This window comes from Nelumbo lutea, chromosome 7 (genome assembly GCF_056320005.1).
Source record: "Nelumbo lutea isolate HS-2025 chromosome 7, American lotus-T2T, whole genome shotgun sequence".
In the NCBI taxonomy this organism is placed as follows: domain Eukaryota; kingdom Viridiplantae; phylum Streptophyta; class Magnoliopsida; order Proteales; family Nelumbonaceae; genus Nelumbo; species Nelumbo lutea.
In genome coordinates, this window is record NC_142690.1 from 8,815,049 (window position 1) to 8,956,043 (window position 140,995).

At 38.7% G+C, this 140,995-nt stretch overlaps 6 protein-coding genes and 3 pseudogenes across 16 annotated transcripts; 3 read left to right on the forward strand and 6 right to left on the reverse strand.

Annotated features, from left to right (window-relative positions):
- The first annotated feature begins 6,322 nt into the window (after positions 1-6,322).
- LOC148844955 (zeatin O-glucosyltransferase pseudogene) lies at positions 6,323-7,759 on the forward strand (annotated as a pseudogene).
- A 21,527-nt stretch (positions 7,760-29,286) lies between these two features.
- On the reverse strand, positions 29,287-30,431 carry LOC148844956 (glutathione S-transferase U8-like). The gene is made up of 2 exons (XM_088954453.1): positions 30,007-30,431; positions 29,287-29,860 (listed from the first exon to the last, which is right to left on the reverse strand). Exons 1-2 carry the CDS (start codon positions 30,316-30,318, stop codon positions 29,489-29,491), a joined length of 684 nt encoding a protein of 227 aa, XP_088810579.1. The 5' UTR covers positions 30,319-30,431; the 3' UTR covers positions 29,287-29,488.
- A 2,788-nt stretch (positions 30,432-33,219) lies between these two features.
- Positions 33,220-34,294, reverse strand: LOC148844957 (putative glutathione S-transferase). Its single transcript, XM_088954452.1, has 2 exons — positions 33,851-34,294; positions 33,220-33,782 (listed from the first exon to the last, which is right to left on the reverse strand). Exons 1-2 carry the CDS (start codon positions 34,160-34,162, stop codon positions 33,411-33,413), a joined length of 684 nt encoding a protein of 227 aa, XP_088810578.1. The 5' UTR covers positions 34,163-34,294; the 3' UTR covers positions 33,220-33,410.
- Positions 34,295-42,353: 8,059 nt separating this feature from the next.
- Positions 42,354-43,442, reverse strand: LOC148844958 (putative glutathione S-transferase; annotated as a pseudogene). Its single transcript, XR_016102167.1, has 2 exons — positions 43,004-43,442; positions 42,354-42,871 (listed from the first exon to the last, which is right to left on the reverse strand). The product of XR_016102167.1 is annotated as a putative glutathione S-transferase (transcript).
- Positions 43,443-45,134: 1,692 nt separating this feature from the next.
- Positions 45,135-66,103, reverse strand: LOC148844959 (tRNA-splicing endonuclease subunit). The gene is made up of 7 exons (XM_088954454.1): positions 65,964-66,103; positions 65,104-65,138; positions 64,932-64,972; positions 54,127-54,272; positions 53,899-54,030; positions 47,113-47,508; positions 45,135-46,450 (listed from the first exon to the last, which is right to left on the reverse strand). Exons 3-7 carry the CDS (start codon positions 64,932-64,934, stop codon positions 46,312-46,314), a joined length of 816 nt encoding a protein of 271 aa, XP_088810580.1. The 5' UTR covers positions 64,935-64,972; positions 65,104-65,138; positions 65,964-66,103; the 3' UTR covers positions 45,135-46,311.
- Positions 65,612-75,732, forward strand: LOC148844960 (basic leucine zipper 23 pseudogene; annotated as a pseudogene). 2 transcript variants are annotated; one of them, XR_016102166.1, is made up of 4 exons: positions 65,612-65,700; positions 65,779-65,833; positions 66,353-68,343; positions 75,167-75,732. The product of XR_016102166.1 is annotated as a basic leucine zipper 23 pseudogene, transcript variant X2 (transcript). The 2 variants fall into 2 exon arrangements; XR_016102165.1 differs by lacking the exon at positions 75,167-75,732 and having other exon boundaries at positions 66,353-68,679.
- A 3,839-nt stretch (positions 75,733-79,571) lies between these two features.
- On the reverse strand, positions 79,572-103,665 carry LOC148844961 (nuclear pore complex protein NUP93A-like). 2 transcript variants are annotated; one of them, XM_088954040.1, is made up of 15 exons: positions 103,469-103,665; positions 103,282-103,373; positions 103,042-103,108; positions 100,729-100,788; positions 92,157-92,246; positions 90,086-90,334; positions 89,727-89,822; positions 89,444-89,578; positions 89,094-89,147; positions 88,896-88,979; positions 87,845-87,931; positions 86,863-87,768; positions 85,089-85,270; positions 80,040-80,331; positions 79,572-79,917 (listed from the first exon to the last, which is right to left on the reverse strand). In XM_088954040.1, the coding sequence occupies exons 1-15, from the start codon at positions 103,568-103,570 to the stop codon at positions 79,840-79,842; spliced, it is 2,574 nt and encodes an 857-aa protein (XP_088810166.1). In that variant the 5' UTR covers positions 103,571-103,665; the 3' UTR covers positions 79,572-79,839. The 2 variants fall into 2 exon arrangements, 1 of the variants encoding a protein (XP_088810166.1); XR_016102097.1 differs by lacking the exon at positions 85,089-85,270 and having other exon boundaries at positions 103,469-103,651.
- Positions 103,666-112,326: 8,661 nt separating this feature from the next.
- On the forward strand, positions 112,327-124,257 carry LOC148844962 (P-loop NTPase domain-containing protein LPA1 homolog). 7 transcript variants are annotated; one of them, XM_088956280.1, is made up of 11 exons: positions 112,496-112,634; positions 112,712-113,042; positions 113,344-113,524; positions 113,641-113,833; positions 115,011-115,075; positions 115,771-116,105; positions 117,733-117,814; positions 118,065-118,556; positions 118,849-119,586; positions 123,245-123,361; positions 123,694-124,257. In XM_088956280.1, the coding sequence occupies exons 4-11, from the start codon at positions 113,809-113,811 to the stop codon at positions 123,988-123,990; spliced, it is 2,151 nt and encodes a 716-aa protein (XP_088812406.1). In that variant the 5' UTR covers positions 112,496-112,634; positions 112,712-113,042; positions 113,344-113,524; positions 113,641-113,808; the 3' UTR covers positions 123,991-124,257. The 7 variants fall into 7 exon arrangements, with proteins under 7 accessions (XP_088812403.1, XP_088812406.1, XP_088812404.1 ...); XM_088956283.1 differs by lacking the exon at positions 112,496-112,634 and adding an exon at positions 114,730-114,851 and having other exon boundaries at positions 112,901-113,042; XM_088956284.1 differs by lacking the exons at positions 112,496-112,634; positions 112,712-113,042 and adding exons at positions 113,098-113,200; positions 114,730-114,851.
- Positions 124,258-129,497: 5,240 nt separating this feature from the next.
- LOC148844963 (UDP-glucose 4-epimerase GEPI48-like) lies at positions 129,498-137,932 on the reverse strand. The gene is made up of 9 exons (XM_088954395.1): positions 136,966-137,932; positions 135,624-135,673; positions 134,301-134,436; positions 133,870-133,971; positions 132,800-133,027; positions 132,148-132,226; positions 130,650-130,732; positions 130,429-130,520; positions 129,498-129,806 (listed from the first exon to the last, which is right to left on the reverse strand). The coding sequence occupies exons 1-9, from the start codon at positions 137,146-137,148 to the stop codon at positions 129,713-129,715; spliced, it is 1,047 nt and encodes a 348-aa protein (XP_088810521.1). The 5' UTR covers positions 137,149-137,932; the 3' UTR covers positions 129,498-129,712.
- Between the last annotated feature and the right edge of the window lie 3,063 nt (positions 137,933-140,995).

Here is a 140,995-nt window from a genome sequence, read left to right on the forward strand (position 1 = left end):
GCTTCTTCAGTAGCACGAGTGGAAGCCTCAGCAGCTCGCGCCTGTCGTGAGCTCCTCTCTACTTGGGCCGCTAAGGCATGAATTGAAGAATTCACCTACCAAAAGAAACAAGTGGGCAATAATAGCAAAAACGACAGAAAATGAAAAAGGCAGACGAAATCTAACTTACCACCATAGCATGTGTTACGGCGCAGCAGGCGACCAGATTCAAAAGAAGATCGGTCCACGCCGTGATCTCCTCAGGGAAAGTAGCCTCCATACTCTTCTGAAGAGCGTAGTTCAGCGTCAACGCGCTCCTGAACTCCCCTTGAGCTCCCGAACCCGAGGGCCCAGCCCGCGTATGAGCGGACCCAGAGTGAGCAGGAGCACTTGAGTATGCAGGAGCGCCTGTATGAGTGGTCTCAGCGTAAGGTGCCTTGGCAGTTTCATTCATCGGTGGAGTCACTTCGGGCTCCCTGGGCAGATCCTCCAGTGTGTGGTCTGGAACTTGGGGCTCCTCATCCAAGGGCAGCTCGGTACGAGTTCGCTTGGCGACCTGCTTCCTCTTCATACCTTGGAACAGACGCTCCCCACGAGTTCTCTCCACGTCCATCACACCTGTAGAAACGAGTTCGACATCAGAAAAAATGAAAGAACAAAGCAAGCAAGAAACCGCATAGCTAGAAACCTACCCGAACTCAGGCCGGCCGCAATAAGCTTGGCCTCCGTTAAGTAGTGATGGCACTTTAAACCTTGCTGTGCCCATTGCCGGAGGCCCTGCACCGTCTCTTTATCGAGAGTAACACCTGAATAAGGAGCGGCCTCACCCCACCCGGTCTGAAAGGGCCATCCTTGTGCACTTCGCACACCGAAGTAGTCTCGCTTCCACGCCGGGACCTTATTAGGAAGATCGTGTAGAAGCTTAAAACCCTGGCGAGGAGAAAGGTAATACGCCCGTTTTTCCCTAGGAAGAGAACCGGCCTGTCTCTTGAGCATCAAGATGGAGGAGAATATCTCTAAGTCCAAGGGGAAATTCTGCTCGCAAAAAAGGGAAACTGTCCCCACTAGGTTGCGAATAGAGTTCGGATGAAGTTGGCCAATGGTGACACCGAAGTGGTTTATGACTTCGACGAGAAGGGGTGGAAAGGAAGTCGCAACCCCGCAACGAGCTGCTCTCGAAAAATCACGATCTCATCAGGACCGTGTTCCCAAGGAAAACTACCCAAAGGAATAAAATATGTATACCCCCCAGGAAGGTTGTAAGACATAAGTATAGATTGAAGCCCCTCAGGTGTCATGGTCGAGGGACCAAACCTGTCTAGCATCCGACCTCGGCGAGAGGTAGACGCCAAACTGCCCGAAGCGGCTCGACCGACTAGTTCATAGTCCTCGAGTTCCACCTCAGGATCACTGAGGCAGTCGGGGGACATGGCTCGGTTGGTAGAACCTACGTCGGCCCTACTTGAAGAGTCGTCTGAGCTATCAAAGCTAGACATTGAGGAAAAGGTGGACTCAGGAAGGTACTCACCGGAAGAAAGTTTTGAAGGCTCCGGAGATGGGAACAAGCCAAAGAACCTTGAAGGCTATGTAACCAGCCTTGACGTGAGCTGGAAAAAACTTGGATGCGAGCTGAAAAGTTGGACACGAGCTCAGTAGACAAACCGCATAAGTGACAAATCGACTGGGGTCCCCCACTATTTATAGCTATAGTAACCAAGAATCGACCGTGCAGATCAAAGACGATCCGACGGCCCACGTTTTCGCTGATCGCACGTCCCATAAGGTCGAGACGTGATTGGCGCACATCTTTCTGAAAAGAGTGAAACGTCAGCGCACGCCTTCTTGAAACCGACATCGCGCCGACACGCGTCTTTCCGAAACTGACTGCATCGCACATCTCCCTGATAGCCGCCCGCGCACGTACAGCAGTGGCACGCCTTTTTGAATGACCCGCTGTCACGTCCCAGCGACGCGAATTTTTGAAATTTAAAACGCGCGCTGTCACAACCATCAGCATTTATGAGTAGGCACGTTTCCAGCCTTCTCGTAAACTGAAGAACCCTGGCAAAAGCAACTTGCGTAGTCAAGATTCGAAGGACGGGACAAATCCACCTACTACCTCGCGAAACTCCCCGCACCAGGGCAAGACCCTTGGCGCGAGGAGTGGGGGGCAATTGATGAAGAAAGATTTGGCCCGACCTCATAGTTATGCGACACGTGGCAGAAACAACAGCTCGGCAAAAGGGCCAAGCCTAAGGCGTGAACAAGGGGACACCAGCGGACTGAACTCCCTACGGGGGGCCTGAACTCACCCTTGGCCCAAAACCAGAGTAATCCGAACTGGCCAACCTTGTAACAGCTCGGGATATACCTCGCCGAACTGGCCAACCTTGTAACAGCTCGGGGTATACCTCGCCAAACTGGCCTGCCTTGTAACAGTTCGGGATACACCTCGCCGAACGGACCTGCCCTATAGATACCTCCGAACTCAAGACTTCGCCTCGCTCACCATTCCGCATCACCTTCTGGGCACCAAAACCAAACAAGTCGTACCATGCCTGACACTGAGGAAGTCCGTGCCCGAAGGCGCCGCACCTGACTGACTTGGGATCTAACGCTTGGCGGCCGCACTCTAAACGGCCACCTGCCACTACCATCTCCAGTTAGAGAGACGGTTAGGCAGTGACGGTTCTGTCCAGCAGAAAGGACGACAACCGAATTACAATCGCAAGGGTAATCATACCCGACCTGACACGGGCCTCGGAGCGAGTGCGTGAAGTGATTATAAGAGCCCCCTGCCCCCAACAAACAAAGTATGCAAACTTTGCGCTATCTGATTTTATCTTGCTTTTGAAGGATTTTAACTTAAGCTTCGGAGCCGTTACACCGAGTTCCCCCTGGAACTTCCTCATCTCCTCCGTTTCAGGTTCCCTGCTATTCAGTTCAGGAGCAAGGTCGTGGACAGCTAAGACCGGCCGGATCACGCTTCATCAGTTCCCAAAGAAAGATGGTGTGTTAGATCTAAAGAATCCAAGACGTTAGGTTATTAGATTCACCAACGCTTCTGCACAAACCCACAAGCACCTTCTAGGCTTCTACCACACCTCCTACTCCATTGACCCTACACCACCTCCTACGTTCTGTGGGAGGCCATGTTGTTTTTGACTGTCTGAGATGGAAATATGGAATGGAGAGCACTAATGAGAATGAAATCGAAGTGCCTTCTGCACTTATGGTAGCCCTATTATGAAGTTTGTGGGCTGCGCAAAATAGCTAGAGTTTAGACTTTAGAGCTTGAAATCGAAGCTTCTACTGAGAATGCTTGACATTTATGAGGGGGAGGGAGAATACAACTAGACAACACAGCGACGTCGAAAAACATGAAATGCTGGCGACTTGGAGTTGGCCATTGCCAAATATTCTCAGCCTCTCACAATCACAGCGCTGACCGCTGAGTGCCAATCTTGGGTCTTGTTGATAAATGGCTCAGGCGTGCCCGCGGACTGGTATCTCTTTTATTTCTTTTCATCTTTTTTCTGTTAAGTCACCCAGATATTTATAAAAGGAATTATAATGAAAACAGTTCTTGTAACAAAAGAAAAAAGAAACAAAAGCAATTCATCCTGCCATGGGATGATTGGAGTTGCAAAGCATACAAAATAAGAGAAAACCAGCATTCAAGCACTTGGCTTTGCGTTGAATTGAAGGCCAAGAGCAGAGCTCAATTTGATTTTACAGGTTTGTTTCAGTCATGGTGGTAGGCTATTGAATGGAACTTATCCTTGTCCGTCTGCGTCAGTGGAAAAAAAAGGTCAAATCTGTATTTGAAAATTTTGGTGCATCAACTAAAGGGAGGTTCTTCAGGGAAGATATTTCTTAAATGAAACTATAGGGGAGGTTTTTATGATTGTCATAAATTTCATGGGAGGTTTTTTATCCTATTCTAGATTATTACCTTAGACTTTGGGTCTAGTGTCACTTTGGTCCCAAACTTTAAAATGTGTCAATCCAGTGCTTGAACTTTCGTTAATGAATCATCAGTTACATGTACCATGTGATGACATTATAAATTAAATATTTTAAAAATATCAAAATTACCCTTTGAAACATTGTTCATCATCTTATTCCAAAGAAATAAGACACTATCTATGTGTGTCATCTACTTCCGTAGCACCTATTTCCATTTAAGTAGACATTATCAAAGGCATCTCTTTCAGTTTCTCCTATCTCTCGTAGCAGGTTTCCATTAGGCTCATCTCAGTGAAGACTAGTTAGTATCAGAGGGAGCTCTGGTATCCCTATTGCCTATACTCTATCTCTATTGAGAAATTTCTAGTGGGTTGAACTTGAAGTTGTTTCTGAATTTCTTTTTCATTTCTAACTTCTCTAGAGGCATTACTGCAGGTTGTTAACTTCAAATTCTAAATTACTTTCTCAAAAGAGAGTTAGGTTCACACAGCTCTAATTCGGTCAAACCTAGTTGCCTTTGAAATACTACAAAAATGTGTTGGATTTAAGGAATGGTTTCTAGGTTTTAACCAGGTTTAGACATGGTAAGGGTAAAGCAGATTGTGAGGCGAAGCCATGATGGGAAGTTGTTGCACTTCTCTCAATCTTGTGCCCTCTTCTACCAAGCGTCAATATCACCGTCACCCCCATGACCAGATCAATACCAGCAAGAATCTTCACTGAAGTGCTTCATGTATCTAGCCCTAAGTAAGACCCGCCGGCATCGAACATACCACCCAAGCTCCCATTGCAATTGCTCATCTTCATCACCGAGCATACCATCAAAACGTGAGACACCCATCAGCCCATTGATGTAGAATATTCTGTTAACAAGACCGTGGTTTTGAGCGGGGATTTGTCCATTGTTGGGAAAACGTTAGGTGATGGAAAAACGATAGGTGTGTTTCTTGAGCGTGTGGGGACGGTGAATATGATTGATGGAGTTAGATTTATTAGTAGTTGTTGGAGTGGTAGGAGAAATAAGGAAAACTAGTTCTAATGTTTGATAAAGAAAATTAGATGACACTCCAAGGATATTTTTATTCCTTTATATGCTACTTAATAGCGGTTTTATACTAAATTTACAACATTTTAAAAATTCAAATACTAGATTGACATGTTACACTTGCCATGTTTCTCTTTTCTATTTTTGTGGTCATTATTTATTTCAAACTTAAAACCTCAAACAAAATAACTACTTTATTGGTTACTCTCGTCACGTATTTGTTTTCTCCACGAAGCCCTTTACTTCCTTCCTATGGGATTAACCTCTTATCCGTTTGTCGATGCAACTCCATACTGTTCATCTATAATTCAAGACTGACAGGACAACTGGACGATCAACATGGTTAGTGGGGCTGCAGAAGGTTCTTGCTTGGTTCGACCAGGCTGACCAAATAAACTATTAAACTCTATCCCTTCGCCATCATAAACATAAGGCTCCGTTTTTTAGGTAAATTGCTTATTCAATTAAATGTATTTATCTGGGTAAATCTTTTTCATAAAAATTTATTATTAAAAGAGATATTTTTATCTTATTCAAATGTTAGTAATGAAAACGTTAGAACATAGGTTTTTTATCAACGGAAATCAAAATTCTATTGATAAACCTTTCCCTCTCTCAAAATCCAAAAAAACAGAATGCCCCCTAAAAAAAGATAAAACTACAATGCCCTCTTGGTTCATCAGTTTAAGCAACTGTTGAAGCTTATCCAATTTTTGACTTTTGGAGCTATCCTGCCTGGGATATTCAGACCGACCCATTGTGGGCTTAACCTGAAAAAAAAAAAAAAAGCAAATGCTCGCTTCAACACATTATTCAGCACTAGTATTGAGGCCAGTCACTGAGTTTATTCGGATCTCAGGAATGGATGATTTTCCAATCTTCCAGGATGATTTCCAAGTATGATCCAGTATGAACAAAAATTAATTTGTTGGTCATTCGTGCTAGTAAAATAAAAATTATATTAAAAGAAAGAAAGGAATGGTAGAAAAGTAGGGGAGGCGACGACCAAACAAAATTAAAAAAGGCCAAAGCATCCTCAGCCATTAGAAGACTTATACAAAATAGAGATGAAGCGACCCCCATAACAAACAATACAAGACAGCTGAACCTCTCTATTTGAGTGCTCTATCTCCAACTTTGCCATCCCCATTTGCTGAATACAAAATAATGAAGGAATCTGATACGTGAAAGGAAGAAAGATTAAGTCAAGGACATGCGGAATATATATATATATATATAGATAGATAGATAGGCATAGAACTATAAGTTCTTGCAGATCGAGTTGCAGAAAAAACAAGCTAGGAAATTTCATCAACAACCTTGAATCGAATGGATCATCTTCATCATCGCTTTGGTGATCAAGATGGCCCTAAAAAGCCGAAAGTCACGATGGTGATAGTGCCCTTTCCGGCACAAGGTCACCTTAATCAGCTCTTACACTTCTCCCGGCTAATAACAGGCTACGGGATTCCGGTACACTACGCTGGCTCAGCAACCCACAACCGCCACGCAAGGCAGCGTGTTCATGGCTGGGACCCTCTCACAATCTCCAACCTCCACTTCCATGACTTCCCCATGCCACCATTCCCCACACCTCCGCCCAATCCACATGCCCCCATCAAGTTCCCCAGCCACCTCCAGCCGTCGTTCAGCGCCTCCTTGCACCTCCGTGAGCCCGTCGCCGCACTCCTTCGTTCGCTTTCACGTACCACACACAGACTCGTTGTTGTTCATGATACACTCACAGCATTTGTTGTGCAAGATGTGGCTACCCTCCCTAATGGTGAGGCCTATGCCTTCCACAGCGCATCGGCCTTTGCTCTCGTCTACTACTTATGGGAGTCTCGTGGACGACCTTCGAATGGAGGGATTGTTCTTCCAAATGAGCTACCCTACATCTCACTGGAAGGCTGCTTCACCACCGAGTTCGCGAATTTTATCACTCGTCAATATGATATAATGAATTTCGACGCTGGTGATATCTACAACACATGCCGGACAGTCGAAGGTAGGTTCTTGGATCTACTGATTAAAGAGCAGCTAAATCGAGAAAAGAGACTATGGGCAGTCGGGCCCCTGAATCCAATGCCGCTCCGTTTGACTAGAGAATCGCCTCATCGCCAACACAAGTGTTTGCAGTGGCTAGACAAGCAACCATTGCAATCAGTACTGTATGTTTCATTTGGAACCATGACATCATTACTGGACGATCAGATACTCAAGCTTGCAGTTGGGCTAGAACGTAGCAAGCAACGTTTTGTTTGGGTCTTGAGAGAAGCTGACATAGGAGATATTTACGCAGGGGAGGACGGTAGGAAGATACAACTTCCGAAGGGCTACGAGGAGAGGATAGAAGGGGTGGGAGTGGGATTAATTGTAAGGGACTGGGCTCCACAGCTGGAGATACTAGCCCACCCGTCGACAGCCGGATTCTTGAGTCACTGTGGCTGGAATTCATGCATGGAAAGCATCAGCTTGGGCGTGCCGGTTGCAGCCTGGCCGATGCACTCCGACCAGCCAAGGAACACCATGCTCGTAACCCAAGTGCTGAAGGTGGGTCTCGTGGTCCAAGAATGGGATCGCCGGCAGGAATTGGTTTCGTCTGTCACTGTCGAGAATGCAGTCAAAAGACTGATGGCATCAGAGGAAGGGAATAACATGAGAAAGCGAGCTAAGGAATTGAGTGGCTCCATCCGTCAGTCGGTGGCTCAAGGTGGAATTTCCTGTACCGAACTAGACTCCTTTGTTGCTCATATCTCTAGATAGGTAACCTGTACCAGCAAAGTTTCATTGTCTCAGGTCTGAGAGGATGGGAAATGGAGGCGTTAAGGTCTTGTTTTATTTGCAATTCTTCCTTAAATATAGCAAAGATAAATTCTTGGAAATGGGTAACCTGTACTGTACTAGGAATCTCTCTCTCTCCCCTTTCGTCTAGCCAATAAATTAATTAATCTCCAAAGAAAAACTCTCCCGGACGGAACGCTACTGTAGCCATGTTAATCTTGTCGAGAGGAAGAGGAGGGATGATTTGTTGTCGTACCATTTGAATCTCATCATCTCATCATCTCATCATATAAAGAGATGGAACGGTAACTTTCTTCGTCTTTTGGACGGGAGAGAAATTTAGCTGTCCACGTTTGGCAGCCTACGCCGTCCACAGGCCAGACTGTCGAAGGTGGTGATGCTTTCCACGGTAGAGAATTAAAGATCTCATCATCTCATCATATACTAGGGTTTCTCATTCACAAACATCCAACATCAACCGTACCATCTCTTTATAACTGGAGAGATTATATATTTATGATCGGTTAATGTGAAATGCAGTAATAACCAAGTGGTTCCAGAATCCAGAGTATAGAAATATTATTAGCAAAAAGCTAGATAAGCAAAATATAACAAAACAGGATTAGGGTATAGAGATGGTGATAATGTTGCAGAGGTGGTTGCAGTGCAATTTTATTTTCATTAGTACGAAAACATTGGAATGCAAATAAATGCAAATTCTGATTTTATTTTGTTTTAGGTTTTATTTTATTATGTTTCAAGTGTTGTTTTAATTTTATTTGTACTATAATCAAACAAAATAAGGTAAAATTTGAAAGAAAAATAAATCATAATTTTGCATCAGTGCAATTAGATTTGTTCTACAATCGAACACATACAGAAGTTCAAAACTAAAAGACTATACATTTTAACTCGGTCTCGTAAACACATTAAAGTGGTCAAGTGAACCCCAAAACCCCCAAATAAACCTCTTAAGCCTAGGAAATGACAGGAAGGCCATTTTAAATTTATGTTTTTATCATTGAGAGACTAAATTCAAACATGCCAAAGGCATATTAGAACAAACCCCTAATAGGCATAAGAAAGCATTGAAAATTTGATGATAATCTTGGATTGATTGATTAAAACCCTCTAAAAAGCTTACTTGATCTATTTTCTTGAGATATTTTTTGCATGTAAATGCTTTCCTGAAACCTCAAACATGCGGATTGGGTTAATTTTGTATTATTTGCTGCTATTATTCTTCATATTTCTTGATAATTTGAGCTTGGGTTGATTGTGATTCCAAATCTTGGGAAGTTTCTTTTCAAGCTTCTCATAATTTTAGGATTAGAGTGAGAGAGGCAAGGGGTTTTAGAAAATTAGTACTTAAGTCTCAATAGCTGCCACTCAAAAACTAAAAATAATAGATGCTAGAGGGATTATTGAGAAGATTTTGAAATGTCATTAATTTTTCTATACTCTTAACCTTAGACTGGCTTAAGATTGGGCTTCCACTAATTTATAACTTAGAAAGAGTGATGCTTAACACCTTTCCTCTCCCAATCCATTTGGATTCATGAATTCTTTGTATAGTACCATATGAGTGGAACAACGAAGTCACTAAGGCTGCATTTGTTTGTAATACAAACGCAAAACTGATGCATTTATGTACTCCGGTTCAGGTTAATTTGTAGGCATTTGTTTGCAATACATTTCTGCATCGTAAAATGGAAGGAAATTGTATTTTCTAACAGCTTCGTTTCAAGAAATTGAGACATTTCTCTATTGATTTTTTGGATACAAATATTTGCTTTCTTCAAAGAAAGAGTAAATAAACTTCATGGATGCATTGATCGTCCATGGGAGGTGGTTGTCGTCACTGCTAAACCCTACTACAATGGTAAGTTATCATCATCTATTTTCAGCCATGGCGACAATCGATCTCACTAAAAATCTATCGAATATGACCAGGTAAACACGATTTTCCATTTTTTTGTACTGACCACTGCCTTATTTTTGTAGGTTTGCACTTACTATTTTCTAGTCTTCTTCGTTCTACCCATCACATACCAGTGTTCTCCACTCTGAACCACTGCCCATTGAAGATAATGACCTTCCTCTCAAACATAATCGGTAACAGATCTATCATCGTTTTGGCAAATCTGAGTTATGTATCAATGGTACATAACAGATCTAACTTCAGTTTTTATTTTTTGCACCCATGTAAACTTTAAATCTTACATTATCTTCTACTTTCAACGTTTAAAGTAAACCCCATTTGCATATCCACTATTTTCCCTCTAGTTTTTTTGAACTAAATGCACATGATCATCTAAAAATTGTTACGAAGAAGAGGGTCGAACTATCCTCTGTTTTTATTTTATTTTGGGATGCATACAAACTGGCCATCACACTAAATCTGGTTTTTTTAGCTAATGAAACTCTGATTTGAATGGCCCCTTCATGAATCATACCCATACGATAGTCATCGATTTGGGGTGCAACAGTATATAATGACCATAACATGTATCCGATAACTATGATCAATGAATGAAACTCTGTTTAGTGTATAAAAATATGGTCAGTTATCTTTTTTTGTAGTATGTAACTCCCTCATTTCGCATGCTTCAGACATGTATTCCATCCTCTTTGTTTTCTCTTTTTTCTTTTTCTGTTTCTTTTTTTTTTTTTTTGGATAGGGGGATGTAATGGCTGGTGTGAATGGGTTTTCATAGATAGTCAGGCCTGGAATTATTTTGAATTTTTTATGGGTCATGACCTGGAACAAGCATAGCATAAAGGGAAAGTAGATTAAATTTTTTATGGGTCATTAATCATGATATGGTTTAGTTGGGCCACTGACTAGGGTAGGAATGGTCTCTCTCCCCTATATATAACGATTTGTATATCTTGATAAACCTGATTTGGGAAAGCAGATTAAATTTTATTTCTTCCAAATTTTTGGTTTAGGAGTTGATAGTCCAGTAATAATGTAATATGACCTTGCTTATTTACCACCTTGGTCTGTCAAACATTTTGCTTTGTTTAAATCAATAATCATATGAAAGATGGTCGAGGGTTCATAGTCAAAGAGTGAGGATGGGGGAATAACGATTTAATCTTGGGTAGAGCATTTAATCAAAAGAGATGGAAATTAACAAAGTGAGGCAGAACGGATCATTTTGTCGGGTAGATAGAACATTTAATGTTTTATCTGATGCTTTCTTCCAAATGTTAGCAAAATTGTACAGGTGTTTGCTTTGATTGGAGACACACAACAATAGCACAAAATGGGCTCAGAAATGTTAACCCACTTTTCATTAATGAATCGATTTAGGGCCTCTTTGTACTGTTCCAAAGTGCATGGAGGACCCATTTCCTCTTGAATTAAATGGATGGTGATTTCTTATTTTGGCAAACCATTGGCTTCCTAGAGATCATATTCACCTATCATATAAGATTCTGAATGCACCCATCCATTGCCCATCCTACTATAATTCTATGAGTGGCATCTTTATTAGCATCTCCCTTATTATGAATTATTAAACGAAAAGCCATCTTTTGGTCTCCAATCTTAGAGATTACATCTGTGCCTCACAATGTCCCATAGTACATCCCCGCCGTGCATTGGAAACATCTCCTGGTGATAGTATCAATTCTGATGATATATCATTATCGGGAGGTATTCTCAATACAAGGCAGAAATGTGCTGTGGGACACTGTGGGGCACAGATCTGAACTCCCAATCTTAAGTGTACATTGATTTGTGTGCTCCTACTATATATGTACATTGCATATATTCCATTATACTCTTGATTTTAACACCTCTTGTTTCTAAGGCATTTGCCCATAAACATAATTTAGAATTTAATCATTCAGTAGTATCATCAATTAAAACACCTAAACATGTTTAGTAAATTTAGTTATGATTTGAGCAAATAAATAATGGCTAATTTTGAACCTTGGTGAAGACTTATTGTAACAATAAAATCTAATGTTTCTCCGAGGCCCATCATATTTTCTTCCTAAGGACTTTATCATATGCTTTCATTAGATCAATGAACACCATGTGAATCTTTCATCTTCTCTCTAAACTTTTTTTTTATCAATAATCACAAAGAAGGATATCTTCTATGATTTATCTCCCTAACAAAAATTCAATTTGGTTCTCTGATATACTTTTTCATGTTGTAACCTTTACTCAATTATTCTATCCCAAAGTTTCATAATACAAATTATAAATTTAATTTCCCAATAATTATTACAACTTTATATATCACCTTTGTTCTTATTACATATGTTTTTTCCTTCATTATCAAATTAAATTATTTAATCATCCATAATAAGCCTACCTCTGACATACCTTTCCATGCTTTTAATGGAATCTCTTCAGGTCCTAACACCTTTTACTTCCTCATCTTATCTAGCATTTCCTACACTTTAGTAATTTAAATTTTGTAAAGACAAATATGTTATGTGCCTTAGGAGAACTCACCCCTAAAAGCTAGCTGTTAAAGGGAGGGAACCCAAGCACATATATACCCCAAAACAGCATCCTATTCTACCGATGTGGGATACCTCACATTAGCATCCCATACTACTAACATGGGACAAATGGATCGTAACAAAATGCTATATATTTTGAACTCCAATAAAATTATTAATCTATCCCTCATTGGCACCATTTATATGTTATTCATTTAATAACTTTTCAAATTAAATATAGTTTTTCATCTTTTCTTGATGTATTCATCTTTCGTCCGGATTCTTTTCTCTTCTTCTTTAATGCACTAGAATGGATTAAATCTATGTTTTTCCTTTCTCACGTTTATATGCCAGTTTATAGGTTCCATTTAATAAGCTTGTTTGGGTAGGATAAATACAAGAGATGTTTTACAAAAAAAAAAGAAAAGGAGTGGGTGGTTTTCCTTTCCCCTTCACATCTGCGTATATACTATGGCAGCAAGTCGGAGAGATTAGCAAAATATTTGTTGTTGTATTACAGGCCCTGTTTTTTTTTTCAGTAAGTTATTTACCCCGATAAATGCAGTTATTTGGGTAAGTTTTTCTTGGAAAACACTTACCCAGGTAAGTACATTTTATCCATGTTCTTTTCTTTCTCATATTGGCAACTTTCCCCTACGTGGTAAAGTTATTTATCCACTTAGGAGATGGGTAAACTTTCCATTGTCTCTATGTAAATCTGAAAAAATAACATGGGATTCTTAGTCAATGGAAACCAAAATCCCATTGACCAACTTTTACCCTCTCAAAATTCGAAAAAAGAAAACCCCCATAATGTCAGCAAATTTCTTTGGCAACACTTCCACTCCCTCAGTAGCCTTGTGTAAGTCAACCCTGAATGCATTGACAACTTCCTGTAGCTTTAGGCTTTTGATCAAGGTTTTTAAAATCGAACCAAAAAGCAAACCGGTCAGGGGTCTGGTTCCCGAGTTGAATGATCCGACTGTTCAAATCATACCGATGGCCCGTTCTAATAAAAAAATAAAAATTAAAAAAAAACAACCAAACCGTTGATGGTTCAACCACCCGGGTCAGCAGTTTTTTTGCAAAATTATGATTGTAGGGTAATACAGAACCGGTCACCTGACTGGTTCCCAGTTTTTCCGGTCCAGTCCGGTTTTAAAAAGCATGCTTCTAATGGCTTGGGTATAAACAAGGTAAATCCCCTATTGGCCTGCCGATGGATGATTTAAGCATAAACTCTAGTCAGTTGCTACTATCATCTCCGACCTTTCAAATTTATCCCAAGTTTCAAAATTTTTTGCTCTAGCAACAAAGAACCGCCTTTTTTAATAGAAGCTCCTTCAACAACCCTGAACCTATTGGCATTTGTGGAGTGCTAAAGTCAAGCAGCAGTTGTAAGATTTTATGGGTCTTTAGTGGAACCCATCAGTGAAGTAATTAAATTCAACGAAAGAAGAGGGCCTTGCTGCTCTCACTAGACTGCACATAGCAAAGAATCTTGGCCTCTCTTCCCCATCAGCCCCTAGGTGATTTTAATTTCTATTACCATTGGTTGGATTCGATATACCGAAGGTGGTCTCCTTGGATTTTGGACGACCATGGACCTCTTCCGCTTGGATCGATCCTAGGAAACCCAATACTCTTGCAGATATAGCAGTAACATTGTGCATTCCTTTTTTGATTAATATATAACTCCTTATTGTCTTCTTTAAAAAAAAATCGATTTCAATTATGTTAGTAATTTTTCCACTAAAAATAAGTTTAATTAAAATTATTTTATTTCTAATTCTTTTAATAAAATTTTATTTTTAGATTCTTACTCCCGTTATTGCAACGTAACTCTATATCTATTATTTACTACCCCTTCTATAACATAATTTGCAACCATCAATCTTCTCTAGCCAGTTGTTTTTCCTTGTATATATTTAGTTTCTTGTAAGCATGCAATATAAATCATCCTCTTTTTCATTATGTCTACTAATTCCAAAGTCTTTTCTAATAATATATTACACGAGCATTACACATTTTCCACCACAAGGAGATGTTATTAATTGTGGTGGTTCACTTCTACAAAACACCTTAAATTAAAATACCTTTATCCATTTGACACCACTCACTCTCAGGTTAAGTTAATAGCACATTACTTCTAGTGGATGCTTTGACAAACAAAAATGAAATACCATTTAAGATGGATCGATCCATGACGTATTATTGGAGTTGAAATCAACCCGCGCCCCACAGCAAATCCTCGCTGTGTATTAGGGAAATGATGAAACATCATCGAGAGAGATGTTCTCAATACACAGTGGGAATGTGTTGTGGGACGTTGTGGGGTGCCCCCTACTATTGTAGTTTGGCAAAGGCTTTAATGCCAGGTTGCAAATTTGATGCAACCCTCCTTTAAACACTAGTAGATCAAGTTTCGTAGGAATATCCTCATTCTTTTTTCCTTAACCCAATATATCCCCACTTTTAGCGTCTACTTCAAACTCGGTAGGCTTTTATGGTTGGAACTTAGACCATCTCTCTCTCTCTCTATATATATATATAATAAGCTTTTACAATATTGCTTCCCATCCTTGGTGCCTGTCAATCTTCCCTAGTAAGGTAAATTCGTTAATTAGTAACTTTTGCATATAGGGCCCTATTTTGTATCTTTCACAAAAGAATCGAGGAGTTGTTGATCATAGGAAAAGTTGATTCATCATTATCGTCACCTATCACTTTGGTTTTCTAGCTAGCCACCGGTTCGACCATCATCATCAGCGAACCAACATTTCTCCATCACGTACTGCCCATGGCTTATCACTTTCATTTTCCCATATATGCCTTTTCCTTGTCTGTTTTCTCAAGTTGAAAGCTCACATTCTTGACCATATGATTCTCTATCACTAACTTATGCATCTCCCACAGTGCAAGGGGGTGTAAACAGTCATGGTCCCCTCAGAAGTCAGAAAGCAATCTTAGCCAAATAGCTAGGCATTGCAGAAGGACCAAAGAAAATATAAAAGACTTAAACCTCCCCTGACATTTTTCACAAATACTAAACCCCCCCCCCTTTCGATTTGTAATAGGACTTAAACCCCCCTTATAATAGTAAGAAGCTGTTAGATTTGATAGAACTAATAAAAAGACTTTTTTAATCCTTATTGTTCTTCAAATTTTCAAATAAAAACCAGAAACTGCACCCTTTCAAATGGCCCCAACATGCATTGCTTGCAAATTAACGAAAACCCGGCCCACTGTGCAAATAGATAGTGATTTACATGATTAATTTTTTATTAATATTTAGATATGTTTTTATTATTATTTCAAGATTAAGGAAGAAGATCGTTTGGATAACTCCACAGAAATTCATAGTTCCACCATTAAATGGTTTGGCTTGGCACAAGTAGCAGGGGACAATAGGCCTATTGCTCTCTTTGCTAGGCAACGAAGTTGGCTACACTGTGATTGATCAGATATAGTCATTAGAGATTCCGAATGGACGAGGAGAAGGGTGTTACGGCTTTATAAAAGTAAAGCTAAATGAGAGATGGAGAGTTCCTATTACTTCAAATGGTCACGACGTCTACTTGGATATTCCTATGTGGTGGCAACCGATTTGCTATTGTGTTCTAGCATTGATGACTAGGGGAAAAACTTTGACTGTCTGTAATCAACAGCCTACGTTGTCAATAGACTTTCTCTACACCAAGGAATGGTTTTATAGAAGATTATTATGTTGTCTAATTCGATCTAGGTGTTTTGAACAGAGGACACAATCAAATAGTTCTGTCAAATAGATGAGATCTAGGTGGAACACTGAAGTTGTGCACCGAAATCTGCAACTAGGAGAAATGTCAAAGGCCCAAGGAATTGTTCTCCGTGTAGGTACTCCGACGCTCATGTTAATAGGATCGAGAAGAATATGGCCGGGCCAAGCAAGTTGAAATAGCACTGATCCGGGCCAAAGAGATAGTGCAAAGAGGTATTCAAAGTGTATGGTTCCAAAAGGTCCCTTATCTCAAGGGAATACTATTTATAGTTGAGCGTTCATGTCCTACATTGATAGGGCTTCCGGGGTTGTCGAGATGAGGACATCCGCCAAGGTCTTAAGGAGGTTTCATTTTTCTCAGCGGAGTTTGCTTTCTTGTCCGTGCGGAACACTCCTTCATAGTCGTGCTCTTCCATTATACGTGGCGTCGACATGGTCTGAGAAGGGAGCAGGCGTGGAGATAACCACATGGCATCCTTGTCCATCTCAACCATCACCCAAACACCACTCCCCCAATTCCAAAGTCAAGAAATGTAGTGCTACGCCGCAGTTGGGTGTGGAAGAGTTATACAATCCTTAATTGACGAACTCCAGTTTCTTCTAATTGATTGGCTCAAGGTAAGACTGGTTTGCTATGCAGACCGGCTGGTTCAATGCTCGTGGTGTTTTCAATATAGGTCAGTAGACACATCGTAACGCCTTCCCGAGGTCACACGCGTGCTATGTGCAGCATCGAATCGATACCGTTGATTTGGGCTGATTTGGACCGTTGGTCCCCCCCTATAAAGGGGAGGTGGCAAGATATTTTACTTTGTCATTTTGAGTGAGCGATCATAGGAGCATGGCGAGAGTTAGTCCTCGGTTGGTACTTCAGGTGTCCTACAGTGTAACTCTTCAGTAAGATGTCTTCATCTTCCTTCTCATCTTCTTGTTCTTCCTCCTTGTCTAGCTCTTGCATGTCGAATAGTGAGTCCAAGCCAAGGTCTCACCCCAACGCCATCGCAATCGTGGCCCATGAGACCGACATCCGCGAGGCCAAGGTCAATGGGCCTGAGGGTAAGGGTGTCATGGTGGAGGAGGCCAAGGCCGAAGTGGGAATTGTGTCAAAAGAGGGGCTCGGTGCCCTTGCAAGGTTCGGTAGCCACTTCATGTCTTCACCTTGTAGGTTGACACCCGAACACTTGGACCAAATTAGGGCCCTTTACTGCATTCCCGAGAAGTATGAGCTAAGGTGCCCCGGTATCAGTGAGAGGGCTACCTCGGCTCGACAGGGAGAGCTTTGCATCTATGAGCACTAGTCGGGCTGAGGTTTCCTTAGAGTGAGAGTATCGCAATGGTGTTGAAATGGTATCGTGTCCAACCGGTCTGATTGATGCCCAATTCCTTTAGATACTTGTTTAGCATCCTTTGTTACTGCTTGGTTCACCATGTGGAGCCCCCTCCTTAGTGAAACACTAGAAGGAGGGGTTCTTCTTCGTACACCACCCGGGGAGCTAATCGTTCCCCACCGATCTATCAATCTCGAGGACCAAGGTGAAGGCACCAATTGAGGCCGAGTTATCTAGGGAAGAGTTAGCGGCCATTAGGCAAATAGAGATGGTAGATGTATTGATCTGTGTCGGGCTAATGTAGCCCCTGACTGGTCTGTCCTTGCTTTGGTAATTGTCTTTCTTCTTGTTTCATTTTTTTGGCTTTGACTGACTCATTCTCTCTAACAGATATGGCAGTCATTGAAAAGGAGGGGAGAATGAGATGCTTGTAGATTGTCGCGCAAAGGAGGGTGGCGACCCAGGCTAGGGTGGCTCAGCAATAGTGCCGCTCCAATGTCGTGACTCTTCGATAGCATAAGAGGTTGATTCCTATTAAGGGAGACGTGGTGGATGTCGGCTCTAATGAGTCTCCACCGCATGTTGGGCTGCAGTCCACGCCATGGGGAAGTCTTGAGGTCCCATCAAGTCTAGCGAAGCTGGCGGCCAAGGTGTATAGGCCGAGCTAGAGTGTCCGGCCCGAGGACACTTTGGAAACTGAGGTTGTAACCAAGCAGCTAGCTAGGGGCATTTTGCTACTCGAAATCCGTAGGGAGACCAGCGATTGCACGAGTGGGGTGCTAGAGATTGCAACCACCAGGGAGTCTGTCACGATAAGACTAGTAGTCCCCCTTGTCTATGCAATGATAACATTGGTTGACTGGATGCGTGCCCTCCATCAGATGGTCGATGCTCAGGAGGATGAGTTCTCCCGTCTGTAGGCAAAGATGGCTGAGTTAAGACAAGTGGCGGTGGCCAAGGACGAAGGGTTGTGGTGTCGAAAGAGTTGTGCTTGTGAGCTCAAGGGGGACTACGATATGGAATAGTAGGTGGCTAAGGAGGCAGAGGCAAACCTGCTCTGTGGTGAGGAAGAAGCAGTGGCAAGGTAGAAGGAGTCAGAGGAGTGCCAAGTCACCCTCGATGACTTTGCCATGGATTCCTGGTAGACTGGTTTTTTTCGCTACTAGAGGATAGTGATGCACGAGCACCTTGCAATCGCCACATCAGTGGGGTAGTATGGTCCTTTCGATGTTAAGGAGTCGTCGACTGAGCAGCTTACCTTGAACAAAACGTGACAACTCCATAGGAGGTGGTCCCCGTGGATAGCATAGCTAGCATGGATTGATGTTCTCTCTTTTTTATCTTGTTGTACACAGCTTGGTATGTCAAGCTTATAACCATTGTATCAAACTTTTAATTAATGAAAGTTTGGCCTTTTGTTGAGCACGTTATGTGCTATTTTCCCTTCTTTTTCCAAGTCATTCCGCTTCAAAATTAGATTGGTCAGTAGGGACCATAGGCTATGCTTCTATATTTGCTCTTAGGCTAGTCGGGGTTTTGGACTTGACGCTATGGTTGTGGTCTTCAGCTCTATGGCCTTGGTTCATGTTGGTCGAGGTCTTGGGCTTGACGTTGGATGGTTGGGGTCTTCAACTTCATGCCCTCGGTCTCATATTGGTCGATACCTTGGGCTTGACGCTAAGTGGCCGGAGTCTTCAACTTCGTGGCCTCGGTCTTACACTGGTTGAGGTCTTTGGCTTTGATTCTCACTGGCAGAGGTCTTTGGCTTAATGGCCTCAGTCTTATGCTGGCCGAGGTGATTCCAAGCTCTCAACGTTGTTGGGGAGATCAGTGGCACCTAATCTTGGAGAGCTCCATGCTCTTTGACTGGGCTGGTCGTCGTCCACGGTTTAGCTCCGCTCTGATTATGAGTCAAGAGAGTGCACGAAATTCGATGGTTGTCCTCTTGCCATTATGTGGCAGGGACGTCATTCCCGCGGTGTCTATCAATTGCTTGTTTTGGCCTCAACCATCTGTGGTCAGTCAAGTCTTTTGTGTGATGGTTATTAGGCCTTGGTCGTTATGGTCGGCCGGGTCTTTCATGAGGTTGTCATCATGTTGCAACTATTGGTCAGCGCGGAGTTTGGTTGGGTTGTGTGTAGGCATTTGGTCGTTTGTGCTTGAAGAAAATTCTTTATTTATTGAGTTTGTATAGCTTGACCGTCGTTAGTGATCGGTGTCAGTACATCTTAGTCATGGCACTTTAGTGATGACACCAACCGGGGGAGCTCAGGCTAGGAGCTCATTGGTTTGGTGTAGCTCTTCTTTGGGTTTATGTTCTTTGATATCAATGAACCCACGGAACTATCTGCGTCGAACAAGGTCTTCCAGGTGGTGGCGAAGGTCATGGAAACTTTTGGTGTCGTGGTTGTGGTGTCGGTGGAAATTGCAATACCTGTTCCAATTCCTCTTGCTGCCATGGGTTTCATCTTTCTAGGCCACTTAATGAAACTACAGTCATGGATAGACCTGTTCATGGGCCAAGTAGTCCGAAGGACCGGCCAAACCCGGCCCATTATTTTTTAGGCTTGGACAAAACTCCATGCCAGTGGGCTTGGGCTCAAGCTTTAAATACCAAGCTCGGTCATTTTTTAAGTCGAGCTCAGGCTTTCTCAAATAAGCCAGGTCCGATACTATTATATATAATAAAAAACATTTATGTTATACATACATTATTAATAAATATTAGCTTACTATTAGGAAATACAAATTAGTTTATTAATTTATTAAATTATTAATAAATTAATATAATATTAGTTTATAAAAGTACACTGAAAATAAGACATTTTGTGCATAGGTTGGGCTTTGGGCATTATATAAGGGTCAGGCTCGGGCTCAAGATCTAGAACCAATTGTCAGGCTAGGCTTAGGCTCGGGCCTACACATTTTCTATTGATAAAGAGGAAAAGCCCGGTCGAGCCCATGAATAGGGATCTACATCAATATTTTGGCCTACAACACGTTTAGGGGAGCAAAGTTCCTATACATTGGTAGCGAGGTCCTCAATCTGCGGTCAGGTCAGTCGTCCTGTTTCTTGTCGTCTCTGTCCGATCTGTGCTCATCATGGTCTTCCCGCTTCCAATCATGCGGGTTCTCTTCACTCCTTCATAGTGCCTGGACTTCCTCATCATTCATGTACTTCTACGCATGCTTCATGAGCGTGGTCAAGTTAGGCAAAGGGCTCTTTTGCAGCGAGAAGCTAAACATTGAGTGCAACCCGCTCATAATGGTTGTCACAGCTACTGGTTGGTCTAGAGCTTGAACTTGAAGGGCCTCAGAGTTGAACCTCGCCAAGTATTCCCTCAAGGTTTCTCCTTTCCTTTGTTGTACTTGCAAAAGGCTAACTGACATCTTCCAATGCCTTTGGCTGGTGGTGAACTATTCCAAGAACTGTGTCTCCAACTATTCCTAAGAGGTTATGGACCGCGGCGGAAGGGAGGTGTACCAGGTTCTGGTGACTCCGTGGAGGGTGGCGACAAAGGCCTTGCACATGAGACCCTTGGAGGAGCTATACAACATCATTATTGCCTTGAACCCTTCAATATGGTCATTTAGGTCCGAGGCCCCATCGTACTTCTCAAATTGAGGAGGTCATCATCTAGCTAGGGGAAGCTCATTGACGATCTCTTGGACGAAGATGGGCTCTTTTGTGGGTTGTTGACCATGACGTTACACTATTGGTCAGGCCACTGGAGGGAATGTGTTGCAATCCTCTTGGCTGTATTCTTGCTTAGACAATCATTGTCATAGGTCCCTGATTTCGGCATCTCTTTTTGTCGGTGCCACATTGATAGACTTCTCTACTTTCGGAGATGCTTGCCGATCTCAAACTGAGCTGGATTCGACTATCGAGATTGGGGGCTATTGTACGCGTTGGTCAAGTCATTCTCGCACCAAAACCCTTGTACCAAAGCGATGTGATTTATTGTTGGCATTGTGTGCATGAGGCTGCGCTGGGGGGTCAAACCTCCAAGATGGATGTGGACACTCGCGGTCGGACTAGGCCCTGTGTCAACCCGTATGGCACCTTTTGGAGTCCTCGGTGCAAGGGTTGGTCATGACAGGCCCATACGTAGTAGGGCAAGTGGCTTGGGGGTGTGTGCGGGTTGTCCCAGCGTCTCCATCATGGTGAGGATGCGGTCAACTTTCTACTGCATGGTGAGGAAATGTATAGGGTCAACTATTGCCTGATGTTGGGTCTCCCAAGGCAAGGAGCTGCGAAGTGAGTGGGATCCCTAAGATGGGGAACTTGCTCTGAAGTGGTTGGATGTGTTCTTAGGTATGGTTGCTTTTAGTGCACGGAAAGAGTTTGGGAAATGACTTTTTGTACGTTTCCCACAAATGGCACCAATCTAATTTTGTATGATCAAAGGTGTTTTGAACCAAGGACACAATCAAATAGTCCTGCCAACTAGACGAGAAGGTGGAAAGACAAAGCTATGCACCGAGATCTGCAACCAAGAGAAATGTCAGAGGCCCAAGGGGTTGTTCCTTGGGTAGGTACTCCAATGCTCAAGTCAGTAGGATCGAGAAGGATATGGTCGAGCCGAGCATATTGAAATAGCACTGGTCCGAGCCAAAGAGATAGTGCAAAAAAGTATTCAAAGAGTGTAGTTCCAAAAGGTCCCTTACCTCGAGAGAGGAATACCTATTTATAGTTGAGCATCTGTGTCTTAGATGGATAGGGCTTCTAGGGTTGTCGAGATGAAGGCGTTTATTAAAGTCTTTGGGAGGTTTCCTTTTCCCCGATGGAATTCGCTTTCTTATCTGCATGAGACACTTCTTCTTAGTTGTGCTCTTCCGTTATATATGACGTCAACGTGGCCTGAGAGACGAGGGGCCGCGGAAATAGCCACGTGACATCCTTGGCCAATTCAACTATCACCTGAACAGATTGCATCTTAGTGTCGGTTTTATTTAGAATTCTACCATTAAGGATGCCAAGTGATAATAGGCTCGATTTCCTTGGAAACGCAGTTTGGATTTGGATGTTGAGTTGAACAAAAGGTACTTATCAACCAAAATACATGTTAATTATGTACTCGATTTAACATCACATCCGCTTACCACTTGATGCTTTTTCTACTAAACGGTAAATCTTTATGAGAAGGTCTTCGTCCAAAATTCATAAAGGTACAATGGATAACGTTGGATTTTTTAAAATATTTAACTTCACCCAAGGTCACAAATTTTTAACGGAATCCTAACGGATGGGAAGTCTTTGTCCAATAACATCTCTCAACAGAGGTATTAATCCATTTTGAAAAGATAGGGGAAAATTTAGTTTGGCAAGTCTTTTTGAGAAGATTTTCTTGTAGCTCTGACAGTCAAAAGACACACTGAGCTTTTGATATAAGATCTGGGCAGCTCGAAGACCATTTGGCAGATGCGCATCTTTCCATGCATCATTTCGGGTCTTTTCACGCAAGATTAAAATGTGAAAGGCGCGGGAAGCTTTCATTTGGACTTCTTGAAATCAGCCCAAAATAAGCTTCACGCGTCTTTTCGGCATCTCGTCTTTTGGCGACTAGATCTTCCACGTGTCAAATGGAAATGGACCAATTTTCAGTCTTTCCAACTTGTAAAAAGCTGAAAGACCACATGGAAAGATACGCCAAATGGACCCTTAATATTTGATACAAAAATTAGGGAAGGTTTAAGTCTTTTACCCTAAGGCTGTGTCTGTTTTGAAGGAATAAGCAAGGAAAAATAGAAAAACCGTTGGCTACTTTTCCGTCAAATCAAACATAGCCTAAAGAAAAAGATGAAGTTGTAGTGAACTTCACCCACTTGTGAACTAAATGATTCGATTGTTGTAGGGTGAGGTACAAAGAAACAAAATTGTTGTCATTTTCAATACAAACAATATATTCTTATCAAATTCCTGTAAAACCGAACCAGAGTAGAAATCCCCTTCAATTCAGTGTTTGAACTCTTGCAAAATGCAGCCTAAGAGCAAATAGTACATCCAACACAATCATGTTTATTTAATTTCAATGACAACTGATCCTCATAAATCTGATTGTGATTTTGCCCTTCAAGTAGATAACATATTAAATGGCTAACTGCAAGTAGCCAACTAAATACTATATTTTCTATTTATTCATCTCTACAAATTTTGGAACTCTGCCATTTTAATTTCCCTTGCGTAATGGACAACTATGGTTTAGTGTATAAATCTTCAAATTGTTAAAAAGATTGGCCCTCTAGGTGAAACTTTAGATACATGTACACATTGCATAAGGAAGCCTAACTAGCTACTATGGTAAAACATGAATATAGTTATAGTTGGGGCATATTCAACCAAAAAAAATGAAGACTAGTAGACACTTAATTTACATACAACAGGTCTAGCTTATATCCAGAAAATTCCTCCAAGCAAATCATATATAGTAGACACTTCTATATTGTTTCTTGTGGATAAAACCATCCATAGGTATGTATGAAAAGAAAAGCATATTCACCAACAAATAATTGGAAGACAAAGCATAGAATATTATGACAAAGACCAAAAATGAAACTATTTTCGTGTAGATCACATGTTTCTGGTCCCCTAGGAATTAGCTTTTGTTGTATGTGCTTTCTCACAATATTATTTCACAAAAAAAATAACATAAATAAAAGCAGAATATACATTGTGCAAATAATGCACAAAAAGAATCTGATGAATGGATTTTTAGGGACAAAGATAACAAAAAGTTTTATCTGAAACTCCGGTCCCTTCACTTATCTAAGATTCTTTGAAACAATAGATGCCTTAGAATTCGGTAAAGTAACTCGAGTTTCTTTGCCATTAGTTGCTACATAATCAAAAAGGTGAAAAGGTTGTTTCCTTTCCAAAAATATTAAAATGGCATTTTTTGTAAGGGGGTGTTCTTTTCTTGAATTTTGAGAGAGGGGAAGTTGGTCAATGTGATTTTGATTCCCGTGACTAAGAAGTTCATGTCCATTTTTCAGATTTATGTAGGGATTAGTGAAAGTTTATTTTCCTGGGTTCCTAGGTGGGTAAATTAACTTTCCCATCTAGGGGAAAATTGCCAATACTTGGATGGGATAAAAATGTCCCTTGTAATAATGGAATTTATATGACTAAAATGGTCATTACCTTATTTACATGGGAAATAAAAGAACATGGGTAAATGCACTTACCCGGATAAGTCTTTCCTGGGAAACACTTGCCCAGATAAGTACATTTACTTGGATAAGTGACTTACCAAAAAGCGAACGAGACATAAAAGTTATGTTCATAGAATCCAAGGTGTTGAGTCTTGTTTGAAATGGCATAAAAACATTCATCCAAAGGAATTAAGGGGGGAGAGAGAGAGAGAGAGAGAGTAAAATGCCTATGACGCTAACATGATAGAATGCTTTGGAGAATCAGCGATGGTACCAAACACCACCAATAAAACTGATTGATTGGGCAGGGTTAATTTTGTCATTAAATAAATGTTGATGGTGAATTAAACCACTTCTGTCACAGTCACGAAGGTGGAAGGTAAGTATTTACCAAGGTTTTTAAAATTGAACTGGACAACAAACCAGTCAGGGGTCTAGTTCACGGGTTGAACAGTCTAACCGTTCGAACCAAATAGATGGCTCGTTCTGACAAAAAAAATAAAAAAATGGCCAAAACCATTGGACAGTTCGAATAGTTTGAACGGTTCGACCACCCAGGTCAGTGGTTTACTGACCAAATCAACGATTTTTTGGAAAAATAACGGTTTTGGAGTAAAACAAAACCAATCACCTGACTTGATCGGTTCCCAATTTTTCTGGTCCGACCGTCTGGTCTGGTCCAGTTTTGAAAACCATGGTATTTACAACTAAAGGTGCTTGAGGGGGTGGTCCTTTGAGGTAAAAAAATTAGAGTAATATCAAGAGATTCCTAAATTATATAGTGAGAATTTCAAATTTTCAATAAAAACCCTAAAACGGATCAATCATCCAAGAAACTATAAGAAGGGAACGCATGGAAGAAACTATGCTGACTATGCTGCCAAAGCATGTTTCTAATAATGTTAGATAGATAGATAGATATAAAACTTTTGTCCAAATGCTTCTTGTTAAAAATTAGGGTTTCCTAAGGAAAAGGAAAAGGAAGAAAGCATGTAAGGTTACAACTTTGGCGGGTTAGAGTTGGAATTTTAATCAAATTTGAATGTGTTGGCCCAAATACTTGGATCCTATGTAGTGGGTGTTTGGCATCGATGCTGTTTCTGAAAAAACGGCGCTACATTAGAGAAAGTAGTGCTCCAAACAGACTTCTTGATTGGTACTATTTTTCCAGAAAAAAAAAAAAACGGTGCTCTAGACCATGTCTTAGAAATCGGGAAAGTGCGGTCTGGAGCAATAACAAGTTCAATGTTTTCTGAGAAAACGTTGCATTGCTGCCGGCGATGCAATGATGTGGCATCAACATTGCATCATCTTGGATGTTGGAAGATATAGATCAATGTTGAAAACGTTGCTGTCAACATTGGTACCAAGCAAAACTATGGTTGTTTTCTCAAATAATGCCTATATGGCAACACTAGTAAGAAAACGGTGCTTACAACTCTACATGCCTAGAACCATGGTTGTTTTCTCAAAAAATGGTGCAATATTCCCAGCACTAATGCCAAACACCTAAACAAATTATTCAAATCAGATACCCCAGTTGCACCCTAAAAGCATGGAATACAAACATGTCATCCAATGGCATCATCAAAAACAAGCTATGCTGCCAAAGAATCCAATGACATGATCAGAGTGTGTGTAGAGTTTTTGCTTCCAAAGGTCCTATTGTTGCCAAGCTCAGGCCTTATTTAACAAAAGAAACAAACAATATTTGTTCAAATCCAAAACAAGTAGTAGTAGTAGTAATAGTTCTAAGAAAAAGGATTTGGGAATTGGGATGGGATGCCTTCTAAGTCTTCTTAGTCAAGCCAATCACCAAAAAAATTAGAAAGATAATTCATTTTCCTATTGAATATCACTTTTCAAAGAAATCATATCATTGGTTTCCCTTCATCTTACATGCAATCACAAAGGAAAAGCAAGAGCAAACAAATAAAAACTAGTAATGAGAAAATGTCAAGGAACTATTACTTGTATAAAGGATTAATTCTATCTACATTACTAAAGCAAACGCGGATTAATTCTATCTGCATTACTAAAGCAAACGTGTTTTCCACTGTTGCGATCATCACCCCCCCCCCCCAAAAAAAAAAAAAAAAAAAGAAATTGCATGAACCCAAGAACAACCTTTCTAGGTCATTAACCAAGCAATATCTTAGCTCATCCAAGTAATCGAAAAACTATTATTTTCCACTTTTTTACATAATAAATAAAAGCATAGGTTAGAGTCTCCCCGCTGACTGAAAAACTAATATAAAGATCACATTAAAGTATAGAATAATTAAAGCTAACCTCCATGGTTCCATCATTCACATAAATCTTCCCAACCATAATTTCTATCCTTAACCCTGTTTGTTGCAATCAAAAAGAAAAGTAGATAGGACTATTAAGTTATGGAGAAGCATCATCATAAGGTTTCCCTTTTGTTTCCAAAAATGTGAGTTTTGGGAATTTAAGAACAGAGGAGGTTAGGCTTCCGGAGCCACCTAAGGTTCTGCCGATTGGCTGGGCCAGGGCAAATGAGCTGAAAACAGGTTAAAAGTGCCAGCATCTGGGCCTTCTATTATAGCCCATTATTCCTAGTCCAAAATCCTCTATGGCAAGGCCCACAGGATAACCATTAAAGTAGCCATCGAAGAAAATTAGTCACCTTTGATGTAGACATAAACTCACTTGATGAATAAGCCCTATCAGAAATAGAAGGCCCATAGGAGAATTATAGCCCATTATTCCTAGTCCAAAATTAGTCACCTTTGATGTAGACATAAACTCACTTGACCACCCCCCAACCCTAACTACATGTTTAGAAACACATGTTTTGGATAATTTTTGGTCCAATTAATCTTCAACTATTGACCCATCACCAAAAATTATCATGATCAGTCTGAGGATCCAATACCAAAATAAAAAGACCAATTAATTAGAGCTGGCATTCATTCTCAAGTTCAGCATCAATGAACACTAAAGAATAAAAGAAATCTCCCTGAGTGGCTTGAAATTATAACAACTGTCCCACAAGGATTCAAAGAGACTATGAGAGAGAGAGAGAGCATAACAATACCAGTTCCTTTAATTTGTAGAGTTAACCTGCCACATCTCAAGCTTTGGGCTCTTCAGCCCAACAACTGCCCTTAAAGGACTAATACATCCTTTAGCCCAAACCATGAGCCCAAGGGCTTAATCTGGATTCTGGAGAGTTCAAATCAGCCCCTCACCAGATTGCACCCCACAACGTTCCATAGCACATTCCTGTCGTGTATGGTGAACATCTTCCGATGATGACATCATCATTTCTGGTATTATCAGAAGGAAATGTTCACAATACTTGGCGGGGATGTGCTGTGGGACGTTGTGGGGGCGATCTTGCAGGGGGCTAATTTGCTCTCAACTCTGGAAGCCACTCACCATCCAAAAAACATGTATCAAGTGCGTATTCGAATCTGCCACTCACAAGAACTGCGCCTCACAATGTTCCACAGCACATCCCCACTATGTATTGGGAACATCTCCCAATGATAGTATCAGAAATGATGATGTCATAATCGGAAGATGTTCCTAATACACGGCAAGGATGTGCTGTGGGACATTGTGGGGCGAAGTCTTGTGGGGGCTGATTTGATCTCATCAAGTGCTCGAACAGAGTACTCTGCTCTTAAGTGGTTATTTCCGAGCAGAATAAACCACTCTGCCCCATCTTAAATCCACATCTATAGGCCCACATGCATCAAATCAAGGTTCAAATTTTCAGTACTATCAGGCATATCGTATCATAACTTTTGGTGACCCATAGATACATCTTTTTTGAGGTATTTTGAAGGAAAAAACTAAAAAAAAAAATGTAAAGCATGAGGGTCAAAATGTTAATACACCCCTTTGACGCATCAGAGTGTATTGATATTTTGAACCTTGCATCATACATGATTACTGAAAACTAACCGAAGCCCATTCAGGGGACATTCTACAACATGAACGCCTTTGTTGTCATTTATTTTTGAAATCGCCACATTAGCAAAAAAACAAAAATATGTTCTTAAACTCTGTTCTTGTTTTCAAAGGGAAAAACTAGTTATGTTTCAAAAAACAATACAGGTTTTTGTAACCAACAAAATATTAGTTTTTAAAATAAAAATAATAATAATTTTATTAGTATAAAAATTATATGATTTATGGAACATGATGTTGAATAATCAGATTAAAACACGTTTTTGATACCAGATTCAAGAACATGTTTTTGGTTTTAGTTTTAAAAAAAAAAAAACACAACCAATAACATGTTTCTCGTGTATTTGTTTTCAAACAATATGGTTTTGATTTATTTTTCAAACTGGCAACAGGAAAAACAATTCACAATGTAGAAAACCCCCATCATAGATGTATCACTTCCTGCATTTCCTTTACTACTTTTATTTATTTATATTATTTTTTATAGGTAATTGCGTTAAGATGGGTCTTATATTGATCCTTGCAAGTTGAAGATGGCTAAAAAGGCTAGAATTAAACCAAAAAGGACATGAGTTGAAGTGGTAAGAGATTTTATAAACACTATAGAAGTATGGATATGGCATTAAGCAGAACAGAATAGCCAAACGGGATTCGTGTAACTGGCCTTATATAGTTTGGATGAGGCATAGGTGATGGTGATGATTATGATCGTTCATAGTTCTTGCTTCTTGGCTTCATCAATCCAAATATAAAACTAAACATATATAAATCCAAATACAAAGCTGAATACAAAATGGATTCCTGTAAATATAGAGCCCATGTCGCCAGAATTTGGGGAAAGAAGATAGCTACAACTGTTATGTGTATACCAAACTGAAATTTCTGGTTTGTGTAAAACAGATGATCAGAACAATAGGCAAGCGCCCAGTACAGCTAAAGCTTTCGGAAAAAAACAAGATAACACAGCACAACACACCGCAATACAAATATGAGAAGAAGTTCTGAAACAAGATTGAGCTTGTATCAGTAACTATATTGTTCCCAACATACAACTTCAACTCATCTATAAACCATGGATTTGGATGCAGCTATGGATTCCTTGCGAGCTTGGAAAAAAGCGAATACCTTTTCTCTGGGAGGAAGAGCTTCCTTTACAACATCACAATTGATAAACTCCTCAGTCCATTTGTGTAAAACAGGAAATTTTTCACCATCCATCAAGCTGATTCCCAATACTTCTTGAACGACTCCAAGCCAAAAAGCAATGAAGTTAGCAGCAATATCTACAAATCCTATGTTATCTCCCCCAAAGAACTTCTTCCCCTTCTTGAGCTCATTTTCTAGTATTTTCAGATTCTCCCTTGCCTCTTCAATGGCCTTCTCTTGCTCACTTTCTTCACTCCAACAAGCCTTCCATAGTGTTGCATTACACTGCACAGATCAAAGGGTCCAAATTAATCCAATAGTGGGCCATATGTACAACATAGAACTATAGATGACAATCTTGGGTGTTAGTTACATACATAGATTTACAAAAACAAAAAACAGAAATTCAATTAAGAAAAGGAAACAATTACCTTCTCATCTATGAATTTGACCCAGAAACGGGTCATGGCTCTCTCATAAGGATCTTCAGGCAACAAATGATAGCCTTTCCACGTCTCGTCGATGTATTCGAGTATAACTGCCGATTCAGCAATCGGCTTTCCATTGTGCAACAGCACAGGGACCTTCTTATGAATAGGGTTGTATTTCAGAAGCAGAGGACTCTTGTTAGAGAGATCTTCATCTATGTATTCATATTGCACCCCCTTCAGTTTCAGAGCAAGCTCTACTCTGCGACTAAAAGGGCTTCCCCATGCGCCAATCAACTTCACTTCTTCAGCCATTAGCTCTTTCACTTAAAATATGAAATGCAGTGCAGTTTCAACTTCTGTATTTCATCTTCTCTACTGTCATCCTTATATAGACATCTCTACACAGAGCATCCTTGACGATTAAGTTTCTACCTCTGTTATAATTCTGTAGTTGGTATATGAGGTCAAGATATTGGAGAGACCCTGGAACTTGAATGTGTCAGACTACAGACACATGGCAAACTCATATTTGGTGGAATTTCAAGGCTTACATTGTTGACCTCATGTGTGATGTCAGGCGTCTGAATCAAAACAATTTTTCAGAGTGAATAATTAATTAGAGATGCCGACCAAATCCAGATTTTCTATACAAGATTTCCAAGGCACATTTGCTTACTTTTATGCTCCATATATTGTAATTTACTTGGCTAAAGCGCTACTTTAGTTTCCATGTTGACTAATTCCTAACCAAATCCAATCTTTATTTCCATTGCTACCATCATAATATATCCCTATTTGTTCAATGGAAAATTTTGGATCCATTAGTCCTGATATCTATCTCCAATCTCTATATGTTCTTGTTATTTGGGAGTTGGGAACAGCCTAGATGATACCTTAAAAGTGAACCTACTTGTGTCCTTTGGCATGAAATTCAAAAAGAATAATAGACTGTCTAAAACCAGAATCAATTAGCAAGAAGTGAAGAACTTAAAGATTTTGATGGACCTCTGGTTTGGATTTGTTAGTCATGGCTTTTAAATAAATATGATCTGAAGGACCCAGAAATCTTCCAATTCAGGGATCCCTCTATCCTATTGGATTGCTCAATTGGAAAATGGCAACACTATCTCCTTGGATATCATGAGCATATCCATGATCTTGCTTCTGACGAGACCGTCTGAATGATTTCAAGTTTTCAACTATGGCAAGGTGATTGCAGCTGTTTCTATAGTTAAAAGATGGATAGATAAGCTTTTCCTCATTATGAATTTAAGAAACCGGAAAGGTCTTAATGAATTTAAGATGGAGAGACAGTCATTAATTAATTAACATATATTGCTAACTTAGTCATTAATGAACTTAAGATGGAGAGATAGTCCAAAAGCCTAGAAATAGCTGTTTCTCTAACTCTAGTAGCCCCCAGAGTCCAAGGTCGTGCTTAGATTAAGTTCTGTATCCACATCCAGCCCCTTCCACAACCTTCAGATTTACCAGAACTAGCAAAGCAAAATTGTAATAAATATTATTGGTAGAACAAGACATAATCTTAGAAGCCCATCAGTTTGTCTCAGGGATGCCATATGATATCTAATTGACTGTAGCTATATTGAGATAAAGCTCTGGAAATTATGCCATAGGGCCTGTTCATTTTTCGGATTTTGAGAGGGGAAAAGTCAATCAATAGGATTTTGTTTCCCATTATAGAAAATTCACAATGAGTTCCGCATGGGTTTGCCTCAACCTAAATCCAGCTTGCAGCAATCTCAACCCAAACCCATCCCAACCCGACTGAATGGATAGGGGATACAAAACCCATCCCACCTCGCCCCATATTTAGTACACCTATACTCAATTGACATCATATAAACTATTATTTCACAGTTGCAAATGTCAATGGGTCGGGTTTTCATCCTGACCCAAAACCAGATTAAGACTGACCCAACCCTAACCCAATAGACATGGGTCAGCGCTAGAACTGGCAATTGGGTTGGGTGGGTTGGGTCGGGTTGGTTCAAGATACTTTGGGTTGATTTTAGGTCGGGTTGTCAAATGTTAGACCCTACTCCTAGATGTTCGTGTTAGGGTTGACCCATGGGTCAATTCGTGTCAGCACAAAAACAACAGAAATTTAAAAAACATAAAGAAAAAATACATGAAAAATGCCAAAATTAAATCAATTAATCTTAAAATTCGAAACATAAAATAAAAAAACTTGAACATTTAACAATTCAAAGAATAAACAATAAAGACTAAAGACTAAATAGAAAAAAAATTAAAGAGTGGAAACTTCTAACAATGCATAAATAATCCCAATTAAACCTAACAATTGGGTCAGCGGGTTGACCCATGACCCAACCCAACCCAGTTTTTTCGGGTTGGGTCGGATCGGGTTATTCTCTCATTCACGTAGCTAATTATGAGACCCTAACCCTGTTTTTTCAGGTTGGGTTGGGTTAGGTTTGCCCGTTGGGTCAACTTTTTGCCAGGTCTAGTCAGGGCAGATTTACCACCTAACCTGACCCATTGACAACCCTACCCTGCACCAACCCATTCCATCTACATCCAGGGACAAAGCCCAAGTAATCCCCAGTTGTGATGCCATACTTGTACAGAGTATAGTCAAGTTTTAATTTCAATTCTAAACCTCTCTTATCATTTCACGCTTGTAACTTCTAAAGCTATAGAGCCATATGTACCACTACCAGGTCGATTACATGAACAAATACAAGAACAGACTTTAATAAAAAGAGAAACAAAACGTAAACATATATGAGTTAACCTGCTACATCCCAAGCTTTGGGCTCTTCAGCCCAACAACTGCCACAAGGAATAACACATCCCTTGGCCCAAACCATGAACCCAGGTTTAGTCTGGAGTCCACTGGCCACCCACCCTCCAAATAACATGCATCAAGTATTCAAACATTATTATTGAAAACATACTGAGGGCTGAGGCCAATTAAGCAAGCCCTACCCAATACCCTTGGATAGGTATATTATTTCTTGCATTTCTTCTTCTATTTTTATTTACTTATAGTACTTTTGATAGGTAATTGTGTTAAGATAGGCCTTGCTTCTTGGCTTCATCAATCCAAATATGAAACTGAACACATAATGGACTCCTGTAAATGTTGAACCCATGCCACCAGAACTTGAGAAAAGAAGAAATAACGTGAACAAGAACTACTACAATCTACGGGTATCACTATTGATGTGAACTCCAAACTGAATTTTTCAATTTTGCAACAATGGAAAACAGATGTTCACAACAGTAGACAAGCTCCCAATACAGCTAAAGTTTTCAGAAAAGACAACACGCTACAGAACAACACAGTACAATACACAGACATAAGAAGCAATTGTTAAACAAGATTGAGCTTGTGTTAGAAAACATGGAACTTCAACTCATTTATAAAACTTGGACGCGATTGCATATATGGTTTCCTTATGACCTTGGTAGTAAGCAAACAATTTATCCCTGGGAGGAAGATTTTCCTTGACAACATCGCAATTGATGAACTCCTCAATCCATTTGTGTAAGACAGGAAATTTCTCCTCATCCATCAAGCTTATTCCCACTACTTCTTGAAGGACTCCAACCCAGAAAGCTATAAAGATAGCAGCAATGTCTACAAATCCTATGTTTTCTCCCGCAAAGAACTTCCTCCCCTTCTTGAGCTCATTTTCTAGTATTTTCAGAGTCTCCTTTGCCTCTTCAATAGCCTTCTCTTGCTTCCTTTCTTCAATCCAACAAGCCTTCCATACTGCTTCAATACACTGCACGGATCAAAGGGTCAAGACTAATCCAATAACAGAAAATCCAATTAAGAAAAGGAAACAATTGCCTTCTCATCTATGAATTTGACCCAGAAACGGGTCATGGCTCTCTCATAAGGATCTTCAGGCAACAAATGATAGCCTTTCCACGTCTCATCGATGTATTCAAGTATAACTGTCGATTCAGCAATTGGCTTTCCATTGTGTAACAGCACAGGGACCTTCTTATGAATAGGGTTGTATTTCAGAAGCAAAGGACTCTTGTTAGAGAGATCTTCATCTATGTATTCATATTGCACCCCCTTCAGTTTCAGAGCAAGCTCTACTCTGAGACTAAAAGGGCTTATCCATGCGCCAATCAACTTCACTTCTTCGGCCATTAGCTCTTCCACTTAAAAATATTAAAATCAGTGCAGTTTCTACTTACTGTATTTCATTTGCTCTACTGCGATCCTTTTATAGACATCTCTACACAGAGCTTAAGTCTCTGCGTTTGTTAGAATTCTGTGGTTAAAAAGATATTTTTTGAGTTGGTATTTGAGTCAAGATTGGAGAGCGCATAAAGTGGTGGAACCCATGTTAGGACTTGTATACGTCAGAATGCAAATACATGGAAATTTCATATTTGATGGCAACGTTTTAAAAAACGACCCAGAAAAGAAACCGTTCTGACTACCGGTTTCTGGGTCGACGGTCTGACCGTTTGATTCAAAAGGACGGCCCGTTCCTCCCAACCATAATTTCTGTTGCAAACAAAAAGACAAGAAGATAGGACTATTAAGTTATGGAGAAGCATCATCATAAGGTTTCCCTTTTGTTTCCAAAAATGCGAATTTTGGGAATTTGCTAACAGACGAGGGCAGGCTTCCAGAGCCACCTAAGATTCTGCCAATTGGCTGGGCCAGAGCAAGTGAGCTGAAAGCAGGTCAAAAGTGCCAGCATCTGGGCCTTCTATCATAGCTCATTATTCCTAGTCCAAAATCCTCTATGGCAAGGCCCATAGGAAAACCATTGAAGTAGCCATCGAAGAAAATTAGTCTCCTTTGATGTGGACATAAACTTACTAGATGAATAACCCCTTAAGTCACCATGTGGCAGACAGTCAGAAGATCAGGACCTAACGTTAGATGAATCCCCCACCTAAGCAAGGACCTTCACCACTAATAAGCCCTATCAGAAGTGCCATCATCTGATCCATACGCATCATTTCGTAAGAGTTTTAACTTATATAAAACTCTTAACCACCCCCAAACCCTAACTACTTGTTTAGAAACACATGTTTTGGATAATTTTCGGTCCAATTAATGTTCAACTATTGACCCATCACCAAAAATTATCATGACCAATTTGAGGATCCAATACCAAGAAAAAAAAAACCTACAGCCACTACCACGCACTGAATGTCGGGTTATCCTTGAAGCTTTGTACTAAGAAACTATAACAAGGCTTGAAACAATTTATATTTATGCATGAAGATGGAAGAATCAATATGTAAATGAGAGGACTTTAATTTGCGTATACTCATCATGGGAAACCAGAAAGGAAACCACTAATTAGAGCTGGCAATCATTCTCAAGTTCAGCATTAATGAACACTTAAGAATAAAGGAAATCCTTCTGAGTGGCTTGAAATTGTAACAGCTGACCCACAAGGATTCCAACACGCAGTAAGGAATAGAAGAGAATGAGTATGAGACTATGAGAGAGAGAGAATAAAAATACCAGTTGCTTTAAATTGTAGAGTTAAGCTGCCACATCTCAAGCTTTGGGCTCTTCAGCACAACAACTGCCCCCAAAGTAATAATACATCCTTTGCCCCAAACCATGAGCTCAAGGGCTTAGCCTGGACTCTGAAAGCCACCACCGTCCAAATAACGTGTATTAAGTACTCCAACAGAGTACTCTGCTCTTAAGTGGTTTTTTCCGAGCAGAATAAACCACTCTGCCCCATCTTAAATCCACATCTATAGGCCCACATGCATCAAATCAAGGTTCAAATATTCCATACATCTTTTTGGAGGAATTTTGAAGGAAAAAAACTAAAAAAAAATGTAAAGCATGAGGGTCAAAGTGTTAATACACCCCTTCAGTGTATTGGAGTGTATTGATATTTTGAACCTTGCATCGTACATGATTATCCCAAGCCCATTCAGGGGGCATTCTACAACATGAATGTTTTTGTTTTCATTTATTGTTGAGTCGCCATATCAGCAAAGAAAACAAAAATATGTTCTTGAACTTTATTTTTGTTTTCAAAGGAAAAAACAAGTTAGTTATGTTTCAAAAAACAATACATGTTTTTTGTAACCAACAAAATATTGGTTTTTAAAACAAAAAAATAATAATAATAATAATTTTTCTAATATAAAAATTATATGATTTATGGAACATGATATTGAATAATCAGATGAAAACACGTTTATGAAACCAGATTAAGAACATGCTTTTAGTTTTAGTTTTGAAAACAAAAAACACATACACAACCAAGAACATGTTGCTTGTGTTTTTGTTTTCAAACAAGATGATTTTGATTTGTTTTTGAAACTGGCAACAGGAAAAACAACTCACATTGTATAAAACCCCCATCATAGATGTATCACTTCTTGCATTTCTTTTACTACTTTTATTTGTTTAAATTATTTTTTCTTATATTGATCTGTTGCAAGTTGAAGAGGGCTATAAAGACTAGAATTAAACAAAAAAGGACATGGGGATTGAAGTAATAACAGAATAGTCAAACGGGATTCATGTAACTGGCCTTATATATAGTTTGGATAAAGCATAGGTGATGGTGATGATTATGATCGTTCATAGTTCTTGCCTCTTGGCTTCATCAATCCAAATATAAAACTAAACATATATAAATCCAAATACAAGCTGAATACAAAATGGATTCCTGTAAATATAGAGCCCATGTCGCCAGAATTTGGGGAAAGAAAATAGCTATAACTGTTACGTGAATACCAAACTGAAATTTCTGGTTAGTGTAAAATAGATGATCAGAACAATAGGCAAGCGCCCAGTACAGCTAAATGATGCAGCGTGGAAGCAATGAGAATCGGAGCTGGCTATGCAAGCACCGGGCGTTCACTAGCACCTAGCGAATAACACGATTTCTCTAGGAGAGAGAAAAGGTGACGAAAATAGGAAGAATGTAACTTGAAGAGATTCTGAAATCTGAAGTATGAAATTGATTAATAATTCTGGGAAATAGTAGTATTTATAATACGTTGAGAAATTATAAAAGAACTAGGAAAAGAAATTAGATTTGATCTAAACATCTCAAACTTGTAGATAGGATCGAACTCTTCTTGACTTGATCTCCCCCGTCCGATCTCCCTTGATCTTATCCATGCATGAATCTTGGATTATCTAGAATTCTTGAATTCTTGATGAGTCTTGGATTCTTTGAATTCTTGAATTCTTGATGAGTCTTGAATTCTTGAATTTTGATCATTCTTGAATTCTTGAATTATCTTGGACTCTTGGCCTTATCCTAGGAGTTGCCGCCCCTAGGAGTGAGATGGGCCTTGGGATGGGCCTCCATCATTCTCCCCCACTTGGAGAGAACTTGACCCCGAGTCGTGACGAGGAAAGGCAAGTGTTATCTCTGGCAGGTACCAGTGAAGGTCAGCAACGTTAAAGGTCTTGGATGTACCCATATGATCTGGTAGGTCCACTATATAGGCATTATCATTAATCTTCTTTACGATCTTGTATGGACCATACTTCCGAGACTTCAACTTGTTGTAGGTACCTACGGGAATTCTTTCCTTCCTTAAGAAGACCATAACCTCATCACCTACATCAAACACTTGAGGTCGGCGGTGTTTGTCTGCGGCCATCTTGTACTTGGCGTTGGATTGCTCTAGCTTCTGCTTCACGGCGTCTTGGACGGACCAGATTTGTTCTGCCATCTGTTCTGCTGAGATACTGGCGATGGGTACCTTGGGTAGTTTCACTAAATCCAGTGCATGGTTAGGGACCTTCATGTACACGATGGAGAATGGGGATCTGCTTGTAGAACTATGCACTGCATTGTTATAGGCGAACTCGGCCTGGGCTATGGCGAAATCCCACTGTTTCGGCCGTTCCCGACATATGCTGCTAATTAAATTCCCTAAGGTTCGATTTACCACTTCTGTTTGTCCATCTGTCTGCGGATGGGCTGTACTGCTGAAATTAAGTGATGAATCAAACAACCTCCACAGGGTCATCCAAAAGTGACTAAGGAACCGTGTGTCACGATCTGAAGTGATGGTCTTGGGTACCCCATGTAAGCGAACAATCTCCTTGAAAAATAATTTGGCTGTTGCGGATGCATCTGCAGTTTTCTTGCATGGGAGGAAATGAGCCATTTTTGAGAACCTATCAACCACCACGAAGACGGAGTCCATGTTCCTCTGGGTCTTTGGCAAGCCGAGAACAAAATCCATGGACAAGTCTTCCCATATAGCAGTAGGAACAGGTAGGGGCATGTAGAGACCTGTGTTCTGGGTTTGTCCTTTAGCTGTCTGACAAACATAGCACCTGCTTACAATGGTAGAGACGTCCCTTCTCAATTTCGGCCAGTAATATCGCCCCTTAACAGCTTCTATTGTTTTGTCCCTTCCCAAGTGTCCTGCTAGTCCACCCCCATGCAAATCCCTGATGATCTTTTCACGGAGGGAGGTGCAAGGGATACACAATTGTTTCCCTTTCATAAGGAACCCGTCGTAAATAAAGAAGTCTTCTGCTGACTGCTTATTCACACATTTCTCCCATACCTGTTGGAAGTCTTCATCTTGGGCATATAAGTCTCTTAGGCACTCAAAACCCACAATCTCAACGCTGAGGGTCTTGATGAGGGCTACACACCTACTAAGTGCATCAGCCACTTTATTTTGCTGTCCTGTCTTATACACAATTTTATATGGGAACTTGTCTATGAAAGCAGACCATCTGGCATGTAAATCACTCCTTAATTGCTTTTGCCCACTAAGATATTTTAGGGCCTGGTGGTCAGTATAGAGAACAAATTCTTTTGCAATTAAATAGTGTTCCCATGTTTTCAAGGCTCTTATCACAGCATAAAATTCCTTGTCATAGGGAGACCACTTTCTCCTAGCTTCACATAATTTTTCATTAAAGAAAGCAATGGGCCTTTTCTCTTGGGACAATACAGCCCCTATGCCAATTCCACTGGCGTCACATTCAACTTCAAATAATTTATTGAAGTCTGGTAAGGCAAGAACAGGAGCAGTACATAACCTTTCTTTTATGAGAGCAAAACTTTGCTCTTGTTCTTCCCCCCATTGAAATTTCCCATTTTTCAAGCATTCAGTAATGGGAGCCATGATACTACTAAAATTCTTAATAAAATGCCTATAGAAGGTTGCCAACCCATGAAATCGCCTGACATCTGTGACAGTGGATGAGGTCGGCCACTCCCTAATGGTTTTCACCTTTTCCTCATCTACTTTCACACCATCCTTGCTTATAATAAATCCCAGGAATAATAAATTATCATTCATAAAGATGCATTTCTTCAAATTAGCATATAATTTATTTTCCCTCAATGTTTTCAAGACCTCCCTAATATGTCCCACATGCTCGGTGATAGATTTGTTGTATATCAAAATATCATAAAAATAGACTATCACAAATTTACCAATGAAGGGGCGCAATACCTGGTTCATCAGCCTCATGGAAGTGTTGGGTGCGTTGGTTAGTCCAAAGGGCATGACCAACCACTCGAACAAGCCATCTCTAGTCTTGAAGGTTGTCTTCCATTCATCTCCGGGACGGATCCTGATTTGATGATATCCACTCCTGAGATCTATTTTTGAGAAAACTACAGCTCCGCTTAGTTGATCCAGCATGTCGTCCAGCCGAGGAATGGGAAATTTGTACCCAATGGTGATCTTGTTAATGGCCCTGCTGTCGACACACATTCTCCAACTGCCATCCTTCTTAGGTGTTAATAAGGCAAGTACTGCACAAGGACTCATGCTGATTTGAATGTGTCCCTTTTTCAATAATTCTTCTACCTTTTCACGTGAAATTTCATTCTCCTTGGGACTCATCTTGTAATGTGAGAGGTTAGGTAGACTAGCACCTGGAACAAAATCAATATGGTGTTGTATATCTCTCATGGGAGGGAGTTCATTTGGTAACTCCTCTGGAACTACATCATTAAATTCATCTAGTAGTCCCTGTATTTCAGCTGGAATTGTATTTTCATCATTAACATCTTCTCCTTTTACTACTAACAAATGTATCTCATGAGTATCCTTACATTCTTTAACAAATTCAGCATGATGATGGGTGATGGTAAGGAAATTTTTCTAATGTGCCTTTGGAGTATTTGTAACATTTTTTTCTGCAATGGGTAACAAAGTATAGCGTGTACCTTCTTTTTCAAGTTGGTAGGTATTCTTCCTACCCATGTGCCTTGCGTCTGTATCAAATTGCCAAGGCCTCCATAACAAAATGTGGCAAGCATCCATATCTACAATATCACAATATGCTTCATCATGGTACTTACCAATTGAAAAAGGTACCTTGCAGCATTCTTCCACTCGTACGCCGCCTCCTTCCTTGATCCACCCAATTGTGTATGGGTTGGGATGTTTTTCAGGAACCAGCTGTAATTGTTGGATGACATCCCTGCAAATAATATTTTCTTGACTACCATTGTCAATAATTAAATTAAATAATTTTCCCTTGATAGTACATCTGGTACGAAATAATCTGTGCCGTTGAGAAGTATCCTTATTTTTCTGGGACAACATTAATTTTCTTACCACACAAGTATACTCCTCATGTTCATGTGGACCCTCTTCATCCTCCCCATCAGGTCCACAATATACCTCTTCCTCAATATCTTCTTCCTCTTCCCTTTCTACCATATTAACTGCCTTCCTCTTGGGACAGTTACTGGATCTATGTCCAACCTCATTACATTTAAAACATTTAATAGGAGCAGGCCTTGCATAAGGGTTGCTGGGTTTAGGAGGGTTGGAAGGATTACCTCGAGTATGTCCTCCTGTAGTAGCCTTACCGGCGTTACTGGTACTTGCCGGGTGAGAAGGTTGTGCTGCCGAAACTGACTTGTTCCTGTCGACAGTTGCCGGTCTGTTGTCGCTCCCGTTGTACCGGCGATAATTATCACTGCGTGCCTTATCCTGGAACATTAATTCTGCTTTCAAGGATAGGTTCCTTGCTTCCTGCACACTAAGAACCATCTGTACCCCAATTTTATCTCTGATAGACGGTCTTAAACCGCTTAGATAATGGGCTGCCTGCTGGTTATCACTTTCAGATATATGATTTCTTTCAGCTAATCTCAAAAATTCAGATGTATATTCATTAACACTACGGGAACCCTGCGCACACCTCTGATAAGATTCAAACATATATTGTTCATAGTCAGGAGGTAAAAATCTACCTCTGATTAATTGTTTCATGCGCCTCCAGGTTCGAACAGGACCCCTTCCTTCTCTCATCCGGGTCTCTCTCATCCGTTCCCACCAAACAGATGCGCCTCCCTTTAATCGGAAAGCTACTAATTTTACCCTTCGTTCCTCTGGTATTTCCATGTAATCAAAGAACCTATCGACTTTTGTGATCCAATCCAAAAGTCCCTCTATACCAAGATCTCCACTAAAAGTAGGAATATCTACCTTGAGTTTAAATTCATCATTATTCCTACGGGGGTTGAAATTACCTTGATTGTGCCAATTTCTACCGTTTCTGTCGTTGCCAGGAAGAATTGGAGCACCACCAAATTCGAAATCGTCATCACTGTCGTCGTCAAGAACTGGGCGTGGGACGCAGTAGCGACGGGTGGTCTGTCGTGGTCGTCTCCTGCGATCTACGGTGGATTTTCCCGGATTCGTGGAACAACCTCCCGTAACAAGGTTTGCAGTTGTTCAGTCACCTCTGCCAACTGTCGTTCGATGTTACTGTGGTTGTACGCTGCTCTTCGATTGCTCTCCAAACAGCTGGGATCCCCTGATCTCCGTCACGGGGTGGGTTGCGACTGTTACCGTCTGGGTTGGACATGACTAGGCGAATTCCCTGCTCTGATACCACCTGACGCAGCGTGGAAGCAAGGAGAACCGGAGCTGGCTATGCAAGCACCTGGCGTTCGCTAGCACCTAGCGAATAACACGATTTCTCTAGGAGAGAGGAAAGGTGACGAAAATAGGAAGAAGAGAACTTGAAGAGATTATGAAATCTAAAGTATGAAATTGATTAATAATTCTGGGAAATAGTAGTATTTATAATACATTGAGAAATTATAAAAGAACTAGGAAAAGAAATTAGATTTGATCTAAACATCTCAAACTTGTAGATAGGATCAAACTCTTCTTGACTTGATCTCCCCCGTCCAATCTCCCTTGATCTTATCCATACATGAATCTTGGATTATCTAGAATTCTTGAATTCTTGATGAGTCTTGGATTCTTTGAATTCTTGAATTCTTTATGAGTCTTGAATTCTTGAATTTTGATAATTCTTGAATTCTTGAATTATCTTGGACTCTTGGCCTTATCCTAGGAGCTGCCGCCCCTAGGAGTGAGATGGGCCTTGGGATGGGCCTCCATCACTAAAGCTTTCGGAAAAAAACAAGATGACAGGGCACAACACACCGCAATACAAATATGAGAAGAAGTTCTGCAACAAGATTGAGCTTGTATCAGTAACTATATTGTTCCCAACTTACAACTTCAACTCATTTATAAACCATGGATTTGGATGCAGCCATGATTCCTTACGACCTTGGTAGTAAGCAAACAATTTATCCCTGGGAGGAAGATTTTCCTTGACAACATCGCAATTAATGAACTCCTCGATCCATTTGTGTAAGACAGGAAATTTCTCCTCGTCCATCAAGCTTATTCCCACTACTTCTTGAAGGACTCCAACCCAGAATGCTATATAAATAGCAGCAATGTCTACAGATCCTATGTTATCTCCCCCAAAGAACTTCTTCCCCTTCTTGAGCTCATTTTCTAGTATTTTCAGATTCTCTCTTGCCTCTTCAATGGCCTTCTCTTGCTCACTTGCTTCACTCCAACAAGCCTTCCAAAGTGTTGCATTACACTGCACAGATCAAAGGGTCCAAATTAATCCAATAGTGGGCCATGTGTACAACATAGAACTATGACAATCTTGGGTGTTAGTTACATACATAGATTTACAAAAACAAAAAACAGAAATTCAATAAACAAATACCTTCTCATCTATGAATTTGACCCAGAAACGGGTCACGGCTCTTTCATAAGGATCTTCAGGCAACAAATGATAGCCTTTCCACGTCTCGTCGATGTATTCGAGTATAACTGCCGATTCAGCAATCGGCTTTCCATTGTGCAACAGCACAGGGACCTTCTTATGAATAGGGTTGTATTTCAGAAGCAGAGGACTCTTGTTAGAGAGATCTTCATCTATGTATTCATATTTCACCCCCCTTCAGTTTCAGAGCAAGCTCTACTCTGAGACTAACAGGGCTTACCCATGCGCCAATCAACTTCACTTCTTCAGTCATTAGCTCTTGCACTTAAAAAATATCAAATTCAGTCTTTCAGTGCAGTTTCTACTTACTGTATTTCGTTTTCTCTACTGTGATCCTTTTGTAGACATTCTCTACACAGAGCTCTAGTCTCTGCGTTTGTTAGAATTCTGTGGTTAAAAAGATATTTTTTTAGTTGGTATACGAGTCAAGATTGGAGAGCGCATTCAGTGGACCCTTCACCCTCGGTCCACCACATGTTAGGAATTGTATATGTCAGAATGCAAATACATGGGAATCTCATATTTGGCCGAATTCTAAGATGTCTTCCCTAATGACCTCATTTTTTTGTCTCATTATTGACTTCATGTGTTAACTCATCAGGTGTCTGAACCAAAACAATTTCTAACAAGAGTTTGGATCTCCTGCCCACAACACACTATCCGCCGTGAATTGGGAGCATCTCCCTGCATAATGCTGTGCAGAGGATGAGTCATGTGTGGCTGCAATAAACGTGGGCAAGAGACCCGAAGACTGGAAAATTGATTAGGGATACTTATCAAATCCAAATTTTCTACGCAAGATATACAATGCATATTTGTTTAATTCTGTGTTCCATTTATAGTAATTTATTTGTCATAAGCATTACTTTAGTTCCCATGTTGACTAACTCAACCAAATCCAAATTTTATTTCTATTGCTACCATCATAATTGATGAGGCCCTTGGCCAATAATATATCCCTGTTTGTTCAATCGTAATTTTTGGATCCAACAATCCTGATATCTCCAATCCCTATATGTTCTTATGTTCTTGTTATTTTGGAATTGAGAGCAGCTTAGATGATACCTGAAAAAATGAACGTACTCGTGCCTTCTGACCTTTAATTCAAAGAACAATAGCCTGTCTGAAACCAGAATCAAGCAAAAAGTCCACAACATTTTAAAGATTGTGACGGACCTCTGGTTTGGATTTGTTAGGCGTGTCATCTAAATAAACATAATTTAAAATGAACCAGAAACCAACCAATTCAGGGAGCCTTACATTTTATCGGATTGCCCAATTAGCAAATGGCAACACCATCTCATTGGGTATCAGTATATCACGAGTATAAACCAACCAATTCAGGGAGCCTTACATTTTATCGGATTGCCCAATTAGCAAATGGCAACACCATCTCATTGCCCAGGTAGCTTAAAAACCATTGTTCACACGATCACTTGCCCAGATACCGCATGAGGCGGGAGTGGGATAACGTTTTCATTGGGTGATCCATCCTCTAGGACAATACCAATTATCCATCCAAAAAACAATCATTTTTCATGCTCCAACACAAGAAAGTTCATCAATTACCCGATTTGAGATATAGGGGGCCTAACTTCTTCTATATCCGTTTCCAGACCTTTCCACATAATCCCAAAAAATCCGCTCCAGTAAGTTAACCCAAATTTGTTAGGTGCCCACTTGTTAGAAATTTCCCCTTTAATTAGTGAATTAAGGATAATTTTTATACTTGTATTATTTTTTATTCATTTTGATAAAACACTATAAACTTTATCCACAATAAATTCTTCCAAATTGGCATATTTCATTTCTGATATCATATCCAAAATCGAAAATTTTCCCTTCTTTAACAAAATTTAAATTATATTTTCTTGCTTCCAAAGTCCCTTTCAAGTTTCACTGTCCAAAACTAGTGAGGCTTTCAGCAAACTGGCAGCCAGAAGGCCTCAGTCTGGAATGAGAAGTGATTGCCCTGATCGTCACTAAATACGCCTCTATTTTTAATTTTATAATTCCTTATCAGAAGTTTCTATCACCTATGTGCAGGTACAACCTTGGGGATATTAGTCTATTGATTGCAATCCATGTCTAAATTATTGGTAGAACAAGACAATCTTGGAGACCCATCGGTTTATCTCAGGAACGCCATATCTAACTGACTGTATTTATATCGACTCAAAGCTTACCATACAAATTTAGTGTAGTTGTTGCACTTGCCACTCAATGAGAAATTTTAGGTCCAAATGGCAATTATGTTCCTTCTGATCATACTGCTAGAGGTCCATACCTTTTTCCTCTTTGCAATCATGTCAGAAAACTGCAGCACATAGTAATTTCTCTTTTATCAGAATCACCTGAATTTTGATTCTTCTTCCTGCAATGTGCAATCATTATATTAAAAAGGCTGCTGTATCATAAATTGTAAACCAAAGAAAATTACCTTACCACAAAGGCTGCAGATATCATAAATTGTAAACCAAAGAAAATTACCTTTCCACAAAGGCTGCAGATATCCTGAAAGCCCTTCATAGAAAATACTCGGCTCAAAACGGTATGAGATCTGCTCAATATTTGGCATTTGATACTCCAGAATAATTTACCACAGCCTACAGGTTAATCTATTCAAATTTGTAACAAGGGATAAGATCATACAGACTTTTCTGCACAATCAGTGAAAATGCTAGTGCCATTTTCCTAATTACAATATACCTTTACTATCTAACTTTTTATCTTTCAATAATAAAGAAAGTTTTATTAAAAGAAAATAAAATTACAATGACAGGTGATAAGAAACCACCAAGGAGAAAAAAATAAAGATTAAAGCCCCTCCTACATATAACAATAGCACTCCCAATAAACTCCTTAATAATCCAAAAATCAAAACACCTACAACTATCCCTGTCTAACCTGAAGTTGCATAATATATATAACTATTTGACATCAAAATGTCAGTTTCATAAATCTCACAAGTCCAAAACAATTTAGATCAAGAAACCACCTCACTTCTTCTTGACTTAGCTTTTGACTTTTTTAAAGCAACAGAAATTTTTTCATTGACTAAGAAGATCACCAAACCGCTCAAAACAAAAGCAGCTGACCTGTAAGTCTAACTACAACGGCTTCCTTCACTGAAGCCCACAAGAAAATAAAAAACAGAAAGCTTTTATAAAGAACAGCCAGACATGGGCATCCCCAATCCAAACAAACTCTCCCTACCTATTTCTTGCCAACTCACCTACTTGTACGTGTCAGGGTAGGACTGGAAGCTCCACTCTGTTGATGGAAAAGAAACTGACTCGCCCATGGTCTACATGAGAGAATTTTAAGGGAATGCCGTTGCACTTCCTCTCTAGTTCTTCGATCTCATTTCTTGATGGTGGATGAGCCCTGTATGATAAACTATGTTACCAATGGATCTAAGAGAAAATGCATATTATTGCTTAAAAGGAATATCAAGAAACAATTCATAGGACATATGCTCCATCTGAGACCTAGTCAGGAGGTCCCTATTGCAGCACTGTCTGACATGATAACATCAATCAGGCAATACTGCAGGGTGAACAAAAGTTCCATCAGCAGATTACCCCACCCCATATGAAGTCAAAAATATATTCAGTTTGATATGTACGCGTGATCTGTCATAAAGTTGAGAGATGTCAAAATAAAAATTAATAAATAAATGAAAAAGGAAGACAAGAATAAAATTTTTTAAATGACTTTTAGGTACTTTTTGCTGGAGAAAAGATGTCTATGGTTTCTATGTTACAATAACTATCGCTTCTCTTTTCCAACTTGGGGAAAATGAAGAAAATAAAAAAGTTCAAGTGTTCTAAACAACCAGCAGTCAAAAATATAATCCATTTTTCCCATATTTTCAAGACATTGGAGAATATATGATTCATTATCCATTTTATTAGAAAGCCAAGTTTTTATAGTTATCACATTTGCTGTGATTTGAAAACTAGGCTTATCAATACTTTCCAACTTGCTAAAAGGTAGGTAGAAAGAATGCATTATAATCAATAGCATTCAACATTGTGCTTAATTACCTAGTTACATAGAGCATAAAACTTGGATCACCAGGAGATGATTTTCTGAACTTGTTGTTAGGAAGGTAAACTTCAAAATCCGGTCTCAAATCACTAATCTGCAAATTTTTAAGTTGGTTGATGAAGGAAAACCTGTTCACCAATTCACTGTCTGAAACTGTACTGGTTTCTGCTGTTCCTTGAAGAGTAGAGTTACAGCCATTATCACCCTTCATGGTCCAAGGGACACCATACCGACCAACAATGTACCCAAGGGACTTTAGGTGTCTGTAAACCTCAAAAGTCTCCCAACAGCACCCACTCCTTCCTTCTGCAACCTTCTCATATAAATCCTTCAGGAAAAGTGTTGTATCATCAACATCCAACAGATGCAGTGCCCCTATTTCAGCCAAAAACCTACATGCATATTTTTTTATCAGAAACGATAACTTTCATTAGACATAAACTAACCTGAAATACAGAATTCAACCTTTATCAGAAAAGGTTGATCCAATAAACATCAAACATTACAGCACTGCCCAAAAACCTACATGCATTATGACAAGCATCATAAGATCAACATAAAAATCTGCTAAGAAGGAAAAGATTCATATTTCCATCAAAATGTCAGATAAAAATAGGCCATCAACAAGAAATCAACTTAAAAAAAGGGACTACAATCAACTATTGATTTCATTGCTCACAAGATCATTTAAATTTATAAAACGAATAGAATTGACATACTGATAAATTAATCATTTAACTCTTAGAACTTATCAATCTTATCAAAAACTATTGACGGATAACCACAATGTTAAAGAAAATCCTTTTTTTACCTTTTTGATAATTAGGTAGGTAAATTTTGGGTGGAAGTGATAAGAAATTATTTAAGCGCCCATAATTTGACAATGGATATGGCACTGAACAGAACAGAATAGAGAAACAGGATTCATGTTGCCAACACCAATGGTTGGGACAAGGCTTAGATAAGGATGATGACTTTCTTTCAAAATGGAAGAGGATGGATTCCTGATTTTTAACTGAAAGACATGAATTGTTTCAATGACTCCAAGGATATTTTAACACTCAACCAGAATTCTAATGGTAATTCTGACTTATGAGGGGTGAAAGGTGTGAATGAGTAATCTTATGTACAAGCTATGGATTTTTTTATACATATTGTACAAGGAGTCCTTTCAGGCTCTATCATCCCTGTATACCTTTTCTTCAATATACAACTTGAGGCCTATTACTTTTTACAATAGGATTGCATCTTTTATTTTTCTTTTCCTTTTTTGACAAGGTAACTGAAATTTGTACTTTAAGTACAAAAAGGAGGCCATATTATCCAAGGGTTTACACTAAAAAGTAATAACAAATTAACTCCAAGCCCTAAGAATGGATAATGATGAGAGCAACAGAAGCAAGTAATAAAGCTAAAGCTTCCATAAGAGCCATTATAGATCCTATCTAATAAATGGCCATCAATTAATTTAATCCATCTAGGGAACAATGATACATCTCATTTATACATCCAAAGAATATAAGATATATATGATGCAACTAGAGTAATGAGTTCTATGGCCCTCTTCCAATCTCTTGCTTCATATGATAACATTGACCATAGTTGTCAAGGTGACCCCTAGGCGACAAGGCGCCCTTGGAGGCTTGCCTCACCCAGTCTCCAAGCAGTTTTGCATAATGTGTAATAAAATGCTTTTATATCGTTTTTTTCTTTTTTGAGATTAAAATTATAAAATAGACATTATTAAAGAAAAATGTTCATTTTTTGTCTTTATAAACTAATTTATTTTTATTATTTTCTTATTTGTTAGGGTTTAATCAACACAAACATTGCTAACTGATGTATTGAACCCTCCATGACTTCAAAATCTGAACCAATAAGGGAAGAACTTAAAATGATGTCTAATCAACACATTTCTTCTTCCACATTTTCTTTTTCTTCTTATAACAAAAATAGGGGCTCAGCCCCTATATTTTTCGAATTTTCTTTCCTTTCTTCTTTTTCTTCTTATAAATATGTTGATTTTCTAGACTTAAACATGAAATTTATAATTTTCTTATGAAAATTATGGATAGTGTTAGGAACCTGCCTAACTCAGGGCTCTTCGAGAGGCCAATCTCCTGAATTCCTGGAGATAGAGAGAGAGAGAGAGAGAGAGAGTTTAATGCTGAAAGAGTCCTCCTCTATTCCTTTTCTGCTCTACTACTTATAGTGCTACAATCTTGACTGTTACAGCTGTTACAAGTGGAGGGCAGTTGTTACAAGTGGCTGGTTAGTTGAGCTGATGTGGCCTCCTCTTGTAAAACTGACCAACTGCCTTCTGTTGGTCTGTTCCAACAGTCTTGACAATCCCCCTTCCTTTAGAGCGACCTTGCCCTCAAGGTCTAATGTAGGAAATTTGATTGCAGATCTAAGTAGGAAAATTTGAGTCCATGTGCATGAATATGGGCTGATCTGGGTCTCCTCTTTGCATTGTCAGTGTTGCAAGACTGATGGGCCTTGAGCCCTTGCATGTCTGCCCTTGTAGATGGACTGTAGAGTTTCCTGATGTGAAGTCCATGGTGAGACGGGCCCAGTCACAGACCACGGGTCCTAGCTGCCTTAACCATTGAATGCCTAGCACCACGTCTGCTCCACTGAGATGGAGAGGATATAGGTCCACCGCAAACTGATGACCCTGAATGTTTAGTAGTAGGCCCATGCAAATGCTATTGCAAGAAAGGCTGTTACCGTTGGCCACATGAACCATAAAGGTCGTTGTTGGTTGCACCGAAGTCCCATTTTATCCACCAAGACTTGAGTTATGAAGTTAAGGGAGCAGCCATTGTCTATGAGAATTGACACTTGGCGTCCTAGAATCAGCCCTGCAACTCTCATTGTTTAAGGGGACGCAAGTCCCGTAAGGGCTTGTAAGGATATTTCAGGCATGCCATTGGATTGTATTTCCCACCCTGGGTTAGATTCTCCGCACCGGGGATGTCATCTTCCTCTTCTGCATCTGTTTGGAGGAGAAACGCTTGTTGTTTCTTGCAGTGATGACCCGGCCCAAATTTCTCTTCGCAGTTGTAACAGAGACCTTTGTCTCTGCAGACTTGCATCTCTGCCCAAGTCGGCCATTTGAAAGGAACCAGTCGCTGCACCTTTCTTGCTTGACTGAACGTGTCCTCATACAATCTTGCTAGTGCTACCGCATTGATGACGGAAGTGGGTTGCATCGCCTTCACTTCTAGTCGCAATTCTTCCTTTAGGCCGCCGATGAAGCTTCCCACCAACGCCTTCTTAGTCCATCCTTGGACTCTCACGGCCAGCCTTTCAAACTCCATCTGGTATTCTTTTACCGATCCCACTTGCCGCAATTTTTCCAAGTTTTCATCGACAGTGATGGCGTCTGTGAAGTCTGCCTAGGTTTGACGGGGGTGCCTCCTTCAGTACCATTGAAACCAGAGGCACCTTCAGTACCATTGAAACCAGAGGCACCTTCAGTACCATTGAAACCAGAGGATAGCTTCCCCTTCAAGATGTGCAGAAGCCAAAGCTACCCTATCCTGTCCTGGTGTTTCATGGTAACCGAAATACCTTTCGGCTCTGAGAACCCAGGGGGTTGGGTCGCCGCCTGAGAATATGGAAAAGTCGATTTTGGCTATTCGTGTTGTCGCCCCTGTCCTGCGACTGTTTTCATTGTTGTGCTCTTCGGGGCTTCCTCTGTCAATGCTTGTTGCCCCCTGCTCCAGTCGATGGAGGAGAGCAATGAAGCTTTCCTTCATTTCTTTGAGATCTGAAGACATTCGATGGATCTCGACCTCCATTTGATCCACTCGGGTGTCTACTGATGTGTTTCTTATGTTGGTCATGCTAGCTCTGATACCAAATTGTTAGGAACCTACCTAACTTAGGGCTCTTCGAGGGGCCAACCTCCTGAATTCTTGGAAGGAGAGAGAGAGAGAGAGAGAGAGAGAGAGAGTTTAATGCTGAAAGAGTCCTCTATTCCTTTTCTGCTCTACTACTTATAGTGCTACAATCTTGACGGTTACAATTGTTACAAGTGGATGGCAGTTGTTACAAGTGACTGGTTAGTTGGGCTGATGTGGCCTCCTCTTGTAAAACTGACTAACTGCCTTCTGTTGGTCTGTTCCAACAGTCTTGACAATCCAATTGGATGGCAGTTGTTACAAGTGGATGGCAATTGTGGCTAGTTAATTGAGTTGATGTGGCCTCCTCTTGTAAAACTGACTAACTGCCTTCTGTTGGTCTGTTCCAACAGTCTTGACAGATAGTATGGAACCTAGGGAACTACCCTAGGATATGTGATTTTTACTTAAAAAAAAATCCATCGCCTAGGCGACTATGCGACAAGGCGCCCCCCTATCGCCTAGGCTCACCTTGGCGCCTTGAAAGCTGTGGCATTGGCCAAGTCTTCTTCAACTACCAGAGAGAGGATTCACAGCCTCTTAGCAATTCTAGAGCAAGGGGTGGACATGAATCGAGCTTTTCACAAGCTATTCAAGCCCGACTTGTGATAAGCTTGATTCGGCTTGGCCTAAACTGAGCTTTAAGCCAAGATCAAGCTCAAAATATAAGCGAGCTCAACTCATGTAAAGCTCGATTCGGCTCAGTCTAAATTGAGCTTCGTTTTATAAATTCTAATTGAGCTTATATTATATATAAAATTTTTTGTTTTTTAATGTATATGATAAATAGTTTTTATATGGATAGTTTTATTTTTATATGAAGCTTGGCTCATTGTTGATTGAGCCTAGACGAGCATAAAAATATGAGCTTTTGAGTTGAGCCAAATTTGATCTCAGGTCTCTAACTTGAATCGAGATTGAACTCGAGCCTCATGTTTTTACTGCTAAGACGAGCTCGAATAGCCAAATATTTGGCTCAAGTCTTCTCAAATTCACCCCTACCTAGAGCCAGTAAGAAGCACAACAACCTCCCCTTTTAGTGGGTTCCACATCATAATAGGATCAGTAGGACCCCAAAGGTTGTTGCATCTAAGTTGTGAAAACCCCTCCAATTCTAGCTGGCCCATATATCAATATTCTTCTCTGGACCTTTTCCTATTTGACATTAGCTGTTGAATACCTAAGTTTGGGCATGTGGGTAAACTTGCACATGAATAAAGTATGGAGTTGGGAGCACATGGAGCCTTTTTGGCAGCCAACTTTGACGCCACATGTAATACTCATAGATATCTAGTTCTTTTCCACAATTTTTTTATCAACAACCTCTTCTATAAAACACTCAACTAGCAAACTTTGCTATGTACATATATATATATATATAGTATGCTTCCTGATAACTAATAAAAGTAGCAGGGCACTCCTGGAATAAGAATCCTTTGCTAAAGTTCTTATTCTCATTGCAAATTGTCATGAAAGTAGGGAATACCTTTTGCAATCAAGAACCCTTCAATATATTCAATAAACTTTTAACTTGAAATTTCAATTCAAATATGGATTTGGACTTCTCAATTAGCAAACATGATAAAATGAGCAGTAAAGCGTGGCATGAGAAAACTAGACAATGGATATATGAGCAAGCAAACAAATTACATACATAGAGGAGAACTACTAACTGACAATTATGAAAGCTTCCAAAACATAGAATTGATCATTCAGCATGCATCCATGAGAACTATAGAACTCTAGATTCACCTACCAGAGACTGAGAAATGAACAATTGAACATTAGCAGCACAATAAAGAACATTAAACGTCTAAGATAGGAAAGAAACAAACTGGTATATTAACATCCATTATGTCATTCGAAAACAGCATCTCATCTAAAATGCACCTTCTGTAATTGTTCCATCATTAGATTAGAGATGTTTTGAAGCTCCTGGAAAGGTAAAGAGACGGGGAGTCCATCATAGTCCACATGCCGACTGATTCTGAAGGAAGTCTACAAAATCAGAAGGCAGCCCTAATAGGGGAAACCAAGGAGAATTCTGAAGAGTCTTCTAGTGGTGGTGACATCCACTCAGCAAGGATGCAGCATTTGAACAGTGATGCACCCTCCAAGAGATAGAGGAAGAGGGCAGGGTAGTTGAGTGTGATTTGACTGTATCCCCAACTGTTGACCTAGCTGTAGAGGAGCATCTACGTTTCGGGAAGATTTTAGAGGTGACCTTCCCAGACAGTGAAGACAGGTTAGAGAATGGTTAAAAGAAAGAGCATTGGAGGAGAAAACCAGCTGTGAAAGGTCCAAGATTAAGAGAACATTCCAGGACATAGACTTGGAATCTTTGAGCTAAGCTGAATCAGATTGGCTGTTCGATAGCTTTGACTCCCTCCTGGAGTGTAAAAGGAGAGAGCCAAAAATACAAAAGGGGCAGGAAGGGGTGGAAGAGGAACAAAATCTGCAGTCTAAGTCGTTAGTTTTGGGCCGGGGTCAGGCCGGAATATTGGCCCACCCCAGCCTAACTTCTCCTTTTCTTTGTTTTCTTTGCTTCAAACTTGTGTGTTTACATTACAAGGCTTTTGTCTTGGGGCCATGGGCTGGTGTTGGTTTTGTGGTGTTTCTGATTTGAGTTGGTGCAGGGTGTCTCCTTGGCCTGGTTGGGGGCTCTCCGCTTGAGAGTTGGCCCTTTGTATCCTTTTTTTTTATTTTTTGAAGATAAATAAAAAATAAAGAAAGAAAGATAAAAAAATTCCATACTTTACCTCTTTCAAAAAAAAATGCACCTTCTGTAATAACCAAAGATCAAAAGCCTGAATAGTTTTCAGGTGTTTTTCCACGAGAGAAAAAAGTCAAAAACAAAGTTGCCATGTTACATACAAGATTTCCTCAATTGTGCAGTAGAGCTTTCCTCTTCGAACTATTCCTGTTGTTATCCACATTTTGCCTTTCTTTTCAATAACCTCAGCCATTCCCATCTCTGCATTCCAACGAGCCTTAGATGTATCTTTCCTGCAGATAAGTGTATAAAATGATTTCAGAACAACACTCCAAAAGTAGGATTTAAGTGTTCCCTCTTTTACCCTTTCCTTAATTCCAAAGCTTTACCTGAATTGCAATTTGGGGATAGAACCAGATGTATATTGAAGTTCTTCATCATTCAACTCTTCTGATGGAACTTCTAGATCAGACATTCCATCAGATGAACTTGCTAGATCTTCAATCTCCATTATGCCAGTTATTGGTCGTATTTGCTATTAAGAGCATGTTCAAAGCAGTAGTTTATTATCTTTGTAGAACCCCATAAGTCATTCAAATAAAGAAACTGAAAATGACATTAAACTACCACCAACTTCAAAAGGCTCACTAAGATCATTCTTGTAGTACAACAAACAATTATTTTTTGAGTATATACGAATTTTTACATAAACATCTATTGATCTACTACCAAAATACAAATTTATATTGATCACAGATTAACAGTTAACCAAATTAATTGAGGTGAGATTGTAAAAGATGAAATAACCCCTAAATTAAATTGTTTACATGGCTGAATACCCAAATCAAACTTGGCCTGTTGGAAAGACCTATACAAAATCAGACTGTCTAATAAGTTATGCTTCATTCAGGTATTCTGCCAAACGGTTCATATGTTTGGTACGCATTACACCAATATATCAGAAAGAGATGAAACCAAAGTAAAAAGCATCAAATTTTAAGCACTTATTAAATGTTATACCTACAAAGAGTAATGCCCAACAGCAGTGTAAACTGTAAAAGAGACCAGTTTGAAATAGGGATTTTTTATTATTAAAACCACAACAGAAAATTTTATTTGTCAGCACCATGTACTTTTAAATTAGTTTAACTTCCTTACCCCTCTCAAAATGTTTTTGCAGAGATCCCCACCCAGTCAGCACTATTGATGTTTTTTAGGTTCAATCTGCCAACATGACATCTCCTTGAAATATTTTTGGATGGAAATGCCCCTTCTTTCATTTTTCCCTCTCCCCCCTCCTTCCTCTTCTTTTTCTCCCTTATTCTTCACGATCTTGTGCTCTCTCCCCTCCCCTCAAACTCCAACCGAGCATATTGCCGGAAGTTAAATTTTTGTTTTCACCCATTTGTTTTTCTTAGATTTTATCTCCCCTTCCTCTCTCACACCTTGTTGTCTGCTTGACAAGAAACTTGGTTTTCTCTCCTCATGGCAAGAAGGTTTTCTGTTCTGACTGCAAGACTAGCGTAAGTGTGATTACAGGTTCATTTTCTTTTTTCTTAATTCAAACTCTGCTATAGTTGTAATTTCTACAATAAAACGTAATATTCAAACATGTTAGAATGCTCGAGTTATGGGTATTTTGGTCATTCTGGATTATCTTTCTTGAGAGTGAAAGGTCTATTGTATCTGTGTTTAAGTTATGTGTCTCATCTTCTATGAGGGACAAAATGGTCTTTCCTGTAACTCTATGTTTTTGAATAAATACAAGTGGGTCAGCTAGGGAAAGGTGATTTTGACTCTCTTCTAGTCTGGCCGAACCTTTCTTTCTTCTTCTTCCTCTTTCTCTTTTCTTTCTTCTTCTCTACTTCAACCCTAGAATCTACTAGGGTTTACTAACATGGTATCAGAGCCGTAAGGTCGTATCCTCATTTCTTTCTTGCTGCTGTTCTCTTTCTGGGTTCGCCGCCAACTTTCACAGTCATCTTCTTCCTTTTCGACTGATCTGAGTAGAGGTTCGATAAGGGGCTGAAAAGGAGCTGTCGTTTTGTGGGCCTGGAGGTGAGGATGCCTCTGGTCGTTGCTGTGGTGGTCGTTGGAGTGGTATACTAAACCCTCTATTCAGTATCGAAGAGGGCTGAATGTGTACAGGTATGAACACTACTGTTGTTTGTCCAAGTAAGGAACTACGAATGCTTCCTTTTGTTTCAAAAGTTGGTTGTGGTGGTGCTCAGTGTGACTGATATGGATCTCAGTCGTGTTCCTCTGCATTTCTCTTCGTATGTATGTTGAAAGAAGAGTTGTCGACTGCTGAAGTTCACAACAGCAGTAGATTGGTGGTGGTTGTGTCGTGGTGATTGATGCGAGGGTTTAGTATACCACTGATATGGATCTCAGTGTATCTATGTTTCAAAATATTTAAAGGTAATTTCCTATACCTTGTGTGTAATCAGTTCTGCAGTGTGCAGCCCAAGTGTTTGATGCGAGGACTGAGTGATTTCAATCTTAGTGTGTTGATGGTGAATGGTCCTGCAGTGTGCAGCCCATGTGTTTGATGTGAAGACTGAGTGATTTCAGCCTTAGTGTGTGGTGTGTAATGTGTATTTAAAGAAGCTGGAATTGGTGGTGTTATAAGTGAGATAAGTCTTGTGAAAGAGTGTGAGGTTGTGTTGTATATTTGAAGGTGAAATAATTAAGATGGCTTCATTTGAAAATGGGGATGATAACAAAACAGGTGCCATGCTTTCTCCAGACTATTTAAGTGTTCAACTGACATCCATCAAGTTGAATGGTGAGAATTATGTACCATGGGCAAAATCTATGGAGGTGTTCAAGGCCAAGAGGAAGGTAAAACATGTAAGAGAGGAGAAACCTCCCTCTGATACCCCTAAGTTCAGTGACTGGGAACAAGTAGATGCACAGATAATGACATGGCTCTGGAACAGCATGGAACCAAAGATTAGTGTGAACTTCATGTTCCTAGATACAGCTAAGGAAATCTGGGATCATGCTAAGAAGTTATACTCTGGACAAGACAATACAACTAGGGTGTATCAGTTGTACCAAGAGTATTTCAATTTGAAGCAAGCGAGTCAAAGCTTAGAAGAGTACCATGCAAGTTTGAGGAACATTCGTAATGAGCTTAATGTGTATCATCCTCTAACATTAGATGTTCAGATCCAACAACAGCAACGTGAGCAGCTTGATGTGACGTTTCTTGTGGGGTTGAAGGCTGAGTATGAGCCTGTTAGAGCACAAATATTGGGAGGATCTGCTCTTCCCTCACTTGAAGATCTTTGCTCGTCTTAAGAGGACATCTATTGAGTCGAGAGAACATTCTTCCCTCTCTGACAGATCTGGTTTGGTAGTGACTAAAGGGGGTGGTCGTGGAAATAGAAGTGGCGGTGTCAGGAGTGGACTCCCAAGCAACCATGGTGGTCACATGTTTAGCAGGGCTAGTGGCCGGACTGGAGACCGAGACTCAGGGGGAGGTCCAGGAAGAGGAAGGAGTAATACTCAGAGAAAGTGTACACATTGTGCTTTAGAGGGGCACACAGTTAATTTCTGCTATGATTTGCGTGGTGCACCCAACACTTGGGCTAACCATGCTAGGACTAAGGGTAGTGACACAATTACTGAAAGTCAGCAAACTGACCCAATCCTCTCCACATCTACTTGTGCTTCTAAGAAGGAAATGGTGAGTGTACCACGTGAAGTATATGAGCAGTTCATTCAAACATCTCAGCAGAACACCGCCACACTTGCCCATTCAAGTATGGCTTGCTTAGCTTCCAAAGACTCACACTAGATCATTGACTCCGGGGCCTCGGGCCATATGTCTGGGACTCATGATGTATTTTCCTCCCTTTCCTACTCCTCCACACCTCAAACAGTTACACTTGCTAATGGTTCTACATCTCCTATCTGTGGTGTTGGTGATGTTAATCTCTCCTCCTTGTCTTTATCATCTGTTTTATATGTTCCTAAGTTTCCTTTTAACCTTATGTCTGTCAGCAGATTAACTAAGTCTCTTAATTGTTTTGTAACCTTCTACCCTTCTTCTTGTGTGTTTCAGGATCTCAAGACGGGGAGGAAGATTGGTGGAGGGCATGAAGCAGGTGGATTATATTACCTTGATGGTGGTGGTCCTCCAGTAGCTTTTCAGTCATCTCTTACTCCTCTTCGATGGCACTGCAGACTTGGTCATCCTTCTCTCAAGGCCTTGAAGTTACTGGTTCCTTCCTTGAGTCATCTTTCATCATTAGACTGTGAGTCATGTCAATTGGGTAAACATCATAGAGTCTCATTTAGTCCAAGAGTTGATAATCGTGTCTCAAGTCCTTTCTCTTTAGTTCATTCCGATGTATGGGGTCCAATTAAAGTGGTGTCATACAATGGGTATAAGTATTTTGTAATCTTTGTTGATGACTTTTCAAGGATGACATGGATTTATCTTATGAAAGATCGTAGTGAGTTGTTCCCTATTTTTCAAAAATTTTATGCTGAAATACGCACTCAATTTGGTGTTTATATTAAAATTCTTCGCTTCGATAATGCCAAAGAATACAACTCCTCACCATTTCAGCAATACCTAGAACATCATGGGATCATTCATCAAACTTCTTGTGCCTACACCCCACAACAGAACGGTGTAGCTGAACGAAAAAATCGACATCTTCTTGAAACTACTCGATCCTTGATGATTAATATGAATGTCCCAAAACATTTTTGGAGTGATGCTGTTCTCACATCCTGTTTTCTGATCAATCGGATGCCCATGTCAATCCTTGGAAGTCAATCCCCTTTCTCCGTGTTGTTTCCCACTTTATCTCCATTTCCTCTTACCCCAAGAATCTTTGGTTGTGTTTGTTTTGTTCAACACTTGGGGCCTGGGTTAGACAAGCTAGATGTTCGAGCTACTAAGTGTATCTTTCTTGGCTACTCAAGGACTCAGAAAGGGTATAAGTGTTATAACCCAAAATCCTATAAATCGTTTGTGTGCTCTGATGTCACCTTCTTTGAGTCAGTTCCATTCTTCTCAGATGTTGGGGTCTCTTCCTCTCCCTTTGTGGTTCCCCTTCCGGTACCTATTGTGGACATCCTTCCAGTAGCTCCTGTTTCTACTGCAGATGCACATCCTATGCCTGTTACTACTGAGAAGCCGCCAATCACTCAAGTGTATACCCGCAGAAGTGCATCGGGCCCTCCTCCACCTCAGCCCTTGTCGACAGATCCTGCTACTGCTCCTTTCCCTTCAGATCCTGATCTTCCTATTGCTCTGCGAAAAGGTAAACGCACTTGTACTTCTCACCCCATTTCACACTATGTTTCTACTACTCACTTTTCTACTTCTCATTGCAAATTTATATCATTACTCTCATTTGTTCCCATTCCCAAGATTGTCCAGGAAGCTCTTGCCTCACCAGGGTGGCGGCAAGCCATGGAAGAACTCTCTGCTCTACAACATAATCACACATCGGAACTCATCGCTCTTCCTTCCGGTAAGCACACAGTTGGGTGCAAATGGGTCTACACAGTGAAGTTTCTTCCTGATGGCAGTGTGGAACGATTGAAAGCGAGGTTGGTGGCCAAGGGTTATTCTCAGATGTATGGTGTGGACTATATGGAGACATTTTCTCCTGTGGCTAAAATTGGTTCAGTTCGGGTGCTGATTTCATTAGCTACTATGTATGATTGGCCTCTTGTACAATTTGACATCAAAAATTCCTTCATGCATGGTGATCTAGTTGAGGAGGTGTATATGGAGCAACCACCAGGGTTTGTTGCTCAGGGGGAGTTTGGCAAAGTGTGTAGGCTCAAAAAGGCAATTTATGGACTGAAACAATCTCCACGTGCTTGGTTTGGCAAATTCAGTGAAGTGATGAAAACATTTGGGATGAAACAATGTCAGGTTGATCATTCTGTGTTCAGCTATAACTCAAAGGATGGGAAAATCCTGCTAGTTGTGTACGTGGATGATATTGTCATAACTGGGAGTGATAGCAATGGAATCATCAGGTTGAAGAAATTCTTACAGGATCACTTCAATACGAAAGATCTAGGGAAGTTGAAATATTTCCTAGGAATAGAGGTTGCGAGGTCAAAACATGGGATCAACCTATGTCAGAGAAAATATGTTATTGATCTACTTGAAGAGATAGGGTTGTTAGGTGCTAAACCAGCAGAGACTCCTATGGAACTCAATGAAAAGCTGAGTGTTGATGCAGGTGAAGAGTTTGATGATCTTGGAAGATACAGAAGGTTGGTGGGCAAATTGAACTACATGACCATTACCCGACCAAATATATCATTTGCTGTGAGTGTTGTGAGCCAGTTTATGCAACATCCTCGGGTTCCTCACTGGTAAGCTGTTCTGAGAATTGTTAGGTACCTAAAAGGTGCTCCAGGTCGTGGCCTGTTATACCAAAGTGGAGGAACTCTTGAGATAGTAGGGCACACAGATGCTGATTGGGCTGGTTCTATATCAGATAGGAGATCAACTACAGGGTATTGTACCTTCCTCGGTGGCAATCTTGTAAGTTGGAAGAGCAAGAAACAAACAGTAGTGGCAAGAAGTAGTGTAGAAGCAGAGTACAAGGCTATGGCCCATACCACATGTGAGCTAGTATGGCTGAAGAACTTGCTTCAAGAGATGGGATTCTCAATTGACAAACCCATGAAACGATACTGTGATAACCAAGTTGTTGTTCACATTTCTTCCAATCCCGTCTTTCATGAGAGAACTAAGCATATTGAGGTTGATTGTCACTTTGTAAGAGATAAAGTGATAAGTGGAGTGATAACCACATCTCATGTGAGCTCAGGAAATCAGTGGGCAGATCTTCTCACAAAGGGATTGTCTCGGGGAATAATAGATTACATTTGTAACAAGTTGGGACTATATGATATATACTCTCCAACTTGAGGGGGAGTGTTAGAATGCTCGAGTCAGGGGTATTTTGGTCATTCTGGATTATCTTTCTTGAGAGTGAAAGGTCTATTGTATCTGTGTTTAAATTATGTGTCCCATCTTCTATGAGGGACAAAATGGTCTTTCCTGTAAAAATATGTTTTTGAATAAATACAAGTGGGTCAGCTAGGGAAGGGTGATTTTGACTCTCTTCTAGTCTGGCCGAACCTTTCTTTCTTCTTCTTCATCTTCTTCTTCCTCTTTCTCTTTTCTTTCTTCTTCTCTACTTCAACCCTAGAATCTACTAGGGTTTACTAACAAAACAAAAAACAGATGTCGTAAGCATGATACCATAAATAAAACTTAATTTCAACAAGCAATAAAATACTAAATTGCAGAAAAGATCTGTGCTTCTTTCCAATACAACACAAAAGGCAGTGGATCACTAATAATTAAATAATTAACAACCCAAGTATCTATAACCCAGCTTCAAAAATTGATAATGAACTACTGAAGTAATAACTTTTATTTTTTTAACTTAAAAGAAAATTTGATAATGAAGTACTGAAGTAATAATTTTTATTTTTTAACTTATAAGAAAATTTGATAATGAACTACTGAAGTTACAAACATATGTTCTTTATCCAAAGGAAAAAAAAAAAAAGAGAAAAAAGAGGCTAGTACTTGCTAGTTAGCATTAAACAGCCAAAGCACATACATGTAGCTGCAGATTTGTGTCATTGGACTTCACAGACAGCACAACAGTTTTCAGTCTTCCAAAATAGAAAAGAGTCAGCAAAGAAAGAAGAATGGCGCTAAAATGAGAGGGGAATATAATAGTAGCTCGACGAAGAGAGTAGCAAGTTGAAGTTTGGAGTTGGACTGTTGGAGGCAGTTGCAGCCTGCAGGTTCTCAAGCAACTTGAACCCTAGCCTGGGTTTCTTCTCTTGTAGCGATTGAATCGAATGGAGATCGGAGGATGATTTCCTCCTTTGTAAAAATAGCATATATCAGAAATCAGGATATTGCGATGTCCCCAGCAATTAGAATTTAAAAATGACACTTTTTTGACGGAAAAAAAAATACTTAGGATCCATTTGGTTCGCGGTTGGAATGGGAACCGGAATCCTAACCAGAACCGGAATGGCCTAACTTCTTTAACCAGTAAAGAAAATAATAACGCAAATAAAATTGACCATACCTTGACTGATGCTGCTCTTAAATGGTTGCAGGGACGAGATTATATATGTCTGCCGCCTAGAAAACTAAGGGAGTAAGGAAAAAATTAGAGTGAGAGAGAAGAAGAAAGAAGTAGAAGAAAGTAAGAAACCACTGATGGAAGGGAGGGAGAATGGGAATGGGAGAGAGATTGCCAATGACGAGTGGTGGGTGACTTCCCGAGTCTTTTTTCGCTCCTTGGAGTTGGAGAAAAGATGCAAGCATCCTAAATTCCCAAGGCTTCGTTTGTTTGAGGTGTAAATACAAAAATACACCAGTGTAAATGAAAAACGGTCAGATGGATAAATGCAAAAGTTGAACCAATTCTGTGTTGTTTTTACACTGATGTACGTTTGGAAAAAACAGTGTAAATGTGAGTGTATTTTCTACACTTGTTTGGAATTAACATGGGTGTAAAACTACACCCATGTTTGGAAATGCAGACGTTAACATTTATTATTTAGCTACACCCTATTAAACAACCTCCTGAGCTGTGATTTAAGATCTGCATCCTCTGCAGATCCCCCTGCAATTGAAATTACAAACTGATATACCTAAAAACTGACTCATATCCAGTAATTGAAAGTAAAGCCTTACCCGGCCTGCCTTACCAGTTGCTTTACTGCTTTTTCTCTCAATCTGGGGATTAAATCCTTAGACTTAAGGCATTTCCCCAAGTCAATTTGAGCATGCTCCACTGGCTCTATCCTGTTTTTAAGATGATCCTGCTTTTGAACCTCCTTACTTTGAAGGTGAGAAGGCATTTCCCCAAATTCCTCCCTCCATTCAATCACATTTTCCCATTTCTGTTTTTAGCCTTTTTTGCAGCATAGTCTGGTTTGAATGAATCTCCACTAATGCTCCAAACTCTACTTGGAGAAACATTTTTGTAGGTTTGATTCTGCCACCAATCTCCTTAAGAGAAAGCCTGCCTGTGCCAGTCATTGTGGGGCTATTGTGCACAGGTTGTGGCAGAGGTCTTAAATGCCATCATGTTTTTCCTTATCTGTGCTGAATCCTAATTATCTGTGCTGACATTTCTGGTTTGGTTTAACCACAGGAAGATAGTTATTTCTTTGCTGTTAATTTCTGTTATTAATTATTTTTTAGAAAGCTGTTGTTACTTGTTTTCTTTGAATTTTATAAACTTTATCAAAAAGCTCATAAAAAAGTTATTTGCTCCCAGCAAACCTATGTATTCAAAGAGATGGTACTGTAAATAATGATTTGTGAAGCTTATGCACTGCTGAACCCCCCAGTACTCCAGGAAATATGGGGCGGTACCTGATTCACTTTCACGGCAAGGAAAAGCAACATGTTTCATTGGAAGTTTCATTAGGTAAAACATTAGATCATGATGGAAGTACTATAGGAAATATGTGAAAACTTTTTTTTTAGAATAAACAAATGCAAGTACTACAAGACCCTAAATCCTAAACCCAAACTGCTAGTCACATGATGGAAGCATTGGATCATGAATTCAATCATAAAAACTTCAAATGCCCATACCTAAACCCTAATTACTGCTTAACTTAATACCCTATTTCCCGAAACAACTATAATCTTGCCAATTCTGATGAGTTCTGATATGCTCCTTACTTGCCTTTGCAGCTTATGCTTGCCATGTGTGTGGGACCAATGTTCTGGCCTCTTCTTGACAAGAAACAACTATAACTCTATTTCCTACTAGACTAACTGTTAGACAGGGAAATCTCTATGAAGTTCATATAGACAAATTGGAGTCAAATCAGGCTCAGATCTTTATATATCATTAACAAATAAAACTTTAATTTAACCATCAAAACATACATTATATTTTATCAATAAAAAGAACTAAAAGGGACTTGGATTATTAACTGATAAATTAAATCAAAAATAATTTTCAATAAAAGTTGAACCTACAACCCTTTAATGAAAACACAATTCTTAAACCAAGTTTGCTATATAACCTCTTGAACCCAGAATTTAGTGTGAGATGGATTCAAATGACACATGCATACACACTAAGGCTATGTTTAGTTTGACAGAAAACAGAAGAGAAACAGGAAGTTGGGATGAATTTCTCAAGGGGTTTTGTGAAAGTTGTTAAAAGAACTTTCCTCTTGTTTTCTGTTTCCTATGCCTGCAATTTCAATTGAAGACTGATGATCAACAGAGGTCATAAATTTCAGAAAGTATAAAAACAAAGATCAAAATGATCATTTGGAGATTGCTATTATTTTTTATTTTTTTATTTTTCTTTAGATGTGGAAGAAAAGTAACAGCCCAATTTTATATAACAGGTCTATGCAACTGTAGAAACCTACTCAAGAGAAAGCATAACCATCTTTCTGAATATCCTATTGCAAGGAACTCAAGAATTGTGTGATAAAAGCTCCCTGTCTAATTTGGAGTTGGCAAATTCAGGGTATAGTTTATAATTCCGTTTTGACCTTTAGCATTGTTTTGGATGTGAAGCTATTTCTTTTTGCTTCAATATTTTCTACATGACTACATGTCTTGTATTTTTGGAAGACTTTCTCCTCATCATTCTCATCTTTGATATATGCTCATTACTTAACAGAAATAACAAGGAGGAGGAGAACAACTGCAACATCAACAATAAAGTAGATGGATAAAGGAAGATAAAGTTCTATATTGAAATAGAAGATCAGGACTCAAACATAGCAATGGCGATCTCAATATTCTGATTTTAAATTGACTGCAGCCCAGAAATAAAAGATACCGGATAAACACATTCATCCAAACAAGGAACTCTTTCTCAAACATCCAACCAAGAGCCCAAAGCATACAGGTAAAGGATGCATCTACTAATATCCTTGAATTTGGCATATTCTTCGACTGGGGTTATAACATAAACTGAACATTTACTGCTACATGAAAGAAATTCATGTGACATCAGTCTAAAGCTTAGCATTAATCATACAACGGTGAATAAGATCCCAAAAATATTCCAAGCCACTGAATAAGTAACAATTGTAGTGTATAGGTTTCAAAACAATAATAGCAGAATAATATCGTATAGAAAGGTTAAATAAAAAAATTAAAAACGGGAAGGAGCTATGATACCATAAGTTGGGGAGACCAGAGAGAGATCTCAAAAAATGGTCCTAAAATGCATTGAAGGAAATGAGACTGTTAACATGTGGTAGAACATCATCGGCCCGGAGTTTTCAATCTTTCGATTGAAAAGGTTATCTTACAAAAACGTAAAACTGGAAGAGAAAGAGAAAGAGAATACCTGAGTGCGTCCTCTGTTCTAAGATGACTTCGAACCTGTGAGAGAAAGAGAATACACAGTGAGAAAAGAAGAGAAAGAGCAATAGAGAGAGTGGGATTGGAAGAGAAAGGGGTGACCAGACGGTGGTGGGGGTGCTAATCGGCAGTGCTCGACTGTGAGATAGAGAAAATCAAACGGTGGTGGAGGGTGCAAGCCGGCGGTGCTCGACTATGAGAGGGAGAGGATCAGAAGAGACGAAGAGCCGTTGTGTTTTTACACCGTCATTGCTTTGATCGAATTTCACATCGAAAACTGGACAGATCTTCGGTGTATTTTTACACCCCATCCAAACGGCCACAAAACTGGACCGGAGTGTAAAAATACACCGAACCGGGGTTCACATGAAGCATGAACCTTCTAATAAAATTGTAACACGTCGGAAATTTAATCGGTTGTGTTCAGCCGTTAGTTGAATAAATTCAGTTAAACCACTCACAAAAAGACAAAAAAATAAAAAATAAAAAGATTTCTTTCATTCGAACTCCCTCCAATTTCGAGTCTGCCACTCATCACACACCGGCGTTCGAGACTGCAGAATGACGGCAAAAACTCTGACAGGTAATCTACAATCTCTCCAACGACTATTTCTTCTTCCTTCAAAACCTCATGTTATTTTTGTTCGTTTCTTCTTAATAGATCGAATAACCCTTAGCATCTCACCGGCGGTCATCAGTCCTTAAAACAAATTAAGGTAATCTCCTCAAGCCCAAACCCCTATCGTCTTTTTCTTTTCTATTAAACAACCTCCGAGTAATCGAATAACATAAATTCATAGCTTCAAGAGCTCCAACTAAACAGGGGTTAGGGCTTGGGGAGATTACCTTTGTTCCAGGGCTGATAACAGCCGGTGTGAGTTGCAAAGGGTTCTTCGATCTGTTAAGAAGAAACGAGCAAAAATAACGTGAGGTTTCGAAGAAGAAGAAGAAAAAGAAAAATAGTCGTTGGAGAGACTGTAGATTGCCTACTTGAATTTTTGCCGCCGTTCTACAGTCATGGACACTGGTGTGTGGTGAGTGGCCGGTGGGGTGCTTCCCTGGGTTAGGGCTCGGAGGAGAGGAAGAATCAAAATAGGAGGAGTTCGAATGAAATAAATTTGGGTCTTTTGTCTTTTTCTGTGGGTGGTTCAACCGGGTTTGTTCAGCTAACTGCTGAGCACCCATTAACGTTCCCGCCGATTCAAATTTCCGACGTGTTACAATTTTATTGGCAGGTTCACCGTTCACGCTTCCCGTAAACCCACATTCGTCGTATTTTCCACTCTCCAGATAAACATCTGGTTGGAGGACTTTAGGAGAGCTTCGCATGGCTGCCACGCCTGGTCCTCTGGACCGTCGACTCCAGATTTCTCCATAGCTCAACAGAGACATGCAATCCCAGAAACCATCAATAAGGTTATTTTCATCTAGAGAGGGTAAAGAGTCGGAAATCTGTAATAAGAGTAACTGTTTGCAGTGGAAACTTGTGCAAAGCATTGAACCGTCCGATCCTGTTAGCCTCAGCATCTGGTTCATGATTCAGAAAAAGTACTGTATCATGGTTGACATCTGCCGGTATAGGGCTGGCCTGTAGGCCAGTAAGTAAGCTTCAATGACGAACATATGGATTATGGAAGAAAGCGACTGACAGAGCTGGAAGCATCATGGTTTCATGGACGACCCAGCTAAATGCACCGCATGATTAGTGATTACAAACGGAGAAGAATCTTTACTTTCCAATTCAATCAAGCCCATGTTCTTACCTTTCCCAGATTCCGCTGCTTTAGAAAGTCTTGATATTGTTCTGTCATCTTGCTCCACTTGAAGCTTGGAATCTGTTTTGCTCTTGACCATTTTGGAGGGGTCATGGTCTGGTATGCTTGACTTCTTCTTTCCAAGACTCTCCATCTAGGTCGTCCTTTAATCCCAGAGGTATTCTCTTTTTAGGAAGAATTTCCTTTTGGGTATTAGTTTAATTGCGCAAGAGAGTTGCTTTTCATATCCTGAGGCCACAATTTTCAGTTGCAGTTGCTTTTTTCCCCTTTCTTTTTATCTGTAATGGTAGAGCCGAAAATTCAGTGAGGCCGATAGACTTTTTGTTCCTTGTGTGGATTTATGCTGTAGGCAATTTTTGGATTTTGTTCTGGAAGCTGTGTGACTTTGCATATATTCCTGAACCTACACAGCTCCAGATCGATCCTTTCTGCTTGTATATGAGCTTTTCTTAACTGGGTGTGAGTGAACTTGTAGAGATTAGCCTTAAACTTTCCCGAGGAGATTATCGAATTGTTAGGATTATAGAGATTATCAATCCAAGATGGGAATCAAGCTTAAACTGATATCAGTCGTTTCATGAATTCACATGAAGATCCATTGAAAGAGGGATGAACATGGATGATGGAGATGTAGAAGTGTCAGATCAGGTTTTGCTGCCGGATATTTATGCGGCTGGTGACATCCAAGGATCGACTTCTGTAGACAATTTTCTTGACGAGTTTTCGAAGATCACTCGGACATGTACTCACACTCACACCTGTAACCCTCCTGGCCATGATGCAGCACACACTCACACTTGTTTCCACACACATACCCAAGTCTTTGCATCTGAGGAAGATGACACGCCAAATCACAAACAACAGTCCGTTACAAAATCTAGGAGGCCTTCAGGAAACAGGGAAGCGGTACGGAAATATCGAGAGAAGAAGAAGGCACAGACAGCGTACTTGGAAGAGGAAGTCAAAAAGCTACGCCTCCTGAACCAGCAACTGATCAGAAAATTACAGGGGAAGGCAATACTTGAAGCTGAGGTTCTCAGGCTGAAGACTCTGTTGATTGATCTTAGGGGAAAGATTGACAATGAATTGGGTGTTTTTCCTTACCAAAAGCAGTGTAATTCCACTACTATTAGAAAGGGTGATTGTAGCATCCAATCTGCAAGTGGAGGGATTGGCCTACGGTGTGAGACTGACATTCCATGCCTTCATCCACACATAGGGCCATCTCTAGAAGCTGGAATTGGTGGAAACACAAAAATGGTTGTCAATTGGGAAGGAAGTTGCCAACCTGCAGTTGTCAACTGTCAAGCAAACCTAAATGCATCTGTCACACAAAACATGGCAACTGGTGAAGCACATCCTAATTGCTTGATGCCAGACACCTTGGACTCATTGGGGACCATGGTCTCATCTAAATCTCAAGCTGAATAACCAGAGGGAGGATCTTAGTTGTAAGTTGATTATGCTGCCTACCAAGTACCAAGCTCACTATCTTGTGGTTGCTTTTGTATTTTAGCTGACATTGGTGAACTCACAAATAGATTTCTCCGTTGTATAATATATGATAAGTGGTAACTTGTAGCACCTAAAAGTTAAGTTCAACATAAAATACAGAAAGATCTTTCATCTAGTTAGTTAATAGAACTTTGTTCTTGGGTTAGAAAGCTGTCTTTTCTTACATGTTGAACTGGCTTTTAAGGCAGCCTGGCTACCTGTAATGTACATAAAACCATCTTTTTTGTTCTAGATAGATGTAAATGAAAATATAGAGTACAATCTTTTTATGATTCTTGAGTCATAGAAACCCTTCTGGACAATTTCCGAGGTAGCATTGATGGAAATAAAGTCCTCAAGACAGCCTGGAGGTTTATCATATACATAAAACCATTTATTCTAGATAGCTGTAAATGAAATACAGAGTACAATCTTATGATTCTTGAGTTATGGAAACCCTTCAGGATATTATATAAAATAAAGTCCTCAAGTCTATATTTCTCATAAGAGATGATGCACTATTTTCTAATAGCTGAGGGAGGAGCAAATGCCAAAGGTTAGGTCCATATCCAGTGATCCAGTCCACCCCTTCCAAGGCCCCAGATAGCTAAGACCAACATTGGGTAATGACCATTTTCTGAATAGAGAGGAGCAAGGATCTTCTCTGACTCTGTCATGTCGTTAAAGCTGTCAAGCTAGAAGAAAATATCTTGCCGATAATCCTTCCCAGAAAATAGAAGATGTCAGGCAACCCATGGTCCTGTAAACCTTTCTACTGGCTTCCACCAATACACAATACAATGCTTAACCAGCCTCACTTCTAGAAATCATATATTTCCCTAGATGTAGATGATAGTATGATACATATGCTTAAGCCACCTCATCTCTGTTCATTTTTTCTTTCCAGTTCATTTGATGCTCCTTTCTATGTTGATCCTGTTTCGAATGCAGCTACAGTAACCCGAACCAGGAGAGAAGGAAGAAAAAGATGAAGAAGAAGAAAAGAGAAAGAGAGAACAGGAGGGTTTAGTCAAGACTCATTGATTCATTATTCATTCGACCCCCTAATGTTTATTAGGTGCTATTAACATTCACAAAGACTAAACAGCCCTTACTTAAGTGTGGGGCAGAGTATCTCTAATAAAACTGCCACATAAGCAAGGTACTTAACAAACATGAGATGACTAAACTACCCCTATTCGGCTCACTTTAACATTCCCCCTCAAGCTAGAGAATATATGTCATATAATCCCAACTTGTTACATAGATAGTTCACTTTCCCTGAGCTTAGAGCTTTTGTAAACAAATATGCCCATTGATTATTCGAGCCCACATGTTCTATGTTTATCTCTCCAGCAAGAACCTTTTCTCTCACAAAGTGGCAATCAACCTCTATATGCTTTGTTCTCTCATGAAATACAGGATTGGATGAGATATGGAGTGTAGCTTATTTGTCACAATACAGTCTCATAGGTTTATCCATGTGAAGCCCAATTTCTTGTAGAAGATTCCTCAACCACACTAACTTACAGGTAGTATGTGCCATGGCCCTATACTCAGCTTCAGCACTACTTCTAGCCACAACTGTCTACTTTTTACTCTTCCACGTCACAAGATTTCCTCCAACGAATGTGCAATAACCTGTAGTAGATCTTCTATCATTCATTGAGCTTGCCCAGTTTGCATCTATATACCCTACTATTTTAAGTTTTCCTCCTGGTTTATACAATAGTCCACGGCCTAGAACTCCTTTTAGATATCTTACAATTCTAAGAACTACATCCTAGTGAGGTATACGAGGATTCTACATGAATTAGCTCACCACATTGACTGCAAAAGATATGTCAGGTCCCGTGATAGTCAGATAGTTCAGCTTTCCCACTAGTCGTCTATACCATTCAGGATCTTCAAATACTTCTCCCGTATCACTGCTCAACTTAACATTTGGTTCCATAGGGGTCTCAGCAGGTTTTACACCTAACAGTCTTGTTTCTTTCAATAAATCAAGAACATATTTTCTTTGGCACAGATTTACACCTTGTTTTGACCTGGCAACTTCTATTCCCAAGAAATACTTTAATGTTCTAAGATCTTTTGTTTGGAAATGATTTTGCAGAAATACATTTAGTTTGTCAATCCCCAATTTATCACTGCCAGTAATAACAATATCATCCACATAAACCCCTAATAGGATCTTCCCAGCTTCTGAGTCATAGCTGAACACTGAATGATCAACTTGGCATTGCTTCATTCCAAAACTTTTCAACACTTCACTGAACTTCCCAAACCAAGCACGCGGCGATTATTTCAACCCATAAATTGTCTTATTCAATCTGCATACCTTACCATCCTTCCCCTGAGCAACAAACCCAGGCAGTTGCTCCATATATACCTCCTCCACAAGATCACCATGGAAGAAGGCATTCTTTATATCAAGCTAAAACAGAGGTCAATCAAACATAACTGCCAAAGAAATTAGTACACGAACAAAACCAATCTTAGCCACCGGAGAGAATGTTTCCATGTAGTCCACTCCATACAACTGTGAGTAACCTTTAGCAACAAATCTATCTTTCAGATGCTCCACACTACCATCTAGCAAGTATTTCACAGTATACACCCATTTACAGCCCACAACATGCATACCAGGTGGGAGAGTAGTAAATCCCCACGTTTGAGTATGTTGAAGAGCAGAAAGTTCCTCCTTCATTGCCCGCCACCACCCAGGTGAACTAAGAGCTTCTTGAATATTGTTAGGTATGGAAATAGAGGACAAAAGTGAAACAAACTGACGATGTGAGGTAGAAAGACAAGATAATGAAACAAAATTGGAAATGGGATGGAGGGTAAAACTACGTTTACCTTTCCATAAGGCAATGGGTAGGTCAAGGTCTGTAGGTTCAACAATAGGAGCCATGAGAGGATCCGCAGATGAGGTAGAAGTTGGAGGGGCCAGTGTCTTTCGACATGTATACACTTGCCGGATTGGTGGCCGTTCGGTGATGACCTGCACTAGATGATGTGATGAGTTTACTCCAACAATAGCATCTGAAACGGGATCACTGACAGGAAGAGGAAGAGGAAGTACGGGTGGAGACGAAGGTGCTTCAAGACTTGAGAAAAGGGGACAGACTCAAAAAATGTGACATCAGGGCAGACATAACACTTTTGGGTAATGGGATTATAACACTTGTACCATTTTTGAATCCGTGAGTAGTCAAGGAAGACACATTTAATTGAACGTGCATCTAGCTTATCTATTCCATGACTCAGATTGTGGACAAAGTACACGCAACCAAAGACACGATGAGTTAATGGGAATCGAGATAAAGTGGAAAACAAGATAAAAAAGGGGGACCGACCATGAAGGATGAAAGAGAGCATCCGATTGATGAGAAAACATGCAGTGAGTACAGCATCACTGCAAAACTGTTTAGGAACATTCATGTGATGAAGAATAGATCAAGCAATTTCAAGAAGCTGACGGTTCTTCCGTTCAGCTACCCCATTTTATTGAGGGGTGAATGCACATGAGATCTGATGAATAATGTCATGTTGTTCTAAATACTGTTGAAATAAAGTAAGAAAGTATTTACGACAATTATCTGAACGGAGAATTTTGATTGGAACACTAAATTGTGTGCATATTTCAGAATAGAATTTTTGAAAAATAGAAAACATTTCACTTCTTTCTTTCATTAAGTAAATCCATGTCATTCTTGAACAATCATTAATAAAAGAGACAAAATACTTGTATCCATTATAAGACTCTATTTTGATTGGACCTCAAACATCTGAATGAACCAACGAAAAATGACTCAACATACAACTCTCAACTATTGGACTGAAGAGCACACGACGATGTTTCCCAAACTGACATGACTCACATTGCAAAACTGACAAATGACTCGATGACGAAACCAAAATCTTGAGAGCCTTGAGAACCTTGAGATATAGATGTCACAGTCGGCAATGCCATTGTAGAAGGGTAAATGAAGTGTAAAGAGCAATTGAAGATCCACCACCGTCAAGATAATACAATCCACCAACTTCATGCCCCCCACCAATCTTCTTCCCCGTTTTGAGATCCTGAAAAACACAAGTGGAAGGAAAGAATGTAATAGAACAGTTAAGAACTTTGGTTATTTTACTAACAGACATAAGATTGAATGGAAACTTAGGTACACATAAAATAGATGATAAGGGCACAGAAGCCATGTCAACATTACCAACACCACAGATGGGAGATGATGACCCATTGCCAAGTGTAACAGTTTGCAATGTGGAGGTTTCAGAAAGAGAAGAGAACACACTTGGAGTCTCAGTCATATGATCTGAGGCTCCAGAGTCAATAATCCAAGGAGAGGTTTTAGATGTCATGCAAACAATACCTGAGTGGGCAAGTGTGGCAGTGGTATGCAGTGAAGTCGTTTGAAGGAACCGTTCATACTCATCACACGGTACACTCACCATCTCCCTCCCAGAAATAGATGTAGATGAGAGAGGAGTACGGTCTGCCTGTTTGCTGTCACTGATATCAACCTCACCTGCTACAGCATGATTAGCCCATTTGGAGGGAGGGCCATGTAGGTTATAACAGAAATTCACTGTGTGTCCTTCTCTACCACAATTAGTACACTTCCTCGAAGAGTTCTTCCCTCTACCATGGCCTCCCCCTGAGTCACGACCACCCCGACCAATCATGGAACTGCCACGGCCACCTCAGGAGGCATGTCCTCCCCCTCTTGTACAGTGTCCACCTCCTCTAGCTGTCACAAGTGTTGATCTATCAAACTGTGTGGGATTCTGTCTGTCCCAAAGAAATTTTGCAAAGCCATGAGAATACTCCTCAAGTATAGGAAGGGTGGAGCTCCCTAATATTTGGGCTCTAATTGGTTCATATTTCGATTTCAGCCCCACCAATAATCTTGTAACATCTAGTTGTTCCATTTGTTGTTGTTGAACTTTAATATTTGAAGTGAGGGGATGATAGACATTGAGTTCATTCCTTATATTCTTCATGTAGGCATAGTACTCTTCTAGTGTTTTGGTTCCATGTTGTAAATCAAAGTATTCCTAATAAAGTTGATATACTCATATTGTGTTATCTTGTCTAGAATATAGCTTTTTAGCATGCTCCCATGTATCCTTAGTCGTATCAAGGAACATGAAGTTGGCACTAATTTTTGGTTCCATACTATTCCACAGCCAAATCATGATTTGAGCCCAAACTTTCACAGATTTAGCCCATCTAGTTGGCACTAACTTCCACCACACTAGGTTGTTGATCATTGTACCCATCTCCTATTGCTGCCATTGTACTCTTTCACAATTGCCTCTAACCTGACTTCTCAGCTACAAGCTGGCTGATATTATTCACAGTTTGATATTTCAGCACCTATTGCAGTCTCTAAACACAACAGTGAAAGCCCACGCCTTGTTCTTATTCACACTATTGCTGACTTCACAAACCCACGAACCACATAAGCATCAATTTAGCACTCACTAATCACATGTAGGCCCTCTTCCAACCACTCAATAAAAAGTTGTGCACCACTAACACCATAACACAGTCAAATTTGCTACACCCAGTTCAGATTTGTTTAGCACATTTAAAAGGGCATTACACAACCACAAAGAACTCGGCAAGGTCACTGCATTACACCTTACACCACTTGGCCACCTGCAGCAACCCTAAGCCACTCGACCACTTACAATAGCCCCTACACCATTTGGCTACTGTACACAGCCCGTTCTAGGGCAACAACGAACTTAGTTCTCTAGGTTCTACAATACTAACTGATTTTTGAAGGGTTTCTACCCAGAAATACCAGCAACACAAAAGGACTAGATAACCAACCTTCCTTTGAGAGTATCAACCAACCATTCACTGTTGAAATCACTTTCCTTGATGAAAAAGACTGTGGCGCAACAGAGAGAAACGAGTTTTGATGTCTCAGACCTAGGGCGAACCAGTTCTCTCCATTAACTAACCATAAATGAAGAAGGTGTCACGAACACAATTGAGATGCTTTACAAACTGAAGTAGGTCAGGAACCTCACCCTGATACTATGTTTCGAATGCAGCTACAGTAACCCGAACCAGGAGAGAAGGAAGAAGAAGACGAAGAAGAAGAAAAGAGAAAGAGAGAACAGGAGGGTTTAGTCGAAACTCATTGATTTACTATTCATTTGACCCCCTAATGTTTATTAGGTACTAATAACATTCACAAAGACTAAACTGCTCTCACTTAAGAGTGGGGCAGAGCATCTCTAATAAAATTGCCACATAAGCAAGGTACTTAACAAACATGAGATGACTAAACTACCCCTATTCGGCTCACTTTAACAGATCCACTCCAAGGGTAATTTCTGTTATACACCCCTGGAGACCTTAGGTCTAAAACATCAGATAATGATGGTTTATCAGGATCGGTTCCAGCTTCCCTGAGGCAAGAATCAAACTTATCTTGAGATAAAACCACTAAGATAAAATGAATTAACTTCTTCCTAGAGAAACTGCCTTCAACCAGGACCCATAAAGTCGCTCATTGGTAAATGATAGAAGGTGAAGATAACATATTTTTTGCATGATTCATAGTTGGCATCAGAAGTGTACATAAACAATGTTTATCAGAACAATCAAATTAATTTAATCAAAAAATAAATAGAGCAGTCAGATTAAAATTGATCTTTCACTAATGCCACCCCCCCCCCCCCACAATTCTTGGTGGTGGATAGCTACATGATAAACTATTATCCTGTTTGCATATGTGGCAGTAAACTAGTAGAGTTCAAGGCCAGTTGATGAAGTGCAAAATACAGAGCCATGAAGTCATAGGGCATCACAATTCACATAGGTATGATGACAAGACCCAGGCTACTACATTACTAGTCTGGACCAATACACGTCAGCCAGCCAGATATTTGTTCCAAAACCATGCAGGTGACCACTCACAGATTGGAGAATACGGATTAACCATTTTGGGGACCAAATATCTTGTATCAGGGATGTAGGGAGGTCAAGATGTTCTCCTAAGGATTCAGGATCCCATTGATCAAGCAGATTTCAACAGTCGCAAAGAAATGCAACAAACAGTGAAGTCCAAAGATTGGAATTTGGAGGTTGAGGTCATTTAAATGGATGGAAAGATTAACAAAATATCAAATAGAGCACAAAGTTGAGAAAATGAGATGTCTGATTGGGGCTGGTTGGGTTTTAGTTCATAATATTCATTCAAGGGGATATTAGATGATTATGATGAACTGTAGAGAAAAATGATCCATTGACAGAAACAAACTGTGAAGTTGGTTGATAGGCCAAAATGAGAAGTGAGCTTTCTTTATGAATGTTGTTGTTGCTGCTTCTGCTACAGAAATAAATATTGATATATTAAGAGAAAGCATAAAAAAAGTCCAAGCACATGTTCTTCTTCGGCCAAGAAGGAGGGCATCAAACTATACAGAAAAAGACAAGTGCCATGTCAGGAAAAAAAAAAGCACTCTAAATCTGTAAATTATCAAAAGATTGCCATGTAAGTAAAAGATCATCACCTAAGTGCTGAAATAGATTGACTTGACCCCGAAGCGCTGCTACTGTCACGGTTGAATCTGACTCCATAATCACTTTCAAATCTCTCTGTGTTCCTGCCAAGTTAACAGCTACCATAGAGGCCACCAGCTCCTCTTGCATAGCTCCTCCTACTGGGACAGGAAATATACCCTTTTTTCCGCAATTGAACGAGTCTGCATCTGCTAGAAATAGGGTGTGTAAAAAGGACCAGTAGACCTAGTCACATATCAGTTGCTAGTCCATCTAAAGATCACGGTGTTTATTTTTTATTGGATGTACTAGTCCATGTTTCAATCCTTCTTTTTTTTTCTAATAGATGGAATCATCATTATTAGTTCTAGTAACACAATCGTAAGACTTTATTGAATCATTTAGAATGCCTCTCTGGCAGTTGACATTATCCAGATAGCAAAAGACAGTAACCATTTAGCTGCACTATCAGACAATTTAGAATGCCCATCAATTATTTGAAGTGGTGCAATTGGGAAAAAATAAAGAGGTTAAGAGTTTACATGACTAAATATGTTATATGTTATGCTCAATTTTATTTTTAAATTTTCATTTTAAATATGTTTTATATGTTGTGTTTCTGTATTTTAATTTGAGATAATAGATTTTTAAAACATTGATTTTAAATTTTAAATTTTTATTTTTAATTAATATTGTGTTTAATATTTTACTATTTTGAATTTTTTGACTTTTTTTAATTTTTTACCATTTTTTGCACCTTGCTTAAAAAAGGCACTCACCTTGCACCCACCTCAAGCGCAAAAAAGGCCCTTGGGCTTTTAAGACGGTGTTTGGCATCGATGTCGTTTTATGAGAAAATGGCGCCACATCAGAAAAAGTGGTACTTCAGAAAATGGCCTCTTATTTGGTACCGTTTTCCAAGAAAAAAAAACATTACAAGCCACACCTTGGAAATTGGGAAAATATGGTCTGAAGAAACGTCAAATTCGATGTTTTCTCATAAAACAACCAGTTGCTGCCAGCGGTGCAATGATGTGGCATCATCTTGGACGTTGGATAATATGGTCAATGCTGAAAACAGTTCTTGAGCACTGGTACCAAACAAAAGTAAGAGATAACAGTGCTTACAACTCAAACATGCCCAGCACCGTTTTTATGAGAAAACAGTGCTGTATTCCCAACACCGATGCCAAGCACCTACTAAAACACATGCGTATCACCTTACCTAGATAAGAACTAAACCAGCAAGTTCTTGGAAAAGGACTTAAGAGCAACATATATTGAAATTAAAATTTGTTTATAGCATGGTTCACTATATTATAAAGTCAAGCATGGTGGACTATGCTATAAACCAACTTTGAGAGCAAATTTCAGCCCCCGTTTTAGTTTTTATCAATAACACAATTTGTTATGTAATTTCAAAAAAAATTACAAATAAAAAGACAAACTTTCTTATCTTCCAAATACAGTTTGAGCCCCAAGAAAGGAAAAAGGAGAAAAAAGAGAAAGAGGATGGGAAAAGAAGAATAGAATTATGGTTGTGCCCGAAACATTGATTCCCTCTCCACCCCTTGTTTGGCTAATCCATCAGCAAAAGAATTAGTTAATCTTTTTACCCAAATGATTTTAACTTCCATTCCTCGAACCAGCCATCTAAATTTCCTCCTCACATTATTGTAATGCCATAAACCACTGTTGTCTTTATTCAGCCATCCTACCACCACCTCCGAATCCCCCTCAATTATGAGTTTTTTTATATTCATCTCCCTGGCTTTTCTGGATTCCTTCCATAACTGCATGGATTTTGGCTCTGAAAGAATCACCCACTCCAACTGGGCCTGAAAACATGGCTAAGGCAACCCCATTCTCATCCCTAAAAACACCCCCAATCTCTGATTGTTCAGGATTCCCTCTACAACTCCCATCAAAGTTTAGTTTTATGAAACCTACAGGTGGGGGGGTCGGTCCAAGACACACTCATCACTGTTTTTGTCTAGGAACAATTAGCAATTTCACCTCATTTCCTTAACATGTCATCCATTGTATAATATGTGAATAGCTCTAGGGATTTCATCCACTATACAACCCTTATAAGGATCAGAGCCCTTAGTTCTTCAGTACCTCTCTTTGCTTTAGAGAATATCCTGGAGTTTCTTTCTTTCCATAAGGACCAGCAAACTGCAGCCCTCAGTCCTCTCCACATAATCCTTCCCCTGTTTATACGCCACCTAAAAAAAAAAAGGGGAAAACAGATTTTGCAAATTTGATAGAGGGTTCCAACTACACCCAAAGAGGGAGAAAACCCACTCCAAAATAGACTTCGCAAATTGGCAAGACACCAATAGATGAAAATCAGTCTCTCCATCAGCTTTACAAAGAACACACTAGTGTTGAATCTTTCCAAAAAAGGCTTCCTAACAAAAACTACCAACCCTAGGAGGAATTGGTTTGCACCAAACCTCATTAATAGGAAAAGGGAGGGCTACAAGACTGGTGAACTAGTTTAAAACTTTGAAGAAAGAGGCACAGGAGAAACAACCAATGGAGTTGGGGGTCCAAATTCTAGAGTCCACCTTAGTAGGATCTAAGAAAATATTGTCAAGAAGCTGAAAGAGATTTGAAATATTATCAAGGCCCGAGTCTTTCACAGCCCTTCTCAAGCCCAAATTCCACCCAAAACCAAAGATGGAAGAGGAAGGGATGATGAAAGAGGAAACTGGCTCATTTTTTAATTTCGGCCCCATTTGGCGCATCTTTTTGCATAGGCTATCAGCTGTTTAGAAACCCGACAGTCTATATTTTCGTCTTTTCCCATTTGATTGGGAAAAGATCTAGCCGCCAAAAAACTACCCCAAAAGACATGAGAAACTTGATTCAAGCTTATTTCAAAAGGCTAGAAATGAAGCTTTTCACCTTTTTTGTCTCATTTTCGCTCAAAAAAAACGTGCCTCTAACAAACGGTCCATGGGCTGCCAAAATCTTTATGTAAAAGGTCATTACATCTTTTGGCTGTCAAATCTTCTAGAAGATTTTTCAAAAAAGACTTGCCAAACGGCATCATTACTTGCACAAATCTCTCTTTCTTATATCTTTCAAATTATGAGATTCCCACATTTCACACCACAGCAGGGAGGAAGGAATTTAGGATAACTATTTATGCGCAAATCTCTCTTTCTTACATCTTCCAAATTATGAGGTTCCCACATTTCACACCACAGCGGGGAGGAAGGAATTTAGGATAACTATTTATGCGCAAATCTCTCTTTCTTACATCTTCCAAATTATGAGGTTCCCACATTTCACACCACAGCAGGAAGGAATTTAGGATAACTATTTATGCGCAAATCTCTTACTTCTTCCAAATTATGAGGTTCCCACATTTCAGACCACAGCAGGAAGGAATTTAGGATATCTATTTATTCGTCATGATTGATCAAAAGAATATAACTATTTATTCATCATCGCCATTGGATTTTCAACGACTCGTCTTTCAATCTGTAACTCTATCCAACATCCATTCCAAATCGAAATAAGAGCTTCGTGGGGGATTGCCTGGAGAGGCTGTAAAGACCAAATTTTGTTGTATACACATCTGAAAACATCTGATTGAATTTGAATTAAATTAGCGAACTCCTCATCCGATTCAAGAAAGGATAATACTTAAATTTGGTAAATTGTCAATAGCTACAAGCACCTTGTACATCATCATGTATATATGAAAGAAGAGAGGTCGAGGAACCACAAAGACAATACAAATTCCTCTGCTCAAGCAAGGCTGGCAGTTTTTTGTACAGCACTGTCATATTACTAATGGTTTAATTTGTAGCTATTGCCAAAACCTCCATGAACACATTGATCAGATGATCAACGGAATTACAGGAGCATCTCAACCTGTCAGCATCCACTTGTTTCACAGGCTTCGGGCAACCCTTTCATATAAATCCCGAGGCCAGTTCCTTGTCAAATTGTGTGCCACGAAATTCGCTATCTGCAAAGGCCCAATATCCATGACATCTCAGTATTTTTTTTTCAAAAATGAAGAAACAAGGTGCAAGGGAAATGAAGAAACAATTCCACGGCAGATAAAAGCAGTGGTTTTATCACACAAACCTTGGTCCTCAAAGCACGAAGAGATCCATCGGAATCCCTCACATTGTCCAGACAATTAAGGGCAACCTTTAGGAGATCGGGCACACAATCTTGGATATGGATAGACAAAGTCTGGAAAACATCAGCTGCTGTATCTGGAACCCGAGGATCCAGTGGGAGGAAAGAAAGTTTGGTAACTTCTCTAAGAGCATCTGCATGATTGCCAGATCTCGCCAATTTGTGGACAAATAGTATGGCCTCAAGTTGTCTTAACACAGTTTGTTGTTCCATAACATGCTCCCTTTCTTGAAGGCTGCACGTGAGATTTAGATAACTTCATAAGCCATAAAAGGTAAAGATTTGAAAATTTTATGCAGCAAATTGCACATAAAGAAAAAAAATTAATTCCAGACAAGATAAATGGCCAACAGCAAGGGTGATGGAAATTCCAAAACAAAAGAAAATTCAGTTATTTAAGTTTTACAAAATTTAACCAAGTCATTCAAATCCATCAAATAAAACAGCAATTTAATCAAATTATAAATCAAACTATCTATAAAAAAATAGTAAACAAATATAGGTAGAATAGAACATTATGCATAGATAGTGGTAAGACGGAGAAGGAAAAGGAGCAGTGAGATAGGGGGGGGAAGGAAATGTTTGTCATGGGAGTGGATGAAGAGGATCCATAGCTGAATTTGTGGCAAAGCTAGGTTGCAAGGCTAGAGACTTGAATGAGCTGAAAGGATATTTACAGACTGAGAGAGAAGGTTAAGTGAAGCGGAGAAATTGAAGCTGGAAGTGGATGGGGGTAAGGAGGCTAGAGAAAGGAGGGGGAGGGGGAGAAAAGGAGGATCCTAGGAAGAAAGGGAGTGGGGCTAAGCAGAGGTGTTGAAGAAATGAATATAGTAAGTTGGAATGTGAGAGGGCTGGGGAGTGCTAGGAAGAGAGCTTTAGTAAAGGAGGTATTAAAGAAAGAAAATCCAGACATTGTTCTAATTCAGGAATCTAAGCTTATGACATTTAATCAAAAGTGGGCTAGAAGTGTGTGGAGAGTGAATGGTCTAAGTTGGGCCATGAGTCCATCTTGGGGCTCACCTGGTGGCCTAATTATTTGTGGAAGGATGAAGTAGTGGAGGGAGTGGAAGAATTAGTGGGAAGGTTTTCAATCTCCGTTAAATTTAAGCATGTGTCAGATGGTTTTGAATGGGCCCTTACCAATGTATATGGCCCCAATAGTTATAAACAGAGGAATGAGTTGTGGGAGGAACTGAGATGTCAGAGGACTGTGGGAGGGGCCTTGGTGTCTAGGAGGGGACTTTAATGTGATTAGATTCATTGAAGAGAGTAACAAGGAAAGACAAAGGAGTACTACCAGCATGAGGAAGTTCAATGAATTCATTAATGCTTTTGAGCTAAAGGAACTGAATCTCCAACACAATAGCTTCACGTGGTCCAATCTCCAAGCTGAACCTATTTGCTCAAAACTAGACAGGTTCTTGTTCACCACAGACAGGGAGGAGCATGGGGGAGATTTGGTGTCAAGGACCTTACCCAGAGTTACTTCCAACCATTGGCCAATAATGATTTGTAAGACTGATTTTGGTGGTAGTGGACCCTCCCCCTTTAGGTTTGAAAACATGTGGTTACTACACCCGGACTTCAAAAACAAGGTGAAAAGTTGGTGGAATGAAAGTAACCTGAAAGTTAATTGGGCAGAGATGAAATTCCATTGGAAGCTAAAAGAACTGAAAGTCAAAATTAAAGAATGAAATATTCTCCACTTTGGTAGGTTAGAGGAGAGGAAGCAACAGTTGATAAGCCAAATAGAGGAGTTAGATGCTAAGGAAGAAAGGGGTTGTTTTGGGGAAAGTGATAAAGAACAAAGGTGGGAGTTAAGGAAGAGCCTGGAGGACACAATTTTCCAAGAAGAGATTAGTTGGAGGCAGAAATCTAGACATAAATGGGTGAAGGAAGGAGATAGGAACACAAAATTTTTCCACGCAATTGCCAATAGCAGAAGAAAGAAAAACACCATATCTAAGTTGGTAGTTGATGGGACAGTTTTGACTCGACAGCATGAGATTGTCAAGGCTGTTGTGGAGCACTTTAAATCCATCTTCAATATGCCTATGTTTAAGAGATTAAGGATTGATGGATTGGATTGGCCTAAACTCCCTGATGAGTTGATTGTGGTTGGAAAGAGAGTTTGACCTGGAAGAAATCAGGGATGCCATTTTTTCCATAGATAGATATAAAACCCCGGGCCCTGATGGTTTCATGTTGGCTTTTTATCACGATTGTTGGGAGATAATTAAGGATGATATTCAAGCTGTGTTCTCTAAATTCTTCGAAAGAGGTATGATAAACCGGGGCCTGAACTCTACTTTTATAGCTTTAATTCCGAAGACTGAAGGAGCCTGTCACCCTAAAGAATTCAGACCCATCAGTTTGATTAATAGCCTCCACAAGATTATTGCTAAGATGCTTTCTAGAAGAATTAGAGAGGTGCTCCCCTCAATTATTTCCCACAATCAAGGTGCTTTTGTGATGAATCGACAAATAGTGGACCAAATCTTGATTGCCAATGAGAGCGTGGAAGACTATAGAAGTAGAGGTGAGAAGGGGTTGGTGTGTAAGCTAGATTTGGAGAAGGCATACGACATAGGCAAGGGGACCCTCTATCCCCCTTCCTCTTTACCCTAATTGCTGAAGTGTTAGGGAGGCTGATTGAGAGGGCAGATTCAAGGAGCTTGATTAGTGGATGGAGAGTGGGGAGGGATAGGGTTCCGGTCACTCACCTACAATTTGCAGACGACACAATTCTGTTTTGTGATGGAGAGGAGATTAGTTGGGTAAGAAACTTGAAGAAGGTGATTAAGGTGTTAGAACTAATGACCAAACTCAAAGTTAACCTTGGTAAGAGCTGTGTGATTGGTATTAATATGAGAGAGGGAGAGGTGGTGGAAAGGGTTCGAGTGCTAGGTTGTGAGATAGCTCATTGGCCACTAAAATAATCTAGGGCTTCCTTTAGGAGATAATCCTAGAAAAAAGAGTTTTTGGAATTCCGGTGATTGACAAATTCACTAAAAGGCTAGCTTCCTGGAAGAAGAATTACTTGTCTCTGGAGGGTAGGATTACACTGATCAAGCCTACATTGGCAAACCTTCCAGTCCATTTCATGTTTGTGTTCAAAATGCCTGAAGGAGTCTGTAGGGTGTTGGAAAAACTGATGACAAACTTCTTATGGGAACCCAGGGAAGAAAAATGGGACCATAGAGTTAGGTGGGATCTAGTTACAAGACCCAAAAGTGAAGGGGGTCTGGGGCTAGGAAACATCCAAAAGAAGAATGTAGCTCTTTTAGGGAAATGGTTATGGAGGTGGTCTAAAGAAAGGGAGAACCTGTGGGCCAAAATAATCCCAAGTATTCATGGGCAAGAGCCAACTGGTTGGGATCCAGGACTCTCATCTAGGGCTTCAAGAGCTTCTCCGTGGAAATCAATCCACGCCATCCTTCAATCTTTTCTTCCCTTCATCAGATATGATCTTGGTTCTGGCTTGTAAGTTAATTTTTGGGAACACATTTGGGTGGGGGATTCCCCCTTGAAAGAGTAGTTTCCCTCTTTGTTTGCTCTGTCTAGGTTTAAAAGTGAACCTGTAGCCACCTTTGCTACCGTGTCTAACTCTGTTATAGGTTGGAACCTAGGTTTTAGAAGGGCACTTAGAGATCCTGAATTGAAACCCATTTCGAATTTGCTTAAGATCTTGGATGAGGTAGTCCTTGAGCCTTCAATTGGGGACCCCAAGGTATGGTCTCTTGTCCCTTCGGGTATCTTTTCTTGCTCCTCCCTTTTCAAAGCACTGACATAGCCTAGTCCAGTTCCGGGGTTTTCTTTTCCAGTCCGGGAAATCTGGGGTAATCCAATCCCTCCTAGGGCAGGCGCTTTTTGCTGGGAAGCATGCCTAGAAAAGTGTAACACTTGTGACCTACTTCAAAAGAAAATGCCTAATTGGTGTTTATCCCTGCACTAGTGCATCTTATGTAAGAAGAATGGTGAAAGATGTTATCACTTGTTTGTTTCTTGCCCTTTTGTTTCAGATATCTGGTGTTGGTTTTTTTCTCTATTTGGTTGCAGGTGGACCTTCCCTTCTAATGTGCAAAGCTTGTTTAGCTCCACAACAGTGAGGGGATTAAAAAAAAGAGGGAAAATATTGTGGAGTTGTGCTAGAGCTGTTGTTTGTTGGACGGTTTGGGAAGAAAAAAATCAAAGAGTTTTTCATGATAAAGAAAAAAGTAAGGAAGCCATCATAGAACTTATTTATGTTAGAGTGGCTCTTTGGGTCAAGCCTTTGAAGCTCTTTGAAGACTATTTGATAGGAGACATCATTAGAAAGTGGGATGAAGTGGCTCGGTCAGCTCCCATGTCCACAGCTCCTAGACCTGTTTGGACTCCACCAGATCCGGGTTTCATAATATTGAACTTCGATGGTAGCAGCGAAGGAAATCCAGGCCATGCTGGTAATAGGCGGTATCTTCGGGGATGAGGAAGGTAGAATCATTGCTATCTTCCCCGGACCTATAGGCTGGGGGGACTCATTGAGAGCTGAAATCTTGGCATATCTAGAAGGATTTAAAAGTGCTAAACTGAAGATTAGTAAGTTGATGGTGGAAGGAGATTCTCAGTTGACTATTAAATGGTTGCAAGGAAGTGTCCAGCTTGTGGAAGTTCTCTAATGAAAGAAAGAAAATTACTCAGTTAACTCAGAATGTCTGTAAGGGTTCAATGGGCCAAGAGGTGCACTAACTCCATGGCTGATACCTTGGCCAAACAGGGGGTGGGAAGAACAAATCTTTTTTCGGCTATATGGTAATATGTTTTTTCAGTTTGTTAGGGAGGGTTAAGTCTTTTTACCCCTCCCTCCTGGTTGTAATTTCTCTCTCTCTTTTTATAAAACTCCTGTTATTGATCAAAAAAAAAAAAGATTACAGATTAATAAGCTGATCCTCATGGTTGGGACGAAAGGCTTAGATGGTGATGGTGGTGGTGATGATGATGATGACAAATTACCTGACTTCAGAAGAATATTTGTACATTTCCAATATCTCATTGCCAGAGTGAATAAGACCAGCAGTCCGGCTTTCACCATCTAATCGACCACGTGAAAGAGCACATATTGCTTCTGATAGGCACTTGTTAATTGTCTCCAAGGCCATTGAAAATGCCCCAACCCTCTTATGAAGTTCTATCGACTGAAACATTACAAAATGAGGATATAAAAGATACTTGGGGAAGTCATAGAACTAATTATGATAACATGAGACTAGAATTCCATTACGACAAAAAGAAACAGATTGATAAGCAAATCATGAGACAAATAAGCAAGAAATAGAACAAAGTAGACATTTTAATACTCTTGATGAGTGAATATCAATCCTCTTTATCTTATGCAGACCCTTGATAGGTATTTATTTTGGTTATTTTCTTTATGTAGCAACAGAGAAAAACTTTAGTGATAGAAAAGGAGTGCAAACAAACAGAACCCCCTAAAACAAGGTTGCACCACACACACAACTATAGGCCTAATGGGAACTAGGAAGGGCCATTGTATAACACATCCCAACTGACCAAAACAGCAATAGAAAGAGAATAGAAAACAATCTTGGGATACATATACATGTATATGCATATGCATATATCCATACTTCTTTGTCTCAAAAATCTAAATGTCTAGTTATGCAGACACCTATTGCTTAGGCCTGTAATCAGACTAAACCCAAGTTCGATCTGATAAGAAGGAATTAATGGCATCCAAATCTGATTGGGAATCTTATCAGATGTATGAACAATGCATTCAAGTTCAACTCGGATTGGATTTTTCGGATTTTGGATTTGATCTGACTCCAAAGGACTTACTTAGGCCTAATATAAAGCCACCTTGTTCAGAAGCCCAATTATGTACTAAATACACTAAAAGCTTTAAATTTTTATTCAAAACAATGCTTAAAAGTTCAATGAAAACAAACAAAGGCTTTAATATGTTATACTATATAATATATACTAGAGTTCAATTGTGTATATAATATATTGGAGTCAAATCGGATGTCAATTATGTACTAAATACATTGAAGGCTTTAATATATTATACTACTATATAACATATTAATATAATTATACTATATATATACATATATATGTATGTGTATATATATATACACATCGGAGTCAGATTTTTATCAGATTGGGTGGAGGTATATCCAAATCCAATCCGATTTTCTACTCGCCCCATCCAAGTCTGATCTAAAATTGTATATGGCTCATCCGATTCCGGAATAATCGGATCGGGCTGCAGAATTTCAGGTATTGTTGACAGGCCTACCTATACTTTCTGTTTCTCCCTCTGGTTTTGTCTCTGTCCTCCATATGCTCTCACAAACACTCTCAATAGATAAGAAGCCAAGGAGATTCTTTTGGATTGAAATTGTGGTTCTTCTATAGCACAAGTAACACAAAAGCAAGTTCCAGAAGAACCACAGATCCTATAATTCTCTTTTGGGTGTATACAGTATACAAGTGTTAGACAAAGTAGTATACGGTACTATAATGCAAAAAGCTCTGCATTTCTGCATACTGGCAATGTGCATTTTTTCCTCAAAGATCAAAACATATGTTTGCAATACCATGGTGGTGATACAGAGAAACTACTAAAACATAGCATACTAATTTATACCATTACAGAAAATATTTCTTATTAATAGCCATGAATCAGTGTGGTAATGCATCATATGAACTCCTGCATAAGCAGCTCTGAAACCATAAAAGTCAAGAATAATAGTAGTATTACCTTGTCATAAAGCCCAGATTCCTGACATTGACGAGCAGCTTCAAGCAAAAATTGTCGTGCATTCCTATCAGGCAAGAATCTTCTTAGTTCACCTTCTTCACCAGCACCCCTTGAGCCAAGTAAAAGATAAATACCACCATCCCGTAACAATATCTCCATGAGGAGTTGTTTTAGCATCATGGTTTTCTGTCTTTGTTGATCAAGGTTGCCTCGTCCAGTCCATGACAACTGTCCACCACCCACTGCAGCAGCAGCTTGTGCATAGTATTCCAACGCCATTGCATGATCACCTGAGCGCAAGTAGACTGACCCATACTGCCGAATTATGCTAGCTACTTCTGCAAATGCATCCATCACTCCAAGCTTTTGGCCAGTCCCTGCACCATCAGAAAGGGCACCATGGTCTGCCAGAACAATTGAAATGTGGACAGAATCAATATTGAATCCTTCATCTCCTGTTTCCTTGGAGAGGTATAGGACTGCCGGTAGCAACTGGATGCTTAGAAGCAATACATACGGGTACATCAAGGGATCCTTTCCATTTTTGGTGTAATATGATGGTTCAAATTTATTTAGATAAATCTGTAGGTCATCTAGGCTGTAGGGTACCAAGCCCTCGTTTAGGACAACAGAAGAGGCCCCTTGTGGGACATCCCGTTCCCGTACAGCTGACAATTTGAACCACAAGAAGTCCTCTATGGTATTGAAAAGTGTTGGTATATCTCTAATCAACCGATCAATCTGTCTGCGAGAACCAGATATAATAGCATAAAGTAGCAACTTTTTCTTGTCATATCCAGCTCGGCCTGCTCGATCGCCCATCCTCAACATTTTCTCACACTCTTCTGAAGCAGCAGCTGCAGTTTCTGGTGAAACCATACCTCCGGTTGAAATCCACTCTGCCAGCTGCCAAAAAGGATATCATTAACTATGTTAGACTGCTAGTAAAAAGGAATAAGAATCCATAGTGAACACTCTCTACCTGATGCGCAAATTGGTGTGAAACACGAGATGACAAGGCAACATTTTTTGCTTCATCATAATAGCCAGTTCTCAAGCAAAAATAAATCTGTGCATGGTCAGAAAGAATAAAAGTTAGCCAAACATGCAGCAATGGTGAAAACCATGGGATTTATTTTTATTGATAGTGAAAACCACAAAACTTCCAAAGAGAAAAAAAAAAGAAAAAAGAAAAAAGAATTAGTTGGAATTGGAGATACAATATAACAAAATGAAGAATGTATTAGTTTTTCTTTCTAAAGTCATTTGTGCTTTCCAATGAAAAATATTTTATAAAAATGTCATATTATAAGGAATTTAATCATGAAAAGAAACAATCACACTAAACTTTTAAATCATAAGTTCTTCCTTTTCTCCTATCATTAATAAAAAAAGAATAGAAGCCAATCAGAGATGACAACAAACAAAAGGCTAGAGCAATGTATTCCAGCAGATACACGGTACGATGGCAACAGGTCTGAACTCTGAAAATGTTCTAGACTGGATTGCACCAGGTGATCGGGCTAATAAAACTGAGAATAGAAATTCATGGTCGTTTATCTGGAGCATTTGGGCAAGATATTGTGCCTAACTGGTCAAAGCCATCCAAGTAGATCCACGAAAGTCAAGAACCAGCAAGCCACGAAAGGTAACAGAAGAAAAGGATAAATTTCTGAAATCAGCACCCACAACCACCCTCCATAAAAGAAGGAAAAGAAAAGGTCCAACTTCTTTTCTTTAGATACCCCTTCATATTCTGTCATCAAGGCTCCATCATATATGTGCTTTAGAGCATCTTCATCTTTGTAAAACTCATATATAGCTAAAAAGCATATACAACCGAAGGATGAGTTATAATTGCGCAATTGTGCTTGATTCCAACTAATTTATCAATCAACATACGAGTACTGCAAGCACAAGCACTCAAAGAAAGAAAGGAAAAAAATTATTTCTCTAATGTACATTAAAATACCAACTTGACCAACTAATGTCTACCAAGCAACTAAAAACTAAGAATAAATGAGATTTAAGACCTGCTGCCATGTTGTATCAAGAGGAGGCTGCCTACGAGCATCACCAGCATCAAAATCTAAGACTCCATATTCTCTCAAACGAATCTGTTCAGGAGAAAATAAAAAAAGAAAACCAAAAAAGAAAAATCAGATAGTCAGAATTAAGAATCATTACATTTAAGACACTTGTTAATGGAATCTGGGAATATGATGACAAACCCGAAGAAATGCCCGAACTTTTTGCAAGTTTCCAACAGCCCCACCAAGAGCAGCCTACAGTGACATTAGAAAACAACTGAAAAGTATAAATTCCAGTCATCATGATTTTATTTTTATCCAGGCAGCTGATAAGTAATGATAAAGTACCAGTAAATAATTAAAATATGAATTACTCATAAAAAAAATTCAAATATGAAAATAAAGTTCCTCAAAATAAAGATTGAAGTAGAAATCGGTTTCTTTTTGTGTGTGTGTGGTGGGGTGGGGTGGGGTGGGGGGGTAGGGTATAGCAGAACAGAGTTAACAAAGACCAACATTTCAAAGCCAATAAATTTACACGAGTTTCTTACCTGTGCAGGGTGACTTTGAATTGTGTCCATGATATACTTCTCATGCCCCCATTCCAGGTGGCGCTTTGCACCAATCACTAATGCCATTTTTCTTGAAACATTGTGTGGAATAGCCAAATCCTCCCCCATCAATGTCTAAAATCAAATAAAGGAACAAAGCAGTGTAAATTTTTCATAAACAGGAGTCCTAGAATATATAAAAGAGAAACATAACAAAGACAATAATAAAGTTGCTCAGGATCACATTTCTGAAAAAAAAACTAAAAATTAATTGGAAGCGTACCTGAATTAAGTGCCATATCTTCTGCATGCTAACTGATTTTCCACCAGGAACATCAAGGCCTAAACCTTCATAAGCAACCTTGAAAGCAGTAGCAGGCTAGCCAGAAGAAATAAAACAGTAAATAAATTATTTTGGACACATAAATTTTCTAAATAACACAATGAACCACATAAAACCACAATACAGTTTTCCATATATTATTATAGCATAGCCCACTGCCTTATTCCAAAAAGAATGTTGAATTGAAAATATAAGACATGATTGCATCTAAAGAGGTGAACAAATTAAAGACAGACAGAGTAGAATGTTCTTTCAACAGAATGTAGGAGTTGGGTGGTACAAAGAGAACCAATCCACACCTTAAAAGGTAACCCACGTTCTCTTGTATCATTGAGATTCCTTACAACTACAGCATATGCTGAAGCCTTCTTTTCAAGGATAGGCTTGTCAACCACAGGCACAAGCTCCATACTGGATTGACTGGCAGAGACCTGAGGAATAGAAGCTATGGACACCATTTGACCAGGTCGGGTAATGTTGGTCTTGGGTAATGTTGAAAGCCGGCTCAAGCTTTGCAGAAAGTCCCGCTTTTCCTTTTGCCAATCCTCCTGTTTACGCATAAAACAGTATAATAGTGGTCAGAACTCGAAAGCGCCGTGAGTAAAATATAATTGCCTCAAGTTTATAAATCATAAAATTGTTATGCAAATAGTTGTACTAAAATTCCAGTGACTAATAATTTATTCAAGTCAAATTCAACTCCAATGGGAGCAATAAGAACAAAGGCATTCTTGGACACTTTATTTGCAACCCAAGAAGAAAGCTTACTTGGGTACTTTCACCCCATATTTGCACTGTTTGCATGGCAAGATACGTTACCCAGATATGGCACAGATACAGCTGAAAACAGTATCAATTACAAAATGTGCACTAAAAGTTGAAGTATCCAACATGATATTGCAACTTTGCATAGGTATCTGGGTATCATAGATGGCAAGTGGAGAATCAGCAAACCACCTACTAATCTCCTCATCTTTTGCAGTGTTTTAAAAGCGCAAGTGCCAATTTGCACCTGAGGCACAAGGCGAGGCACACGCCTTTATAAGCAAGGTGCAAAATTACAAAAAAAAAGAAAAAGAAAAAGCAAAAAATCAAAAAAAGTCAGAAAATTCAAAAAATGCCAAAAAAATTAAAAAGAAATGCAAAAAAAATCAAAAGAATAATAAACATAATGTTAATAAAAAATATAAACTTAAAATTTAAAATAAATGTTTTAAAAAACCTATTGTCTAAAATTAAAATAAATAAGCATAACATGTAAAGCGTATTCAAATGCAAAATTTAAAAACAAAAGCAAATATATAAAGCATTTTCACACATGTAAAACCCACAATCTCTTTTTTCCTTAATTGCATTGCTTCAAGTAGCTAATGTGATGTAAAACATATTGCATTCTTGTTCAGGCTTGCCTCGAGGGGTGTGATCGGGGGACCGGGGAACGGAGCCCCCAGCCCAGCCATTAGACTCAAAAAAAAAAAGCAAAAAGCGCAAAATTTTAAAAAGGTGCACGCCTGGGCTGAGGCACAAGGCACACCACCTAGGACCTGGGCGAGGCGTATACCCCAAAATGCACCTCACTTGTGCGCCTAGGCAAGCCTTTTAAATCACTGATCTTTTGTAACAGTATGGAAACTTTATCCAGACAATTTTTCTCCCCAAAGACCAATACAAGGAAGTTGCTACGGAGATGCATGAGAGCAACCATAAAACATGAGAATCTTTTCAAGTACAACCAAATCTAAAGAAGACCCAACTGACAAGATGAAAATTAGGTTTATACATTGGGTAAAAACAAAGAAACTCTCATGCTTTGTTGTTGTTGCTATCCTTAGAGGGTGGCAAATGGACGAAATAGCATCTTCAATTTCAAGAAGAGAAAGCCATTCAATAGCATGAACTCCACCCCTGAAAATTGAACATAGTTGAATTTTGGTTGCTGTAGCCTGGGCAGAACTTTATTTGCTATCTGAGGTCCAGTAGGGGTAGGGTAAGGGGTTCAACAAGGGAAGAACTCCAAATTTAAGCGATACTCAAGATCTGTGATTGGCAAGGAATTTCAGAGCTATCACTGAATGATTAAAGGCAGAAGAGGGATGTAGCTTGCATAGCCTTTCTTCATTTATTTTTTGTCTATTAATAAAGGATTGGACTATGATATCTGAAAAATGTCTGACCAATCAACTGGAATCATAAGCGTGGTAGCCAATCAGGTGTTATTTACCAAAATTCATTGGTGGGTTTTGATTGGTCAAAACACTTCCCATACCATGTTTTTTATCAATAAATGTTTCCAACATTAGAAAGTAAATGCACTTGTGGTAAGTAACTGAGGTAAAGCTTGCATGAAACATGAAATAGAAGTACACAAACCTCCAAAACTTGCATCATGTAATCATTGAAACTTCTAAGGTTATCTCTCTGTGCCTCCTGGACAGCTGAGACCATTGCCATTTCATGAATCTGAGATGCAAATATTACAGTCAACCCAGTGAATACTAACATACAATGGTTGCTAATATCCATCATTTTTTAAGTTAAGACAAAGAGATGCAAAAGAAACACAGACATGTAATGGGAGTGATACAAATTTCAATTTCTGCCATCCATTATTTCACATTGCATAAATAAACTTAACAAGTTCAGATAGAACTTGCCAAAATTATCAGTAGCTGCACTCCAAGAACAGACTCCAAGTGCACAAATTGTGGCAATTGTGAAAATTTAACCAAAACAGAAGAAAAATAAGAAAAAGACAATAAACAGGGAAAAGAGATTTAGTATTAAAAACACTAAGAATTTCAGCATTTAGGTTATGCATCTTCTTACCATGAATCTCTAAGAGCAGCCACTTTGTGCAAAAAAAAAAGGCCAAGGGTTAGGACCGTATCCAGTCTACGCCTACCAGGACCAGATAACTGGGACCAACATCGGGCATTTTTATTTTCTTACCATGAATAATTTTAGCACTCGCATCATCAAAAATAAGAAAATTAGAACAGGATAAATCAAGAAAATAACAAATATACAAACAACCAAGAAAATGCCCTTCTGAAACAGAATATCTTAGGACTTACAGTTCTTTGGGAATAGAGAGAGTGGTAACTGGTAACTAAGTGGAATGTGTCCACCAGTACCTTTATTCTCTGTTTTTCTTATCACTGGTTTAGTTTTTTTCTTGTTTGGTTAATCTAGTAGCAAACAAAAATTCCTTTCAAGAAAATGGAAAAAGTAACCACAGCCGTGCATTGAAGCATGAACAAACAAACTGGTGAGTTTCCGCTCACCTCGGAAACCTCTTCGAGGGAGGCTTGACCTCCTGAAACAGAAGATGGAGAGAAAAGAGAGGAGGGAAGGAAGAAACTGGAATCAGGGAGAAGAAAATTAAGGGAGAATCATTCATTGCTTTCATTATATGATGATGGCCTTATATAGCTGGCCTACAGGTGTAATATCAAAGGGAATATCCTCTGATTTCTGGATAGCTAACTCTGACAGATAACATGGGTGGAATATTTTCAGGTGGCAGAGTAACCAACTCTGAGTGTAACTAATTCTGGGGCTCTGCCGCCTGGCTCCTCCGTCTTATTATGAATGGCTGATAGGTGGTGGCCTGCTCCACTCCCCTAGTGGGTTCTGGAGGGGGTTTTTGGGTCTCAACAGTTCCTCCCCCCTTAGCACTGACCTTGCCCTCAAGGTCTATGTTGGAAAACCTCTCATTCAGCCTTAGATAAGGTTCCCATGTGGCCTCTTCTGGAGGCAGTTCGGCCCATTCAACCTTGGCTTCTGGCACCACCTGCCCTCCTCGCTGAACCCATCGGAAATCCACAATCTTGACAGGCTCCGTGTAAATGTCCCATTCATCTGTAAATTGGGGTAAGTTGGGTGTGATAGGGGTATGATTCCCCACAGCTTTCCTGAGAAGTGAGATGTGAAATACCGGGTGTAGCTTCGAGGTAGCAGGGAGGTTCAATCTGTAAGCAACAAGGCCCACTCTCTCCAGCACCCTATAGGGCCCATAATATCTAGGAGCTGGCTTGTGCCAAGCCCGTCTCATCACTAAAACCTGGCGGTAAAGTTGGAGCTTAAGGTAGACAAAATCACCTACCTGAAACTCTAGTGGTGAGAGTCATTGTAGGCCTTCATCTTTTGTTGGGCTTTAGTCAAGTTGGCCTTGAGTAGTCTAAGGACCTCATCTCTTGCCAGTAGGCGAGTCTCTACTCCTGCCATCTTAGCCAACCCAAATTCATAAGGTAATATGGAAGGAGATTCTCTACCATATAGAGCCTTGAAGGGTGTCATTCCTGCTGTTGATTGATAAGTTGTGTTGTACCAGTATTCTGCCCACGGAAGCCAGTGAGCCCACTGTTTGGGCTTCTCCCCTATGAAGCACCTCAGGTAGGTTTCTAAGCACCGATTAAGAACTTCAGTCTGTCCATCCGTCTAGGGGTGGTAACTTGCGGATGGGTGCAGATGGGTTCCTTGCAATCGGAAGTATTCCTTCCAGAATGAACTCTGGAAGGCAGGGTCACGGTCCGAGACAATGGATGTTGGTGTCCCATGCAATTTTGCGACGTCCCGTATGAAGATGTCAGCCACCGTTGTTGCGGTGTAAGGGTGAGGCAGGGCAGAGAAATGGCTATACTTGGTGAGACGGTCAACTACTACCATGATAACTTCCTTCCCTAAAGAACGGGGAAGTCCGGTGATGAAGTCCATGGAGAGGTCTTCCCATACTTGCTCTGGAATCTTGAGGGCTTGTAGGAGGCCCGAGGGAGACTGTGAGGAGTATTTCTGCCGTTGACAGGTCTGGCATTCAGATACATAGTGTAACACGTACTTGCGCATACCTACCCAATGGTAGTGGTTGCTGAGCCTCTTTAGAGTCCTTAGCACTCCTGAATGTCCTCCCAAAGAGGAATCATGAAACAACTTCAATAGTTCAGTTTTGTGGCTGGAATTTGGAGCAATCACAAACCGGCCCTTAAAGAAGAGGTTTGGTCCCACAATTTGATACCCTGCAACATGGGAAGGGTTCTGCCTCAATTTTTCCCTAATGTCCTGCAACTGCGGATCAGTCCTTGCTTCTTGCCTTATGGCTTCAAACAAGGGAAAATTGGGCTGAGAGAAGGTTAGTTGGGCCAACTCTTCTACCCGTGATAAGACATCAGCTACCCTATTAGCAGGCCCAGGTTTATACTCTATTCGGTTGTCGAAGCCCATCAGTTTACTAAGCCACTTTTGCTGCTCTGGGGTGTGCACTCTTTGTTCTGCTATATACTTCAGACTTCGTTGGTCTGACTTTATGATAAATTGGCATCCCAATAGATATGTACGCCATTTCTGGACTGCCATTACCACTGCCATCATCTCCTTGACATAAATGGACTAGTTCTGGTGGGCGGCTGATAAGGCCTTGCTGAAGTAAGCAATGGGTTGTCCCCTCTGCATCAGGACGGCCCCCACTCCTGCACCTGAGGCATCACACTCAATCTCAAAGGGCTGATTGAAATCTAGAAGAGTAAGGACTGGAGGGAACGAAACTGTTGTCTTCAAGTCTTCAAAGGCCCGCTGGGCTTCATCAACCCAACTGAAAGAATCCTTCTTCAACAGGTGCGTTAGAGGGGCGGCCATGAGCCCATACCCCTTAATGAAATGCCTATAATACCCTGTAAGCCCAAGGAAACCCCTGAGAGCCTTTACAGTAGTGGGCTTGGGCCATTTTTGGATGGCATCTATCTTTTCTGGGTCTGCCATGACCCGCCCTGCTGCAACCACATGGCCTAAGTATTGTATCTGTTTTTGTCCAAAAGAACACTTGGTCATTTTGGCATGTAACTGATGTTCCTTTAGAGTGGTGAGGGTAAGTCTCAAATGTTCCATATGGGTGCCCCAATCCTTGTTGTAAACCAGAATGTCATCGAAGAATACTAAAACAAATCGCCTTAAGAAAGGCCTGAAAATGTCATTCATAAGGGCTTGGAAGGTGGAGGGGGCGTTTGTGAGCCCAAACGGCATAACCAGAAACTCATAATGGCCATCATGGGTTCGGAAAGCAGTCTTGTGGATGTTGGCCTGGTGAACCCGGATCTAATGATACCCGGATCGCAAGTCCAGTTTGGAGAACACATGTGCTTCTCCTAACTCGTCCAACAGTTCATCAATGAGGGGTATCGGAAACTTGTCCTTCACTGTAATATGATTCAGGGCCCGGTAATCTACACAAAACCGCCAACTACCATCCTTCTTTTTTACTAGGAGTACAGGGGATGAAAATGGGTTGGTGCTGATTTGTATATGCCCTTTGTTCATTAGTTCTCTTACCGCCTTCTCAATTTCTAGCTTCTAGAAATAGGGGTATCTATATGGCCTCACATTGGCCGGTTTAGAATTTGGTAAGAGGGGTATCTGATAATCATGGGCCCGGGGTGGAGGTAATTGGCTTGATTCCTTGAACACATCAACAAACTGATCGAGTATCGATCATAGTGCCTTGTGTTGGGTTTCCTTGGAGGCTCGTAATAAGGGTTGTCTAGTATCCTTGGAGACCCATAATATGGAAGCTACAATATCACCTTGGGGACTCGAAGGTTGACCCCTTGTAGATGGCAAGTCTGACCATCCTGATAAAAGACCATTGTCATTTTGGCCCAATCACACAACGTCGGCCCTAAACCACGTAAACAATGAATTCCTAGAATAATATCAGCCCCTGAGAAATCCAATGGGTGGAGATCTACCACGAAATAGTGAGTTTGTATAAAGATCTTTTCCTTCTTGCACACACCATCACATGTCATCTGACTTTCATTAGCCACATAGATTGAAAAGAGTGGAGTGGGTTGTAGAGACATACCTAGTTGCCTTGCTAATCGGCAAGTGATGAAATTCAGGATAGAGCCACCGTCAATCAAGATCATCACAGATTGGCCAACCAACCTTCCTTCTACTCGTATGGACTGAAGAGGGTTGAGGCCCATGAGAGCATGTAAGGATATCTCGACTCCGACAGGTTCTGGTTCGCCTGATATCAGCTCACAGTCTTCGATGTGCTCTGGTTCTGTCCCCTCCGGTTCTTCCTTTGTTTGAAGGAGAAACACTCGTTGGACCCAGCACTTGTGGCCCGGCCCAAACTTGTCATCACAGTTGTAACAGAGGCCCTTCTCGCGTCGGGCCTGCATCTCAGCCCACGAGAGGCGTTTGAAAGGCACCGTGGGCCTAGGCAAAATGGGCTTCTGAGAATCCCCAACTTGTTTCAGGGGTTGTTGTTCGGCCCGCTAGGGAGCCCTCCCATTCGGGTAGGATGGCTTGCTAGTCTTGCGCATGCTATCAATCTTCTCTTCTTGTAGGCGAGCCATACCCACCGCTGCCATGATTGTCGCTGGTCGAAAAGCTCTCACTTCCAGGCAGATGTCTTCTCTGAGACCTCCCACAAAACACCCTACCAAGGCCTTCTCCGGCCATCCATGTACCCGGGTCGCCATTCTTTCGAACTCGAGCTGGTAGTCTGCTACTGTCCCAGTCTGCTTTAGTCGAGTGAGGAGTCCGTCGTAATCCACGAACGTCGTCGGCCCAAAACGGATGCACAGAGCTTCCATGAACTCCACCCAAGTTACCTGAGGATGGGTTTGTCGATACCATTGGAGCCAGAGAATAGCATCTCCTTCTAGGTGGATGGAGGCGATGGCGACGCACTGGTGTGCAGGGGTTCATGATACTCGAAGAATCTCTCTGCTCTAAAGATCCAAGGAATGGGATCTCCACCGAAATAGTTAGGAAAATTAATTTTAATAACCTTTCCGACGGGGTAATCCCCAGTTCCCTGGCTACCGGAAACAGAGGCGTCAGCCCCTGTTGGATGACTGGTTTCGTTGGATTGTTGTTGGGAGGCAAGGTTAGAGATGACCACCTTGAGATCCATGAGTTCGTTCAGTACTTGGTGGAACCCAATCTCAAGTTGGTCGACTCTATCTTCCATGGTAGAGGATCTTGTTTGCGGGATAGCTGGTCTGCAACCTTGCTCTAATACCAACTTGGTGAGTTTTCGCTCACCTCGGAAATCTCTTCAAAGGAGGCTTGACATCCTGAAACAGAAGATGGAGAGAAAAGAGAGAAGGGAGGGAAGGAAGAAACCGGAATCAGGGAGAAAAAAATTAAGGGAGAATCATGCATTGCTTTCATTATATGATGATGGCCTTATATAGCTGGCCTACAGGTGTAATATCAGAGGGAATATCCTCTGATTTCTGGATAACTAACTCTAGCAAATAACATGGGAGAATATTTTCAGGTGGCAGAGTAACCAACTCTGAGTGTAACTAATTCAGTGGCTCTGCCGCCTGGCTCCTCTGTCTTCTTGTGAATGGCTGATAGGTGGTGGCCTGCTCCACTCCCCTAGTGGGTTCTGAAGGGAGTGTTTGGGTCTCAACACAAACTCAACCAACAATTGTGTAACAGGTTTCCACTTCTATTTATATGCATAAAAGCTATGCCTTGGAAGCTCACAAAGATCTATTGATGTCTTCTTATGGCCCTCAATTCCCTGTTGGTCCTCAATCTTCTTGTGCTATAGCAGAGATATTATAATCTAAGCATCACTTGTAATAAGACCCATTTATGCATTCTTGCAAGCTTCACCACTTTCCCGATTGACAACATCTCTGCAATTTCTGCATTCTCCATGGTTACAGGTAGCAGTATGACCTTTTTGAATCAGCCTTGCTTATCCATGGAAAAATCAGCAGCAGCAGCCTTTTTTTCAATGCCCCATTCATAGTAAACAATGATTTCCACATCCTCATCAATAGTATCTTCATACAATTGATGGGGAGATTGCTTTCAGTCCTCCAAACATCCTTTTATTCTTTGTAAACACTGCTGGCAGCTTCTATTATTTCTTTTGGGCTAGTTTTGTTGTCCTCAAAGAAAGAAAATCATGCAGCAGAAATGGGAGATGGATCTGCCATCGCTCAGTTCATTGAAGGACTTTTAGATCTGATCATTCAACAGCCCGTTTTAGTTGCCATCTATTAACCAGCCCAAATTTGACCTAAACCACACCATATGATCCAGATTATAGCTTATAAGAAGATGTCACAAAGTTTATATTCCTTGACAACAGTAGAGACAATAACCTGAGCCCGCAATCATGGTTCTCCATGACAACTCCATGTGACAGAATAAGGTAGCCCGCAAACTAGGAAACTTCTTTCATTATTGGTGTCAACTTAAGAGACAGAATGAACCTTTTTTTTTATGAATGAAGAGACAGAGTGAACCATTCAAACAAGAATACCAGACAGTTAAACCACTGAATCATGAACTACAATAAAATGTTCAGCATCCTCTTCAGTTTCAAAAAACCAGTACAGGTAAATTAGTATTTAATATTTTCCACTGCCAGGAATCAAATCCTGAATGTATAAACATAACTTGGATACAAACTAATAAAGGAAAAGCAGATTATTAAATATCTACTCGCTTGTTCAGCACATAAATCAAATCGTTATTAAAAATGTGTTCCTTTGACTATTGCAGGAAAGCATTGTATAAACAGTGATTTCCAAATCAAACAATCTCTGCTTGAAGCAATGCTCTTCTGCCCACATCCAGAAGATATCATAGTATTTGAAATGGTATATACAAATTAATGAGGATAAGTGAAGCCAGTAAGATACCCATGAAGCAAAGAAACTAACTGCTTTTGCATCAGCAGTAAGAAAGAACCTAGTCTTTTTATATTTTTATCACAAGCAAGGTACCGGAGGGTGGATTCAATGATCGAGGATGCTTTCTGAGTTGTTGAGACATGGGGGACACTAGGTTCATGTGTTGCATGTTAGTTCCAGATTGATGCATTGTTTGTTGGGAGTACCATTGTGCATCTTCTTGTGGGGAGGGGGCACAGGAAAGTATCTTCTTTTTTCCCTTTGCAGCTTCTATGTATTCCATTTTCTCTGTTTACTTCTTTCCGTCAGTTCTTTTTAATAGTTAATGAAGCTCATTACATGTCAGGGGGGGAGAGAGAGAGAGGGAGAGAGAGAGAGAGAGAGAGGAGGAGGACAAAAATGAGACCACTAACTTTAACCTGACAGCCTGGCATTTGATTTCCTTGGAAGCCAATTTTGTGTTCATAAAAAAGTCAACATTTGAACTAGGAGAGGTTCAGAAATTCTAAAATACAACAGAATCAAATGCATTGCATTTATAAGGATTATTAAAATAAAAATATGTACAAAGGAATGAAAAAGAAGTATGATGCCTAATGGCTGGAGAAACTGTAAGAGCCCATTCGATTGTTATCTTGAGGTTAATACAGTCCTCCTATTTGAAAAGAAGTTCAAATCATATGGGTCAAAAAAGGAGAAGTTTTAAGTCATTCAAAAAATAGAAACCTAGAACTGGTAAATCTACTTGAAAATTCAACAACTGTACTAGAAAATTTGCTTTTCAACTATATGAAATTTCAAACATGTTGGTCCCCTACAAGAGGTGTAGAAAAGTGAGATAAATATACCACCATAATGCCACCATAAGAAATTTATACAAGGGATATGCACACACAAACACAATGGATTAACAGATCAGCAAATGGAATGGCAGACACATTAGCAAAACAAAGGGTACAAGGTCAAGGGAACAATTTACTGGGCTATACCGCTATATATAAAGGAAGTTAATTTTTTGAGAGAACATCTTTGGGTAAGAAGTGTACCTGTAAAATTAGCATGAGAGGATAGTCAAGGCTATCTGCTTATAAGCACCTATTTGTAACACTCTTCTCTTTTATTAACAAAATTTCTGATTTGCTACTGATTAAAAAATGTTATTATCAAATAATTTAAATGGTTAAAACAGAAAGATCATCAATATCTCCACTAGTGTAACTCTGACTGCTTTTTGAAACAGAACTTTGTCCTTAAGAAACAAGAGATGTAAAAGCTACCTGTTGCAAATACTCTTCAACACTTGTTGCCTCAGCAGGGAAGACATCCTCAAATGTTGTCTACAAGAAAACATATGAGGGAGGTGTCAAGAAAAACATTTACACTGTGTAACAACCGTTAACTTGAGAAAATATCAAGGAGAAAGATAATTGAAAAGCTAGTGAAAGAACAAAGACAAAGAACTGGATACTGCACGTTTGCATTACATTACCTAATAGTTTTCTAAGAACTTTGGACCAAACTAAATCATATCAAATTAAACAAACAACATCAAAATAGCAAGTAACAAACCCAATTATCATCTACTTAAAACTGCTGTCAATAGACTTGCTTCCTGGTTATCTGTAATTTCAGAATTTTAAAATCAGAATGTCTTTCAGCTCCCTGAATCCCACTCCATTTGGGCTTTGTAATGTGGTAGTTCTCCTAGTGTTTTTCCACTAGGTTGCTGTTGTATTGTAGCTTCTCTCATCAATCAAATTTTTACTTTACCTTCTCAAAAGAAAAAAGAAAAACAAAAAAAAAAAATCTCTAGACAACAGTGGAATGCCTATTCGACTAGGCAGGCACCTAGGTGTCTAGTTTTACTAGTAGAACCAAATAGTAGGTGTCTAGAATTTTACAAGTAGAACAAAATTCTAGGTTAATTCTCTTGTTTTATGTACTAATTAGAATGCTTATAAATTGAAAAACAAAAAAAAAATAGCAATGTTATTTACTAACAAGTAAAAACATTAATTTTCATCTTCACATAGGATGGTCCCAGTTAAACAATTCCTTGCTGGAAATTATTTTAATTGTAAAACTAGCTAGTATTAGTTAGTATTTCCTCATATTCTAGATGCACCATGCTGTATTATGGAGACTTGACAGAGAAAAAAAAATGGCAGGTAGATTAGAAAACAAAAGAATAATGAAAAGCGGCAAGATTACTTTCAATTATTTCTTTTTCAAGAAAAGATTGATAAAGGAAGAAATCTTTCCCAGGCCTTCAATTTGGGTTCCACAGCTCAATATAAGGGCCTTATGAAAAGCACCATTAATAAAGTAATAGTCACCAATCATCTCAACAATCAGGAAGGCAAATCAAGAGTTTGCATATCTTTTGTAGCAGAGCCAAGGAATAAATCCATAATCTCCTAATCAACTGCATTTGTGGGCATTGATAACAAAGCAAAAATATTTGGGCAAGCGTTCAACTTATGTTGAGGAAGATAGAGGAAAGATACAGATCTCTTAAAAAATAGCATTCACTTAAGAAAAGTGTCAACATGAAGAGAATTGATTAAGACAGTCAGTCTAATTAGTAATTACAACAAATTTTGAAAACAAAACAATGAATTATAAATACTCCCATGAGAATTTATCACATTCTAATAATTTCAAAAGCAGTCCAAATCAAAACAGGGCTTAATGAAGGGTTGACAATGATAGTTATAGTTAGGTCTGCATTAATGAGAATAAATTTGCAGGCCCATTACAATTAATATTGGCTGTTCCCAAGCTCCTTGGGATTTAATGAAGGGTTGCATGTCCTGCATTATTCTTCATCTGCACAGTCGACAAGCATATGCACAACACCTTATGGCTATTTCCTTGTATAACATCTTACAAGTATTAATCCTCTGATGAATTTAGGCCTAACAAAAATATCATATATTTGGATGTGGAAGAACTTCTAACAATTTCTTGACAACGATGGAATTAGGAGACTAATCCTTGCTGTAAAACACCTTAAAAAACAACATTGTCCAAAAAAGATATAGAAATAAAGATCTTAATATTTACAAGTTGATGTTGCAATTCCTCCCAAAGGCATTAATAGAGCAAATAGAAACAAGTAGGCATTCAAATTTCATTAAGGAGTCTCCTAAGCTGACAACATATCATGGCATGCAAAATAGAAGCATAGATTTCTTTTATCACTACAACTTAAAAACCATCTCTTGCCTTTTCGATGGTGCCCCCTTACTCCTACCAAAAACTAGTTCCAAGTCAAAATTTTACCATGATTGGATACCACATTGTTTTTGTGCATGGCACAAGGAAGTCACTTTTCTTTCTATAACCCTCTTTAAAACATGGGCATAACATTTTGCTAATGCCTTTTTTTATGCAATGGCATATGTAACATCTGAGAAGGATCTTGAAATGATAAGAAAGAACAGTTACATGCATTTTAATTTCAATCTCCGCATTTAATATAAGCCCTTACCCGATTCGCTTAAAGACACTTGCATTCAATATGTTATTCTAAGAAGACAAAATTAAAATAAAATAAAACAAAAACAATGTATCAAATAGATAATTGCCTTTAATTCGAAAGACTTAAGATCTCGTGCAAGTTGCTCTGCGTTTATTCCTTCGCGCGCTAGCAGCCTGTGCACCCCAGAAACGATGAGATTTAGTTTGAGAAAAATAATACACTGCCAAAGACACCTAACACGGTTATTTCTGCTCCACTTAAAGCACGAAATTCCTCAAAAGAGCCATGAAAATCGACGATTACAGTGAACAATAAAGCAAGCGTACAAAATTGGAATGAGCAGTACCTCGTGGCAGCAATAGATTGAGAAGGAGCTTCAGTTCTTAGGGTTTTCGCCTTCAGCTTCTTCGACAATGCTTCTAATTGATCTAAGTTTCTCTGCAGCATTCAAATGTATGAATCAACTGTACCCAGAGAAAATAACGATCGAAAAGAAAAGCTAAAAAATGATGACTTAAAACATTTGAAAGGACCTGCAGAGGAGGAAACTGAGCAGAAGGAGCAGCTTGTTCGAGAAGTTTCGTGGATGAATGGAGGAGGTCAGTCCAGCTACTCATGTCTGGTTCCGTCGCCATGTCTGCAACTCCAAAGCTCAGTGAAAGAGAAGCCCTAATTTAAATGGAGGGAAAGCGGCACGAAAGCAAAAAATAAGACCTTGTTTGACACAACACACACAGTAGTGTCTAGTGTCAACACATCCGGCCCATGATGCAAGAGCGTGGACTCTTAGATGGGCCGACGACCGTTGGGTGTACTGTAACCCAGCCCACTTGAGGAAGGTGTGTTAGGCACGTAAGCATTGAGCTTGAGTTCGGATGGGCTTCCCGCAGAGCGCGACCTACAGCCCATCCCAACCCGTGCATTGTGGAAAGTGGAAACATTTCCCGAGATGTTTGGGATGGGCTGTGGGCCCCGCGTGGGGCATGCTCGTGGAGAGCCTATCCCGTCTGTTTTGAAGTTTCCTACACGTAACACGCTACTCCAGTTACAAACGTATCGTGCACACAACAGCCCAGCTCTGTTTTTTTTTTTAAACATTCAAGTGATTTTTAGGGATCTTAATTTTCCCCATTTTCTTGATTCTTGTGGGATCCACGTCGAATGGAGTAGGAATGGGGATGATTTCCCCCAAGGACGGGGACTGGGTGGGGATGGGGAGAGCACTCTCCACCTTGCAAGGTTCCTCATCCCCACCCGTGGGATACTCAATAATATATATATATATATATATATATATATATATATATATATATATATTTTTTTTTTTTTTTTTATTTATATATATGCACATATATCTATATATTAATATTTGAAAAAATATTGTTGATTTTTTTCTAATAGGATTATAAATTTTAATTATTTTAATTTTATTTTTTAAAATAAAATAAAAAACAAAAATAAAATAATTAACATTATAAAAAATCACAAGAAATGAAAATCCTCCCGTGGGAATAGAGATAGGATAACCTTATCCCCGTTAGCGGAGATGGGGACAGGGATGGGAGAGGTTCCCTCCCCCGTCCCCACCAACTTCTCTTTTTATTTCACCTGGCAATAAACTAGGGTGTAATTGGGCCAGTTTTCGGATTGGATCCAGTAACATCTAGACCCGATCCAAATTTTAAACATTCCAATCCAAAACTGATCCTTACATGGTTTTATCATTATATGTACATAACTATAAATAATATTAATTTTCAATGGGACTTGAATCCTAATTGGATCAATGCAAGTATACATTTGGTCCAGTTAATAAACAGATGCGAGTTTAACTAGGATTCGAATCCAAAGTAATTGGAACAGATGTTGGACTGGATTTCGGACTTTTAAGAGTCTGCTTACAGCCTAGCTAGATATAAATATATAACTAGCAATCTACTTGGACTTGATTTGCCACCCATAGATATGAGATAAACTTATTTAGGATGGAGGAAACTGTGTTTCGTCTGTCATGAAGCCACTGATCCTAATCTAATCCCATGAACTTTTAATATTAATTGGAAACTTTAAATGAGAGAAGGGTTTTTCCCCTTTTATTTTATATCTTCAAAACAATATAAACAAAAAAGTGTTTGGTATCAGCTTCAAAGCATTTTCATGATGTTGGTATAATGTGTTCCACACTTCTTGTCTGGTTGAATATTTTCAAGCAGCATTGAATACCTTGAATTTTGTGAAAACAATTTTTGGAAATAATATCATTTTGACATTTATTATAATTGAAATAATGTTTTTATTTTTTATTTTTTTTTTGTTTATGTGACATTTAACGGACACCAAATAACTTTTTATTGTTTTTATTTTATGAAAAAAATATAATAATGACATCATCGATTGGCCCATTGGTTCGGATAATTGAACCACTAAGCCATTGACCCAAAAAGGAAGAGGAAATGTCTCATAATTTTTCAAATCCATAGTAATTATCCAATTTATATAGTAATAATATAGATAGTGTAGCTTGTGCTGTCATAGAGCTCTCTTGGTGTGACACATTTGACCAATATGAACTCCATGCAACGGTAAAAGGTTGATTCATTTGTCCATGTGGCCCGGTCATCGATTAAGATCTTGATGAACCATCCATTAGCTGGTATTAACATTGGATGTATTTATCGTGTAGTGGTTAGTTTTCTTTCGGTAGTTATTTTCATAGAATAATTAAGGGTTTAGAGTTTAATCTTCCCTTTTTTTATTAATCTCATGATCAGATCAAATGTCAGCCCAGCTTGAAAAAAATAATAACAAATTTCAATCCTTAATATAATATCATTTTGATTTAGGGGGTATTTAACAATATGGTTGGTTTTGTTTTTCACAAAAAAAAAATCATATCAGCAAAGATAATACAATTTTGCTGATGTAGCAGTTGTTTTTTATTTTTAAAAATAAAACTAACCATATTGTTGAACATCCCATTAATTTATTGCCACCTAAGCACCCATCTCCAACAACACATTTGGTTTTGTATTTAAAAATAAAAATAACTATTACATTAATTAGCAAAAAACAATATAATTTTGTTGATGTAACAATTGTTTTTGTTTCCGAAAGCAAAACCAAGCATGTTGCCTGAGCACCCCTTAAGAGTATTATACTAAAATTCTCCAAAATTTCATTAAACTAAGATGGTGTTTGGAAGTGTGGGCGTTTTTTAAGACCAATTTTCAAAAAATAAAACACCTTGATATGTTTCGGAGTGTTTTTGCCACATAAGCAATGAACAACACTATGTTGTTTGGTAAGGTGATTTTCATCACCGTTTTTCATGTATGTGCTGACATGTAAGTGCCACATAGGATACACGTAATCGCCAATCAGTCAACCGTTGGGGGCAATGGTTCACCGAAATTTGACGCTTCATGCAACGGTTGGGTCCCGATTTACGAGGCATGCCTTTTTTCAGCATTTTTTCAAACAAAAAATTGCTTAAACCAAACAATCATGTATGTGGGCGTTTGTGGAATCGCCTATGTGGATCCAACGTGGCACCATTTAAAAAAAAAAAAAACGGCTACACTTCCAAACATCCCCTAAAGGGCAATGATACAAGTTGCTTCAGTTTTGCCTTGGAATTAGGAGTTTAAGGAGATGCTGAAGTTATTGTTAAGCTTATGTTGGAGACCGGTAGACAATGGCGTATCTAAGAAGTTAGTGTGGCAATTGCCCCTATTGAGATTTGAAAATGTTTTATATGTATATGAAAAATTTTATTTTATTTTATTTTTTTTAATTGCCCACTCAAATAAAATAGTAGAGGGTTAGATAAAATTTAACTTCTTAAATGATGACTTTTTATGTAATAAGAACTTTAACTATGATTCGGATTGTGTGCTATGTAGAATGATTTAGGTGATGTTTGGTAATGACTTCAATTTATTTGAAAAAATGTTTATACTTGATTTATCTTCAAAAAAAAAAGGTCTATAAACATTTTTCTAGCAATGTTTGACACATCATTGCCATTAGACGTCATTAGGCACCACATAAGAAAAACAGTAAATAAACACCTTGGTGTTGGGGAAAACATTAAGGTGGTCTTTGGTATGGTTTCCATTTATTTGATAGATGGTGTCGTGTCATTGTCAAATCAACATTTGTCCCATCATGCTATTTTGTATGCATATTTATTAAAAAAATCTTATCTTGATTTACGTACAAGCCAATCATTGGGGGAGCTTCATTTTAACGCTTCCCTGACACAAGAGCGTTTATTTACTATTCCACTGATGCGGTGCCTAATGACGCCTAGCGGTGTCTAATTGTCAACAAATCCCAAAAAAAAAAAACATTTATCAACCACTTTCTCGGTTTTGACGATATATCAAGTACAAACATTTATTTAATAAACAAAAGCTATACCAAACACATAGTAAGATGGTGTTTGGTATGGCTTTCATTTATTTGAAAAAATGGTATCGGCTTATTGCCATATGGGCATTTGTCCCAAAATGCTATTTGGTAAGCCTATTTATCAAATAAATGTTTGTATCATCTCATGTGTAAGCCAATCCTTGGGGAAAGCTTCATTTTAACGTTTCCCTCAACACCAATGTTCCGCTTATGTGGTGCTCAATGGTGCCTAACTGTCAAACAATAGTAGAAAAAATGTTTATCAACCACATTTTCTCGGTTTTGAAGATAAATCAAGTACAAACATTTTTCAAATAAATGGAAGGCATACCAAATTGAGATAAAAACATTTATTTGTTAAATAGGCTTATTAAATAACATTTTGGGACAAACACTTACATGGTGATGAATTGACACCATTTTTCAAATAAACAGACACCATACCAAATACCATCCAAATTGTTCAATTGGGAGTTGGAATCTAATTTCCATTCATAGTGGAATGGCCATTCACTCCCCCTCCATTGGGAATGAGAATCCCATTTTATCAAATTCTTATTCTGATTCTATTTTCCATATGAACCAGATAAATGAAGGAATGGGCTATTCTTATTCTGATTCTGTTTTCCATATGAACCAAATAAATGAAGGAATGGGCTATTCTAATTCTGATTCCAAGGGATTTTGGTTATAGTTTGACTACAAAAACAATGGACCCTTTGTTCTAATATGGAAAAAAAAATAACCTTCTTAATGTGGTTGGTTCTTATGGAAGAATAAAAACAATAATATTTTCAACAAAATGTTATATGGACATCTAGAGATTCTCTTGAAAGCAATATGGAATACATAAAGGAATATTAAATGCTATCCATTGCAAAAGCTACCCTATGCCAACCTAATCAAGGAAAATTTTGTGGGTTAAATGGTCTCCCCCCAAATCCATGAAAATAATTTTTTGAAGCCTCAATGGATGGCATTATTTTGGTTGTATAGCCAGAAACTTCAAAGAGGTTATTGGAATAATTATGGGCCAATAATTGCTAAGAAAGGGAGCTGCTCTTGAAACCAACCAGATTACCAACCCAGTGAGGTGCATATGAGAATATCATTGAAGGAGACTCCATGCATAGAATTCAGGCGCTTCAAGATTCCTGCCATGCAGCATGGACAATGCAATTGATACCTATAAAAGAATACAAACAAATTGGTCGTAATTGTAATGTAGTGGTCTAGTTAGTATTCTCACATGTATAGAGGGGGTAATCAAGCTGTTCATTGGTTGGTTAATTAAGGTCATTTTCATGGAGAAGTCAGGTATTTTAACCCTATATCTTTTACTCGCAAACTCTTTACACATCCCACATCCCCACCCACAAATTATTCTTTACACATTCCTAATGTGCAGTTGTAGTGTCATGTGCGAAGAGTTTGTTGGTGTAGTAGATCCAGAAAGGTATACACTGGATTTAGATGTATTGGTCCCAACACATTACTGGCTACATTCACCCAATCATAGGTGTGTAAGTCAAGTGGCTTGAATCGGGTTTATGGTCAACCCAAACCCAATCCTAAGGTTTGGGCCATGCCAAAACTTGGACCAAGTATGAGGTCAAGCCCAATCTTCCCCACCTAAAACCAATTTGCATTATAATTTGATGCACGGGTTGGGCTCGGGCCCAAATTAAGGTTGGGTTGGTCAATGAATTCATTCTAAAATTATACATATATGTATACATTTATACAAATATATATGTATATAGTTGGGTTGGGCTCAAACTAGTTAAAGACCAAATCTAGACTCAGATAAAAAATAAATAAATAACCCCAAATTATTTAATTGAGCACAACGTAATGACCGAAAATCCAAACATAGCCTATATAAAAATCGATTCACAGTCATGTGGGGCCTACAAAAGTTTTTTTTTTGGCAAAAGAACAAAATATATTTATATGCTGAAAGTTACATGAGGAGATAAGCGTGAGTTGAAGTGTAACTTAAACTAGCCCTTACAGGATAAGTAAGCAAAAGTATGGGCCAATTGATTATACTGCCTATGTATATGCTCAAAAGATATAGAAATAAAAGTAGATATTAGTCTTTTAAGCTGACTCTTGTGTAGTTGATAAATCCAATGGCTCGTCATGCCAAACTTTGCCATGTTTACTAAAGATTCATTACTAGAAAAGACCTTCAGATGAGAGTGCTCTAACTTTAGCGTCGGGGCTGTTGATAGCCTAACAAGGTGCTCCTCTTGCAAAAACCAGGTGGTGACTGGAGTGGCTGATGTAGAACCCACATCCTACATAACCAAGAGAATGATCAAAAGAGCCAAAAGTGAGTATGTATCCATGTTAGTGAGAGCTCGATTAGCTTCATTAGGAAGGGTTTGATCTAATGGTTCGTTGTACTAGAACCGAGACAGTAGGTTGGCCACCTGTTTCGGGTCCAACTCCATGAGCTCAAATAAAATTTTATTTCTAGCTTTCCAGATATGGTAGCTTAGGATGTTGAAGCTAGCTAAGCTATTTACAACTTGTTATCAAAGTGGATAATTAATTCATGGAACCACTCCTTTATGACTTGATGTATAGGTTTCATGGGCAAAAGTGATGGATTTAACCCGATTTGAGATTCACACCAGATTGCCCTAGCAAAAGGGTATCGAGAGAAAAGGTGATGGATTGTCTCAACTTGAGTCTTGTAGAGGACACATATTTGATCCCTTTCCCGCAACTAAGCATGGCATTTATTCTTAGTTGATATGCCTTCCCACACTAGCTTCCATAGGAATAGTTGGAATTTAAATGGAATTCTGAGTTTATTGACCTCCTAGCTTGAGGTGGTTGTTAGCAGTCTCAATATTTGGTTCGAAAACATGGCTTTGCTCATGGATTTTATTGATATGAAGCCTTGACCTCCTAGATTCTTAGGCCGACTGATTTTATTCCATGAGATTGTATGAATAGATGCTTTATTGGAGTTCCCCCACCAAAATGATCTTTTAATTTTTTCCAGCTTCATCGAGGCTGATTGAGGGATTAATTTTGTGGTCATGGTGTACACTGGTATAGCCTGCAATACCGAATGAACTAGAGTAGTTTTCCTTGCTTGAGAAAGAAGTTGTGAACTCTAAGACGTGACTCTTGAAGAAACATTCTCTATGATATCTTTGTGTGAAGAGCATTGGTTTGAGACAATGTGGGTACCAAGGTACTTAGAGCCAATCATGGATTGAGATATGTGGAGCATGTGAGAGAGGATTCTTCAGTGATATTTGGGGACATTGTGGCTGAAAAATAAGCTTGACTTGGAGTAGTTTATTTTATGATCCAACATTTCTTCAAATTCTTGTAAAACTGAAACCAAAGATCTTGCTTGCCCTACTTCTACTTTACAAAAGATGATACAGTCATCGCCAAGGAAAAGGTGAGTGATTGGAGGCCCAAAATTGCTTTTTTTCACTCCTTTAAACTGACTCAATGGCATTGCTTTGTTTAATAGCTGAGTGAAAGCCTCCATCCCCAGTATGAACAAATACGAAGAGATTGGATCGCCTTGTCTTAATCCTCTTTTCAGAGAAAACTGGCCATGAGATTCACTAGCTATTTTTGTAGAGGAGGCTGTAGATATACTCTAATGAATTAAATTGCACCATTTGTTTGGAAAATCCCATTTTGCGGAGCAGATGGGATAAGAAAGACCAACCCATACGATCAAAAGCTTTTGACATGTCTAATTTAATAGCCATGTATTTCTTACCTTCAGGTTGGGATTTCATCTTTTGTAGAATCTCCTTCACTAGCAAGACATTGTTTGAGATTTGTTTTTCCTTCAAGAAACCCGATTGATTTGGTGATATTAAGTCTTGCAAAATTGGTTGTAGGCGTTGCACCATCAATTTTGTGATAATCTTGTACAGGACATTACATAAGCTGATTGGCCTGAAATTGGAGACATCCACAGGCTTGTTGTTTTTGAGTACAAAGACAACATTTGTGTTGTTTATTGCTTTAGGTAGAAATTTTGTGTTAAAAAATCTTTGCACCATGGAGTAAATGTCCTGACCAATTATATTTCAGAAATATTGGAAGAAGAGAGGAGTGAAGCCATCAGGTCCTAGTGCCTTATGAGGGTTAAATTGTTTAACCACTGATGAAATTTCCTCAAAAGTAGGTGAAACTAAGACTGAATCCTTCTGTTGAGGGGATAGAGTTGGGAGATTCAGGCCATTTAGTTGAGTTGGATTAGAGACTTATGGAAGGCCTCCCACTTGTTGAAGTGCTTATTTGAAAGTATTAATTACAGAATCCTTATTAGAGGTCCTAGAGCCATCCAAACATTTTGGCCAATCAATGATGTTCTTGGAGTTCTTGAAATTGGTCATGTGGTGAAAGACTTTTGTGTTTCTGTCTCCTTCTCTAAGCTGTAACTCCCTTGATTTCACTCTCCACAATTGCTCTTTTTTAGCCAATCAATAGTTATATTGGTCTTAAAGAGTGCAGTTCTTGCAGCTCTTCCCTTGACAGAAACCAACAGTTATATTGGTCTTTAAGACATTTTGGCCAATCAACAATGTTCTTGGGGTTATTGAAATTGGTCATGTGGGGAATGACTTGTGTATTTCTGTATCATTATCTAAGCCATAACTCCCTTGATTTCATTCTCCACAATTGCTCTCTTTAACCGGCCAATAATTATATTGGTCTTTAAGAGAGTGTAGTTCTTGATGCTTTTTCCTTGACAGAGCCCTCAGTTGTAAATTTGTTATTTTCTCAAAAACTCTTTAGATGTGGTTTTGTATATGCCCAAATTGGGTTTTATTTCAGAACTTGAAAGCATTTTTGCAGGTTCTTAGTTTGATGACAATTTAATGGTTCTTAGTTTGATGACAATTTAATGGCCTTGACAATTTAATGGCAAGTGTTCACCGACAAGGGACCATGACTTAATAATTGGGTAGTGGCGAAGAATGGGTAGGGGTGCAACTTTGGCAGGCCCCACACACCCAACATGCAAAAGTTGCACCCCTGCCCAGCCTAGCCCTATCTCAAAAAGCCCAAACTAGACAGGTCCCACACGGCGTTGAAGACACTTGTATGCCGCTGGGTCAGCACTCCTTTTCCCTGACCATTGTGTGAGTGTGAGGTGGATTGCACATGATTGAGAGTAGAGGATGTTGAGACAGCGATTTAAGATTCAATGGCATTTCAGATGAAGATTTTTGTTCTCTTTTCTTCACCAAGATCAACAAGGTCGAATTTGTTCTGCGGTGGCGGGACCCGGTAAGGCGGTAAACGTTAAATCTGAAAATTCTACGCATGACTTTAGTGGATGAATCTTTCTTGTTTGGATTTGACAGAACGGATGAATATAGCATGGAACAAGCATCTTCGCTCAGAATCGTAGCTTTCGAATATCATAGAATCATACCACCACCAACCCACCTTTTTATTGGGATGATTTCACTCTGATGCGATCTGGGCAATCTGAATTGCAGATCCTCTCACCGAACCGTTACCCTTCGTATCATGTGATCCTTGCACGAGAAAATATGGAAAATGCAACCGTTGGTGTATCGGAGATGTTCCACTGTTCATGGTGTCTGCTGAAGTTCTGGTCAAGGCTTTCATTTGGAGGCGGTTGAGTCAAATTTTATCACTAGAGCAAATACCCATTTTGAATCTCTGTTAGTAAGATATCGTCCATCGTTTTCTTCACTTGAATTCTCTTTTTTCGATCAAAATTCTTCAACTCAAAGTCGATTATTTTTAATTTCAGTTCAGGCTTCTTCCCCTTTCTAATTATGTGTGTTTCGATGCTTTGGTTTAAGATTCAGTTTCCCATCTGGGTATTTGAAATTTTATATTTTTGTAGCTCCTCCTGTTTAAGAAATTTTATATTTTTAGTAGTTTTTATTGGGTTATGGAACTAAACCGCCATATGGGTGGAATACCCAGATCGCCAATTTGATTACACTTTTATTGGTGCCAGTGAATCGCGATGCTAATCCTGTTCGTAAAGGAAGCAAGAGAAAACTCTTCTTTGGAGGCTCTGATTCTGTTATTTCTCTTCATTTTGTCAATCGTTTGAATCTTTGATTGAAGAAAGAGAACAAGATTGATCCTTCTCATAATTATATTTCAGTTCCAAATCAATCTGATTTCTGTCTCAGGTTTAAATACTGTAACTAAAATTCTCTTTCTAAACTTTGTTAAGGATTTCTTTTTCATTTTTTCACTTATTGCCGTTGACAGATTGTAAGATGACATCTAGTTATTTATCTCACAGAGTTTTGAATATGGATGTTCGGAAACTTTGTTATGTCATTGTTATTGATGATGATAATGGTGAAGAAACTGAAAAGCAACACAGGCTAGCGCCAGGATCATGCAATGATTCTGATACATCATTTTGGTACACAAAGTCGACTCTGCAGAGTGTTTTGCAATTAGTTGGATGCAAAGTGCATCATGCTTTCAAGGTGCTTTACTCTTTCAATCGTGAAGTTCTTTCATTTCGTTTCTGTTCATTTGATTTCACTAATATACATCTTTGATGCTCCCTTAGTTTTGGTATTTCTTTTTGACTTCTGAAGATGTTACATATTGCTTAACTGACATTTAAATACTTAAAGAGATTGATTTCTTTTATTATTAGATGAATGCATATATTGATTCGGCTTCATTCTTTTTTTTTTTTTTTTTGTATGGCTAGAGAAATAGTATTGCAGGCTTAAATCTCTTAATTCATATTTAGCACTCTCCTATACAGAGGCCATTGCTTGGTGCAATGGTAAAATCGTGGTCTGGCAAATATGAGAACATGAGTTCAAGTCTGAGAACAGCCACTTTGTGCCAAAATGCTAAAGATTAGCTTCATATCCTGATATCCAGTCCACCCCTCCCAATGCCCAGGATGATTGGGACCAGCGTTGGCTAATGGGCTTTAGTTGTTTTTGTCTCCCTTAATCTATTGGAAAATGGTCTAGTTAATATATATCTACATACAAACACAAATGTAAAAGGCATCTACCTTCTATTTCCTTATTGGAGTGATGATTTTATTGTCATTTTAAATTTATAATAGTTTGGGTCATTTAAGCTTGTGACGATCAGTAGCATTTGTATAAGTACTAATAGATTTTTTTTTGTTGGCCTTTTTTCTTTCAATTAGTCACATTTTTTTTCAGAAGCAATACATTACAAATTTACATGTCATAGGCTCACAGCCAAAAGCTTGTTTGTTTTGGATGCATTTGGTTGCATATGAAATGAAGGAAACCATATTGACTAAAAGATATTTTAAATACTTAACAGATTAAATTCTTATTTATTGGATGAATGCATGATGTGCATTTTTTTGGGATTGGTAATGCAGAGATAGGCTAGAGAGCACATTGAACCTCACCACATGGTGAAATGAGAGCTAGCCCCTTATGCCAGCTGCCTCCAAATTTACATGAAAATCTTCTAAAAGGACTTCGATACACTTACCCAGTGGTTAGTTCCCCAATATACCTTATCTATCAACTCTGCAGCAAGTAAATCCACCATGGGCATCTGGGTTTTCATATGGCATTGATAGTGGCACATAATTCTTTCTCTGTATCTACTTTGTGGTGTTAGGTCCAAGCCATAATTTGGATTTTTTTTTTTCAGAAATCTTTTCAAGGCAACAAATTTCAAGGTTTCTTTCTCTCAATCCAGTGGACAAAGTCTCCAAGGTTGGAAAATCTGAAATCACAATGGACATATTTCTTTTGTTTCAAGTAAAGAATACAACGAACATAGGAGTAGAAAAAGGCTTTCGTCAAATGTATCAGGGTCCAATTTATATTTAGGATGAAGACAGATAGGTGGTCATTAACCTTATCTCCTGTACTAAAATGCATAATTCCCTCTTCTACAATGAATAAAATTCTCAAAAGCCTCAAGAAAAAATTTATAAGAGACTGCTTGTTAGGAAGAGATAAATTACTTTATTAGAAGTATGTTTTGAAAACCGAATGTCGTTGCTTATGTTCTGAAACTTTAGTTGTTTTTGCCTCCCAAATCTGTTGGAAAAGTAGGGTTCCCTCCCATTTTTATTATTGAAATGCCAAATATATTTTTATCATAGATTTCTAAGATTTAGTTTGGTTTGTTTTTCTTGTTGAAAAACAAGTAATATTCAGTTAAATGCTGACAACAAAATTTCCTATTGGATTATTTTGTACATTCAGTAATTTCTACATTTCAAACAAAACATGCATTATTAGTCACAATTAAAAGATTGCCAACAAAATTTCCTGATTATTTGTTTTTTGGATGTTATTGGGTGGGATACTTTGTTTACCTTTCTTAAATTTGTACTGTATGTGAGATATTTCCTTAAAGAACTGTTTAGTTGTATAATTTGAATGCCATTTTGTTGCAACAGATCAGTAGACGAGTTTTTGATATCTTGGAGAATGAAAACCTAAAACGAGCAGTTGACTTTGAAGTGAGGGGAACCTTTGTTTCTGATGGGATAACGGAACTCTCTTACATCAGAAAAGAAGGTCATGATGATTTTAAAACTTCAAAAGGTCAACTGCATGAGAACATGAAAAATGATCATTCTGCAAAAGATAGAGATAAGCCATATGATCTTTATAAGAAACGGGTATCTGTGACAGTGAAGAGAGGGAGGTTCTTGGATGTCATATGCAGTACTCTTGAAAAATATCGTTATGTGGGACCAAGTCAGTGTGCTGATATTGGACTTGCATGCAGGTATTATTTTTCTTTTTCTGTGTAGAATGGCATTGCTATCCTGTTTTTTACTCTTAATGGTAGGAATCTTCTACCATTATATTGATTGTGTTATATGTCAAGCCCAATTATTAGGAAAATGACATGAAATCAAGATGAGTAGAGTAGTTCTGTTGTATATCCTATATCACATAAATTTGATTTTAGATGAGCAATATTTTCTGGAAATGATGATCTTAATCTTGTTAATATTTAAAAAAGGCCTAACCATTATTCCAACTTCCACTTCTCTATATTAAGGAATGGTATAATTTGTATTTTCTGTCAATAGACAGTCTGTCATATGATGAATAAACATGGAGTAGAAGTCTCTTGCTAGATTGATTTTGAAGACCTTGGATATTTCTCTACTTCTAAGCTTTATATGGTACCAACATTAACTCTGAATTAGCATGCCATCAGGATGAATTTTTCTCATGAAGAGTAAAGTGGCAATTACAGCTTCTATTCAATATAAAGAGAAAATGTTTGTTGCTGACAATGATTGTAAAATCTGCATACATCCTAACAAGGAATATGAGAAGATTTTGGCAAGCATGAAAAAATGACTTAATGTTATAGTATACACCTCTATCTCAAAGCACCTATTTAGCATCCTACTTGACATGTATCTGAGACTCCATCTGCTATTCTCCCTTTTTCTCAAATAACATAAACTTTGTGTGCAGTTGAACTACAAGTAAGATCCTAACAACCAAGAATTGGAGAAAAACTAGAATTTAATTTTGCACCATGTGACCCTCGAATAAGATGTGCAGTTTTTTGTTTTTTGGAAAAGTGATGGATAAAATGTTTTGTTTTTCTGTTTCTCCTTTTGGATATGGAGTTTCAATTATGAAGGAAATGGGTCTATAAAATTTCCAAGCTATTATTTTTTCAAGCTCAAAAAGTGAAATCTAAAATTTGAGAAACGTGCTAAGGCTTGCACCATGCAAGTATTTACAAGTACTGAAGCTACTGAACAGAGAATGAGGACAAAAATAGAGGCATATAGAGGGCTTCTTTTGAAACTTTTTTCCCAAATGTCCAGTCAAAATAGGGAGCCATTCCATGGTCATATGGGAATTATCTTCTCGTGTACCTTTTTTTTTTATTATCTAATGGAATTCAATTACTTTCTCTCAAAAAAAATTCTTTGTGCATGTTACCTAGTGCCCTTGGAAAAGGCAAGACTACATTAATGGCCTTCATAAATATGTATAGAGTCAATTGTTAATATTTTTGAAGTGTTGGCTTTGAATTTGAAACTTTCTTTTTTCTTCCAAGTAGCTCTGTTCTCATGGAAATTAATTTAATTATAAAGATTTTAACCAAAATTAGATTGAAGTGGCAAGACATTCTTGTATAGCAAATTTAAGATTTTTGTCATAGACAACCGAAATTTTCCACATGTATGAATTTCATGTCACTGTTGACATGGCTTAGATGGGTTAGCCAAACCAGTGGTGCACAAATTGCTACTATATCTTCTGTTGTCTTGTTTAACATGGAACTGACTTCCAACGTCTTAGATTGTTATTCAATATCTACACTATATCCTTACATAATTCATGCTATTCTCTGGACTAATTTTTCTCTATTGCCATAGACTTCGTGAAAAGAAGGAATCTGTTACCATTTTGCTTTGTGGTACCAGTGGATGTGGCAAGTCAACTCTCTCTTCTTTACTGGTATTGCTTCAGTGCACGTATTAGCCTCATGTTTCCTCCTTGTTTTGAATCTATGAAGCAATATGAAATTATACTTAAGGAACAACATAATTTTATCTTTTTTTGTTCCCCAGACGTTGAGAATAAAATGAGACAACAATAAGCAACTTTTCAAATATTTTAACAGATAATGAACTATAATCTTATGGTTGCCATATACCTGTTACATTTTGAACATATCTTATTGTAATAGTATACTTTGATGTTTCAGGCAAGCAGACTAGGCATTACAACTGTTGTTTCTACTGATTCTATTCGCCATATGATGAGGAGCTTTATTAATGAAAAGGAAAACCCACTATTGTGGGCATCTACATATCATGCTGGGGAGTTTCTAGATCCAGCTGCTGTAGCTGAAGCAAAGAGAAAAAAGGACAGAAAATTATCCACCATGACTTGGAGTGGTCAGGTTGGTTTGGAGAAATTGGAAACAATGCCAAAACCTCTATGTGATACACCTGAAGGCAACTTCTTGGAAGCAGGTCCATCCATGAGAGAATGTACGAAATTAAGTGACTGTTACAAAACAGACAGGGTTTCCAATCTTCCAACTGAACAAGTTGCTGCCAAAGTTCTAGCAATTGAAGGTTATAAAGCACAGAGTGAAATGGTTATTGACAGTCTTGATAGGCTAATCACAGTCTGGGAGGAAAACAAAGAATCAGTAGTGGTGGAGGGTGTCCATTTGAGTCTCAATTTTGTGGTAATCTTCTTTTCCCTCTGGGTGCGTTTAAATAATATTAGGATCTCAGTGGTTTGGTTTGATTTTAACTTTCCAACTTAAGTCACGCAAATGAATAATTTATAAAATGAAGAAAAGTCTTCTTGGAAAGACTTTTATTAGTCAGGCTTGACTGGCTTGAGTCTTAGGGGCTTAGACATTATTACCAAGGGTTTACCTTTGTCATTGTATAGCTTAATTAAGAAATTTTGTTTCTTATAAATTGGCTCTTGCCACTCTTGATTTCGTTCTCTTCTTCGGTCTTATATTCCAGATAGGTCTTATGAAGAAGCATCCTTCCATAATTCCATTTTTGATATACATATCAGATGAGGAAAAGCACTTGGAACGGTTTGCTGTCCGAGCCAAATACATGACCCTGGATCCTTCTAAAAATAAGTATGCAAAGTACATCAAGAATATACGTACTATACAAGACTACTTATGCAGAAGGGCAGACAAGTACCTTGTACCCAAGGTGAACAACACCAATGTTGACCAAAGTGTGGCAGCCATACATTCAACTATATTTAGTTGTTTGAGAAGGAGGCAGATGGGGGTTTCCTTATATGATATGGTTACTAACACTGTTAAAGTAATAAATGAAGAATACTCTAAGCATTATGATGCAAATTCTATCAGTTCAAAAGGCATGTTCAGGATGATCCAAAGGCAAGGATCTTTACATCATTACATGGCTATAGTCAACTCAGATGGCTCAGTTTCCAAAGCATGGCCATTTATGCATGAAGATAGAACAAAGGAGCCCTCTTCATCTAGTGCTAGTACCAGTGTAGTCGGGAGTCCTATCTATGGATCAATTCAGTTTCGTGAAGCTGAGCCTGTTAATATACAGTTTGGTAATTTTGGGATAGGTTCTTGGCCAAATGACGCAGAAGGTACAAGCTACACGAGCAGTGTAAACGATTTCAGACTTGATGGAGATGAAGAAGTGGTTGAACTTTCTTCTTCCTCCAGTTCACAACTGCATCATGAAGGGCACTTGAAGGAGGTAGTGGTCTATATTTCAATGTTTTCAATCCTATGTTTATGTAGTGTATGTATGGGTTCTGCAAGGGTTGTCTTTCACAATGTTAACCATGCAAATTGCATCTTATAATTCTCTTGGATTGACACTTACTATAGCTATGATTGACATATTAGAAAATCATCGATGAGATTAATAGCATAATCACTGAATCTTATTGTTGGTACTAGTACACCCTTACTCCCTTGGTTTGGCTACCTTACCTTGAGAATACTGAAACTTATGTCACTAAAGTTTCATTTTTGAAACTGATTTTTTTTTTTTTTTTGGATGGAAGAAATAAGATGCTATGCGTTTTCTGTTCTGAGGTTGCATTATGGAAATCTGGATTTCCATAGTGTAACTTCCGACCCAACTTTCTTATCTCTTCTACTCTGAATGGATGGTGATGAGGAGGTAAATGTGTTTTTTTTTTTTTTTTTTTTGAAAAAAGTAAGGTAATATTATTTCTGAAGAAACACATACAAATGGAGGAGCAAACAAGATTGACTCCCCCGCATACACAGCATCAGATATCCCATAAACTAACTGAATTTAGAATCAGAAACATGTTCTGATTGCTAAACTCAGGAACAACTGATAACCAAGAAGCAAGTTTAGCCACAACACAATTGATCAACTCATCAGAACTTTTACAAAGACCATTAAAAATTCTATTGTTCCTCCCAGACCAAATAGTGCTGATCACTGCCGCTGGAATGGTCCTCCAAATGATTTTTCCTCTTTTTGATAGACCTGGAATATACCAGCTGTGAAGAAGTTCCTAAATCGATCCTGGCATCACCCAGTTAATGCCCACCACATGCAAGAAGTGAGACCAAATCCTCCAAGCAAAAGAGCAATGAATACATAAGTGATCCATGGACTCTTCCATTTGACCGCAAATCCCACAATTTAGGTCATCCGAGGTGATTCCTCTTCTCATCAGACTGATTCTTGTTAGACATTTCTTTAGAGTTGCAGCCCAAACTAGGAAATTGACTTTGGAAGGGGTAGAAGGAATCCAGATTTGTTTAGATGGGAAAACAGAATCTCCTGTAGCACTAGACCCTCCACAAAGGATTTAACTGAGAAGTTCCCATCAGCCTTCCATTTCCAGGTCCAAATATCACTTACTTGCAGCTAAGGAGTCTCATTACTTCCTCCACCTCCCAGTCCTGAAAAGCTCTGCGGAAACTAGGCTTCCAGACCACTTCCCCTCTCATTATCTCAAAAGATTCAGCCACTGTAGCCTCTTTGTTCTCAGCCACTGAAAAAATAAGAGGGAACTTTACCTCTAAAGTTGTTTCATCAAGCCACCCATCCTTCCAGAATCGAATTCTGTCCCTCTTTCCCACCTGAAAGACCACACCCTTCAGAAAACTCGGGATCACTTTCATTATAGCCTTCCACAAAGAACATCTATAGGAAGGAAGGTTAATTGCAGTTGTCCAACCCTCTGGCTGAAGGCCATATTTTGCAGCAATGAGCTTTCTCCACCAACTATCTTCTTCTGTGCCAAATCTCCATAACCACATCCCCATTAGAGCAGTGTTAAAAGTTTTCAGTTTTCTTGGACCCAAACCACTTGAACTACGTGGAGTACAAATCTGATCCCAAGCCACCAAGTGAAATTTCTTCTCATCTTCCCAGACTTTCCATAAAAATTCTCTTTGCAATTTTTCAATTCTCTTAGCCACTTTACTTGGTAAAGGAAAGAGGGAAAGGTAATAAGTTGGAAGGTTTGCAAGTGTACTTTTAATCAAAGTCACTCTTCCCCATTTCGAAAGGTATTTTGCCTTCCAAATCGCCAATTTTATTTCCATTCTTTCTACAACAGATTCCCAAATTGTTGAGGATGAGCTTTTTGTACCCAGACGAAGACCAAGATAGCTAGTTGGGAGATATCTATTTTATATCCCAGTACTTCCACCCATTCTTCCAGCCCCTCAATTCTGCCCACTGGAATGATAGAAGATTTTCTTAAGTTCATCTTCAGATCAGTTACCACCTCGAACCGGATGAAAATCCCAATTAAAGTTTCCAGCTGAGAGAAGGAAGCACCAATGAAGCATAAAGTATCATCAGCAAAGTGAAGAACATTTACCCTCTCACCACTTGGAATTATCTCAAAACCCTCCCATAGGCTTGCCTGACCCGCATGGTTGATGAATTGGGTCAGTACCTCCATAATACATAGAAAAAGCAGAGGTGACAGGGGGTCACCTTGGCGGATGCCCCTTGAATTTTTGAAGAAACCAGAGCGCTTTTCATTAATTAAAACAGAAAATTTGGGGGAAGATATGCATACCCTCATCCAGTTTCTCCACTTCTGACCAAAATTCATTTTTTCCAGAATGAAGTTCAAACACTGCCAGTTCACATGAGCGTAGGCTTTTTCAAGGTCAATTTTACATAACAGACCTGGTTCTCCTTCCTTCCTAGAGTACTTATAAAACACTGTCCAGAATTTGTCTTCCGCCAACAAACACACATTGGTTTTCTGAAATTACAGATCCCAACACCTTTTTAAATCTCTCTGCAAGAAGTTTATAAAAACTATGAAGCAGCCTTATCGGTCTGAAATCTTTGAGGTTGGTTGCTCCTTCTACCTTAGGGATCGAAGTAATAAGGAGGTAAATGTGTTGATAACTTTAATTGTATATTTTCAAGGCAATTCAAATATTTTGTATGCATTCACATGGTCATTGCATGAGGGTAGTATGAGACTATGACTGCATGTAGTTGTTAAGGTTGGAAACCACTTTAGTCTTTGGCATTATGGGCATTTTGAGGAGTAAAAGGGTTTTGGTTTTCCAGTAAATGAGTATTTATTTTGTTGCTTCCAGGATTTCTAAATCCAGCAGATTGTGTCAAATTTGACAAAGACCACTTACATACATGTAGAAATTGCCAATTTGGATGATATTATTATATACTCCAAGATAGGGGTGAGCAAATGGTTTATTCGGCTAGAAACCAAACCAAAACCGAAATAACCGAAACTAAGATTTTCAGTTTGCTTTTCAGTTATTATGGTTAAAACCGAATTTCAAAACTATATATATTTTAATATATATTATACAATGTATATAATAAATTATATATTTTAATATATAATATAATATAATATAATATATTTTATACATATTATAAATGTATTATATGTTAATATATATACTATAGATAATAAAGTTCGGTTAATTCAGTTTTTTTGGTTAACTGAATTTCTAAACCTGAAAACCAAAACCGAAATAACCAAAAAGCAAAAAAACCAAACCGAAATTTTCCGTTCGGTTTTTTGGTTTTAACCGAATAATGCTCACCCCTACTCCAAGATACTTCCTTTCCATTTCAATGGTAATACTTTTTTTTTTGGTAGTGAATACTAACACTGAATATTTGATTAAGAGAAAAAGATGGGATAGATATGTTTTAGTTAAAGAGCTTAGGATACAATGAAGTAGTGACAAGTGTGACTTGTGCTAATTAGGCAACCTGTTTTCTTTTGTGCATCTTAGTCAGAGTTACAGATTTATTGACTATTTGTGTTTGTTCTATAACATTTTATTTATTATTGATTACCCTTTTAGCAAGGTCAAGTATTACTCTTTCTAACTAAGCAATCCCTCCTTTTGATCAGCTCACGGAACAAGTGGTGGCGTCAGAAAGTGAGGAGGAGCCACTTCAAGATGATGATGATAATGGTGATGATGATGATGATGATTCTAGAGATGCAATTTTTGAGCTTGGACATGAGGTAAGAAACGACCTATGTAGATGAACCATGGTTCAAACTTCAAAGTATTAACACACTTGATACTCAATTCAAATTTGCAGATAGGTACATTAAGGTAATAATTGCTATTTAGATCTATCAAACCTACCTACCTCTAAGTATTTTAGTGATCCTGAAAACTAAACCAATATGTATTGTACAATACGTTTGGATACATAATATTTTGAACCTTGAGATGAACCTGGTATTTGTTTAATTACCTATGAAAGAGTAATGGTTGTTTGATATCATCAATTCTTAAGTAAAAGTAGGCTATCTCCGTGGACTCATTTCGATTTTTACCCTCTTGGCAGTTGGAAGGTTCGGTGGTTGAATCATCCACAAGATCGGATGATGAGTATGATACTGACCTAAAGGATGGAATGTTATATGAAGATGCTGCAAGTTTGGAAGCTTTGAGCCATCCCACCAGTCCCTTTGATGGTCCCCGTAAGCATCACAAGCTATGGAAATGCTACTCCATGAAACTCTCAGGAAAATTTGTTTGTGAAGGCAAGCCTTTTAGCCGTGTTAATAGCCTCCCTCTTCAAAGAAATCACTCTAACAACCCTAAACGTGTGAACATTCCAATGCCTCCTACAGATGCATGAAGCGGATAAGTACAGTTGTAAAAAGAGAAATGTTTGTTTCATTGTTTGATCTTATTAATGCTTTAATCTTACTTGGTTCGCCATTTATTCATCTGTACCTGAACTGGTCGTTTCTTCTGCCTATGAAGAACTTCAGTGTTCCCTTTTCATTTTAGAATTACATGTTTTTTCCTCCTTTTTAGATCTACATTAACCGAAGTGGTGGAATTTCTACCTACAGTAATTTTTTTTTGAATTCATTATAGTTGGCAATTCTTTTTCGTTTTATTTATATTTGTATTTGCACGTATTTTGAGATCCTTGATGATAATCAACTAAATATTTCTTCAACTTGGGAAAAAAAAAAATGAATGCCTGATGGGTATACGAGCGTTGCAAGATATGAATCCAGACTGAGTACCTACGTTTATTCAGAAATTGACATACACCTGGGAAGTGGGAACACAATCGTGAGCTATTTCTTAGCCATTTTAAACACAACAGAACACCATAGCATATGTACAAACAAATGGGTCATTTGAGCCTAAGTAGTACAAATACAAATATGTAGAGTGCAAAACCTTGTATTTTGTACCTGGGAAGTGGGAACTGGAAACACAGTCGTGAGTTATTTCTTAGCCATTTTACACAGCATAACACCGTAACATATGTGCAAACAAATGGATCCGTTGGCTCAGTTTGGAAGGAGTACAAATACACCTGGGAAGTGGGAACACAGTCTTGAGTTATTTCTTAGCCATTTTACACACAACAGAACACTGTAACATATGTGCAAACAAATGGATCCTTTGGCTCAGTTTGAAAGGAGTATACAAATATATAGAGTTTAAAACCTTGTATTTTGTATATATTTGTATTGTACATTTTTATATTTGTACTCTTTCCAAACAGAGCCAAATTTGTTGAAAAAGCAACTCAACAATTAGGGTTACTAGATACAGTGCTCAAACCACTTAATTAACTATTTGTTTTTTGGTAAACACTTAAGGGCCTGTTCGTTACCACTTATCTCTTAATGCTGAAGAGATCATGTGCACTTTAAGAGGTTTCTGAGCATTCATTTGCTCAAAATCTTCAAACCTCTGAATTTGTACTAATTTGTAATGACATCCCATCAATCAATTGGCATTATAAATTTACTTCTAGTTTTATCCCTCTCTTTATATTTGTATTTTATTTTCTACAATACACCTATCTTCCACACAAGTCACAAGGGTACCCATTTCCGCTGACTTATTTATAATGGATTATTGAATAATAATAATAATAATAATAACAATACTAATTTTATTTAATTTAATTTAATAATGGATTATTAAATAAATTAATTATTTTAACATATAAAAACAAATTAATAATAATTAAAATATATTAATACTTAACCATAGAAACAATAATTACATAATTATTTAAATAATATAATTAAAAATTCTTAATTATTTTGATAATTAAGATGATTATATTAATTTTTATTTAATTAAACAATTATAAAAATATTAAAACAAAATAATTAATTATTGAAATAATTTATTTTTATTTATTTAATAATTAACTATTAAAATAACTAATTTAGTAAATATTGTAAATTAAAATAAATATTTAAATATTTTATTATATATGAATGACTATTTTATTATATTTGCAATTATTTAATAATTATTATTTACTTATTTATTTTTTATTGAATAAATAGTAAAATATTATGTAATAAATATCTCTTAATAAATAATTATTAATTGTTCTAACAGTTTTCATTAATTATTTTATATTTATTTAATTAATTTGCTAAATAGTTAAACAAAATTTTCATATCTAAGGTTAAAATGGTCATTTTCTATCTTTTAGAATTCAACATTTAGATTTCAGAACAACATTCTTTGCATTCAGACTTTAGAACCAAGAAAAAGTTCACCAACTCCAATACACATCTTAAAGTAATTATTATAGTTTCAGAAACATTCAGACTTAGAATGTAATACAAATGGAGAGGCCCTTAATGAAAAGGCAATTTTGAAGACATACTGTGCAAACACTCACAATGGAAAACCCATATCAATCTCAAAAATACATCAATAAACACAAAATTCAATGGACATGAGATTATTAATAAGGTATAAGAAAGACCTTTTAATGATTTTATATAGTGTGAACTATCCAGATACGATTGGAAACTTTGGGAAATGATAGAAGAAATAAATCTCGGGGCTAATTACATTATGACTTTTAGAAAATTGGCGGTGATTAGGGGATGCAATCAAACATAACCGAATTCAACTGGCATGTCTTGATTCCGTTTGACTAAAATATTCATTCAAGCTTGAGTTTGAGCAAAATTTGAACATTATTTTTCGACTGGAGTTGAGTTCCACAAAATACATATTAATGGAGCCAAGCTCATGAGCTTTTGAGTAGAACATTTTATAGGTCGAGTTTGAATTCAAAATAATTGATCAAAATTATTCTGAGATATGAACTTGATTAGCATCCAATTTGAATTGAGCTTGAACTTGAAACTAAGCCTGAGCTGTTTGATTAAAATTCTATTTAATTTCAAGACTGAATCTGCTCCTCACACCTGACGCCTCACACACATCCTACCAATGTATGGGAACATCTTCCGTACTTATTAATTATTATTCATAGAAGATGCTTTCAATGCATGGGGGATGTGCTGTTAAGCGCCCATTTGTGAGAAGCAGATCCCGCTTCTTCAATTTCACCGTTATTAGTGATATTGGGTTGGGGTTGATTGAGGTGGAAACTCGAATCGGTGTAAAGTTTACATCTCGGTTCGAGTTTGCGTGCATTTGTTTAAGTTGTTGGTTTACACCATAAAGCAATGTAAAATTCCACTGAGCCCAACTTTTACATCGATATTCGGTGAAAATTTATCATCAATAAAATTGATGATGTAAAATTCCATCGTCTGCCCTATCGGTAATAAAACTCCCTCCTTGCACCTCCTCTAGCTGTTGCAACGTTCAAAACATCACCAGTGTTCTCTACTGGCACCAACATGTCCATCCGATGGGATGCATCATTCTCAGAGTTGCCCCCGTCTTTTTCTCCTTTTTCGCGGATCTGAAAAAAGATGCATCGTTCTCAGATCTGCCCCCTTTTTTCTTCTTTTGTCAAGGATGTGAGGAACAAATGCATTCTTCTCAGATATGCCCTCATCATTCTCATCTGTTTTTTATTTCTCACTAATTTTCTGCTCTGATAATGGTGTTCTCAAGGATCCAGTTGTATATCACCCAAATGCTGACAAAAGCTACCTCCTCATTTACATCGTTGTGCACCAAACAGAGACAGTGTAAATGGGATAAGGGTTGGTCTCCTTTTTAACACCTTTAAACCGGATTGATGTAAAAAATGAATATCAGAAACAAAGCGGCCTTATATATTTATATGTAATGTTTTGTTTACTGTTCATGCATTTTGAATAGGCTATCATACCTCTATAACTTTTTATAAAAATAGAAAAAATTCTTGATTGGTACTTAAACTTTAGGGGTTGTGTCAAGTCAGTCCCAGAACTTTAAAGCTTGTCTATATAGTATCTCAAACTTTCAGATGTATCTAATAGGTCCTTGCCATTAATAGTCCATCAGTTTTTCTTATCATGTAATGACTTGTACCATTTAAAACTTTTAAAATATCAAAACTGCCCTTGAAAGAAGATACTGTTCATTGTCTTCTATCTTGAGATTGAAGAGCTGTGCCATCGTTACGACGGTGTTAAGAACTGAGATGGTGCAAGGAACATATTTGAACGAACCAACGACTATGTCAGGAACTGACCAAGTTCCAACGACGGTCGAAACTGCCACCATTGCTACGATTTCCTATATATTCTAATTCTTTTAAAGAAAAATTTATGTAACTAGTGAAAATTTTCCATATATTCTAAAATCCAGCTTGGGTAATTGCTACAACCTTCTTATCTCAGCTAGGATGCAAGGGGAAATGATGTTGATCTTAGCATTTACAAGGGAAAGATTCTGTTGATTGTTTATGTTTTTCCACAATGGTATAACTTATTTTTTCTTTGCTGATTTTAAGAATTTACTTGTGTTTTGATTTGACTTCATTAACCACAAATTCATTATCGGTAATCAGCAATTTATCATTCCATAAAACGGAAAAGCAAAATTGCTTGGAATCAAGGTGAAACAACAACATAATTTATTGGAGTCAAGATTTAAATGAAAGGAGTTTTGTTTAAATTGGTTTATGTGGAAATGGCAGATAAAGAAAATTAGATGACACTTGATAGATAGTTTTAACATTTCCAAAATTAACCAATGGATTGTAAAGGATAAGGACCTATTAGACACATTCTGAAAATTGAGTAATGCATAAATACATTCTGAAAATTGTAAAGGATAAGGATAAGGGCCTATTGTAAAGGAAATTTACAGTTGACACAACCCCCGAGAGGTCAAGGTACTGATAAAGAATTTTCCCTTAAAAATATTAATTTTTTATATAGTTGTAATTTTGGTGAAACCCAAAAATTATTTTCAAAACAAAACAAAACCAAAAAACAAGTCAAAGACTCAAAGTATCAGATATATATATATCATAATTTATGAGTCCATGCAGCCCATTTAAAATCCTCAAAGCACAAATTTCCTCACTCATCGTCTACCCTTAGAAATGCTTCGTCCAAGTAGCTGACCAGAATTGATGCTCGAGTATGTACGTAGGCCGTAAGAAATACTTCGGCCATGCGTGATCGAGCATCAACAATTCTGATGCTGGTTAGGACTCATTTGAGTTCAATTACGATCAATAGTCAGTAACACGGCTAAGAATTTAATTCCTAATGATGCTTCTGATTTTAGTGACCAAGCACTGTTTGGTCAGGTTTATACCATGTTTCGTGGGTTGCGGTGGCAAAAGTCACGTAAAGCAGAGATAACGATGAAGGTTGAACTCGTATGTGTACTTTAATGCTGTGTTTGGTTTGAAGGAAAATGTGATTTCCCCACCTTTCCCAGTTTCCCTACCTTTTCTTTCAAACCAAAGTGGCTGTTGATGCTTCTTATTGTTTGGTAAAATGTACCACTCCACTTCAAGCATCAAGAAAAGTGATTCATCCATTCAATCATAGTTACACTTGGTCACCTTCAGCCATGATATGATAAGGAAAAACAGAACTAAGAGGTGACCTGAGGTCCTGAACCATACGAACCTACGGATATGTTTGTGACAAATTCAGCGTCCAGACTCCAGAGCCACCTCACTGGGTTTCATTCAGCTAATTCTTCCAGTTCTTCAACACATCGTACCTTTCCAGTTAGCCATGGCTTAGCCTGTTCTTTTGTAGGAAATTAGGAATGCATTGCATAGACTGGATGAACCATCCGTCTAACAGGTTAACATCTCAAATTCTACCTGGCAAAATCTGTATGACACTATGAGGATGCCAAATGGTGAAACAAAATCTTTAGTAAGTATAGAATTCAGCAGATGAAAAGAAACTATGAAACAGTACTCCGTGATTGGCTGGACTGGATCAATGCAATTGACATTAATTAGACAACAATGAGTACTTGAATGACAAGATTTCATTATGTCCTTCGTTTCATGGAATCTTCAAATCATACAAATTCATTTTAACTATAACATGAGATTCAAAAAATGTTACCGATGCCTTGCATTGCAGAATGATTTCATCATCACGTGGTTAGATTATTAGATTATACCCAAACTCTGATCAATTGGTGGAGTCAGCAGATCCATAGCCATAAGGGTTCTTGCTGGCCCAGCTCCATTGATCCCGGCACATCTCATCAATCCCATATTTTGCCCTGCAAGGAAATTAGTTGATAAAAAATAGATGGCAACATATAAAGAAACATCCATATGAATACAGGGGATGAAAGGTATATCATCCTAAAGCCTCCAACACTGAAAAAAATTAGTGCAAATACAACCTGGCAATTCTTTAGGCTCAGTTTGGAAAGAGTATGACTACAAATATGTAGAGTGCAAAATCTTGTATTTTGTATTATTGTGTATGTATTTGCACTGTACATATTTGTATTTGTACTCTGTCCAAACTGAGCATTTATCTGAACTGTTCAACCAGCAGATGATCACTTGATGGAGCATGACTCAAATATCAGAATAATTTAGATACATTTAACTGCCTATTGTATCAAGTTTTCCCCCGTTGGTTCTGCTTCTTCAGCAATCCTGTTTTACCTCTATGATCTTCAATTAGTTTAATTCTGGGTGGTGCCCCATCAAGTAGAACCCACACCAAGAAGCCATCAATCAAGGTCAAACTATTTGCAGGTTGATTGTTGAATAAGTTCAATCTATATGGACAAATAATCCGGACTTTTCTTCAAAGCAATAATTGTTAATATACTAGTGTTTTCATAAATCAAATTGATTTATTTATATACATATTAGGTCCAAACTTACTTCCATTTCAGCTCATTCTCTGCTTTGTCAGTTAGTGCATAAAGAGTCTCAACATCACCAGGTCGCCTTGCAGCCATAACCAGGGGGATTTTCTGAGACAAGAACATTTTCAGATGTGAAACCAAGAAAGAAGAAAATAAAATAATCTCCATAAGAGGAGAAAAATCCATTTGCAAGGATTTTATGAAATAACCAGTTAAATATCTTCTTTATGAAGCTACCTGTCCAGAGGCCTTCTCAAATGCAGCAACCATCTCCAAAACTGATGTTCCTTTTCCAGTTCCTAAGTTGTATACTTCACAGCCTGCAGGTGCAAAAGTGCAAATAGTCAGAACTGTTTCTGATACACTTACCAATTTAGTAAGGATCTCAATATTATTTACTTGAATGGCAATTTTTTTGTACAGAATAGCATTTCAATACAATTGTTAAATCTAAAATTCCTCGCATGCTTTTGGGAGCCATGCATGTGGCATTTTTTGTGTATATGGGTAGGTGATGATATTTTGCTTCCCATTCTTCTAATATCTTTTAGAAGATCTCTCTCTAAATCTTTAGTCTTCTTAAAGCTATGGTTGCTGGCCAGCTTTTCTATCATTACAATGTCAACTCCTGAAAGTTTCCAACCTGCAACATTTCTTGAACTGTCTTGTACCATTACTATTTAGACCTGAAATCCTTTATCAACAAATAAGCTCCTTGATTTCTGTGCTTTACTCTTTAGACCACCAGAAGTTTTAATTCTGTAGGAATCCTATCCAGTCCTACATCATAAACAGTCCACAGGAGGTAACCTGTACATCAGCATTAATATAATCCGCTAGGTAGTTGTCCCCAATCACATGCACTCATCTGACATTCCTTTACACCTTGTACCAAGTAAATCCTAATCTTTTTACACTTATTTTAAGAATTAATATTTCTTAAAACTAATTGTTATGGACCATTGCATTACAATGATCTATAACTAAAATGGAAACAGAGAGAAATAACTGATGCTTTTCTTGATTGGTGTTTTTTCCTTTCAAAGCATATCATGTAACCCTTATTATTGTTCTTTACACATTTTATGAATATTTACAGGTCCCTGCTCCACTACTTAATATTTGTTTATTTCTTAATCATTATCACCTTCCTTTCTCATTCACACAGAATTACAAATTTATTTTTTATTCTTTTACTAAAATTTGGCTGTAAATCATGCATAAGTGGAAGTAAGAAGGAATCAGATAGAGGGAAACAAGGAGATCTGAAATTAACTGCAAGAAAATGGGGTTGAAACCAAAGCATTATGTGAAACAGATGAACTTGGGATCTGATTCTGCCTCCAAGCAATTATCCCTTCTGTTCTTGGACTTATTGTAAAACATGGATGCTTGTAAGCTTATGACTTTTGAGTAAACTTCATACTCCAGAACTAATTTATTCTATATGCCGCTTTAGTCTTAGTTTTGTAACCCATAGCTTTTTCTTGTTTACTAGTGATAAACTTTTTATATGCCAAATGCCAAGTGAATACACATTCTGCGACTCTAGCAGGCTCAGACTGATGAAAGTTGCCAATAAAGCAGTTATTCTACCAGTTGGTTCAAATTCTACCAGCATGAAACAAAGGCTGTGGAGAAAGTTATGTATGATTTCCATAAGTAAACAATATATAATTCATACATGGCAAAAATAAATGAAGAAAACAGTAAAAAAGGCCATCCTAATACAAACCTATTTTAGATTCAAATAGCTTCTGCAATGCAGCAATGTGCCCATCAGACAAGTCAACAACATGAATGTAATCACGCACCTGGAGGGAGACAAAAATCTCAAGATGACATGCTCTCTATGTAAGGAAAAGATTTACAAAGGGAAAAAAGAAAAGAAAACAAATGAACAGGAATGGAATCCATGTAATCATGAACAAAAGTCTTTATGCATCAACATATAAATTCCAAATATGGATGTAATGGATGGGATATAAGCTTAGAAGGCAGCAAGAAAATAAGGGAATGACCCTTTTCACAGTGGATAATAAGGCCATGTCTTCCATGGTTTAGGAAATTTTAGACTTTCATGATAACATTGAGTGACATTGTTTTAGCATCACTGTGAAAAGGAGCATTCCTCCTCTTTAAAAGGAGTGAAAGTGGACTTCAAGAAATGATCAAAATCAACTCGCACTAAATGCACCTCTTTCTCAAACTGAAAATAAAAAATCTTAACATATTTCAGTTGAATATTTCTATGACAACATGAAAAATTCATTTAAGATCATAAATGAACATTACATTGTTTACTTAACTGAAAACACATATTTTATTAAATTCAATTAAAGAAAGATTAAAAATTAAACAAAATACACAGAACAAGAGGAACATACCCCAGTGCCATCCTTTGTTGAATAGTCACTTCCAAATACTGTCAGTGCAGGCCGCCTGCCTACAGCAACTTGCTGTACAAAGGGCATAAGATTGTTTGGAATCCCACGGGGATCTTCACCTATATAACCACTAGGATGAGCTCCAACTGGATTGAAATATCTAAGCAATATTATACTCCATTCAGAGTCTGAACGGTAGATATCACGGCATATCTCTTCAATAAAAAGCTGAAAGAATCAATACCAGCAGATTTTGTTACCAGAAAAGGATGATGTCAATCACAAAGAAGACGCAGGAAACACGATAAAGAAAATATAGACATCCAGAAAGTTTTGGCTCAGTATATGGCAACCATGATGTGGCAAGGTGAGAGGTTAGGCAATTAACTTGCCTAAATAGTAAGGTTTAAACATCACATAAAAACGTTCTTTCATAAACAAGCATACAACAAAATATAGATATTACTTTTCTTTTCGTTTTTGTTTTCTAACATTATCTCTTTTATGTGTTTCTTTGTGAAAAGGTAAATGTGTAATTCACGTCTATGATCTATCAGGGTCGGACTTGACAGTTGAAAGTTAAATTTAAAAAACTGAATAATTGTTTTTGGTTATCATTTTGTTAAATCCATTTCATATGTTCATGGGGAACATGCCTCACTTATGACTCAGCTCATTCATACTTCATGAACAACTGGAGATTCATGTTTCAAGGTTTACATCTCAAATGCCTTTGCAGACACTAGACAGAGTGAAGGGCCAGAAACAAAATATAAATTGGACGTCCTTTTCCTCAAGTTGGGATCTTCTGCCAACAAAACACGTTCCAACGCTCTATCAACCTGATCTAACACTGCAAATCTCACCATGAGACTGGGACCCACCATAAAAGTGGGACCTGCCATGTATGAGATGTGCGGTGTGAGATCATGTTGGTAGAGGATTGGGACGTGTTTTGTTGGCAGGTGATCTGCACTCCTTTTCCTCATGTTTGTATGTGCCCTACCAACATTTGTTTCTTTTAGTGTTACACATCATAAAGGGATTGGCACTGGGTTGTCATACAATACCTTGGTTCGTCCGTATGGGTTTGTTGCACTCAAGGGGAACTCTTCTGTACAAGGCACCTCCTTTGGCCATCCATAAACAGTGGCTGATGAAGAAAAAACGAGCTGAAAGATTTCAAGAGATTTAATATTAGTGTAAGGGAAAAACACGTATTTGGGTGTGAGTCATGTGACATAATAAGATTTAAGGCTTCTTGTCATAACTCGAGAACCAGTGTCAGAGAGAACCAAAATTCTCAAAGACCTGACTCTGCCCCTACAGCTGGGATTGCACCCAGACAAATTTACAACTGAGATGGTCACAATTTTTTTTTTTCATTTATTCTTAAAATTGGGAAATATCGACTAAGGACACTAAAATTTGATTCAACAGTCAAGTGAATCCTAGCTGAACCTCTCAAATCTTGCTTTCTGATTTAAGAGAAAAGCAGTACCTTCTTGCACCCATAGGAAGCCATGACCTCTAAGAGATTTATTGTTCCAATGATGTTGTTATTATAGTAAAGCAATGGTTTTTGAACACTCTCACCAACGGCTTTCAATCCAGCAAAGTGGATAACAGCATCAAAACTGCAGCATGGATGAGGATGAGAGAAATGTTATAATGTAGCAGAAAGGTTAAGATAAAAATATGTAGCACTAATTGATGCAATTAAGGTATGAAATAAAATTTCTTGTCACATAGACATCTCAGCCTAGTATCAAAATCCTTAACCTTGTTATTGTAAACCATAGTAAAAGTTGACTGAAACAAATGGACTATCAAAAATTTAAATAAAATCCACAACAAGTTGTCCAGATGGTCATTCAAGAAGTTTGAATTGATAAAAGGGACATCCTTATGACTCAACTAGATGTAAATGATTTTATGAGCCATAAAATCCATTGGTGAAAAAAAGACAATGCTACAGAAGGGCCATTGTTTAGGATCTTCTATATGTGTTGCAACATGAAAGCCCACTGTCACAAAGCATTTCCTTCAGCACTGTCTACATGGTTTAACCCAAGCACCTAAATATGCTAAGCTCGCTTTTGGGTAGTCTGTATTGATTCCAGAAGAATAAAACTGAAAGATACCACAAGCATCATCCCAACCCTATCCTCTGCCACAACACTTTCTCAGTGCCATCAGTACACTTGATAATGGTTATTGGGTAGCATCACGTAAAGATGGAACTACTCACCACTGTCACTTGGAGATTGAAGAAGAGATGCAAGATTGAAATTCTTCAGAATTCCATAACTACTGAATAGGCTGGTGATAGTCCTCCCCCTCCCCTCGAAATCTTCTAAAATTGACCGGAAATTTAGCAAGCCCTGATTGTCATGGCAGTCTCAAAATATCAGGAGGATCATGGGGGTAATATCCTTCTTTCTTCTTGTATTACATGCCACCTCATTTATGCCCTTGGTTTCATAACAGTAACTGTGAACAAATGCTAGTTCAGGAAGCCAATAGTTCAATTTCAACTGAGACAATCCCTTTTATCCAATCCATCCTTCTACATCATGGTCCAACTCATTTTAATCACTCTCTGCCCTACTTAAACTATTATATTAAAATGATTGAGAAGAGAGCAAGGTGGTTTCTGACATAACAGAAATACCATCAGCTGTGAAACTCTAATAGTAGATGCTACAAGAGATGCAAACTAGAGGCACTCATCAAAGTCAAGATTCCTATTCTACAGAAGCAGAGTATGAGAAAGGATTGGGAATTAAACAGAATATGTTCATCAGTTGTAATAGTAACTTACTTCGTTGAAGAAAAAAGTTTTTCTAGGGAAGCTTTGTCCCGAAGGTCAATCTGCAGAGGAGAACAGAAGTTAGAAATCTCAGAAACCATGTTTAAAAGAACTAACTGAATGAAGGTAGACAAACAATTCCTAGAAATTGCAAAAATCCATGAATTAAAAAAGTAAAATTAATGATGTAAGCTTCAGAGAGAGCTTTATGATCTATGCAAAGAGAATATATATCTGTGAAAACCTGAAAGCAACAATAAAAAAAGTGATTCAAAAAGCTAAACCATGTGGAGAGAGATGCATGGTCAAGCCCTGATCTATTTAATCCAGAAGACCCTGTGAACCAGCCCAGATATTCTTTCATCTAATGTTCAGGGCAGGACTGTACAGGATATAGATCTATCTTTCAATCACTTGATTACATGAGATGGTTATTTCTTTCTTATACCTTACGGGCAGTCTGTCTGATAATAGGTGCAACCCTCATACTGGCAGAACTTTGGGATCCGGTTCAATTGAGAACAAGATCATTTAAGAGTGTTATTTATCTTTCCATTGGGTACAGGTGCCATATTAACCAAATTACAAGGCTCACAACACATTTTCCTACTTTTGATCAGGGAAAAGAACTTGTGGATGACAGGATGATGCAGCCTTTTCTATTAAGTTTTCCTCTTACTAGATCTAAGTAAAACCTGGACTTAACAAATCACATGGCAAAGTATAGCCGTAACTATTTGCATATTAAACTCTTGCATTGTAAAGGTTTCTTTAAGTGACGGATTAAGCTCAATAACTTCAAATCAGTATACCTATCTATTGAATGCAAGCTACGGAAATAGATCAAAGGCCTAATCAATTGAGCAATCAATCTCAAATCGTCACATCACACCTAAGTATAGATTAAGCTGCAGATAAAGATGAAACACAAAATTAAATAATGATTTGAACTCACGGCGTCAGACATATACATGAATACATGATGTAGTCTGTAGAATTGCAAGCCATGGAGACAAATTAAACACCTATTCATTGAAGAATTTGAGCTCACTTATTCTCAATCAAAAACCGTGAAATAAGTAATCCGCTTCGAACATTGCTAACCTTAGTGATTGATCAAACATCTAATCAACCGACACGTTAGCTTAAGCACGTAAATCAGCATATCAATCTCTGGATTGCAAGCTATAAAGATAAGTTCAAACACCTAAACAATAGACAAACTATGTCCACACAAGTTAAAACAATCATCAATCAGACTTATTTAGGTTTTGTAAACAATAACAGAACAAGGATCAAGCAGAAACATCTTCATTTTCACAAGAACATATACAACAAAGAACAGGAAGCAAACCTGATGAAAACTAAGATTCTTGCCGAATTCTCCAGCGAGTTCGGCTACCCTCTTTATGGCGATATCGGAGGAGTTATCGAGGTTATCGATGACGACAGCCTTAAATCCTCCCAACAGGAGCTGAAGAACAGTGTGGCTGCCAATGTAGCCGGCACCACCCGTTACCAAAATGTTATTCGCCATGGCGTTGTCGGACACACGATGAGAGCTCTGGAGAAGGAGAAATGAGACTCGGAGAATGAAGTGCGAAGGAAAGGGAAATCAGAGAGAGCGACAGAGGGAGAGAATTGGTGGAGAGGTAGAGAGCGAGGCTAGGCGAAGACAGGTACTAATTTTTAACCAATTTATGAATTCTGAGTCAGATAACAAAAGGAGATACTATAATACTACGTAACAAATGTAGTTAGCCATGCGGGCAATATTAAGAGGGCAAGAGGAATTCTTTTCTTGGGGCCCACGGCCCACCGCTTTCGCAAACTAATTCGGTAGACGGGTCGCGCGTCAAAATCAGAGGTCGGATCAGCTACCAACACAGGGTGCCTACTACGTTTCAATCAGCCAATGCAACTGTGTATCGGGAACACCTCTCACGAATATCAAGGGAGATATTCCCGATGTGCATATGCAGTGGCTCGTTGGGATAAGGTTGAAGCGTTTTATCGGTTACAAATTCCTACCATCCAAATCAGGGAATCTTAAGCTTGAAGCGATGGTTTGCTTGGATTGCTTCAACCGATAAAACACGGGTTAGAATCTCCTGCAACAAAAACGTTCTAACACTCAACCAACATCATCTGATACCGCACATCTCATCCCACCATGTATGCATGTTCTTTGTCGGATCATATTGGTTTTATTGGCAGGAGATCCGAACTGATAACAGAGTACGTGGCGCATGACGCCCTCTTTTCTGGAGCTTATGAGTTGATTTTAGCTCTTTTCATAAAAGAGAAAGAAAAGGCTTCCCAATTTCAGTCCGGATGAGCTGGATATAAATTCATGCACACCCGCGCTCATAATAGGCAATACCTAGGACCCAGCTGTACTGAACCTGGCGTGTTCAACCGTGACAAGTAGTCCGTAGTTCAGCCGGGTGTGTATATTTTTGTCTCCAGCTAATCCTATTCACGGTGGATGTAAAGCAACTTAATCGAAAAGTAGGAGGCGTGGCCTTGTCACCTACCGTGAAGGAGCAAAAGTATTTCTTGGATCAAAAAAAAAAAAAAGCCAAAGTGTATTTCTAAAGTAAATAAAAAAAAAATTTCATACCACCCAGGAACCATGATCCGAAATAAGGGGTGACCGACCATTATATGAAGTATAATATAAAATTTATATCACTATTATATGTTATATAACATGAAATGGCTGGGGGTTTGAGTCGGACCGAGATCAAGCCCGAATTATAACCTTGTTATAGGTATTAAGCCCAGCTTGTCCATGATCACTGCAAATCGAAAACTAGATTGACCAAGGGTGGTTCGGCATATGCTTGGATTGAAGGTAGGATCTTTGGTTTGGTGCTAATGGGTTTGCAAAGTCTATCACATTCCCCTGACCAAATAACCACCCAACCCTGATGCAGGTGGGATTCAATCCAAAGTCTGGTGATCTTATCAATTAGCCTGTTGGCATCTTGGTTACCAGCTTAAACCATGGTTTTTAAAACTGGACTGAAAAAGCTGGGAATTGATCATCTGATCAGTTTTGTATTTCTCCAAAATCGTTGATTTTGGTCATTAAATTGCTGAGCTGGCAAGTTTATCATTCGAATGGTTTCAAACCGTTTATCAAAATTTTTTGTTTTTTTATCAGAACGAGCTGATCGTTTGAGCTATTCGACTCAATAACTGAACCCCTGACTGATTCAGCACCGAGTCAGTTTTAAAAACCATGGCTTAAACCATAAGCGGGTTGGTGTTACAAGATGACTATACTTTACAGGGGAATGATTACAAACTGCGCGGTTATGAGTAGCCTGTGCTTTGTTTTTCTATTTTTAAATAAAAATTATAAAATTCTAAGGGGATAAATGAAGTAATCAAGTAAGCGAGGGTAGGCTGATGATTATTCAATTTACATTTTGAAAATGATGTCATATCCCTATCCGGCTATCCCCTCGAAATGATCAGGTTTCTGGGAGAGAGAGAGTGCCTTACAATTGCCATGGAACGGACGAGTGTGTCCCATGGAGTAAAACGAGAGAGAAAAAAAACATAATCATGTTATGAGAGAAATGAATTAGAGAAACACTACGGGCTGTTTGCCAGTAATTTGATTTTTTTTTTTAAATAAAAACAACAACCCATCAGCAAATAGTGATTCGATAGCCAAATCACATGGAGGGATATCAAAAGGGAAACTCTTTTTTAATTGAACAAATTGGGGATGTGTTTGGCATTTTGGTGGTATTTATTAGCGTCTTGTTCTAGAAAAGTGTGATACATCAGTATTATGTCGGAAGAAACGGTGTTCCAAGAAATGCTTTATTTGGAACCATTTTTCTATAAAAGCAGCACTCTAAGTCACACATTGGAAATTGAAAAGGCATGGTTTGGAGCAACACCGAATTTGGCATTTTCTCAGATTGTAGCTCCTTGTTGCCAACGAGGACGTGATGTGGAAATGTCCTACCTGGCAGCAATGTTTCCAAACAGAAAAAAGACACTTTCCAACCCACACATATCAGAAAACGGTGCTGTATCTGTAGCATCAATGCCAAACATATACTTAGTGTTTTCAAACTGTTGTTTACCTAACCAGTTGGACTATTGATTTGGCCAATAAAAAATCGAGTCTGGATCTCCTACCCACACAAACTCTGCCCACACCTACCCACATAACATTGTAGCCGCATATGGAGAACATCTCATCCTACTACATAGCATTATGCAGAGGGAGATGTTTCCAATTCATGGGGTAGTGTGTTGTGGGTAGATGTGGGCAGGTGATCCGAAGTCTATAAAATCTACCAATTTAGTCAACAACCCATTGACCTAAATGGTTAAATTGTTGATTTGTCTGACCCGTTCAATCGTCAGTGAGTTATTAATTTTTTATATTATTTTACATCTTTAAAAAAATGGTTCGACTATGATATGGAAAAGATATGATATCTATAAAACTTCTGACCAGTGAACTAGAATCATAAATGGGATAGCTAATTAGGTGTCATTTATCAAAATTCATGGATGGATTTTGATTGATCAAAACTCTTCCCATACCATATCTTTTCCGCGTCATAGATTTTCCCTTGAAAAAATTGTATTAATAAAAATACAGCATCATAGATTGGCCCATTGACTCAAATAGTTGACTGTTGACTCAATAACATGAAGGGAAAAACTGAAAAGGTTCAACCACCAGGCCGGATTTTAAACATTAGTAAAACTAGTCTTTTTATCCTTCATTGATTTTAAATAATTAGTCAAGTCACATCAGCTGCTTATTTTCATAATCAGGCAAATTTCATGTTAGTTAATACCAATGCAATTACACATGGTTTTTAAAAACGAATTGGTCAGGGGTTGAGTTACCGATTCGAAAGGTCTGACTGTTTGATCCGAATGGGCAGTCTGTTTTGATGAAAAAAATAAAAAAATAAAAAAATTGAAAAACAATCAAAACCGTTCAAATGGTTCGAACGATTAACTAATTGGTTCAGCGGTTTGCTGACCAAAATCAATGATTTTGAGGAAAAAAACGGTTTTAGAGGAAAACAAAATTGATCAAGTGACCGATTCCCAGTTTTTCTGATCCAACCGTCCAGTTTTAAAAACAGTGCAATTACATACTCTACAATTTTGTAGAGGGAGACGACTTTAGGGTTGGCAGGGCTGCAAAACAGTATCTGTACAAATTTGAATCTGAACCTGATCCGAATTCTTTTATTTTTTTGGTATTTAACCCAATCTGAATTCAGTCCGTTTATTATTAATTTTATCCATCCCCATATGATGACCCAATCTGATTACTTTTATGAGTTTATCTGCACAAAATTAACATGTATCTATAGATTTGTAACAAGTCT

Excerpts from the sequence above, each read along its gene's own strand:
- LOC148844961 (XM_088954040.1), bottom strand. The coding sequence starts at position 103,570 with ATGGCGACGGAACCAGACATGAGTAGCTGGACTGACCTCCTCCATTCA. Across the intron at positions 87,769-87,844 it reads CACACCAATTTGCGCATCAG|CTGGCAGAGTGGATTTCAAC; the intron begins GTAGAGAGTGTT and ends CCTTTTTGGCAG. Across the intron at positions 85,271-86,862 it reads AATCTGGGCTTTATGACAAG|TCGATAGAACTTCATAAGAG; the intron begins GTAATACTACTA and ends GTAATGTTTCAG.
- LOC148844963 (XM_088954395.1), bottom strand. The coding sequence starts at position 137,148 with ATGGCGAATAACATTTTGGTAACGGGTGGTGCCGGCTACATTGGCAGC. Across the intron at positions 135,674-136,965 it reads AGAATCTTAGTTTTCATCAG|ATTGACCTTCGGGACAAAGC; the intron begins GTTTGCTTCCTG and ends TCTCCTCTGCAG. Across the intron at positions 130,521-130,649 it reads TTGAGAAGGCCTCTGGACAG|AAAATCCCCCTGGTTATGGC; the intron begins GTAGCTTCATAA and ends TTCTTGTCTCAG.
- LOC148844959 (XM_088954454.1), bottom strand. Across the intron at positions 54,031-54,126 it reads ATCCCCAAATTGCAATTCAG|GAAAGATACATCTAAGGCTC; the intron begins GTAAAGCTTTGG and ends ACTTATCTGCAG. Across the intron at positions 46,451-47,112 it reads TTTATGCTCTATGTAACTAG|GGCTCATCCACCATCAAGAA; the intron begins GTAATTAAGCAC and ends TTTATCATACAG.
- LOC148844957 (XM_088954452.1), bottom strand. The coding sequence starts at position 34,162 with ATGGCCGAAGAAGTGAAGTTGATTGGCGCATGGATAAGCCCTTTTAGT. Across the intron at positions 33,783-33,850 it reads TCAAATTCATAGATGAGAAG|TGTATTGAAGCAGTATGGAA; the intron begins GCAATTGTTTCC and ends TGATCCGTGCAG.
- LOC148844962 (XM_088956277.1), top strand. The coding sequence starts at position 113,651 with ATGGATGTTCGGAAACTTTGTTATGTCATTGTTATTGATGATGATAAT. Across the intron at positions 117,815-118,064 it reads CAACTCTCTCTTCTTTACTG|GCAAGCAGACTAGGCATTAC; the intron begins GTATTGCTTCAG and ends TTGATGTTTCAG. Across the intron at positions 118,557-118,848 it reads ATTTGAGTCTCAATTTTGTG|ATAGGTCTTATGAAGAAGCA; the intron begins GTAATCTTCTTT and ends CTTATATTCCAG.
- LOC148844956 (XM_088954453.1), bottom strand. The coding sequence starts at position 30,318 with ATGGCTGAAGAAGTGAAGTTGATTGGCGCATGGGGAAGCCCTTTTAGT. Across the intron at positions 29,861-30,006 it reads TCAAATTCATAGATGAGAAG|TGTAATGCAACACTATGGAA; the intron begins GTAATTGTTTCC and ends TGATCTGTGCAG.